At 39.0% G+C, this 117,442-nt stretch overlaps 2 protein-coding genes across 2 annotated transcripts; one reads left to right on the forward strand and one right to left on the reverse strand.

The window, feature by feature from the left end:
- Nucleotides 1-2,862: 2,862 nt before the first annotated feature.
- Nucleotides 2,863-13,795, reverse strand: pnp6 (purine nucleoside phosphorylase 6). Its single transcript, XM_026927774.3, has 6 exons — nt 13,506-13,795; nt 11,328-11,497; nt 10,697-10,800; nt 6,248-6,423; nt 5,266-5,456; nt 2,863-4,601 (listed from the first exon to the last, which is right to left on the reverse strand). The coding sequence occupies exons 1-6, from the start codon at nt 13,526-13,528 to the stop codon at nt 4,405-4,407; spliced, it is 861 nt and encodes a 286-aa protein (XP_026783575.2). The 5' UTR covers nt 13,529-13,795; the 3' UTR covers nt 2,863-4,404.
- A 3,369-nt stretch (nt 13,796-17,164) lies between these two features.
- hydin (HYDIN axonemal central pair apparatus protein) lies at nt 17,165-111,184 on the forward strand. Its single transcript, XM_053235091.1, has 84 exons — nt 17,165-17,235; nt 17,653-17,809; nt 19,444-19,569; nt 19,947-20,066; nt 21,704-21,838; nt 23,201-23,400; nt 23,505-23,629; nt 28,928-29,129; nt 29,861-30,044; nt 35,058-35,157; nt 35,840-35,958; nt 36,638-36,861; nt 37,321-37,388; nt 37,510-37,745; nt 39,575-39,675; nt 39,770-39,905; nt 40,089-40,253; nt 40,440-40,592; nt 44,843-45,081; nt 45,644-45,920; nt 46,647-46,790; nt 49,692-49,835; nt 51,851-52,164; nt 58,106-58,379; nt 59,576-59,785; nt 59,867-60,007; nt 60,339-60,513; nt 62,737-62,867; nt 64,633-64,772; nt 64,850-64,986; nt 65,102-65,229; nt 68,503-68,703; nt 71,152-71,301; nt 72,527-72,766; nt 73,525-73,654; nt 74,391-74,564; nt 74,719-74,883; nt 75,246-75,416; nt 75,567-75,763; nt 76,823-76,939; nt 77,106-77,289; nt 77,555-77,696; nt 77,869-78,013; nt 78,102-78,314; nt 78,535-78,933; nt 79,114-79,332; nt 79,920-80,134; nt 80,660-80,842; nt 80,961-81,080; nt 81,267-81,426; nt 85,794-85,966; nt 92,221-92,419; nt 92,602-92,701; nt 92,801-92,900; nt 93,031-93,199; nt 93,281-93,522; nt 93,609-93,726; nt 93,904-94,108; nt 95,607-95,842; nt 95,927-96,078; nt 97,825-98,002; nt 98,091-98,199; nt 99,350-99,586; nt 99,797-100,167; nt 100,537-100,697; nt 100,875-100,969; nt 101,160-101,373; nt 102,730-102,951; nt 103,045-103,171; nt 103,302-103,467; nt 104,377-104,524; nt 104,653-104,860; nt 105,166-105,387; nt 105,523-105,692; nt 105,784-105,982; nt 106,095-106,253; nt 106,580-106,860; nt 107,496-107,715; nt 107,811-108,023; nt 108,405-108,568; nt 108,711-108,861; nt 109,071-109,301; nt 109,516-109,740; nt 110,385-111,184. The coding sequence occupies exons 2-84, from the start codon at nt 17,672-17,674 to the stop codon at nt 110,895-110,897; spliced, it is 15,189 nt and encodes a 5,062-aa protein (XP_053091066.1). The 5' UTR covers nt 17,165-17,235; nt 17,653-17,671; the 3' UTR covers nt 110,898-111,184.
- The last annotated feature ends 6,258 nt before the right edge of the window (nt 111,185-117,442 follow it).

Consider the following 117,442-nt stretch of genomic DNA (forward strand, 5'->3'; position numbering starts at 1 on the left):
GACCGTCCTCTGTCTTGCCTGTGCACTGAAACCTTGTCTGCGGTCAGGACACAATGGACCAGATTACTCCTGTTTCTGTTACTAGCTTCTGGAAGAGCTTCTACCTCACATGGCTGTGTGTTTCCTCTGAAATTTAGATGCTGGAAGAGACTGGAAACTGAGTATGCGTGACCCTTTTCTTGCAGAGACCTAAGGAGCTTTGGTGTGATTGTCAAATTGCAAAACCTCACAATATTTCTGGAACTACTGTGGATTAGGCACCTTGACAACATACCTTTTAAATAAATTGTACCAAATTCACTATGATATAAAATGAATAGCATAACTCTCTCTACCTCATCTCATCATGCTATTACCAATAATAGCATTACCAATACGAATCCTTCAGAGGGATAGCAAGGATACTGCTCGGTCAGATGTAATAGACTTTCAATGACCTGGATGAGTGAAAACATCATTCATAGACATACTTAACAGCTTAACAGTCCTCCAAGATGGCTGTACAAATGGCAAACAAACATCCCAGAAGATGTCATTGTGTTATGGGCCAGTTCTGTTTACTGCTTCATTCAAATACAAGGGAAACTGAGTGGTCAGCTGCAGGGGTGGAAAGTAGCAAACTACATGTACTATTGTTACAGTACTCAAGTACATGGTATCTATATGGAAACCGAGTGATAATGATCTGCAAATTATGCTAGCCAAAACCCATGGAGATACAGTATCAATACCTGTGGCATTTCACAACTCAACATGAACCTGCAGAAACACCTACAGATAAGCCATTAACTAGCTGAGCTATATTAGCTAGCCAGATCTTTGTTTTATAGTATGAAAGCACTGTATTAAACTTATGATATCAATTTGATGTTCAGTAGTGAGTACCTGTTGTGTTAAATATATCTATGTGCAGTCTATAGGTAACATTCAGGGTCATGTGTAAGGGGCATCTTTGCTAGATAGCTAACTATGTAGCTAGAAATATGTTTGAATTATTAGTATGAGATAACATGAGCTAGCTAGCTAGCAACACAACATAGGAAGCTACTGAATCCCAAACATCATTTGGCATAGTTAGCTAGCCATAAGAACAAAATAGATTATAGAACATTTTCTGATTTCTAAATTTTAGACAAATAAAAAGTAAATATAAATAAAGTACTTTCTCATTTTTCACCAGATGACTTATTTACTGTAACTTAAGTAATTTTCTTGATGACTACTTTTACTTCATGTTTTACTCAAGTGAGTTATTACTACAGGGGCAGTACTTTTATTGAAGTCAGTGTGATTTGCACTCTTTCCATCCCTGCTCAGCTATAAATTTGCTCAAGTTAATCGCCACAATAAAAAGTAAACAGCAATGGAGTAGTGTTGTCTTTAAATCTACTTTTAAATCATTGTATTACAAGGTTGATAATACCAACGGAAATCTGTTGTCAATCTATGTGATAAAATATATAACATGCTATTTAAAATGTACATGCAATTAAATATTAGACTAAATGCAAACAAAAGGAATTTTTCCTGGGACTGTCTGGCGCTTTTTACTACCGACCATCTCATCTTAACATCTCATCTGTTATAATTTAGGTTTAGTGAGTGTCAGTGGAAAGGCAACCTTGTGAAAGTCAATTATATAAATCATACCCTTGCATATAATAAGTCAGCTTATACCGGTGATAAAACAAAGACACTCCGTGCCATATAGACATACTATATGTTTTCAGTGTTACTGAAGGTGCTTTATACACACTGATTTTCAAAGCACTGATCAAACACTTTATTTTTAGAAACAGAAATATGATGCTTTGGCATTTCTGTTTAACTCTGGGAAATTTAGAGACATTAATTCCCATTGCCAGTAATGTATTTAAGAGAACAACCCACAGCAACAAAACCAAGTGACATATATGAGAAACTATTTTCTTTGCTTTTTCCTTACCTGGCAGTTTTATCTTCAAATGTCCACAGATGCCTTTATGTTATGATTAATTGGGTTCTCATCTGTAAATACTGTGTATATGTATTTTTGTTTACATAAATAGGACAATTAAGGGGCCACTGTAATTTTTTTTTTTTTAACAAAAGGAATCATTCATATTGGTTCTACCTTTGGGATATGGAAGAATTAATGTTGGTGTGTGTATGTGTGTAAGTGTATTGTTTGTGTTGTTGTTCTTTTGGCTGCCCCCATTAGGGGTTGCCACAGCGGATCATTGGTCCACATATTTGATTTGGCACAGTTTTTACGCTGGGTACTCTTCCTGATGCAACCCTCCCCAATTTGATCCGGGCTTGGGACCGACACTGGGAGTGCACTGTCATGTGCGATCCCCGTGGCTAGGGCTGGTTCCCTGGAATTGGACCCGGGCTGCAGCAGTGGGAGTACCGTGGCTTAACCACTAGTCCGGGGTCCCAAGTGTATTGTTTGTGTATTGTGTTGAATTGTCAGGACCAAAATCTGCGGTATATAAAAGCTATGGGCTTCTTTTTTCAAAAGTGGAAAAGTAAAACCATTTCTTTGTGGTTAATTAGTTTAAGGTTAGGGTTAGCATTAAGTGTTGAAAATTCTTATTGCATATGCACAGATGGTTACATATATACAATACATGTACATGTACATATACACATGTATATGTGTGTATGTACATGTATATGTATGTGCGTGTGTTTGTCTGTGTGTTGCTTGTTGTGTTGGTTACACAGTAGGGCTATATGGTCCCAATGCATGCATAAAGTAATGGCACATAAAGTAATGAATAATAATAATAATAATAATAATAATAATAATAATAATAATTCGGTGGAATCAATATAAACATATCATGTGTGCATGTGTACAAGAATAAAATACAGACATTTTATCTTTCCATATATTTATTTAAATGTTATATATATACTAATGTGCTCATGTTTAATAGAATATGTATTTTAATAGAGGAAATTAGAGAAAATATAGCACCTTTCTATTTGTTTAGCATTTCTGAAACATTTTGACAGTTAACCAAAATTAGACACAATTTTCCAAATACTACAGCAGATCATTTAGTGTCAAAAAAGAAATTAGCATCATGTCTCAGCAGAAGCACTAGCATGTGCTTCACCCTCTCTGGTTGGTAACAGTCACATGAAAGTGTATTTTGGGTAATTAAAAAAAAAAAGAAAAAAAAAAAGTCTGGTCTAATCTCTGTATGCTCGAATCTGCCTTACCATGATTCAGTTCAGTTCAACTTTATTTGTATGGTGCTTTTAACAATAGATATGTAGTGGCAGTAGCAAGGAAAACTCCCAGAAACAACATTAGTAAGAAACCAGGACACAGACTCAAATAGGAATTCATCCTCTTCCATGTGACACCGCATAGCGGGATTATAAATCATTACAATAATTTGCTGGCATTAGTGTGCTGCTCTCTGTGGATGCATGTGTGCATTAGTTTGTTCTACAACTCTTTCTTTGAGTAAGAGAGGCATGTCTGGCATGAAAATAATTCAAATAAAGGCTATCGTGCTGGTCACAGTGTAGTACAATAATCTGACGATGAGAATTTTTTTTTGCTTGATAGCATATTGTAAAATATTATTTATGGACCCTTTTGTTTCCAGTACTTTTTGCACAGGCATTTGCATGATGTCTCCTTTAGGAGTTTGACAACTACCTTAATGAGTTTGTTTGGATAAAATGTATATTTTTCTATGTGTTGTGTGAATACTAAAAAAAAATCTAGCACTTCAAGTTTGTATATTTGTTCTAAGGCTTCAGAATATTGAGGTAGAGAGTTTGAATCAAATACATGGCTATTGGCTATGGGTTTAGAATAGACACAGTATCAGTCAGCTTACTGCAGTTCTAATGGCATCTTTATAAATGTCTACTTAAGGCTGACTTGATTTGCATGGGGAGGTGAGTATACTATCAAATAAAGCAGAATAAACCACTTGTAATACTCAAACACATGTACATACACACGCTGTTCACACAGCAGAACCGCCACTGTTAAATTAACACCCACAGTCTCTGGTCTCCAGAGTACCCTGGCTTGTGATACTGCTCTTTAGTGTAGACTGCAGATGGTAATTTAAGCGAGTGCAGGTTTCACAGGGAAGAGTCATTAAAAGAGTGTCAATCATGTACAGTAATAAATATGAGTTAGCTGTAGATAAATCATTTTTCAAATATAGCAGTCTACCTAATCTTAATATTGCTGGGATTAAATCGTAAAGTGTCAGATTGCTAGTGCATTCATATAAATAAAACCCTGTTATAAATTACTCTTTACTGCTAATAATATAATCCCTAAATCTGTTATTACTGCATTAATTTCATTGTAGCATTTTAGACATGCTGTTTTGGTTATGTCAGCTTTAGTGTTAGGTTGCCTGAGCACCAGGAAGCATGACATTAAATCTTTTCCACGAGATGACTGACCAGGCGCTGAAGATCTTGAGTACGCATGCGTGTGGTCTCAAGAACCTCCTCATGGTTGGTGCGCTCCTCACTGCTGTAGTCGGACACCACCTTGTTGGTAATGAGGGAGAGGCCAAAGACACGCAGGCCACAGTGACGTGCCACCACCACCTCAGGTACCGTGCTCATTCCTGCAAAAGAGTTAAAGAAGGAGAAAGGCTACATCTCACCCTGCGTTCACAGAAGTTCCTAATGTCACTCCAGGTTTGTATATTGTGAGCATATAGTGACTGTCCAGCTTTTACACATTTAAAATTACCAAACATTTTTGGCAAAATGCATGCAGTGCACTGTATTTATACATGTCACTGTATAATTTTTTTAAATTTATTTTTTCATTCATAAAACTCAGGAATTAATACATCAGAACCAAACCAAATGAAGTTGTAAGAGAAGAAAACTGAGGGGACATTGGACAATTGCTCAAATGAAATCATTCGATTTGTTGCTTTTCCACATATATTAGATGTTTCAAAATAACTTTATACTTATGTTACAGTAGAGGGAAAGACCTGGGCAGTGGGTTATCCTTCGCTAAGTAGTGAATAGAACACTGTGTTTTTCTCCTTTAACTTTACTATATTGGATTAAATTGTCCTAACTTTAGATCTGTGGCTGAACTGTTCTGTTATCTTTTCTTGTAGCCAGTAGTGTTGCCACTATTTTAAGGTGGATAAGTTACATGCAGCAGCAATGCCAGTTTACTTGTTTTTATAGTGCTTAGAAATAAAACTATAATTAAACAGGTTAGTTTATACCACATTCCCATGGTGAGTTTGTGAGTTTTCCACTCACCTACAGCATCTGCCCCCAGTAACTGAAGCATTTTACACTCAGCTATGGTCTCGTAGGTAGGTCCAGCCAACATACAGTATACTCCCTGTTTGATGAAATTAGCACAGCCCTGCTCCTCGGCTATCTGCCTGGCCAGCTGTGCCAAGTCTTTATCATATGCATCTGACATGCAGGGAAAGCGTACGCCAAACCTGCACTTACACATGACACATAACAACAGAAGTTCAGGCAATAGGAGAGGGAGCTCTGTTGTTCAGATTCTATGCTAGCAAGTTCAAAAGAATTAAAATCCAAGGACAAACATACAGCCAAGGTTTTCAATGGTTCATCTTTATGCTCAGATTGTAGTCTGCCTCTATTTTAAGTTGCACAGAAAAAAAAAAATTCTGGCAACTGAATAAAGTGTAGTTATTCACATGCAGAACCATTAGCATTATGATGCTTTCAGGACATAAGAACAGAATTGAATATTTGCAGAGCAATAGCAGAACTCACAGATTCACAATAAGACAAATTCTGAATGATTTATTTTAGTTCATTGAACATAATGTGCAGTTTTCCCCACTGCTGTTGAAACACCCACATAATGAGGTTCAGAACATGTTTTAATGGCTTGTGCCATTAAAGTAAAAGTCTTTGGATCATCACTGATGCAACACAAATGTATGTGCTATTCACATGCATTCTTGAGATAATATCCAATACGGCATAAGAAAACCAAATGTCAAGTTTCTCAATGTGCTGTATGTCTGATTCATCAGTTATTTCTCATGTTGAACCATAATTAAAATGGGGCTTCACACTGTCAGTTAATAAGCAAACAAAGAGCAGGATCATGCAAATAACAGCATTCTTCCGAAACTTACATGAAGCATCTGAAAATTAGAAATCTAAAAATGATTAAGTGCCTTAGATGCTTCATATTTGTAATTATATGAAAGCATGATAGAACCCTTATTACAGATAGAAACCAGTAACTCACCTCTCATCATTTGGGCCACACAGAGGATTCTGACCTGCAAAACCAGGAATATTGATGTGGTCCTTGATCATCATAATGTCTCCCACCTTAAAATTGGAGTTTAACCCTCCTGCAGCATTTGTAACAATCAAAGTCTCAACTCCAAGAAGGAAAAAGACGCGTACTGGGAATGTGACCTGTGTGGGAAAGAAGAGGTGTATTTTTTGCTGACTCAACAAAGCAAAAGTGTAGATCCAGATAACATGTTCTGTCTTTGACCCCTAAAGAAATGATCACATCTATGATTCCTATTTATTTATTTATTTATTAAATTGTAAAACAGGCTGAACATATACACAGCTTCAGCACACCTGACTGAATGTTTATTGTTTGATCTTACAGACATTTTGATCTAAATGCTTCAAATCCCAAGAATTCTCAAAAATTATTTTAGATCATAAAAAACATAAATAGTGATGGTGATACATGCCTATGTATGCATATTTTTTACATGTCCCTTATGAAACAGAAAAAAAACAAGTTAATTTTCCAACAGTCTTGAAAAAGGTACATATGTACAGCGATAAGCCATAACATTAAAACCACTGACAGGTGAAGTGAATAACATTGATTATCTCGTTATAATGGCACCTGTCAAGGGGTGGGATATATTAGCAATATATATTACTGCTTTCACCTTGTAATTTCATGAATGAGCCTACACCTATGTGTGATTAATGATGCTCTTTTTATATGCTATGTGTCTCGCATTGAGAAGAGAGGACCACATGAGTGGTCCTCACATCAATCAGGGTGTCACAATGGTACAAAAACCCAGGAGTAAGACTGACAGGCACTCTGGTGCAGCCCACCGGTACTCCAGCCATCACTACCATGCCACTCCATCACACTCACCAAGCTGATGGCCCAAGATGAACTGGAAGAATTCACTGAGCTCTTCGTGAGTGTCGTGTTAATGTGAGCATGGCCCAAGTCTCAGTAGACCAATCTACTTCTCTCTTTGCTTTCGGGTGAAACCCAGCTGGCTAAAATTAGCTGGAGTACCAGGATTTGAGGATGGCAATCATCCAGCGGGTCAGCTGAACCATTTGTGTTTGCCCAATAGCTTCGGGGTGCCTGTCGCTGTGTTGCTGGAGCAGTTTGTCGCAGGATTATTGGTGGGTTTATCAGAGTGGGTCCAATCTTCCCTGAAAATTCATTGAAAATGACCCCTTTGAAAGAATTTGTGTAGTCCTTGTCAAGCCATTAGAACGGACCACACAAGGGCATCACTTTGGATTATACAATGCAATACACGGAATACCCATCATCATTGCAGACCTCCTGCATCGGGATCCCGATAGAGATTCTGACTGACCAGGGAACTATGTTTATGTCACGCACACACTTTGCAATCTGTATGAATTACTAGGGATTAAGTTGATTCATACCAGCATTAACCCCAAATAGATGGACTCGTCAAGCAGTTTAATCAAACGCGTAAAAATAAGATTCGTAATTATATGATTTGTGCACGATGACACTCGGAATGGCTCAAAACCCCATCATTTGCAGTACGATAGGTCCTGCAAGCCATTTGAATTACTGTGTGTGAGATTAACAGTGCTTTTTTAATATACTACATGTCCTGTCAAGTACATATAAAATAAAAATGAGTAGTTCCCTTGTCTGGTACTGCATGTATAGTTTGTACTTGCACACAGTAATTGATATAGGCATTCATGAATACTTACTAATTGTACAATATCTGCTTTTACATGTTAAAATTCTCTACACAATTCTATCACCAAAAATGTAGCTATTCTGTTTTATTCCAAAATAACATATTCTATGTAAACTGTAGCTTGTGTTGTATAAACTAACAAATGGTACAAATTAACTAAATGTTTCATCCTTCTGCTCGAGGGGAACAGATAAAGGGTATATAAAATATAAACTTCCTCCCATTCCATTATCTTGTTCAAAGATCCAGTCATAAACAAGCATATTCTGAATTACATTTAAGGTCATTGAACTGTAGTTTCACTTCACGGAGAGTCTGAAATGAAGAGTAAACCCTTGCACTCTTTGTTTCTTTGCCAGTTTTCTAAAACCACATTGCAAGTCTTTCAGGTTTAATCATAGACTGTAGCTCCAGCTCGTATTTCAAGAGCATGAAAAGGGGCACCTGGTCTCAAAAAGAGCAACATTACTGAAGAGAGGTGTCTGTAGTGGAAGCTTGCTGTAGGTTAACCTAAATGGTCAATGGTTAAATAAAATAAAATTTTTGTGTCTGATTAGAGGTGTATGATTTATTAAAAGAAAGTGTCAATTGAAAAAGTATTGTCCATCTTTAGCTCATGCATCAATGTGTATTACTAGCTGTTAGAGTCTAAGCTAGAAGCTCGCTTGAGAGGCTTTAATTTGTGACCCTTAGGAAGCTTGTTTTAGCTGCTTTCCACATTTGATGACACCACTCCCATTATATCATATAAATTGTTTGCAGTTACAAGTTACTGTTTAACACATGCTAGAGTATTGCTGCAGCTTTCATCTTGTAATTTCATGAATGAGCCTACACCTATGTGTGATTAATGATGCTCTTTTTATATGCTATGTGTCTCGCATTGAGAAGAAAGGATCACATGAGTGGTCCTCACATCAATCAGGGTGTCACAATGGTGCAAAAACCCAGGAGTAAGACTGACAGGCACTCTGGTGCAGCCCACCGGTACTCCAGCCATCACTACCATGCCACTCCATCACACTCACCAAGCTGATGGCCCAGGATGAACTGGAAGAATTCACTGAGCTCTTCGTGAGTGTCGTGTTAATGTGAGCATGGCCCAAGTCTCAGTAGACCAATCTACTTCTCTCTTTGCTTTCGGGTGAAACCCAGCTGGCTAAAATTAGCTGGAGTACCAGGATTTGAGGATGGCAATCATCCAGCGGGTCAGCTGAACCATTTGTGTTTGCCCAATAGCTTCGGGGTGCCTGTCGCTGTGTTGCTGGAGCAGTTTGTCGCAGGATTATTGGTGGGTTTATCAGAGTGGGTCCAATCTTCCCTGAAAATTCATTGAAAATGACCCCTTTGAAAGAATTTGTGTGGTCCTTGTCAAGCCATTAGAACGGACCACACAAGGGCATCACTTTGGATTATACAATGCAATACACGGAATACCCATCATCATTGCAGACCTCCTGCATCGGGATCCCGATAGAGATTCTGACTGACCAGGGCACTATGTTTATGTCACGCACACACATGAATTATTAGGGATTAAGTTGATTCATACCAGTATTAACTCCAAACAGATGGACTCGTCAAGCAGTTTAATCAAATGTGTAAAAATAAGATTCGTAATTATATGATTTGTGCAGGATGACACTTGGAATTGAGTTAAGTGGCTCAAAACCCCGTCATTTGCAGTACGATAGGTCCTGCAAGCCATTTGAATTACTGTGCGTGAGATTAACAGTGCTTTTTTAATATACTACGTGTCTCGCAATGAGAAGAGAGGCTGGGCAGAGAGAGTCTGTGGTGACCAGATCCAGGTCTTAATTGTTAAACTGAGCAAAGACTCCTTGTCTTTTTGGCAAATACTGGTTACAAAACATATTTAAAATTGGACAGAAGTGACATATCCAAATAAAATAACTAACTGCATTTATACTCACTGTCCACTTTATAGGAACACCTGTACACCTGCTCATTTATGCAGTTATCCAATTAGCCAGTCATGTGGAAGCAGCACAATGCATAAAATAATGCAGATACAGGTCAAGAGGGAAAAATGTGATCTCTGTGACCTAGAGACTGTTGTGTTTGAAAATCCCAGAAGATCAGCAGCTTCTGAAATACTCAAACCAGCCCACCTGGCACCAACAGTCATGCCATGGTTAAAGTCATGGAGATCACTGAGATCATTTTTCCCCATTCTGATGTTTGATGTGAACATAAACTGAAGCTCTTGACCTGTATCTGCATGATTTTTTGCATTGTGCCACTGTCATTTGATTGGTTGATTGGATAACTGCATACATTAGTAGGTATACAGGTGTTCCTACTAAAGTGGATGGTGAGTGTATATTTGTAGGTGTGAGGTATGTTTGCTTTACAAATCTCTATTGTTAAGTACTCATTTTGTGCTGCTCTAATCAATATTATTCCCATATTTGTCAAGTTCTATATAGAAAGAAATCTTGAGCTCTTTCACACTGAATGGATTTAATTTGTTCTCAATTCTTTTCTCTAATCTATGCTGTATGAGAAATGTTCAAATACTGATCAAGTGATAAATAGGTTTATTTCCTATGAATAATTGTCACTTTCTATTTGGTTTGATATCAAGTCTTGGTTTTTAAAGTGAGTTTTCTGTTTTACCATTCCTTTGCTTTTCATAAGCAGAAAAATATATGGAACGACAGAGCATAGGGCACAGCCTTTTTGTAAATAAGGATGATTCTCACCACAGCAGTGTCATAGCCCTCGTAGAAGTGAAAGCGGCCTTGCATGCAAACACACTGCTTTCCTTTCAGCTCCCCGAACACCAGCTGACCTGCATGTCCTGCTACTGCAGAGTGAGTAAGAGAGAGAGAGAGGGAGAGAGAGAGATTATTTTTCTATGCAAATGTAAGCAGTTAATAAAGACAGACAATAAAGTGAAAGCGTAATTGCAGTTGCTCTTGATTTGTCACAACTCTGGTCCTTTAACGCAGCAGATAGAGCAACTATAATGATATAGCTTGCCGGTAGTCATACATTTAAGTTGGTATTTAAATGTAGGTTAGTCTTTTTCAAGTGCCAAGAATGTGCCATGACTGACTTGTTGCCAGTGTTGTGGCACTTCCGTGTACAAACACTTTCCCATGCTTAGTTGTGGGAGAGCCCTGGTTCTCTTTTCTTCTTACAAATAGCTTAGACTTGTTTCTGGTCAATTGATGGAACATTTGTCTTGAGGCATTTGTGTCAGCCAACTAAAAAGCTGTTTTAAATAAAAATCACCTGTCAAATTAATAAGCATTAAAGTCAATATAAAATAGTAACCTAATTTAGGCACATTGTGGTTGGAAATCACATGAGCCCATGAAGTATGCATACCTGTACTGTGAGGGAAATGTGGGATGTCCTTATAAAGAAAAACAGTCCTGTTGCTCAGCAGGTCTGACAGGCCACCAAGACCTGATCCACAGATAATGGCAACTTTTGGCTGGATGTTTGTGTGAGCCAGCAGCCAGTCTACTGTCTCTTTGCATTCATCATATTTGGACCTAAAGCCAGAGAAAATCATTGCTTCTGTTATTAATCTCAGTCTTGAGATTTATTCTCAGTCTTGAGCACTCGTGAGTTTAGGCCTTGGTCTAATTTGGTGTAATACTGTGCTGATCATGGTCATTCCACACATCATGAAGACTGAGGCTGTCTAGTGCACACTATTACTATATAGTGACTATTAAGGTCAAATATTTCCTGCAGGAATTTAAATGCAAGTGTAAAACATGTAAGGTTTCTTCTTTTGTTGACTGACTGGTAGATAAGAAGCACAAAACATAGCTGTCGGTAACATCTGCTTTGCACCACCTTTCCTACCTCCGTTTACACACACCGACATGAACACTACAATGAAATGAACTGTCATCTGCAGTAACCCCCATCAAGTTCTCTTGGCAATTTCATAGAGACGAACAATAGTCTGAGATATAAGGTAGAAAACCACAGCGCTTACAGATAAAGGGACCAGTGCACAATAGATTAACACAATTTATGGATGTTCTACACATCTAGAAATATTTAACCTTGTTCAATTCTGTTCTATTCTATGTAGACACAGTTAGAAACACTAGATAAGTCATTTCTTCATGCCTCATAATGTATAACATTGGTCTCATTTAAACAATAACTATATTATTGTAGTTAAGTGGTGTTCTTTCCAAGTAACAGATTGAAGCCATTCTGTTTATAAGTGATCACAGCTAACAGACACACATGCCCAAACTAGGAAAAAAAGCACACATACAACTGTTTCGTGATTTTCCAGTAATAATCCATTGCCTGCTAAGGAAGTATAAATACATTAAATTAGACCAAATTTATATTTTATGTTTGTGAATTAAAATAACAATTATAAAATCTAGCTATAATAATCTTGATTCCTATTATTGAATAGTAATATGTTATACAATTAAATTGTAATAAGTTGGCAAGTGATAAGTAGTAAGTTAAGTGTATCACTAGTATGAGTGTAATGAATTTACTTCTGATAAGAAAGTGCTCTAAAGGCAATACTTTTTGTTTCGCTCTCAAAAATGCCCAAGTCCCCATGCTATTTAGTAACCATAAAATGTCAATGATCATAAATGTTTATCTTTGGCTGAAGTTTTATAGGCCAAATTTCAATCTAAACTAGAACTGACAGGGCTGCAAGTACAACTTTAACCTCGCTCAGGTTTATTCGTGCAGATAGATTGACTTTTGTGTAGCATGTGGTTGTCTATGAGCGTCACGTGACATGGAGGTCGCTTACTGGGGGGAAGGGGCGCTGTCCGTGGTGCTGCAGTATAAAGCACACACACACACACACACACACACACACACACGCACTGCGGGATTAGCACTTTGCATGAGGCTGCATAATTCTGGGCTTGTCTCTATGGGAGTCTGGAAAGCTCCCAGTGAATGCACAATGGAGAGCCTCGTTAGTGCCCAGTGCAGCTTTCAAAAGGCCTAATGTGCTACTTTTGAAAAGCTTTGGCAAACAGTCTACACTGAATGTGGTGAATTTAACCAGTGCATAGTCTGGCCCTTTAAGAGCGGCCCCACTGACATGTTGGTATTCCCCAAACAGGAGAAGAGGACAGCATTCATCTCTCACACAGCTACTGTAACAGAAAGGCATACAGTATGTTAAGGACATAAATACAGTAACGCCTGTGAGAGCTCTGCGTGATCCCCAGCTATAACAATACACTGAAATTGACGTTTTTTTCTTATATTAGTTAGCTAGTAGGACCTGGAAATTTAAACCGTTTGCTTAAATATGCTTCATGACTAGCCTAGAGGAGGTATTGATTATAGAAACAGCGCATAAAGACATAATAAAGACAGAATATGGAATCATTTTAACGAAAACATTGTGTCTGCGCGTCGACCGTTACACAGTGGTCTGGATTAACAGGCTAGCAGTAATGTGACCCTTCTCCTGGCATCAGCAGGTGAATTATGAATTATGAATTATGACTGGTACCTATCGCAGAGGCTCCATTCTCCAGATAATCTTACCTGCACTGGCTGGATGAGGACATGTCCGGAGCGGCTGCGGTGCGGAACCAGAGCAACTTTACTGTTTAATTTCGGTTACAGGAAGATTAATTGTAACCAGGCGACGGGTCATAAATACGTGATACTCTCGAGGGATGGCGTGATGGAGGTGGAGTCGCAGAGCTCCTTTAAAAACCGCACTGATAATCCAGTTTTCTAACAGGCTGAGCCGCTCAGTGACCCAGAGGCAGAGCGCAATGAGAACTGGGAAACGGACGGAGAGAGAGAGAGAGAGAGAGAGATAGAGAGAGAGAAAGAGAGGTTATCCAGGCTCGCAAGTGAATAAACTGCTAACAGGTTACTGTAGTGCTTTATAATGCTCCTGGCTGCTGTCGCGCGCTGTTGTTTATGCTAAACAGTTGCATGATTATTGTGTTACACTGCAGCTAGATATGACAATTTTGGTCATGTCAAGCATTTTTGGATACATTTCATCCATAACATGTCTCCTTCTACACTACAGAAGCCTCATAAAAATAACAAAACGCAACAGAAACTTTATTTGGCTATTTTTGTCCACTCGGCATCACTGCATTATCTCTAACTTAACTACTTTAAATGAAGGCTGTAAGCTCCGCCCACTTGGCACAAGAATGCCAGATCTTACATCTCTGAAAAGCTTGTTTCCTGAAATATGTGACTTTATGTATCATTATGATATACATGCTAAATTCCGTACCATTAACTAGAGTGGAAACACATTAAATCATATTATATTTTTACCATCATTCATCACTCATCTTCAGAACCACTTTATCCAGGTCAGGATCACAGGGGATCTGGGATCTGTGCCGGGACCAGTGGACATGAGGTGGGAGATTTCACCCCAGATGGGACACCAGCCCATCTCAGGACACCATGGATGCACAGGATTCAGTCACACTTTGGAGCAATTTAGCATGGCCAATCCACCTACCTGCATGTTTTTGGCCTTTGGGAGAAAACCTGGAGAACCTGGAAGAAACCTACAAGAGCACAGGGAGAACATGTGAAGTGCTACACAGACAATAATCTGAGATCAGGATTGAACCCGGAACCCTGAAGCCGTGAGGCGGCAATCCTCCCCATTGTGCCACTGTACCGCCCTATTTAAAAAAAAAAAATAAAAAAACGATTTTCTCAAAATCATTCTGCTATATTTAAAACCAAAAGTTTCAGTTACTAGATACCTGCATTCATGAAATTTCAACTCATGTTCATTCATAAACCGAATAAGAACAATATTACAGAGGAATTTCTCAAAATGATAGAACATTGTATTTTCTTGATTAACCAATAAAGGAATAATATTCCAACAAACTTTTCAGTTTGCCCTCAGTTTGCTCTATGAATATTAAAAAAAGCTTAAGATTTTCATGGAAAATGTCATATCTGAATAATGAATTATAACAGTCCTGAATATGGAATACTTTTGCATTCACTACTGGCCTTGCTTCGCTGATGTATCATTCATTCCCCACTTCTTTAGCCAATTTTTTTTTGGATAAAAAGTCATTTCTGCTTTGTGCATTATATTGTTTGCTTTCTACAGTTAAAGACCGAACAGATCTCCTCACTACCCTTGAATAGCAGACCATACATACCATATAATCTGAAAGAATAGCATACATACAATTCTATCAGATTATAGTACCATATAATAGTACTATAATCTGAAAGAAAACAACAACAAAAAACAACAACAAAAAATACAGGAGACAAGTGCTTTTTACCATATACCATAAATAGCACAAAAAAACTACAGAAATTTTCCAAAAACAGCCTACTTGCTGCATATTGTTACACTTCCTTTAAATTATAGGCCACTTACTAATTGTTTTGGTTCAAACTCCCAATGGCAATTAACAATTATATAGTTTAGAGTAATTTGCATTAATGCCATGCCTGGAGCAAAACATTGTTTAACAAACTGGTTCCATGAATATGACAATGAGTTCAGTGTATGTCAGTGGCCTCCCTAGTCGCTAGATCTGAATGCAAAAGTGCACCTTTGGGACGTGCTAGAACAGCAGATTCACAGCATGAATGTGCAGCTGACAAATCTGCAGCAATTATGTGATGCAATGGTATCAACATGGATCAGAATCTCCAATGAATATTTCCAACACCTTGTGGAATCCATGCCACGAAGGACTGAGGCTGTTTTGAGAGCAACAGGGGGGTTCTACAGTATTACAGTATTAGTATTAGTGTGTTGTTCCTAACACATACTAATGTGGCTGGTGAGTTTCAATCACAGCTTATATAGAATATCATAAGTAGCCGTATATACATAAATGTAGCAGTGTGTGCATAATATACATAAAAGTACATATGAACAAATGACAGTCTTGAGTAAATTAGCAGCTACAGTCTAGTCAAGTCAAGTGGGTTTTTATTATCATTCCTCTATATAGCTTGTATACATTGGAACAAAATGTCATTTCATCAGTTGTTTCTTCAAAATTGTTGTTTCATCAGGACCATGGTGCAACACATAACAGTATGCCAGACTACATAAAGTGCAAATACACAACAGTGTGAGATGAATGCAAGACAAAGCATACACAGAACAGGACAATAAATATACAGGAGATTAAATACACAGAACATGGGCTGTAAACGGTAAACTATTTGTTAGTGTATCAGCAATAAGTGTAGCATTCCATGAAGTGTCTGATGCAGCTTTGTAAAGTGCAGTGTACAGTGGTGTTGTGTCCTGCTGGGTTAGGTGTTAGACTAGCCCAGGTGAGCATTGGGAGGCAGCAGGGTGTTGAGTTATCTGACTGCCTCAGGGAAGAAACTGCTGTGGAGGCTGCTGGTGGTGGCACAGATGCTCCTGCACCTTGTGCTAGATGGCAAGAGGATGAAGAGTCCATGCGACTTTAAATTTTATTACAGTAGTGGAAATCACTCCTCACTATTATCAAAGTTATATTTATTATTAAATTCTTTGACTGGACACATGAATTTAAGTGGGATTACACCAAATCTCAGCATCTCAAAAGGCCTATAATATCAACTGAAGTCTAATGACAATTTTAATAAAATGTGTCAATGATAAGTGCCCAATATATTATTGTACATATATACATACAGTATTTACGCATATTGTACACATTTAAATAGAAAGGCTCATTTTATTTTAAAAGGTTATCGGTTTAAACAATCTGTTTTGAATAGAATATGTTAATAAAAGTGTATGCTGAGGGGGTCCATGGCATTTTCTTTTACAGCTAAAGGACCTCTGGGGGTAAAAAACTGTGAGAACCCCTGGACTAGAACTATTATGAAATCGCATATACAAAATTATTATGTGTCTGTCCCTCTTTGGAAGTGACCCTACGATATCTGCGTGCTTTAAAAACACGAACATAACATATTTTGACAATTAAAACGGGACATTTTGAGGAACTGTTTGAGAATTTACTGCGTAACTACAGCGCAATGTACGTCTGCGCAATGTACGCGCCCCTCTCCCCCCTCCATCCCGCTAAGTGTGTTGTGCTCTGTGTTGCTAAGGCAGGGACGCGGTGCTGCACGCGCCTCGCCCTTTGTCACACGTTAAACCTATTGTCCAATCGCCGCAGGCCGCTGTAAACTTGAGCGAATCAGATGGCCCGTTGTTGGAATGCGGACGGGCTTGCTGTCATGGCAACCATCAAGCCGAGCGTGTTGTGAGAAATGTGTACAAGTTGAATACGGGTTGCTCGTAAGTAGCTAACTAACATTTTAAAACACGTATATTCTGTTTTCTGGTATCTTTTTTTTTTTTTTTTTTTTAAAAAAAAAAAACGTGATACAAAATAAAACTTTTTGTTTGAGAAATATTAACATTATTAACAAGCTCGAGGTGCTGATAGAAATGTCTTGGGTAAAGAGTAAGCGGCTAAATTGATCTTAGCTAGCAAGCTTGTTACACTTTACTCAACAATGTCTCTATTTGTTTTCTTAGTGTTTCTAGTTTTCTTATCTATCTATCTATCTATCTATCTATCTATCTATTATTTATTTATTTATTTACAATGGATAACTATCTAGAACTCCTAGAGCTGTCTTTATTAGTTGCTCGATAAATACAGGAATATATCATTAACCATGGCCTGTCTGTCTGCATCTCCAACAACAGGTCCAGAACAGGTGATTTCATGATGCTGACCTCTAAAATTCAAGCTTCCCACTCAGCTTTGCAAAGCTTGCCTCTGAACATGCCAGAAAGAGTCAAGACTAAAGTAGTAGCACCAAGAAATCCCAAGCTGGTTAAACGGGAGGACAAAGTCAGAAAGGTGAGCAACTATGTGGGATTCTCCAGTGACATGAGTATTAACAGAGCTAAATTATGCCACCCATACATCTAATCTTAACCTTAGTAACCATGAAATCAGTTGACTCTTTCAGGTTTTTTTTTTTTTTAACAAAAGCTACAGTTTTTTTTTAATTAAAAAAGGAGCAGACAGGTTTAATAAAGAGATAAAAAGAGATAAATATGTGCCCATGTACACACATTGCAGTTGATCGTACTTTATTTTCTCTTGCGTTTAAGATGAATGTATAGCTTTTATTATTTTCTCTTGCCTTTGAAATATTGAAAGTTGGAACACAATGGGCCTCATTTATCAATACGAACAGATTTTTTTTTTTTTTTTGGTAAATCGTTTGTACAAGCATTTACAAGAAATTTGGTATTCATGAAAAACCTATAAATTTGGAAAAAACATTTGTATCCTACTCCTGCTCCTGGCTGTGTATAAATAAGAAGACTAACTAATGTAAACTTTGACTTGATTGATTTCAAGTCAATATAATTTGCATGGATTACTGCACTTTTATATATGGAATATACTATTGAGTTTAAACTGCTTAATTTTTATTATGTTTACAGCATTTAGCAGATGCCCTTATCCAGAGTGACTTACAGAAGTGCTTTGGAGTCTTTATCAAAAACACATCTGCCTTCTAGATCACTAGGACAGGGACTGAGTAACATTGAGAACATTTTGAGAAAACCAGTCGCTTTATGTTATTGGCATTAATTAAGGAATAATATAAAACAATAAAGAAATTGAGCCAACACAGACCCATAAAAATAAATTTAAGACAAATAATACTAATCATTCAATTATGACAAAGAAATGTCACTGTGTAAACGGAGGACGGGCCGTCAGTCTGCGCATAGCCATAAACCATAAACAAATGGCTCAGCTGACAGAAGATTTAGTGCTCACTTATTATTATCAATATAATATAATATTAAATATTTTTATTGGCATAGCGAGTCAAAATAATTCCCAATTCTTGTATAGCCTTTACCCTCATCGTTCATTTTGTGCTCCCAGCTGTCTGTGCACTTGAGCCTTTATGGAGTTTTGTGGGAATCATTACATGCAAATGAGCTGCTTTGCACGTTATGGGTGATTAATATACGCACCCGAGAACGAAGAAAATCAGTCTTTCTGAAACTTCTGTAAATCTGGTGGAAAAATATTTTGGTTTGGCTTGGCATACACAAACCTTTACACACAACTTTACTAAAAGATTGATAAACGAGGCCCAATATTTGGAACACACATACTGTATAACTAACTGTTTCTTTAAAAAAAAAAGTAAACCATATTTCCGTTTTATTATTCATTCATGTCTGAAATGAACAATGTTTAATTGTTGCAGCAAATATTCCACTTTTAGCGTTGCAGACTAATATGTACACTCTGCAGTAATCCAACAATGTACCCTGCATGTGTATGTGTATGCTTTGAAGACCTGGATAATATTAACATTATGTAGTATTATTGACTGATGTTACTGCGCAGCTAATGTTTTCCCTGATGCGCTTACAGTAGGTACTGTTCGAAATGATACCACCATGAATGAGTGTATTCAGTGTTCATGAAGGAACTCATTGTGGCTTATGTCATTATAGCTGTCTCCATCTGTATATGCACGTGAAATGTCTCAGACTACAGAGGAGAGATTAACTAACACGTATAAGATGTACCCGCCTCGCATCCTGGAGCTTTTGGACATGACTGAGACCACACACCACAAGGTAACGCACTAGTAAAACCAGACTAGTAAACAAACCGCATTAACTAGTCTAATGTCTTCCTGTTGTGAGACTTGGTTCTAATTGTACCATTATTCTTACAAATGGACAGAAAGCTTTTTGCTGTACTGGATGTTTTGAATGAGATATTGACTGGTCGGGGTATTTATTCAGGACAAATGTATGCAGGTTGCATGCATACATCGTACCACTGAGTACAACTCTCTTTTTCTAGTCTTTTTTTTTCCCTCACTTAGTATGTAAAATGATGTCAAATAAGTCATATTAAGGAGAATGCTGTGGGGAAATGGAGGTCTTAGATAAAATGACCTTCTGATGTTCATATTTCAATGCTGAGAGGCTTTCTGTTTTGTTTCCAGTTTTCTGCTGTAGATGTGGACCAGCCTTTTTTCCAGCCTTACCCGTCTGAGATTGTGTTTCAGAACTACCTGCCCTCTGAGATGTATGAAGTGCCGCTGGTGTTACGCAATAATGACAAGGTGACTTCAGCAAGGGCTCAGCTCTCTATGTGTCTGCATATAAATGCACTGTACACTATTGTGTGTATGCCCAGTGGGTCCACTCCAATAAACCAATAAACATTGTTAGGATATCTGTTTAAAAGAGTTTAACAGGTATAACATAAAATGCATTTAAAATACCAGGACTTTATAATTCATAATTTCTTCTAAAACCTTGGGAAAAGTTATTAGCAGGTGAGATTTATTGTTCTACTGAAAGCCACTATCCCACCTGAACGTCAGCACCAGAAAAACCCAGTGTAGTCAGATCCATAAGTATTTGCACAGTGACTCAATTTTTGTAATTTTGCCTTTGTACACCACCACAGCGGATTTGCAATGAAGCAATCAAGATGTGACTGAAGCGTAGACTTTCAGCTTTAATTCAAGGGGTTTAAAAATATTGCATTAACTGTTTAGGAATTACAGCCATTTTTTACAGAGTCCCTCCATTTTCACAGGCTCAAAAGTAATTAGACAATTGACTGATAAGCAGTTTCATGGCAAGGTGTGGCCTTTTTCCTCGTTATTTCATGACAAAAGGTCTGGAGTTCCTTTGAATTCCAAGTGTTGAATTTGCATTTGGTAGCTGTTCATGGGAACTCTGGCGATGCGGTGTGGTGGTGTACAGAGGCAAAATTACAAAAATTGTATCCAAATACTTATGGACCTGACTGTATGTTGATCTGCACTCGTATATGTACATGTCGGTACACTCTGATTTACCCCAAACCGACTTCACTCAGTTACAAAAGAAAGAGATTATTTGAAGCATTAATGTAATAAACCTGGAAGAACTCTGGACTCTTTTTACCTTTCAAACTAAAAAATAAAAAGCCTCACATAGAAAGATATGAAACAGAATTACTCCACAGTGCACCTATAGTTTAGAGAAAACAAGAACATACAGTATATGCTGAATGATCAGTCAGGGACATTAAGTAGTGCAGTGCAGTGGGCTCTCTTCTCATCATGTAACTAAACCAATTACAGCTCAAGCTGCAGTGGCTGTACTTATGCCTTTATTGGAATTTTTGCACATTTAACTGCAAATAAGGCTTAATAGTATATGTGTAGTGCCAGTGGGCTGTTCATCATTTTAACAGTGTGGCATCGTCCCAGAACAGTTGTGAATACTGAAATTTTTTCTTTTTACAATAAACGTGTATTGAATATTTTCACACCTGAACCACACAGGACAGCAAACTTGTGATAATAAGACAGCCAAGCAAGTCATTACATTTTCCATTCTATTTATACATTTAACAGACAGCAAATACATCCAATACAATTTAAAAAATATACCTGGACAGTCCAAGCTTAAGGTCTAACAATGGCTCACTGGTAGTGTTAGCAGTCATGTGGTTTCAACTGATAACCTTCTGATCACTACATCAGAACCTCTGCCCTTCCAGATAATCTGGTTCAACTCATGAGTCTGGCTTGTTAGAACAAGAAACAATGTAAACTGTACAGGTCTTAAGGACTGGCCCTGAAAAAGCCACATGAATGATATAATTTTAGCAACATTCTCAAATGGCATTTGCATAGCACAAGTACACATTTGGTCATATCTAAGGCTCATGGCTTGATGTGGGTTCTCCTATTTCTTGCAGATCCCTCGCCTGGTGAAGGTGGTTGAAGATGACTCCCTTTATTTCAAAGTGGTGAGCCCAGTAGATGTATGCAACAAAGTGGCCCCGGGCATGGCATCCACTTTTACAGTTCTGTTCACCCCACAGGAGAACAAGGTACACTTTACTCGAGCTTACATTTCCAGGTGACTGTGTGAACATGTAATAACACCACATTGAAATTAAGGAAAGAGGAAGCCTGGTTTTAAAAAATCCTTGTAGGAAGGCGGCACAAATATGTGCTAATAATACGCTACTGCTTTTGTTGCTTGCTAAATAAATTCACTGCTCAATTTTGTGTATCCAGATATCACAGTGGAACTCAAGACCATAGTAAAATTAAAGAAACTGAATTTGATTGTATTTCAGTATACATGTCCAGTTAAAGCGGGTAATTGTCATGAGACCTGATACAGAAGGAACTTCTTGGTGTCTTGGTGATTCTGCCTGTTTGCAGAGAATGATCAATACCAATTGTTGCTTGATGGCTCAACATTTTTTATTATGGCTTAAAGTCCAAGTTTGTTTAAGGGGTTCATGCATTGCAATGCAATAAAAGGATGGGGCCTATGAGACATTGTTTCTTCTAACACCCACTCTCTTCCCATTAGCTGCCTTTCTGCAGTCTGATATATAGGTGACTAATCTGCTTTTCCATGGCGGCACATTAATAATGATTGTAGCATGGTCCCACTCCAGAGTGAGTCGTCCTGGAGTGAGACACTGCAATCCAATCACTGCTCACTTTCTAACAGGAAACATCCTGGGGTCATATTGATGACTTATGGTTTGTGGCGCTCAATGTTATCAGAAAGAGCCAGTGTCTATAATGTTATTTTATTTCATACAGTGCAAGAACACATGGAAACTAATAGGATTTAGTTTTGACTTACTTGGAATATGACTCAGGTGGCACGTGACTTGGGTGGAATATGACTTGGTTGGAATGTGACTGAGTTGGCATGTGACTTGGTTGGAATGAAAATGATTAATTTTTTCTGAGGCCATGCCCACGGATGACACTAAGGCAATGTCCCACAGTAGAGTCTATTGTTCTTTTATTCATTCATTCTTCTTCAGTAACCACTTTATCCTGGTCAGGGTCGTGGTTGGTCCTGAGCCTATCCCGGGAACATTGGACACCTTGGACTGGACGCCTTGAATGGGACGCCAGTCCATCCCATTATGGCATATAGATCTACAGATTACAGTAGTCTTCACAGAGCCTTGTCTTGAACAAAGTTGTGCAGTATATGCAATACATGTGCAATTTTGTAGCCTCAATAGAAAGACTAAACTTTGTGGTATAAATGATGTTAGAGAAAATTGTATATAGCTGCACTGTGTTTTTATCCTGCTCATCTTATTAACACATTGCTGTAAATCAAGCTTATGTAATTTACAGGTATTTTGCTGTCATCTTATATAACAAACTCATGTAGCTTAGCTTTCCACTTCCACATATGGTCTTTTTGATAGGACTATGTCCACCGGATAATCTGTATGACTGAGAGGGAGAAGTTTGAGGTGCCCATCCGGGCAATAGGGCCACGCGCCATCCTGGACTTTCCAGATGAGCTGCACTTTTCTCTGTGTCCTGTCAAGTGTTTATCTCAGAAAACCCTCCTGGTACGAAATATTGGAAAAGGCGAGGCCAAATTTCAGCTCAGCACACAGAAGTAAGCACACACTATAGTTAAGTGAAACAAGTGTTGCTCAATGCATTTTATTTGCATATATGAATGTGTTTATTTACTGAGGATATATTTTCTTCTTCCCATAGCCCATTTTCTGTAGAACCTTCAGTAGGGACCCTTAGTGTTGGAGAGAGCATGCAGGTGACTGTTGATTTTCTACCCAGAACTACAGGAGACCACAGCCAACAACTACTTCTCCACTACCACACAGGTTCAGTATTTACACCTGTACTGTGTGCCATTATAGTGCATATAACTCCACAGTCACACAGGTATGGCTTATGGGTAGTTTAATATATCAACAGATATGGCTAAGAATTATATTCTTGACAAACACATAATCAGTTAAACAATTGATTATATGAATTATTAAACAAAAAATTCAAATAACATGAATTGATTTTTACAAAGTAATTTAGAAATATGCACCTCCATTATTAAAGTTCTATTGTGGAACAATGTAACCTTATCAAATGAAGTAGGACTGAACTAATTTATCTGTTTTTGATTGGCACCATGGAATTACAGAGGTAGTTCTCTCCACCCTACCCCTGTGGCTAATGTGGTAAAACACATTGAATCACTTCTGTAGCCAGGTGGAGAAAAACACAGCATTGGCGCTATAAGGCTTTTTCCTGTTATTTGATTTGTTATTGTGATAATGCTTGGTACACGTTGTTTTTGATGGACTGCTTAATGAAAAGAAAAGCTATTCAAAGAGAACATTTCCTTGTTGTGTTTCTTTCTGATGTTTTCTTTCACAGTAATGTTAGCAATTCTGAGATGCTGGTTGTATGCATTAAAATATGACCTTTATAAATGGCACTTTGGGGTTTAAATGTTGATAAGATTTAGCTGATGGTGCAAGAGCTCGAGGCACAATGCACTGCTTATGATCCAAATGATGATTCTTCTTTAATAAGAATAAGGAATTTTATCTGTGTGTGTGTGTGTGTTTGTGCATGTATTTGCAAAACATGGATGGGTGTGTGTGTGTGTGTGTGTGTGAGTATTTGTGTATGAACATTCTCTGCTGAATGTGGCTGAGCTGTCTCAGTGCATTAGAGCACAGGTCTTCTGAAGGCTAAAGCTATTAACATTTTATAATACACACATTTCTAAAACCACCACATTGAGTCCATTAAGGGAGTATCATTTTTAATTTAGCACCTTACGAGATCTCCTGATTTTATCTGTCCACTGAATTTAGATGTAACACAGTTGTGATCTGCTTTATAGCACAGTTGTGATCTATCACAGTAATGTTAAAAATTCTGAGATGCCAGTTTACCTGGTTTACCTGTCCTTTTGACCCACTGCCAGAAGGACAGGTAAACAGGTTGGAGTAGTTGTGTCTACTTTAATCACTTTTGTTTGCTCTTTTATAGTCTACACAAGAGCAATAAATAAAGATTAAAAAAAGTCAATTTTTAAGGGTCTGCTTGATTGGTTTAGTAATTGCATTGCTTGTAAACAGTATTGCATAAGAGCACACCATAGTATCAAGGACAAACTAGCTAGTATAAATTACTAAACTCCATAATCATCTAATGCCATATTTGGATTCCACATCTTAACAACTGTGCAATGAGCTTAAAGAGTATGACTTTGCAGTCTTTCTGGAAGCTATGTCTTCTAAATTGTTATTTTATAGTTGTTATAGAGACTGTCTGTGCTCTGACTAGCATGGCCAGGGATGAGACAATTGATCCATCGTATATTTCTAGATACTGCTTTATTGTTCATATGCTTGCTTGGTGCAGTGAAATACGTATGAGAAACAGAGATGCACCATGTCTCTTGATGCACCATTGCTCTTCTTACCAGCACCAGTGAGTCTGGACTGTGTCTTTTCTTACAGTGAGAGCTCTTTCACATTGACTTCTTAAGGGAAACTTCAGCACCCCTCCCTCATCCTCTTACCACCTCCCCAAATGTATAATATGTTTTTCCAAATTGATGCTATAAATAAAGGAATGCATATTTCCAAGTTTGCTATGACAAATAGTTTCTTGTATCCAAAGTAACATGCATATCTCATTCTGTGAATTTTTTCGATTATGAATTAGGTCTGGGGCATAACTGACAGCTCCTTTGCCATTAACGCTGTACACAAGGTAGTGAAATCTCATTACAGTGTTTGGGGACGAGATGGCCAAGGGAGCTACAGGCGCCTCAATAGTGGATAAATGTCAAGACTTAGACAGGGATAACTAATGAAGGAAAACAGCTGCATACTCACAAATAAAAAAACCTTTTGTGAGTGTTCACATATTAAACCAAAAAGAAACAAACAAATACATGGATCACAGGGCTGCCACCATAATGCCGTCCTCTCTATTGCTTAGCAAGCAGGATGATCACTACCACATACTTATTAAAGGTCTTCATATTATTCTTGAGGTGGTGCACTGTTCAAAATCAACCAAACTGCACCAAATGTTTGTTGGTACATACTGAATGTGTTATAATAGTGAGGTAAGCAATATATAATTGTATTTCCTTTCTCTTACTCAGCTCTGCCTACTCGGATATCTTACACAGTCTTTGGGATGATTGGCGCTAAATTTTTGCTAGCTAGCTATATTTTTGTGGTTAAATTCTGCATGGGCCATTTAAACAGATTCACAGTTGAAAATAGTAACTAGGCTAGTTTCTTAGTCAGAATAGTAGATCACTATAGAATATGTAGTGTTACTGGTAGAACATTGGTGCACAAATAAATAATTAAATATACCTTTCTGTGTAGAGAATGTTTTAATATCAACTTTTACAAATACCAACTCCATTTTTTCCCTTACCCATCTCCAAAAGTGGAACTGTTTTCACATTTATTTACTACATGGTCAAAAGTTTGTGGGTACCTGACCATCACACCCATATATGGGCCTTCCCGAATAGTTGCCACAAAGTTGGAAGCACACAGTTATATAGGATGTCTGAGTGCTGTTGCATTATAAGTTCTCCTCAGTGGAACTAAGGGGCCCAAATATGTTCCAGCATGACAATACTCCTGTGCACAAAATGAGGTTAATTATAACAGCAAAGAGGGAATAAATCTGAAATGGAATGTTCAAAAAGCAACTATGGGTTTGATGGTCAGGTGTTCACAAACCTTTGGCCATATAGTGTATTTGGAGATGGTGCTGGATTGCCTTGTATTTGTTAGAAGTTACTGTGCAATCACTGCTTTGCTTCTCACTGATTTTTTTTTTTTAAAACAACCTCACACTGCTTGATAGTCACTTTTGTACAACTTGTCTCATTCCATTCAAACATATAAGAACAATAAAAGTAAATAGTAGATAACACATATTTGGATACATTTTTCAGTTATGATTAAATCCATGCAAAAGACAAGCAGTGTAGGTCAGCAAAACTGTTTCATTCATTCATCATCAAAACGTGAGCGCTTTACTGGTTAAGGCTACGGTGGATCCCAAGCCTATTCCAGGAACACTGGTGATGAGGCAGGAACACACCCTGGACGGTATGCCTGTCCATTGCAGGGCATCATGCACCATGTCCGCACAAGGATAGGAATGTCTGACAGTTTTGACCTTGCTGGTAAATTTAGCTGGTCCCCATGAGCAAAACTTTGTCTTTTCTTAAAGATAAATTAAAGAGCCAGAGGTTTCCTTCTGCTTACTGAGGTTAAGGTTAGTGTTAGGTTTAGGTGTTGTCATTGAATTAATTAGCTACATTAATAATTATGTCAGTGGAAGGTCCTCACAAAGTTAGTATGACAAATGTTTTTATGTGTGTGTGCTGTCTGCTATTTGCCTATGTCAGCTCTGTGCTGACAGGGTCACTAGTGTTAAGTCTCATTTGTCACGACGACACGTTTTTCTATGTCTTTTTTCCCAAAGCGTCATCCTCTATCTTAGCACTTGAACATCACTACAAATAAATTTGCTTGGAGCAAAACAGATGTGCCAGCTCCTTTTGTTCCTGCTCTGTTAAAATGTGGTCCATCTAGATGTTGGCAGACATGCTGCAATAAGAGCAATACAGAACATATCATACTACCGTGATCCTCACTAAGCTGCACTCACTCACAAAAGTAAAGCAGTGGCAGAGAAAGAACCCAAGAATTAGTGGCAAAAGAGATTAGAACAAAAATGTTAAGTTTCTTCCTCTTTGAGGATCTGTGATTTTTTAGCAGACAAATAATGTGGTTGCTATTTGCTGTGATTAGTTGATCACTGAAACAAATTTTGTCTCTGAAAGAAATTACAATAACAGCTGTGTAAATGTGATAATTAGGTGCTCGGTATCCTGCATTCAAAACAACTTTCTAGTGTTGTTTGGACAGTTATTATCAAAGAGCGGGAAAAACAAGCACATGAGGGTGAGGTTACATTGCAATTGATACCAAACCATCCCCAGTGGGTGTCAAGTGATCATCTTCCAGGCCTCTGGTGACCTCCCTGTTTGCGTCTAGGCCCCTGTAGAATAGAGCCATGAGAAAGAACCATGGTGATTTCTTATTGATTTCATAATGAGAAAAATAGATGTGTTCCCTGTAGAATGCATGCAACAATCATATAAATGCAATCATTTGTGGAACAGCAGAAAAAGGTGTGCTGTATTTTTTCTGCAGAGCTCATCATTTGTCTGTATGTTGGAAAAGAATTTGGACAGTGTACAAATACTGTTTAGAATCACTGTGGGGTTCTCAGTTTACAGTAAATCAGAAAAGTGCACTTGCAGTTTTTTGTGCTTCTGAGTGTCAGTCTATTAAGTGCTAGAATGCTTGACTTCTGCTGAAGGATACAGTTTACCTAACTGAGGAAAAATGAAAAGATAATAATAATAAAAAAAACGTAACCAATTACACTATGTACACTACATTAGCTCTTTGAGGGTCTTCAAGGAGACATTTTTAGTGCCCATTTCTGACGAAACCTTTGATCTGTTATGTCAGTACAAACTGAAACCATACCCTGTGTTTTTTTATTTGAATACTCTCCAGTTTGTGTGCTCGGCTGTGAGTGTGTTTTCAGTCATTGTTTTGTTAGGTCAGGATATCTGGTCGAGCATGAAGCTGCTGCTTTGAATGTAGCCAAATGAACAAAAATCAGTCAAAATACTGGAATAATTTACATACTCTGCTCCTGACTTGGGTCCTTGTTTTGAATCGCACTTTTTTATGTTGTTGGTTGCTGTGGAGTCATGTGACTGCATGACCCTGGAGACCACTTGTTTAAATAGATAATTAAGTGCCAACTCAGCAGTCCAACAGTGCCACCTTGGTGTCTATTCAGAAGTGATTATAAACTGTACTTGTCCTCAGCTTAATCTTTTGTCCTTTCAAAGCATTTGATTGTAATTTTTACATAAATAAATCTGCTGAGTAAAAATATTATTTCTCAAACTCAGTCAGTACCTTAATGCTAATCAACATATGTAAGACTCCAGTGACTCCAGTGTATATTTGCTCAGTTCAGTGTGGATAATTCAAGAGGTGAATAATAAAGCAAAGTGATCTATTTTTGTTCTTTTATAGGAGAAGACATTTACATCAGTTTGTATGGAGCCGCCACAGATATCAATGTGAGGCTGGATAAGAACTCACTATGGGTGGAGAAGACCTATATCACCATGGCCAACCAGCGCACAGTGGCTATCCTGAACAGAAGTGACTCCATAGTGCATTTCCAGTGGAAGAGCTTTGCCACTGAGATGGAGGAGGAACAGCATAGACTAAGGTCTAATTAGCTTGGCTATAGCGGTGTTAATAGATTGTCCAGAGAAATGCCAGAGTTTTCTTCCTGTCCATTTAAGTTAACTCCTTAAATTCCCAGATTATAGTTCAAATCAACAAAGCAGTTTATGTTGATTATGTTCATTACACTATGCAGTCATATAGAGAAAAGGCAAAATGTATTACATGTTTAGAAAGAATACATAATGTTTGGTATGATCATATTGTTAGATTAACATAGGCCAGTCTTTATGATTACAGCAGCAGTTCTTATGAAGTCTATGTTATCCAGATAAGATTAGCCTCTGAAGCAGGATCAGGCATAAACAGACAAGACAGGAACAGACAGGAAGTATAAGTATTTAGGGTATCCAGGTGAGCTAACAGTCCACAGCAGCAGGGTGTGGGTTATAAGTGCAGGAAATCTCCAGATTATTCAATAACTACAGTGCAAAATATGAAAGGCAAGTAGATACAAGTGTGAGCGATGGAAGTCTGGACCCACCAATAGATCCTGGGACTTAAGGATTCAACCGGGGTTTGTGGATTGGCTTATGTTAAAACATGTTCCATTGTCTTGTTAAATTTTAATCACATCTATCAGAATGCTGCCCCACTTAAAGGAGCTGAGATACTCTCCCTTACAGAAGCAGTCACGAATATCAAGGATTTTGTATTTAAATCTGACCCTCTCCCTCTTTCCTTCGTTCTCTATCTCTCTCCTTTTCTATCTAGGTTCTTTTCTGAGCTGCAGCAGGAGCAGGATGATGAGATGGAACAGTTTTTAACAGAGTGTGGCGCTGACCCCACTCTCCGAGACCGCCTCTCAGTGCTCTCACGCACCTTCCAGCATAGACGCAAGCAGCTTCATCAGGACAGCCTGGCTTTCAGTGACCAACACATCATCATGGAGCCGCAGGTGTCTAATGGACACACACACACACACACACACAACCAGTGGTTGAAGAAATTCACAAATCCTTCACCTGAGTAAATATAAAAATAGAATTGAATTAAAATATAAAATAACTATATGTAGACATCACAAACATAAACACTGCAAAAAATGTTTTCTTAAACACAAATATAAAATTTATATATTAAACAAAACAGTTCAATAATTCAACTTAGCAATTTAAAACCATTCTATACTATCAGTAGTGTTTAATTAACCCTGTACCATTTCACAGACCCAACCCACATAACAACCTTTTTCAATTTGCACAGGTTTTCTATAAATGTATGAACAATTGCATGAATACTTTGTGACTTATTTAGATATAACAAGAAGTCCTTTGATGCTATTTAAAAACGTGAGGAAAGTCAGGATTTAGAGCTAAGGGGTATGACAAAATTTAAGCTTTTGGACGATGTGCAATATAATTAAAAAATATACTACAGAGAAAATATTTTCTTGAACATAAAAATTGTATTAACCACAGAAACACTGTATACATCTGAGTATTAAATGCAAAGGGAGAGTGACTACCATTAATACAGTAATACCGTAATAAAGGCTTCGAGTGCTATACAGCAAACCCATAGAGTTAGTGAGATACCAATCAAATGTATAAGAGTACGTATGATCTATGCTGCATTTAAATACAATCATTCAAGTGAAATTAACTGCATCATTCAATCAAGTTGCAGGCAGGGATTTTGGCAGAGGTTAGCTGAAGAATCTATTTTGAAATTCAAAATTCAAACAAATACAGCAAGCTCCTCCTGTCAGTATTCCTTCCAAAGCCATGCCCCCAAAACAAATGCACATGTGCTGCCTAGGCTTGTACACCTGAATGCTAATGCCTGAGGGGGAGCTTAATGAACTGACAGGCAAATAGAGACTTCTCCTTATACTGATTGGTTGGATCAACAACATTTTACCTATTGTTTACAGAGCCTGAGATTCCACAAAATACAGTTTCTTTCTTCTTTTATTTTTTTTAATGACAGCTGCCAGAATGTGAGAGGCTCTAAATGTTAAGTACCTCATTGCATATCTCCAAAGAGTGTTGTACTCTGGTGTGTGGAGAGAACACAAGCATGCCTGCCTTTTTAGCAAAACTAATTATTGTTATGCAATCCGGTGTACATATTGCATTATATTTTTTAAATTCCTCCTCATAAAGAAAATGTTGCAGTAAAAAAACACTGCAGTTAATATTACCTACCTTTTAACAAGAGTTTTAAGACAGCAGCTTTTTTTTTTTTTTATTGTCCCGTGGTTCCGCATTGCTCCTATTCTACTGAGTGTTTCTGCTGGAGTAAATCTGTCATGTTGCCACATTTAGTTTCATTTGGTTTCATACAAACTTTACACATCACCCCATTAAAACTAGTTAACTGTTAAAATAGTTATGTTTACCATGCAACACTATCACCTCGATTTGCAATGAGCTTAAGCGCACTAGCTAGTATAAAGCTTTTTTTCAATGGCATAATGTTTATAGAAGTTCCCTTGTTTGATCAGAATAGCAAGAACCGCTATTAATCATCAACAGAGTGGTCTACAGGATATCCATTTTTGCATTCTTGATATCTACTGCCCATCAGGAATGATCATGCTTGTCCTCTTTTGAGCTATATTACATACTAGTGAAATACCACAAATCTGTGACATCGCTCAAATACATACACACACAGGCACACGCACACACACATACACAATAAGATAGTTTTTACTGAACAAAAGTGAACATGCACTTACATCATTATACATTTAGAGCGCTGATAGAACCCAACAGAACTCTGGTTTAACTCAACTCTAAATTCTCAATTTAGGCTAATAATTACTTTGTAATTCAACGTATTTTTTTAAATGAGAGAGAAATGCTGATGTGCAAGGTAGTTATTTTTATTTTTATTTTTTACTTAATTTTTTTCTTGGACTAAATGCAGCTTCATCTACATTTTATTATAAGTGCAGAGGGATGTGTTTATCTTTTGTCTCTTTTGAAAAAGAATCTTGGCAAGGGCAGCCTTGTCAGCAAATGTCTTTGTGTTATAGTTATAAATATCTGTGATGTTATTCCCCAGTAAATTCTCCAGTGAATTACTGTAGCATAAAGCTTACTGTACACCATTACCCGTAACTGGAGACAGACAATGGTTTTTAATTGTAGCTTTGTAGTCTCCGTTGTGGAGACTGTTGAGCTTACTTTTTACAATACTTTTTATTCAATTTACAGTCAAGATGCTCAGAAATTTTTGAAATATTATTTAAAAGCAATATTATTGGTTTAAATAGACTTTTTCCTTGTTTGTGTAAAATGTTCTTTATTTGTTAGAAGCATTTTGCTGGCATGGTCTGGATTCACTTGTCCCCTTAGGGGAAAGAGTCAGTGCAAATCAATACAAAGTTATTGTGACTGATCACCTTTATCCAATGATGAAACATTTCTATCCTGATGGGAGTACAGCCCCATTCACAGGGCATGAGGGCTCACTAAATGGTTTGATGAGTATGAAAATGATATAGATCACATTAGACACACCAACTGAGGAAACATCTTTTACATATTTATACATACACAAAAAATGATGTGATATTTTTAATTTATCTTCCAACCATTTCCTCTTTTCAATTATATTCCATATGCAAATCTGTGGTACAAAACACACACATATTAGGGTTGATGACTTAAGTTCCTAAGATACACCAATACACCAAGAAAATGTTTGACTATGCTTACACAGATGATTTTCTGGGTGGCCCATTCACCTGTGTGTAGTTCACGCTTCTGAGGTTGCCAGATTTTTCTTGAGTAGAGGTGTCCGGGACAGAGTTTCGATCTAGCGTCCAAACCCCAATGTTTAAACACAAGCACTTGCCAAACCTGTTTCAGCATGACAATGCCACTGTGCGCAAAGCGAGCTCCATGAAGACATGGTTTTCCAAGGTCAAAATGTAGGAACTCCATGCACAGAGCCCTGACCTTAACACCACTGAACACCTTTGTGATGAATTGGAATGCCGATTATGCCCCAGGCCTTCTCACCTTACATCAGTGCCTGGCCTCACTAAAGCTCTTGTGTCTGAATGATCACTAATCCCCACAGCCACATTCCAAAATCTAGTGGAAAGGCTTCCCAGAAGAGTGGGGGTTATTATAACAGCAAACCTGACCCACAAACCTTCAGCCATATAGTGCTGTATAGACCAGCCTGGGGTGTCTATGTACTGTAACCATATACACTCACCGTCCATTTCATTAGGAACACCTGTACACCTGCACATTCATGCAGTTATCTAATCAGCCAATCATGTGGCAGCAGCGCAATGCAAAAAATCATGCAGATACAGGTCAAGAGCTTCAGTTAATGTTCACATCAGAATGAAGAAAAAGTGTGATCTCTGTGACTTTGATTGTTGCATGGATGTTGGTATTAGATGGACTGGTTTGAGGATTTCTGAAACTGATGATCGCCTGGGCTTTTCACACACAACAGTCTCTAGAGTTTACACAGAATAGTGCAAAAAAAACCAAAAAAAACTGGGGCAAATAAAATATCCAGTGAGGAGAGGGTCTGCAGGCTGAAATGCCTTGGTGATGAGAGAGATCAGAGGAGAATGACCAGACTGGTTGGGGCTGAAAGGAATCTATAGTAACTCAAATACGCACACTTTACAGCCATGGTGAGCAGAAAAGCATCTCAGAACACACAAACCTTGAGTTTGATTCATGTCAACCAAGAACAAGAATCTGAGGCTATCATGGGCACAGACTCACCGAAAGTGGACAGTTCAAGACTAGAAAAAGACCAGGTGATTTTTTTTTTTTTTTTTTCTAATCTTCAGCTGTCCAGTTTGAGTGAGCCTATGCCCATGATAGCCTCTGAAATACTCAAACCAGCCCATCTGGCAGCAACAACCATGCCATGGTTAAAGTTACTGAGATCACACTTTAAAGCAGCATCCAGATTGTTTTTTTGTGGGTCTGTTATGGATGGAGGAGTAAATGGTTTTGTGTGCTGTGGTTTTGGACCCGTGATTGTCTTTTCATTTTCTCATCCATCCAGAGCACCTGTCCTGGATGACAGAGACAGATCTGTTTCAGTGGTTTACTCTGCTCCACAAGATACCAGCTCAACGCTTTGATGAAACATGCTCCCCATTCACTCCTCCCTTAATACTAATATTAGGACATTCACTGTGTTTGGAAGTAAAGGCAGTGGGCTTATACCAGTGAAACACTGTAGTCTTACATTTTTTGGGCAACATTTTCACGTTCCTGAGAATGACCGTGCCAGGCAGAAGGCTACTGCCTGCAGACTAGAATGCACCTAAAGTCCACATTAAACCCTGCTGCCTATCTGTGTGATCTCTAAAAAGCAAAGGAAATCTGTGCCGCGTAGCACTGCGAATTCTTTTATAATGTGTGAAGTCATGAATTTAGACTAATTATAAATTCTATAGTTATTATGCTAATGTATCCTTCTCCAGGAATGTTTTTTTTTGTTAGGTTTTATACATTATTAATTGGCACCACTTTAGGTTTTACTTTTTTTGTTTGAAAAAGACGAATGTTTTTCTCAGTTGAAAAATAACACACATTTAACTACCCAAGGGCAGCCTTGTCAGCAAACGTCTTTGTGTTATAGTTATAAATATCTGTGATGTTATTCCCCAGTAAATTCTCCAGTGAATTACTGTTGTAGCATAAAGCTTACTGTACACCATTACCGTAACTGGAGACAGACAATGGTTTTTAATTGTAGCTTTGTAGTCTCTGCTGTGGAAACTAATGAGCTTACTTTTTTACAATAATTTTTTATTCAGTTCACATTCATTACTCTTTACATGATCTATTCAAGACAGCTCTGCCTTCAAACACATCTGAAAGCAACTGAAGTGCCTGGGGGTGCAGGTTTTAGTGAAGTGGAGTGGAAAGAATATTATGGTTGAGTTAATGTCTCTCTGTACTGCTTACAGGAGGGGGACATCTGGCCAAACCGCACAGCTGAAATCAGCATCATCTTTAAACCCCAAGAAGCCAAACTTTACCAGCACACCGTATACTGTGATGTCACAGGTACTGGTTAGCCTAATATTGCTGTAGTTAAAATGAATATCTTTTTGAATGTGTAACAAATATCATTAAGTTGTCTACTCCTTTTAAAGCCAATCGTAGAGTGATTTGCATGTGTGTATTTAAGCCTATCTGTCATAGAAAACCTCATATTTGCATTAGTTTGCCAGAGGTTAGTTCCTAGTAAGGGTGATGACCTATGGAAATGTGAGTCTTTTAGGATTTTTGGTCCACAAACAAAATTCATGGTAACTTAAAAAAAAAATGTTTTGGACCCATCCTCCCATTCTTCATCTTATTAAGGGCTTTTTTTCTTGTCTAACAGAGATGGATCTGTCTGTATTTTGCAGCAAAGAATGTGTTGGTGTACACTCCACAGCTGCTTAGTTCTATATTGATTTCCTTGGGGTATTTTATGATATCCTGCCTTGTTTTACATTTGATTGACATTCATGCATTTATTATATATACTAAATGTGGGTGGTTTTAATTAGGTACTTTTTAATCTTAGTTAAGCTTTTAATAAAGGGATACTGTGTAGCTTGTCAGTCAAACCGGCAAGAGTCAGAGATGGTTGAACAAATATATATTGCAACTTATTATTATTATTATTTTTTATTTTACTAATCCAGTGTATTGCTTCAGCATATGAAGCCAGTGATGTATTACAAATGTCCTCATGCAGGCAGAGAGTCTCGTTTGCCACTGCGTATAAAGGGAGAAGGAATGGGGCCCAAACTGCTGTTTAACTTTCATCTGCTGGACATTGGCAACATTTTTGTTGGCTCCAAGCACAGCTATGAGGTATGAGTAAGCACGCTACTGTCCATGCAGAAGTCATCCCAAGCAATAGATAATATACCCCTAAAAACCCCAGCTGATTTGACTCTGTATTCAAAGTGAAACCATGTCTTTGGAACCCTTAAGATGTTATTTACAGATAGATCACTGGAAGTCATTTAATCATACTAAACTTCTAAAACATAGTGTAGAATAGTATGTATAGTATAACACAAAAAAAGCTTTTTCTTCTAGATGTTTCTGCAGTTTCATGTGCTAGTGTCCTATTTGGTTATATGATTTCTGCACATTTAAAATAAGTTTGTAATTATATTATCTTTGAAAGGAGAGAAATTATTAAAGACCTATAGGAAGCTATGTTTAAAGTGTATTTTGGAAGCTTATTTGTATTTGAAAATGGCACAAATACATTTTTAAAAAATAATTAATGTGTCGATGCAGGTTTTTCTGATTTTAATTAAACTAAACCATAACACTAAGCTGTAACAATAAAAGGTCTTATGTAACTAAATCCAAGAAACATCCTAGTGGTTAGCAATCATAGTGATCGATATCAAAATCCAGCTTCAGTTCATCTCAAATTAATTTATTTCATGCATTCTATTTGGCTTATTGTGCCTTTTCACAGCTATTAGCAACAGATTGTGATTCTGTGCTGTATTTGCTCTTAACTTTACCCAAGGTGCTTCTGAGCAATAAGGGACTTATAGATGCCCCCTATAGGCTTATGCCTCCCACTACAGCTATGGGCCTGTGCTTTTCCTTCAGCCCTCCTGAGGGCATGGTGCCGCCTGGAGCCTGCCATGTTATGGAGGTCCGCTTCTCCTCTGACAAATTGGGCACCTTCTCCGAGGAGTTTTATTTTACTGTTTTGGGGAATCCCCAGCCTCTCATCCTCACATTCAGGTAACTGTCTTATTGTTGACTGATTTTGCTGATGTGCTGCTGCTCCTGCAGCCCATCGATTTTTCAAGGACACACCATATTCTTATTTTAAAAACTCACCTTTTTTTCCATGTAGGTCCTAGCCTTTTGTTATGCAGGTGAAATAAATGCGTAATGTTTTCACCTATATAAGTATTGAGTCACAGTTTGGTGGAAGTTCTATAATTCACTTGTCATTCTTGCCACTTCTTTCAGAGTAAGATGGATTACTGTTTAAAATGCTGAAAGTAGAGATTAAAGGAGCACCACTCTTCACTGTCATCTTCCAAATAGATCGGTTTATTTTGTTCTATCTTCACAATCTCTCTTTTTCTCTGAGTTTTTACTAGCCTTGATGACTAGACCAATGACTTTCACTTTTCAATAGGCAGTGTGGCATAAATTTAAATGAAAAGCTCTGTGTCCTGTTGTTTGTGGCAGGGGGTGTGTAATGGGCCCGACGTTTCATTTTAACATTCCTGAGCTCGACTTTGGAGAGGTGTCCTTTGGTAAATAAACTTTGTATTGACAATAGCCATGATCAACTGCTTACCAATAACTCCAGTACCACTTCCCATTTTCCTGATTATTTTCTCTGTTTATTTGCTTCTACTCTCTGCATCCCAAAAGGCTTTCCTCACACACTGACCTGCTCACTTAGCAATACCTCATTGGTATCTATGAATTTTGGCCTGCGGATCCCTGGAGATGGGATGGGGAGGGACAGTGTGACCAGTACAGAGCAGGTAACAGAGCTGGACAGGAATGACTGGAAGCCAGGAGACAGGGCATCTGAGAGGCCTCGAGAATTCAGAGTGACACCCAGTTCAGGAACCATCCGGGCTCAGAGCCAAATGGACATCAAGGTAGGACTCTTTGTTTTATTGACTCTTTGTTTCCTCTTTTGACCCTTCCGTGCAAACTCTCACAGCAAATTTGACACAAATTAGAATTGATTTCACTATGCAAAGGTTAGCCTGAATCACTTCAGCTACTGTCTTGTCTGCCCTTTTTAACAATACAGTCTCCCAAGTGAAAAAAAACTCTTTAATCTATTTTTTTAATCTTTTGCCTTCAAAATTGACTGAGCAGTTCTCAAAATTTGAAATCCATCGAATACAGAACAGACCTCTAATCCCTAATCAGCTTAAGACAGTGCCAAAGTTTTTTTTTTTTTTAAAAAAAGCTTGCTGTTGTTAAAACTAAAAATGAATGAGCAGACAAAAAAAACAGAAGCTCAAATAACTCTGTTAGCCCCATCACCTTGCTTCTCTTACCAGATGTCCAGCACTGTGTGTACCTGTCAGCCAGTAGTCCTTTCCATCAGCAGTAGCTGTCATATGCTTTGAAAGGACTAATCTGCTGGCTTTGTCTGGGTGTCTGTGGGCTTCTCTGAGGTTGGGGTGTCTCCTGTCAGTATGCAAGATGTCCTGGTCTCATTCTTTAATAGCTCTGTCAACTGTGGGAACTTAAATGAGGCCTGGTAATACAGAAAGGTCTGCCCGAGTGATCAGCATATCAAGATCTGGCATATTAAGTACAAAATTGGCATATGGGTCTAAGCACAACATGTACAAGGCAACGAAGTCAGGAAAACATTGTGCAGAAATGGCATATTCTTATTCATATTCTTCTTGATTTATTAATTTTGAGCAATTAGCGATGGATGGTTTTGCATGTGGTTTTGTCCAAAAACCAGGTGTAAATTAGCAGCAGACATGTTGCTCAGAGCAGGATAGCCATGGCTGACACTCATTCACTCATTCTCATAGATATTTTGTGTCATAATACAATACTTTAATACAAGATTTTAGAGCGTTGGTAAAAGAAAGGAAACTGCTAGTAAGGGAAAGTGCTTTAATACTGCTTGTCCATTGGGCTGCTTTTGTCACACAGATCTGGCAACCATGATCATAGAACCTACATCCCAAACATGCATCAATTTTCTCACATCTAAGAAAGTTAACACATTAAACACTGAACTTTTGTCACATTTTTGTTACATTTTCCAAATGTTGTAGAATATGCAAGTGACAACAACACAAATGGAATGCAGTAATTACCCCCTTTCATGCAAACTAGCTTTTGTTGTACACAGTAGTTTTTTTCATTAGGGTCTCATCAGCATTCACACTGTTTACTTGCCCTGACACAAGAATAACTGCATTTAGTAGGCTTCCAAGCCACAGTTTATGTGATGAGATATAGCTTAAGTAAATTAAATATTATTGTCAGACTCATGGTAAGAGCATACTGGGGCCACAAGAAGTCATGTTTTTCACTGCACCTGCTCACGTATGTATGTCTGGCCCTCAGGACCTCTTAATGACAGCTGCCCTGGACTAGGAAGTGGTATCTAAATATCTCTGCTGCAGTATTATTGGTCAGCATCTGACTGCCATGACTTAGTGTATATCTGTGGTTTACTTGTACTGTGGTCAGTACTAGAATGACTGCAGGGCAGAGCAGCTGTTTGAACTGCACAAATAAAAAATAAATCCTGTATTTTGGGATAATTCTGGATTCTGGGATAATTCCAATAATTATATACATGATTCATATTATTTAAAGAAATCCAGTAGTTTTGATATTGTTTACTGATTTTTTTCCCATTGGGTACATCTGGAGGTGAGCAGTGTCATAAACAGTAATATAATATGTACTGTATATATAACTACGACTGTGTGTGCTGCAGGTGACCTTGTGCTCCAATACAGTGCAGCAGTACAGTCTGGCACTGGTGGTGGATGTGCATGGAGTTGGGGAGGAGGTGTTAGCTCTCCCAATTAAGGCTAGGTAGGACATTTATGGTGACACACTCAAGTCTGCCTATACCCTCAAGATGTGCAGTGTATAAAGGTTATTTCTTTGCTGTTGACTCTCTCTACAGCTGTGTTGTTCCTGAAGTGCACCTGGAGAGTTCTGTGCTTCAGTTCCAGCACTGCTTCCTGGGTTACCCTTATGAGCAGACCATCGGGCTGATTAATGACACAAACCTCCCTGCATGCTATGGCCTTCTAGCCCAGGTAAAATGACTAGAAGTCCATTGTCTTGTGGTTAAGGATAGGAAATCTTAAGATAAACATAACTGAGAGGAGGATTGAGGCTCTTTTTAGCACACAGTACTACACAATTAAATAGGTTGTATTGTATATTCTGCATGTCTCTCTGACCAGCATGTGAGCAACACTTTGTCTGTGTATATGCAGGAGTATGAGGAGAACCCATCTCTACTGTACTCTACTGCTCATCCACGAGGAGTAATCCAGCCATACAGTACTGAGCAGATTCCTCTGGTTCTACAGGCTAAAACAGTGGGCCAAGTGCAACTCACTGCTCTCGTTGCAATTTTAGGTCAACGAGATCCTCCGCTGGTGAGCATTGGTGTACATGTGTGCACACATGTAGGAGACAGAGATAATGGCAAAGAGACTTGACCAGTGCCTATTTTCGTGCTCACAGTGTATTTTATTATTTCAATAGAACAAATTGAATCAGCTGTAATTTTCAATTTAATTCAATGACCCCTTGCTCCTCCAGTTCCTCTCTGTCTCCCATAGGAATTGCTCCTGTCCTGCATTGGCCAGGGTCCAGCTGTCTCCCTCTCTGCCACTGAGCTACACTTTGGCACCATTCCAGTGCTCATTGACATCCCAAGGACGCTGCAGTTGTTCAACCAGTCCCCCATCCCAGCCCGATTCTTGGCACAAATGGTAGGTCTAGCCCTATTTTAATCATAGCCAAAATGTGACAAGAAGTGACAGGTATACTTTCTCTTTATAGCAGGCTATGCTTTTTTTCCACAGCCCACACGCTCATTAAATTTTTTCTTAATTAATTCTTAGCTTAATTGAGTGTATAATAAATGAGGTGATTGGCAGAGTGGTTTGTTAACTTTGTAGTTAATTGGCTACCAATGACTGCACATTGAACATTGCCCTGTCATTCCTTTTCTACTGGACTGAACAGTTGTATCAGGCAACAATCGCTTAATAGTCTTCTTTATTGTCCGTTCTTCTGGGGGCTTAGTCCAATCTCCCACCAACCAGTAGACATATGCCTAAGGATAAAATCCAAACCTACTCAGTCCCTGGAAGTCACATACAGTAGCTTATTTAACTGTTCTAATTTTTCTTCATCTGTTTCTCTTTTATTAGGGGGGAGTCCCTATACACCCCTGCTCATTCATGCTATTACCCAATCAGCCAATCATGTGGCAGCAGTGCAGTGCATAAAATCATGCAGATACAGGTCAAGAGCTTCAGATAATGTTCACATCAAACATCAAAATGGGGAAAAATTGTGCTCAGTGACATTGACAGAGGCATGGTTATTGGTGGCAGATGGGCTTGTTTGAGTATTTCAGAACCTGCTGATCTGGGATTTTCACACACAACAGTCTCTAGAGTTTAGTGTGAAACAAAAAACAACCAGTGAGAGGCAGTTCTGTGGGCAGAAATGCCTTATTGATGAGAGAGGTCAAAGGAGAATGGAGAAACTCTACAGAGTCGCTGAGAACACATTTTTCCCCATTCTGATGTTTGATATGAACATTAACTAAGCTCTTGCAGTGTAACTGATTTTGAATGCATACAGGCAACTGCACACAGATGTGCAGACATTACAGGTCCTCAGTTGTGAACTTTTTCCTATGCTTAAAGTTGCAGCATTAAATAAATTCTCTGACCCTATCTCCCCCTATAAGGCTAATTACCTGCACAGTGCTTAAACAAGAGTTTTAATAAAGCATTTTTCAGTTTCAAAGAATCACACATTTTCTTGGGTTACATTACAGGCTCTAAAAAGTGGGGGCTTCCACCCAGGAAGAGATACTGTAGTGTGCCAGAAGAGTGTGCAATTTTTTTTATAATATCTGATTAATTTGTTTTTTATATGTTTGTGTATGTGTCTGTAGTGATCCTTCATAAGGTAGCAGTGTTAGGCATTTGGAACACCTAGAAATTTATTCCATCTTAAACCTCTCTAATGTGATGAGGTTCAAAGCAATCAATGGTGTTAAACCTTGCTAATGCAAGCCTGATCTGATTATTGAAATTTCAGCCCTCTTGCTGTTCACTTGGATTCTTCTCTCAAGGGGAAGCCATCCTGTTTTTGATCCAGTCCCCTATTGACCATCTGTCTCTGTCTCTGTCTCTCTCTCTCTCTCTCTCTGTAATAAAAGCTGAGAGAGTGATCTATGACTCCCTGATGACTCCTCTGTATTCTCATATGGCTGAAATGATTTGTCTCCTTTCCTGAGTGCCATCTTCATTGCAGAGAATGGTGTACTTGCCATTTTCCACTGCTCCAAGGGCAATCTCTGCTGCTGTTTGTACCAATGATTGTATTGTACTACAGGTTCCATCCCTTTTTGTTCTGGGGACTAAACAGTTGACAACAGACTTGAGACTGTAAAACTACTTGCAAGAACATTTATTACTTTGTCCAGAGTTTGATTCAAACTGTAGCCCATGGTGTGGGCTCTGGTTCTTAGTTTGAACATCCTCCATTCGTTCTTCACGTTGGCAGAGCTGAGTGCCAGTATGCTTCTGGAGAGTAGATAGGCTGTAAATGGGTGTCTTGAGGGCAGTTTGTAGAATTCTGGCATAAGCACAGCAACTTTAAGAAGCTTGAGAGAGTTGCTGGTGGACTAGAAATGTAATTGCACGCGTACATATTTTTGAGAATAATGTTAACATTTAAATACAGCTATACATGCAGTATTTTTAACTGATCTTTCCTAGTATTCTATAATAAAGTCTTAATTCATTTCATAACCCATTTTTACATGATGATTAACCATGTTAAGTGGCATGATCCATGAGCATATATTTTTATGGATGCGAAATCCATTTCAGAATACAATGAAATCACTTTATATTAATTCATGCAAAGCAGTTTTTTTTTTTTTTTTTTTTTTACAGATACTATCTCTAAGATTTAAGATTTTACCTCAGTATAGGCTAAAATTGTTATTTTGTAATTTGGGCTTTACTTACAGTTTTGCCATGTAGTAACCCAATATCTTCAACTTTACACCACTTTGTTATAATTGTGTACAAAAATGAATGTGCCTGGAGAAGCACAACTGGAAGTATTACTTCCTAAGTCGACCATTGCTGTGATATTTTTCATTTTGAAAAACTGGCCTTGCATTACTGCTTAAGCAGTATGTCCCTTTATAACACATTTTTGGGGATGCACACTATAATTAATGTTACCCCATTTCAAAGAAATAAGCTGTATCACCCAACTACCAACTACATTCAACAGACTCAACTGTTTTATCTGTGAAAAAAAAAAGAACAACTCAGTCGTGAAATGAAAATTAGTTGATGTGATTATGCACAGAACATGATAAACTAAATACAAACATGATAACTAAATAAAAACAAGTTTCTTCTACCACTGCGCTGAAGATTTAATTTGATTGGATATTTAAGGAGCAATCCAGCCACATCTCTTGATACTAAGTTCATTCTTGCTTCCTTTTTTTGAAAGGTTTCTGTCTGCGCCTATGGTCATGAAAATCCTGAGAATATATAATGCTGCAATCTTATGATATTTTCTTGCCTCTATGATTCTGAAAATATTGGCCTCTGTCTTAACATCCTGCAGGCATATGTATTTCACTTTGGAGGAGTTTGTGACCAAAAAAAAGTTTGTACTTTAATATTTAATTAACAAGGTGTACTTCTACATCGCAGCATGCACTTGAGATGAGTAGAAGCTTTATCCCTGTATTTGGTCTAGTTAGCTTTCTGTTTCACCATGGTTGAATGGAACAAGAGATGTAGGTGGGATGTGATGAATGCAAATAGCTGCATGAGCCATGCAGAAAAAGATAAATAATATGCCATTAATCAGAAAAACCCCCACACAGCACTCCTCCCTTACTTTGAAAATCCCAATTAAAACCTTATCCAGGAGATGTCACTCAGCACTGCACATTATGGGAATTGATTTCAATCTGCCTTTCAGCTAGTTAACACTGCTTTCAAGAGGAAACAGCAAATGAAGATGGAGGGGGTGCTGTGTGTTGATGCTTAGTAAAAAAAAAAAAAAAAATCCGAAGGGATCAAAATCAAAAGTGAACATGAGGCACCTGGCTTATGAAGTTATGCTCTGTCAAAAATCCCTCACTGTAGGTGCTAGGGTCCCACAGCTGATAAAACATAAGCAGAACACTTATTGCTTGCGTTAGCCTGCCTGCACTCTTCCTCAATCTGATAGATTAGTCCTCTCTGCCTACAGTTTGATAGATTAACTCTCTGTCTACAGTTTTCCTCTTCCCTCTCTTGCTGTCCTCTTCTACTCGTTGCAGCCATTCTCCTGAGAGCATTCTTAGATTAATTGACTCTGGCAGGAGTCATACACATACACATATTCGCTCTCTGGAGCATTCCGAAGTGACTATGACTATGCCCTACTCTGTCCAAAGGTTACACCCTTGAGAATAAGAACTATGAAGGGTATAACTCTGAACAGCCATTTCAAACTTATTTCACTGTTATTTTTCAAAGCCAGAACTAGACTTCACTGTTGCACAATCACTGACACTTGTGTAAAAAAAAAAAAAAAAAAATTGCAATATAATAATGAACAGATGGACAAAGCAGAGGAAACTTCCCCATGCTGCCAGTCAGTTGTTGTAATTTTTTTAGATGCAAACAAGTACAAATGAGCTGTTACCTGAGGTGGAGATGGAAGTATTAAATCAAATAAATTTGTTGCAGAAGCCGTTTAATTCTTTTTAGTTAAAGTTGTAAAACAGTGCAAAGAATCTTAGGGGCAAAGTGTCTATCAGTTGTTCCCTTTGAAGATTATCAAATGCATTTCATCACTTAAGCTTGGAACAACTCTACAAATGGCTACAAGAGACAGTCCCTCTTTGAAGGGTTTAAATAATATAAGATAAAGATTGTATGTTATTTTATATTAACACACAGCCGTTTGCTGGCAGGCTAAGAGTAACACTCAGTGGCGGGTGGAGCCAGCAGAAGGAGAGATCCCCCCAGAGGGGCAGCTAGAACTGACACTGGTGGCCCATCTAGATGATGCTCTACCCTTCCAGGACAAATTGCAGCTGGCCATCCATGGCAGCCAAACCCACATAGTACCCTTGTGGGCCATGGGGAAGGGCACCACCATAGTCACTGACCGGCCCTTTGCTCCCAATCTGGACCTTGGAACCCACTTTAGGTACAGTGTAAAATACAAACTATATTTGTTTCAGATTTTTAATAAAAACCACTTGGGTGAATTGTAGTTTTTGTGTGTTTATTCTATTTGCTCAGCCCCATGCCTATGCCACTAGCTAGAATTCTATAATATTTTCTAATTTAATTCATATATCTTTTTAGATGTTGCAAAAACAAAAACAAAGTGACATGATCAATGAGCATATTTTATTTTCACAGTAGTGTCTTTAAATTCTGTTCTTGTATGTATGTATGTACAAATGTCCTGTATGAGTTAGCATTATATATTTTGTGCATGCCATAGTACATAGTTTTCTTCAGCATGTTTGCCTACATATATGGTGCCCTTCAAATAAAATTAAAATGGATTTATGTATATCAGACTTCACTTAAATTTTGGCCAACTAGTACCCAAGGCTGTGAGGTAGGGAGATCAATAATGCGGAATCAGCAATCAGTACATAAGATAAGTTAATTATCTTTTTACATCAATGTTTCATAAAAAGACTCCTGCTCAACTAATACACATTTGGAATTACCACCTTTCTGTTTCTACTCTGTAGCTCAGGTCCATGCCAGTATCACTTTAGGATCACCAACAGAGGTCAGCGATTTCACAAGCTTTACTGGACCACTGAAGGTTTTCCCCACTTCCGCCGCAGAGGTCCACCAACTACAAAACACCAACCACTCACTATCTCCAGAGAAGGCAAAGCCAGGAGTCCACTGGCACCTTCGACTTTGGATGCTCCTGTCTTCTCCCTGACACCCATACGGTTGGAGCTTGGTCCAGGTCACTCAGCCGACATGCTGCTGGAAGGCTCCTGTGATATGCCCAAAGTAAAGCAAACATTTTGTCTTACTGTATAACACATTCTCAAAGGCTGAATTGCTCTTAAAGCCCCAAACAGGATTTACTCTGTTGTTTCCTACTGAAACAACATAGACTTTTCAAAAGAAACTCTAACAACTAAGTACATAGTGTATATGTTGTTCTTAGTTAATCAATGCTAATTGTCCCAGCTAATTGTCCAATGCTGCTCTCAGTTGTAATATACATTTTTCATATGTAAACATATATTTATTTTTAGGTACAGGAATTGTCTGCATTTATTGGTCATTTATATATTGTGTATTTTTTGTGTACTTGTTTATGCAAAGCTCTCTGCTCTGTGTTTGAAAGATGCACCAAGATACACCAAAGCATACCACATTTATTGCATTTCCTGATACATATAATACGTACCAAATAATGTCAGAAATGCACAGAGCTGCACCAAGCAATGTATCGCCTTCCTTCTCAGGCACTTTTGCCCTTAGCCTCTATTGAATGAATAGGTAGCAACAAAGGAGGGAAGGTGAAGAGCAGAGATAAACCCAGTCCGCTTACGGCATATATCAGTATGCTGGAGCTCAGTCCTGACAGAGCATGGCTGTATTTCAGATCAGTACTGCCAGGCTTGTCTAAGAATATGAATAAGGTGAATATGAATAAGGGGCACATCTCACAGCTTAGGCTTTGAATATGAAAAGTTTAAAGGAATGTGTGTGTGTGTGTGTGTGTAGGTGGTAAGAGAAAGGCTGGTATGCCATGCCATCGTGGGGAATCAGAATGGGAAGGAGCGTATCATGACAGTGGATATCACATGTCAATTCATTGCCCCAGTCTTGAATATCTCCCCTCAGAAGCTCAACTTCCGTGTAGAAAAGGTTTGTGTGCTCAAGCTTGTGTGTTACTGACTGAGACCTGTGTGCTCCCAAAACACTCTCTTTTAACATTTTATAATGTGAATCTTCTTCATTATACTGGCATTATAGCATCAAAATAAGGGCATACTTGGCACTAGGCAGAACCCAATATTGTGTAAGAGCATCTACATTGCATGCCATTTTTGTTATCCAAGTGAATTGCACAGCAGCTTCATGGTTTAAACCTGAAATTTTGGACATCATTTGTACTTTATTCTTATTATACTGGCAGAGCATCGGACTCTTCCACATGATTGCAATGTGGCAATTACTTATTCCTCTGCACTGGATTGTTTTTTGTTTTGCTTAGTCTGTAGAGCAGATAATGGACATGAAAGTGCAGCAGTCCATTTTTTTTAGTGATCAATAAATCAATATTAAGGTCAATTCACTGGGGAAAAATATCTTTAGAGCAGAAATACAATTTAATAAATTAAAACTGTGGACTGTGGTAATTCTGTGCACACAAACAAAGTATAACATTTTTTTTTTGTAACTCACTGTAAATTGTTAGGTGATTTTGGTAAGCTATAGTGTAAAGTACAGACAGATCACACAGCATACAGTATATCTACTCTTCCTGTAGTGAAGAAGAGCTAAACAATACTCACTTTAAGCTCAGGAGGACCCATCATTATAATGAAACTGATTTTCTGTCTACCAAATATTGCTTTTATTGCACACACACACCCCGCACTTTCTCTCACTCACGCAAACACACAGCCACATGTGCACATCCTCCCACCCTTTCCACCACTGTGAGCTTCAGCTTTAGTGGTTTTCATAGATCTTTATGATATTCTGACAACCGCTTTCAAGTTCCATTGCCAGGAAGCTTTTTCAGAACTTAAAATGCTAATTTGGTTTGAGAGCATTCTTTTATCTGGTACAGTCCCATATGTCTATGTGTTGACAGCTCATGCTAGATTTACAGACAGTTTCTGCACAAGGGCCTGCAAGACTAAAGCAATTAAGGAGAAGGAGAGAGGGAAGAGAAGGCAGAGGAGCTCAGTGATTGAATCGGATGAGAAAAGAGACAGGAGTGAGGATGAAATTTTAGTTTCTACAAATTGGCACCGATCTTACAGAAATAATAGCCGTCTAGAAGATATTATTACTGTAGGCAGCCATCCATGGGTAACAAATTATTAGATTCTCAGTACTTAGGGGAGAATCACAGAGGAAAGCCTTGAAAAGAATCAGAGTATGATATTTATAGTTGTGAGTGCCAGTATGAAATAATGTTATACAACAGATATTCCCAGCCTTATACTACTCTCTGCTCATACACCTGACCACAAAAGCGCCGGCAATCCACAACAGGACCCAAATGTTAAAATAAGCAATTACAGATATTTTCTGTAATTAAAGAATTACAGAAATAAAGTGATAAAAAGTAATAAAATGAAACAGAGTTAAACAAGCTGTTCTTAAAACATATTTGCTTGTTAGATTACTTTTGCTAGCTGCAGTTGTCATTAATTGTAATCATGTGATTTTGGATCTTTAACTATTTCTTAAAGCTGGATTTCTTAAAGAGCGTCAGTTAATGTTCACATCAAACATCAGAATGTGGAAAAAATGTGATCTCTGTGTCTTTAACCATGGCATGGATGTTGGTATCAGATGGGCTGGTTTGAGTATTTCTGAAACTGCTGATCTCCTGGGATTTTTACACATAACAGTCTCTAGAATTTACGCAGAATGGTGCAAAAAACAAAAAAAAAACATCCTATGTGCTGAGGGTCTGCAAGATGACACATCTTATTGATAAGAGAGATCAAAGGAAAATGGCCAGATTGGTTTGAGCTGCGAAAAGGATATAGTAACACAAATAATCATTCTTTACAACTGTTTACTCACCGAAACTGGACAGTGGAAAACTGGACAGTGGAAAACTGGAAAAAGACCAGGTGATTTTTTTCTAATCTTCAGCTGTCCAGTTTGGGTGAGTCTGTGCCCATGCTAGCCTCAGATTCCTGTTCTTAGCTGACAGGAGTAGAACCCAATGTGGTCTTCTTTTGTTGTAGCCCATCCATGTCAAGGTGAGATGCTTTTCTGCTCACCACGGTTGTAAATAGTCATTATTTGAGTTACTATATCCTTTCTGGCAGCTTGAACCAATCTGGCCATTTTCCTCTGACCTCTCATATCAACAAGGTGTTTTCACCCACAGAACCGTCTCTAACTCAATGTGTTTTGTTTTTTGCACAATTCTATGTAAACTCTAGAGACTGTTGTGTGTGAAAGTCTCAGGAGATCAGCAGTTTATGAAATTCTCAAACGAGCCCCTCTGTCACCAACATCCATGCCATGATCAAAGTCACAGAGATTATATTTCTTCTTCAATCTGATGTTTGATGTGAACATTAACTGAAGCTTTTGACTTGTATCTACATGATTTTTTTGCATTGTGCTGCTGCCACATGATAGGCTGATTAGATAACTGCATATCAATATAATATGCTATTGTTAAATATGATGTTTATGCTTTCTTTTGAGAGTTTATGTTTGATTTGAGACATTTTTAGAACAATATACAATTTATCTCATGTATCATATATTGAAACCATATTACTTAAAGTACTGGACAAGATTAATGGAAAAAACAGGCCTACCTAATTGATATATTCCCAGTGAACACTGATGGAGAGGAAGTGCCCATGGTTCCTACGTATATGTCTTATTTGTTTCATATTTAATTTGTATATGACTACAACAGTTTGTTCTCCAATCTTGAAAATGTTGAAAATATTAATGGCTCTTCTCAATATTTTGCCATCACACAGTCCACTGGGTAGTTGTGGTTCACACTGTTTTGTATGTTTTTCGAGTTTGATGGGTTTGTTCTATATCCTCCAGGTTCAAGGCACGCCCCTTGTGCCTCTGTATGAGAGGCTTTATCTGAAGAATGTCTCCACATTGGCGCTCTCTCTGGAGCTCACCCTGGCTGAGCCTTTTGGGCTTTGTGACTGTACCAGTGATGACTCATTCACCTCCTCAAAGGTACACTTCTTCAAAAAGAGTTCTTTGGCAGGGATGCCAACTTTCAGGAAGGGTTTGGCAGAAGATTAGTGAGTGGATGGGGTGGGATATTATTAGAGAAGGATATTATTGTATCTACTTGAATTGAGCACCCAGAAAGTAAATGAGGCACATGACCATTATGGTTCGCTAGTCACTATCATTCTGTGAACATGATTATGTTCACCACCAAACACTCAGTGTCATTATTTAAAATTTTACTAATATGCAATGATAACATGCAATTAGCATGCAAGTAATTTTAGTAGAGGTTGCACTTTCCTCTGACGAATGTTGTCTTGCGTTATATGACAGTGATAAGGCTGGTGCTCTACAGTCCTTGGCTATTATGTGTATGGTGCGTCATCTTGTAAACTCTAATCTGGATTTTCCCTTACAGAAATATTGTATACATTGTTACATTTGTACTATATACTAAGTGTATTAGTAAGTACTAAGTATATACAGTATATGTACATTATACATATATCCATATATTCATTCCAGTGTACAGTACATATTTAATACATGTTTAATATATGTAATAGTACTAAATTGGCACAAAAGTATCCTTGTAGGTAAACTGCATGTTTTAGTTTACTCTGAATAATGTTTTGAAGATGCTATAGTATTAGTACACTATCTACATACACTATATGGACATGGACACCTGACCATCACACCCATATGTGCTTGTCAAGCATCCCATGCCAGATTTAGTACAATCTTTGCTGTTACATTAACCTTCACTTTTCTGGTAAGGCTTTCCACTAGATTTTGTAGTGTGGCTGTGGGGATTTGTGCCTATTCTGCAGCAAGAGTGTGTGAGGTCAGGCACTGATGTTAGGAGAGGAGGCCTGGCAGGCAGTCAGCATTCCAATTCATCAAAAAGTGATCAGTGGCATTGAGGCCAGGGCTCTGTGCAGGCCACTCAACTTCTTCCACACCAACCTTGGCAAACCATGTCTTTATAAACCTTGCTTTGTGCACAGGAGCATTGTCATGCTGGAACAGGTTTGGGCCCATTAGTTTAGATGTTCATTAAGGGGAAATCTTAATTTTACAGCATACAAAGACAATCTAGACAATTCTGTGCTTTCAACTTTGTGGCAACTGTGTGGGAAAGGCCCGCATGTGGGTGTGAAGGTCAAGGTGTCCACATACTTTCGGCCATATTGTGTATGTATTAGTTACTATACTTGATGGTGCAGTTCGAGAAATGTTATATGTGCACCTTTTCAAACTGTTGCTTGTGCTAGTCTACAGACATGCACTAACCTGATCGATGGGAAGGGTACAGCAGCATCATTGGAATTCAAACACACAAGCTCCAAGCTCCACAAGCTCTTAGACTGAGGAACCTGCAAACTTTTAAAAATTGTTGATATATTAACATTTGCACTCATTATTTCTATATTTTGTTCATTGATTGTCATGAATTTGAATAAAGGGGGGTTTTGAAATCTGTTGAACGGACGAAGGTTTCGTGACCATATTCTTACCAGTACATGAAACAGTAAACGAATAAGTTATTTTACAACTAGTGTACCTCTCTTGTTTGTAAGTGTTCCTTCCTTGCACTTCTTGTTATGATTTTTTTGGTGAGATATTTTTGGGTGCTGTGAAAGTGTGAGACAGGACCCAGAAGTGTGAGTCTCATGCCAAATGTGTGCAAGTTTTTAATTGGGCAGTAAGATTTCTGCCATTTTAAGTGAACTATTCTAAGGGCATGTTGGCAAGCCCTGATTTTTGGTAAACCAAATCATCACTGTTTTTATTTAGCATTGTGCATAAACATAACCTGTTGATTATATTCAAAGGCAAATTCAACAAATATGTGCAAGTACATGTAATAAGTATATGATTAATAAATATTCCATAGTTTAGAATTTAGTATTTCACAGCTTTTCTGAACTTGGTGAAGACTGATTTACTTGAAATTACCTGAAGCGTGAATCTCACTGTCACTCTTATTTCTCCTGTGTTGGTGTATGTAGAGTCTCGTGATGGGTATTGGTGCTGAAGCAGAGCTGTGGGTGCGCTTTGACCCTTTGTACCAGCAGGATTTAGTGAGCCGTGTGGCTGAGGAAGTACTGGAAGTGAGCTACAGTGGGCATCCTCAGCGGGACACTGTGGCTCTGCGAGGAGAGGTGCACTTTCCCAACCTGCACTTCTCCAGCCATGTGTTGGACTTTGGCTGCATCCTCAACTGCACAGAGGTCCAGCAGCAGCTTACCATGACAAATTCCAGCCCACTCCCCGTCATCTACCACTGGGCTTTTCTGCTGGACCAACAGCATTACCACATCTGGTAGAGACATCTTTCATGGTTATAAAAGAATGGTGCAGTAAAATTGCTAATGTTACTCAAGGTCAGGAAAAACCCTCCAATTAGCACCAAGCCAAAATCCTTTTAATATTATTGAATTTTCCTGGATGAGCTAGCCCAAGAAGTCTATTATTGCTTATAAAGATTGAAATCTAATAGAGCTTACATTATGCAAGACAGCGTTATGCAAATCAGATTGTGTTCACTGGTCTATGAAAGTTTTCAATCAGTGTTAGCCACATTAGCATTTGTTTGACCTTATGCTTATATGTGTCCTTAAGATTATACCTAACCATTTGTGCCAGATCTGGCATCGTCCGTCCTTCCAAGAAACACAGTCATCAGAAAAGAAGCTAGCTGCTGCTTCATCCATAAAATGCACAGTTTTATTAGATGATTCATTATTTTATAGCTTTATGAGCTTTTTGCTTTATGAGTTTTTATCTACTTTCTCGTGAATATCAGTATACCAATAGATTTGTCCCTTATATATGGATCTTTAAGGGATGAATACAGCACTATTTTGCAGTGTGTACAGCGCTATGAGGTAGATCAGTATATACGTACATTATACTCAGTGCAAAAACTTGCAGGGACACACAATGAAAACCAAGCAGCTAGGTCACTGGATATTTAGAAATTTAGGCATACTTATTTCTTTCTGTCTCTTAACCAAGGCCACGTCTTTTGGCTTTAGTCAAATGTTAAAAGTGGACACAGCCACTTCTCTGGTCCTTGTTTCTCTGATACCGTCCAATAGTGCAATATACTTGTATTAATACTTGTATTATTACTGTATTTTTATTTTCTTCAAAATATTTCTTACAGCCTAGTCACTGACAGTTCTCAGTGTAGCACATCTCACCCTTTCACCATAGCACATGAAGTCTGACTACTGGCTGTGCAGCATGCACACATTTCTTATTACACCCAGACTACCTTCTTGATGACTCTTGGCGTAGCCAGAACAGAATCTCTGTGCAGTGCTGAGCAATTCTTTGACTGGGTTTGCATCCCTATGAGGAAATGTTCATCACTTTTGATAAGAGCCAGAATCGGATTCAGTCAAGCCTCACAGGTCTTTAGTAAAGATTGAATAAACTGCCATGGATAAATAAGCTTTTGATGACTTATCTGAGAATGAAGCCATCAGCAGCTTTCCCTATGCTGATGTTCAGCTGTACTTTCATTCATTGATTACCACGATTTTCCTCTGGCAGAACACTCTGTAATCACCATTCAAACAGTTTATCAGTGTTGGACAGAAAACATGACTTTAGATTTTACTTGCAGAGCAACTGATGAAAATGTGTAAATGACCTACAGAGCTCTGCAGTGTCATTACTCCTACACACACTCATACACAGTGGCTGCCCACAACAGCATGCAAAGCACAAAGTGCTGTGTTAAATCTGAGCTGTCAATAGGGGGCCAGCTCCAGGCTGCATGGACTACAGTTTTTATAGTTTTTAAATTGTACTTCAGCAGCTGCCATGTCCCATCTCAAGCAAATCAATAGCATGCTCCATGGGACTAGATTGCTGGCTAGTGAAAATTAATCACTCTCCCACCTCTCCTCAGCCACCCATCAGCAAAGCCATCTAATAATGGCCTGACCTTTCCTATCAATACTGGCAAGCGTTCAGCATGCATTGTCCTACCTGCTAATTAAAAGCCTACTGGTAATTAAAGCAGCTGTAAAGGTACCATCATTGCAGCATTCCACTGAGGTGTGTCTCAGCCTGCCATGTGAGGGACCCCTTGCTGATAAATGTGGATTTTGTCTCAGTTAGCTAACTTACGTACATTATCTATGGCTGATGCAAACTTTAACTCCTTTACTTCCACTGTCCTGGAAGTAAGGGAGGGAGAGGAATGTGATGGTGGTACTCACAGAGGAGAAATGAGATAAGGCACAGCAGGAGACAGTAAACAACCAGTGGGACCCACTTTTCAGAAAAACTTTTTTTTTTGTCTCATATGAGACTTTAATTAAATGGGGGTCCTTATCCTAGACTAGATAAGGTGTGCATCGGGTCTGGGATCTCACAGGACCCAACAAAAAAGTCATGGGCATTTTTTAGTTTTTTGCAGGCAGGAGCAGGCAGTCAGATATGAAACTTCTTTGTGAGAAAGAAAGGCCACATTTATTAATATGTGAGTGTATTGGGTGCAGTGTGATACATTTACTGTGATACAATATGTGCGGGGGTGGGCAGGATTGGTCAAACTTTCTGAGATAGTGGGCGTGACTGGTCAAGAGTGTCTGAGGTAGTGGGCAGGATTGATCAGAATTGGAAAAAAAAAGGCTTGCGCACACCTCTATTCCAGGCTTCCCAGGCTGCATTAGACATCATAATAAATATGTTTCTAAAATTAATTCTTTGCCAGGAGCTTTCATTCATTCATTCATTTCAGTAACCACTTTTTGTCCTGGTCAGGGTTGCAGCACACAAATACAGAACAAAAACTTTGCATGGACAGTAACACAAGCTCAGGAACAAAGAGAATACCCTGGAGCTATGAGGAAGATATGTTAGGCCACCATGCAACATGCGAAGTGCTCTGCTTAATTGAAATATTTGCTGTGGACACAGAAGTTCCTGGGGATTAAAATACATTGACACCAATAAAAGCACATAAACAAGTGCAGTGGGAAAAGAGAGTGGTGATCATTAAAAATTAGATTTGTTGAAATGCAAGAAGAAAGTGTCTCATGGATGCTTGCTTCTAAAAAGAGTCCTAAGGAAAACATTTATTATTTCTTTTAAACAATTTCCACTTGGCATGAGGGGAAGAGAGTCTACGAACTTGATTCCATATACAACACTGCCCCCTGTTGCTTCCTCACAAAAGAGTGTAGCACTGTTCCTTTCCCAGTCACAGTTACAGTACACTATAGCCCCTGTTTTTGTGAACATAGTGCATGTTCTAAAATATTAGCACACATGGTAGCCTTGTACAGAGCAGCACAATACAAAAAGGGTAGTGTTTAAATTAATACATTCTTAAAACAATTACTTGTGTTTGCCCTATCCAGTCCACTGTGCACAGTGCAGCACAGGAGCATTTTCATGGCATACAGCTGGAATTTACTTATAGATTTCACATCAGTATATCAGTGGTAGAAAACCTCCTGGTTAACACCACAAGTACAAAGAATTTGAGGTCTATATAGACCACCCTCAGTTCCAGCTGTTTTTGTTGTGTTCTACTCTAACACTAGGGCTCCATACACCTCCTGCGGCTTTGTGGCATCACACTGCCCCCCCAGTCAGTGAGGGAAGCATCCATGGTCTCTGTCTCCTATGGGGCACCGGTCCCAGTTGTACCCCTCTTGTGAATTCTCTGTGATGTGGGCAGAATTAGCAGTAGAGGTTGAAATGCATAGAGTAGACAGCATGGCCAGACATGGGCCAGTGCAATCTGACCTTGGACTGTTCAGCTCTGCCACTGAGCCACTGATCAAGAGGTTGACCTATTTCCTGCCAAATTCAATTTAATTAAATTTTATTTGTATAGTGCATTTAACAATAGCCACAACAGCAGAAAGTGAGTCACAAGTGCAGAAACTTCAAGCAGAAATAGACCATCAGGATGAATCAGCCAGATCCAGAGGGTGAGAACAGCCACAGCCATGAACGTGTCAGGATCAGGCACCAGCATCACCTCAGGAGGATTTGTAAGAAAAAGCTCTGCCCATTCTGTATTCTTCCTTATTCTAGGTACTGATAAAGAGCCTGTACCTTTTGACTGAAGCAGGACTATCATTATAGACCATAAGTTTGCTTAGGTATTGTGGGGTGAGGTCACCGAATGACGATTTCTTTATAGGTCATTAGTACTGGGAGCTAACGTACTGTAGATAAAATAGGACAGATATAGTAAAACCTCTTGGTTCCAGTAAGGCTTACAGCATTCTGGATTAACTGAGGCTTGTTTATACACCTACTGGAATATCCAAACAGCAAAGCGTTACAGTAATCCAACCTAGAGGTAACAAAAGCCAGAGCTAGTTTTTCTGCATCATGTAATGACATTATTTCTTACCTTAGCAATGTCTCTGAGAGAAAAGGTTATCCCAGTAATATTAGGTACATGAGCTTCAAATGAGAGACTGAAAAATAATCACACCAAGGTCTTTCACTGCTGCACATGATGTAACTAAAAGGCCATCAAGACTTACAAAATAGCTGCCAGTGGCACTATTAGACGTAATTCTGTCTTGACTGTGTTAAGGAGGAGGAATGTACTGAGCATTCAGTGTCTAATATACTGTACACTTTCCTCAGCTTTATTAAGCTGGTGTCTGTCATCTGGCTTTGCTGAAACATACATGCAATTTGCAGTACTACCAGTTTAATTTGATGGCATTTATGTTCTGACATTCCAGTGGTCTGTTTTAGAGTGCAAGTATGATCTTGTGCCAAATTTTTCATGGATCTGGGGCACCACTTCTGGGTGCAGATACTACTTTCCTGGGTGTGTGCGCTGCTTCGTTGTGCCATCCCAGCGTGAGTCGTGCTATCTTACCTCGTGCCACCGTGGTGATAGATGCCATCACTGTGTGTTTTGCAGGTCTTGTGTAGTCAGATTGGTTACTTTTTGCATGAGCTGATGTAAAAATTATATCAGCTACGCTGACAATCGCTAATATCCCAGGATCTTATAGGTCGATAGACACATAACAAGTCAATGTAGTTCATACTGTATAAGTGGACGAGGCCACTTAGCACTTTCCTTGGAGTCTTCAGCTGTCCTGTGATGTAGCTTGAACAGCCGTTTGAAAAGATGCGGTGACTGGCTTCAAATGTCATGGAGGATGCACATACTAGCCTTCAGCCTGCCCAGTTCGTAGCTGTTGCATGATATGGGAGAGCTAGCTAGTAGGTGGGAACTGGCAAGTGACCAAATTGGGGAAAAAATGGGGTTAAAAAAAAAAAAAAAAAAGGCTAAAATTACTGAAATCTTAGTACTCTCTATTAAACAAAATAGTAATACTTTGCACTGGATTTTATAAAACCTATTTAAATAATTGTAAAATCAGCAATTAAGCACTACAAAAAACTGACCACATCTTCAACAAGCAGGACACTCCCTGTCATGCTGGGTCATCTCACCTTTCACACTAATGAATGGCTCAGAAGTTGATAAAAGGTTTCAACATCTTTGTAAACTACATAATATTTCAAATTAAATTACACTACAAGAGTAACGACATTGCCTACATCAAATTAAAATGGCTCATACTGTATATGTGAGTTGACTATCAATGTTCACCTGGAAGAGTCAACTCATTCATGAACGACTCATCACCAATGCAAGCACTTAGCTAAAGACTCTGTTAAAAAACTACACCTCTCGCTGATTCTTTTTAAACATGTGCTAATGTTTTACAGCACATTTAGTAATGAAGAAATAGAGTACACACATACGTATCTACAAGTACTGTCATTTGGGGAAACATTTGTTAATTGTATAATATGGGATAAATTAAAGATTTGTTCTTAACTATTAAGTAAAAAAAAAATATTAAGTGGAGGGTCACTGCCACAGTGTATCGGAAAACGTACTGATCGTTACAAAGCTCTGACATTTGAGACTCCTTCCATAAATGTTACATAAACATCCCCTCACAGAAAACGTCACCATATCAACAAATACACAGTTATTCTTTGATAAATAACGTGCTGACAGATATTAAACATCACACCTCATTTCATTTCACATTCATTTCTAACAATAAAAACAGAAACAGGGAGCAAATGGAAAAAACTGACCTCTGTCCAAACAAATTTGCAGTACATCAGTGTTAATAAGCAAATTATACTTGCCTGGCAATTTCACTCTGATTGATAATGGGACTTTGATGTGTTTTGATTAGTCATTAAACTTATTCTTGTTTTATATGTGATGTTTTCAGGCAGAGCAGGATCTCTAAACCTCAGAAAGAAGAAGAGGGGGTCAGTAAGAAGATAAACCCAAATTCTGTTACTAAAGATGGAAGAGGATCAAAAGAGCAACTGTCAACTTCTGGGCTGAACATTCTTGGACCAGAGGGGCCACTTACTTGCAGCACTACTCCACAGGGACAGGACAGTAGAGCATCTACAGCACAGAAGGCCACAGGGTTAGAGCTGGCATGCAGCACAGACAGCCTGACAGATAGAGAGATGCCAAGTATAAGTGTGGAACAGGTATGTTGTATTCATTTGTTATTTCTTCTATTTCTGTTATTTTGTTGCATTCCATACATAACATAGTGTTATAATGCCTGTGCATTGGTAGTCCGTTTGGGTTCCAGCTCTTGCCCAATTGCTTTTTTTTTTTGGCCAAAAATTATTGTGCCTGCACTGACATGAATGGAGTGGCACAACGTGGGGTGTGAATTTGAAATTTGCTGGCAGAGTAGTATTTTTAACCAAGCTTTGGTCTAAAATTGCTCTTACATTACCACCTCTTGGGACCTCCTGTTAGCACAAACCTATGGTCAAACAGTACTTTTCTGTCTTCATCTTAAGGTTTAAGAATTCTGTTCCATTTCTTACAACCTGGTCTGGTGGTAATAGGCTATTTCTATCACCCCTTTTCAATTTAGGCTGTTACACCCAACTACCAGGGTGTGCTGTTATAGGAAAAATAATCAGTAGTATGGTATGATGCAGCCTGATGCACATCCTGAAGCATCTTAATCCTCATGCACCACAGAATTTTGTCAACATTTTAATAGACTCTCTTGTGGCAGAAAACTACAAGAACAGCTTTATCTCTGACAGTTACACAGCGTTGACACCCAGGTCTCATTCGATAAATGTTAAATTAACGTCTCCTAACAGAAACCATTATACATTTTTTCTTTTTTAAATAACAACACATTTTTAAAACTGGTTTTGTGCCAGACAAGTCCCTGTGAATGAGCTGTTACTAAGAAATGATAATGTATTAGAACTAGCACATTAATATAAACCTGTTACTTGCAAGATGCAATGGACTGTATTATTTTTACAGACTGTATTATTTTTAAAGGGAATTAAAGGAATAAATTGGATTTGATGTACAACACCTCTTGTTAATGTGTTCATTTTAACCCTTAATTAAGCTATAATTATGTAGCACTTTTCCAGGATACTTCCTGTGTCAGTAAGCATAAAATACAAATATACTGTATGTCTGCCACACCAACACATTCCAGTGGCCCTAATTAAATATATATAAAATATAAATCATTCTGGAGACCAAAGTCAGCAGCTGATTATTTGGTTCTGTTTATTCTAGTATACAGTATTTTGTCAGTCTAGCTGTATTAATGTACCCTAAAACAGGTGGTCAAGAAATGTTGTTCACTGACTGCTTCTGTCTTTCTCTCTTCTTCTTGTTTCTTGCTGTCTCTCAGATATTTGACATTATGCCAATTTATGGAGTTCTGCAGCCTGGTGAGATTCAGCAGGTGACATTCTCATTCTTTGGCCATGCTGACATTAGTGCTCAAGTGCTGGCAGTGTGTGTGGTGGAGGAAGGCCCAACATACGAGATTGCCCTCAAAGGAGAAGCTTCACTGATTACCTACACCCTGGACACAACTGAGATCAACTTTGGTCCTCAGGTAGATATCTTTTATAATATGTGAGTGTTTTGTAACGTTATGTTGTAATGTAAAATCTTTTTTTTTTTTTTTTTTTTTAAGTTATTTGACCATGTGGCAGAAGCAGAGATCATTCTGAGAAACACAGGAAAGGTGGGCTTTGACTTCAGTTTTCTCCTGGAAGATCAGCATGTGTCCCCTAAAGACATCTTACCTGGACAACCCCTTGTTATTCCCAGCATGGTGAGATGCTGCATTCTATCATGATATTGTTTATATCAGAAAATGTTCTACCAAACATAGTAACTGTACTTGACTAGCATCAGTCTAGCATCACTTTTAAAGTGGTGTTAACATTGCAGACACTTTGAGAAATCACACTCCATTAATTGTTAGATTCTTGTAGACAAATTGTTTGATTCAGACCCTGTCCATGTAAATTGTGGCAAAAATTGACAGTGTAAGAGTGCTATAAATCAAAGATGTGTATGTGTCCTAACATCCTGTATTGTATATTATGATTTGAACTAATATATAATACCTGCTTGTGTGTTTTGGCATATCTTGTCTGAAGGGCCACGTAAGGGCGAATGAGGAGATGAGAGCTGCTGTGTACTACCTTCCTGGAATCCCAGAAGTTTTTAAGAAGATATTCCAACTACAGGTGGCCTTCTTTGAGCCAGAAAGCATTACAATGAGGGGAGAGGGCATCTTTCCTAGAGTGTGCCTGGACCTGCCCAGAGACCTAAGTAAGAGCTCACTGAATATAATGCACATAAATATTCCTTTAAAGGTGCCATATCCTTGTATTTTATCTTTTTTCCTGAAGTCCACTTATGACATTCGTGTGGCTTTATGTACATAATCATAACTCATTTTTACATAATCAGTTTCCAAACTCTCTTTATTCCGCATAATTTAACAGTCTGAGTTTGTTACTGTGGTTAAGACTGCTATATGTAAAGGATCTCTTTTGACATTTTTTATTGAGTTTTTACAAAATAAAAAAATTTGAATGTTGATTATGATATTACTGACTTAATGACTAGCCATAAAATTAGGAAATGGTTAGCAAGGCAGTTAGCACATTGACAACGGTGCATACTTTGTTAGGTAAGACTGCCTCATAATCAGTGTACAGACTGAACAGTCATGAGTAAATAAAATATTCAAACGAAATAATACTACTTATAGGGTGCAGGTCTGCTGTCCAATATAGTTGGAATTGCCCCATCTTTAGTACACATTGAAAAGGGGTAAACATTTTAAAATTTTGACTGAAATGCTCAGGAATATGGGAAAAATAAACTCTTTTTGAATGTTTGGACTCTTTTAGAAGCTTATGTAGAAATATATGTATTTTCAGCACAACATTAAATATGTGGCTAACATGCTATAAAGTAAATGGGCAGGCATATTTAAACATATCCATTTCTGTGATGTCAGCAAAACAAAGAATTAAAAAAAAATTAAAATAGTGGGGTGTATTTGCAGCTTTGTTTCCATGTAGTGACCTTATGGACTGGAGAGTGAGTGGTGCATTTTGAAACTTTAATGATGTTTATAAAATATAGTAACACACCCCCCGTGATATGGGTCCTTTAAAGTTGTGAATATATAATGATATTGAGTATGAATATGTTACTGAGTATGTTATAAGTTTGTTTATTTATTTAATTACTATTTCCATGGAGCAAGTTGCTAGGTTTAAATACCTAAAGTTGTATCTTATACTTAAGAGTAGTAATTTTCAAGAATCTTGTAGAATAAAGCTACAATGTTAATTTTAAAAATATATATATTTATCCTCAGCTCTCAGTTACAGCCATCCCAGAAACAAGCCTCATTTGCCTTTTTGTTTTGTTGATTGTGAGCCAGCCTAAAATCACCCACAGTAGTGCTATTAATCACATATATCTGACCCAGCAGAAGTCCAAAGACTTGCAGAAGTTTCCCATTGATCAAAGCCATCTTGGACCAGCCAGGAAATTAATGAAATGGTGTGATTAATCTGTGGAACATGCCTGTAAGTCAAGCTTACAGGAACCGATGACCCAGGGAAATGTCAGCAAATGTTGGTTTGGTAAACGAAATAAATCAGAAACCTGATGAGGTATTGATTCAAGTTTAGGTAAAAACATTATTGGTTGAACTTGTCACTTTACTTAAAATTTCAATTACTTTATATTTTTCCATTTTAAAATGCTGGGGAATGAGACGTGGTCTGCACATGAAATGTTCTATGGAACATGGATATGGAGGCCTTTGAGGGCAAAGTTGCATGAGTTTTAAGTTTAAAATTGTTGCTTTCTCTTTTAAACTTATCTAGCCCTTGTAACAGAGGATTGTTTTAAGTTGAAGGGAAAATAAGGTTGAATTTTTTTCTTTTGACACAACAGGTAGTGTTGCCACCTCACGGCTTGGGTTACTGTATGTGTGGCATTCTCTCTGTTTTTGTGTGGATTTCTTTTGGGTTATCTGGGTTATCTACTGGCTACTATAAATTGCCCCAGTTGTTAATGAGTATGTGTATGGGTGCTGGATTGGCACCACATTCCAGGGTGTATTCAGCTCATGCCCAGTGTCCCAGTATAGGGAATCCATTGAAGTCTGGTAAAGCTAGGCCTGTCCAGTCATTCTAAATTGGCCCTTATAATTGAAAGAATACAGTGGAAGTATCCCACAGTTGTGGGGATGAAATTACAGCTATTCCTTGGAGACAATAGCAATGTGGATAGGCTTTACAGTATTACAACTGCTAGGATGAGGTGGGAATGATGACATGGTCAGCCTGGATGAATTGGCGATAGTATTGGGGGTTGTGATTAGAATTTCTCCCCCCCAACAACTCTGTATTTCAAGGTGGTCCAGGAACAGAATTCCTAATATGACGTGTTTTTCAATAGATGACAAAAGCTTATATAAATCAATTAGTTAAGCTTTTATAGCTCTAATTTTGTGTCTTTTTGTAGATGAAGAACAATATCGTTCAGTGCTGAAGGAGGCAAAGGAGGCAGTTGAGAGTGAACCTCAAAGAGAGGATATGCTAAGCAGACCTGGTACAGGGTTTGGTGAACTGTGTGAAGAGGACTACGTTCCCACAGTAAGTGCACCTCTGAACACCGGAGATCAAGCTCACAGTCCACTTCTTTTCACAGATTATTGATTATACCTGAATGATCCTGAAGCTTTATGTGTCTTACTGATTTACTGAACTACTGCTAACAAGAGCATTTGTTGTTTTCTATGGTCAAAAATGTAAATTATTATAGACTTGTGTATTGCATGTAATTTTGCTTCTTTTGAAATTGTCTGCTATATATATACAAACCATCCACTTTATTAGGAACACTTGTACACGTATATTTTTTTTGCAGTTATTCAATCAGTCAATCACATGTTATCAGCACAATGCTTAAAATCATACAGAGACAGGTCAAAAACTTCAGTTAATGTTCACATTGAAGATCAGAATCAGGAAAAGACTGATTCCACTCCTGTCAGCTAAGAACAGGAATCTCTGAAAGTGGGCAGTTGAAGATTGCAAAAAGACCAGGCGAGGTTTTTCCGGTCTTAAACTGTCTGTTTTCATTGAGCCTTAACTGAATTTTAACCTCTATCTGTATGATTTTATGCATTGCACTGCTGCCACATGTTTGGCTGACTGGATAATAGCACGAATATGCAGGTGTTCCTAAGAAAGTGGACAAGGAGTGTATATACAGCTCTTTTTGCTGTATTTGTCAACTCAGTTTGTATAGTCCTGGAGAAAAGAAAATACACCCTCCTTCAAATCTGTTTTTATTTATAAGGGCCTAAATAACAATTGTGCAGTCCTCACCAACTTCTAAAAACAAAAAATAACCTCAGGTGACAACAAGAACACACAGTAGATTTCAATATGTCGTCATTTTTTTCCCATAAAGTAAACCAACATCAGAAACCAGGTGGGAAAAAATAAGTATGCTCTGTAATTCAATAACATGTAGAACCACCTTTAGCAGCAGTAACTTGAAATAAATGTTTTCTGTAGGGGTTTATCAGTTTCCTGCATTGTTTGAGAAATTTTGGCCTGCTCTTGTTTACGCCATTGCTTCAGTTCATTGATGTTTTGCAATTTTGCAAACCAAAGTCATGCTGTCATATTCTTTTTTGGAGAGAAGGGGCTTTTTCCTAGTTATCCTTCCATGAAAGTCATACTTGTTCAGTCTCATACTGATTGTCATGAACATATATATTTAATGTGCTTATAGAGACCTGTAGGTCACATGATGTAGCTCTTGGGTTTTTCTTTATATCTCTGAGCAGTAAATGGTTTGATCTTGGACTGAATTTGCTAGGATGCCCATTCCTGGGAAGATTGGCAACTGTCTTGAAAGCTCTCCATTTGTGAACAAGCCTTCTCACTATAGAATGGTGACTTTCAAATTGTTCGGTGATGGCCTTATAACCCTTCCTAGATTGATGAGCAGCAACAAATGCTTCTCAGGTCATGGGCATGAGGTCATGGCTGATGTCCCTTCTTCTTGGCATGATGTAGACACACACCTGAGTCCTCCAGAACACCAAACTGCCAAAAGTTCTGCTTTTATAGAGGTAGTCACACTTCTTGATGACTCTCTTAATGATTGTGGAAGTAGGACATCTGTACTACCACCTGGCTTCTGAATGTTGTTTTACTTTTTTTGAGAAAAAATGACTACATACTGAAATCTGTTGTGTATTTTTGTTGTCAGCTGAGGTTGATTATAGAAGTTGGTGAGGACCACACAATTGTTATTTAGGACCTGATAAATAAAAACATAGAATTGAAGAAGGGTGTACTTTCTTTTTCCCATGACTGTATATTTTTTTGTGCATATGTGCAGTATGATGCTCTGCTGCAAATGGAAGTTGAGAGGCTCCTAGTCAAGGAAAACTCTATAGCCACTGAGAAATCCCAAAGAGAGTCCGTGCAAAGTGAAACACCAGGATCCATTTCTAGCATGTGGCGCAAAAAGCTCAGCAGGTAACATCACATGATAAAATTATTAAACATCCTTGCTTTTATTAAAGAGATTCATTTGTAATATACCATCCTGACAGGTTTATTTTGCCTGAGTACATTCTGGACTTTGGTTATGTGATTCACGGCACTGTCTCTACTCACATTGTCAAAGTGACAAACACTGGGCCTATCCCAGTGTCCTTCAGAGCTGAACGACGTTCTCTCACAGGCACAGGTTGGTTTATGCAACTTGCAATAGCTTTTGTACTCTCTCAGTAACTGAGCCTTTTTTCTGATAGAGTGGAATTTATACAACAAGGCATACAGAAAGAAGTTCATATCTTTTCCAGGATTTAGCACAGAGTTGGACAGGGTGAAGAATCTACCCTACTGTGAGACAGAGACATTTGAGGTGAAGTTTGATCCACGAGGAGCAAATCTAGAGCTTGGGGAGATGAGCGCTGTCTTGCCTGTACAGGTAGGTTTGCCAGGCTTTGCTATGTAGTGGGGAACAAATGTAATCCATGGATTTCAAGGGATTTTTCTTGTCATGACTTCACTGCCATACACAAAATCAAGTGTATTATGAATATTATTGGTGTTATTTATTAAATTCCAGTGAGGTGCTTTTTAGATACTCTTACGAAGGAATACTCAGTTTCTAGCTTTTCCTGCTGCAAAATAGCTAACTTTGATGAAACTGGAAGAATATAATCCTGGAATGCTCAGCATCTAGCTCAGGGTTTTTAAAAAAATCTTCAGGTTCATGTGTTCTTCATGTATATCAGAAAAATGTAACAATATATCAGTATGAAGGACCTATTATGCTGTGAGACTCCAGAAGTGCCTTAAGCCTTCTTCAGTTACTATCATAGTCCTGCATAGTTTGTGGTGGGATATTTAACCATACTTCCAGAAGAAAACCTTTTGAGAGATGATGGACGGAATCTCGCCCTATGCCCCGGAATTCCCCTCAAGGTTCAATGATGTCTAAATCTAGTGATTAGGGAGACCACGAAAGGAGCTGCCTTCTTCTTAGTATTCATCACACTACTCTTGAATATACAGAAAATATGTAGTGGAGTATTATCATCCTAGAATGCGGGAACATCATCAGTATACCTGTGTCAGGTGGCAGAGATGGCAGCAGTTGCATGTTAGAATGTATTATTGATAAGCTGGAAAATAAATCCAAAACATTAGGCAGGATCGTAGTCACAAAACATGCAAGGGTCAGATGATGCCAGATCAAAAACTAGATCAAAAATCAGAATAACAACACATGGGATATAATATTTTTGGATACTTTGCAGAGAACTGTGGGTTTGAGTGAGTATATATGCAGTGTTCGTGATCGAGTCCAGTTGTGACACATGACAGAGTTCGTGTGTATTGGGTGTTGTAGTCCATGGTGGCCATTTCTGTAGGCCGCAAAGCAGGTTGGGAGTTGTGGTTCACGGCAGCCATCCTAGTGGGCTGCGATGCATTTTGGGGATTGTAGCGTGACACTGATTCCAGCTTTGAAGTGACAACCTGGTCCTGTGAAATTATTTCATATTTGTTGGCTGTTATACAAACATGCAAAGCAATCACTACACCTAATGATTTTCATGAAATGGCTGCTTATACCTACCATTATGGATCCCCCATTGCATTTAACAGTTGGCCACATGAGCAGATAGTATTGGATTTATGGCATTCTTTGGCTTCTTCCAAATATCAGTCTATCTGCTTGTAGGACATATGGTGAGAATTGACTCATCAGTCTATATTACATACTATATATTACTCATCAGGAGTCTAGGGCTTTGTGCTCATTACACCAAGTTATGCGTCTTCCCATAGGTGTCTTTGATATAGATTTCTCTACCATTAGTCTGTCTATCCTTGTCAGTGTGCTTCAACTTGTAATCACTGTTTCTAGTTGCTGGTGCTATTTGTCCTTATTTGACAACCACCACCATGAGGCATGACAGTGTTCCCCTTGAAATATTAGATAATTTGCCATTGTTTTGTGACTGATGGAAAGGAGAACTCCTTCATCTTTATGGTTTGTTGAAATGATCAGCCAGTCTCCTCTTGGTTTCTCTGATGTATAGCTGATTGCATTTCTTGTAGGAGAGACAATAAACTCCTGCAGTGATGCATGATAAGTGGTGAGTTATAAAAACGGATTCTTTACAGCCTGTGATTATAGTGTGTTAATAAAATTTGCAAATGGAACATCTTGAATGGTTGCATGCAGAAGTACATATATACTATAGGTATTGAAGTACTATACCTATAGTAGTTATTATTAGGATGATGATTTGATTTACTCCTGACAAGCAAAAACCACCACCAAAAAGAGGCCCCCAGCAGACATCTGGGCCCTTGGCAATTGCTTACATGGCCTAATGAACAACCCTGCTAAGCCCGTTATTCAGTCTTTACCTAAATTTATTAAACACTTATAAATAAACAATCTTATAAACAATCTTCAAACAGTTCCTGCAAGTATCTGCTTTTTTTTATAGAAATCATAAGTGTACACCAGTCTCCCCTAAGGAAAATGAACACTAAAACTTTTTCTCAGTGAACAAAAGGAAAAGAATCCACCCACTGATATATTTAATAACTCATATATGATAACAAATATATTTGATATATGATAACAAATATATTTGATATACTGATTTATAGCCAGTATATGATGTGTGTTCAAGTATTGAATAAACGAGCAGTTCAAACCAATGTAGTATCTTGTTTTTGCAGGTCCTGTTGTGGTATATACTGGGCTGTAAAAGGTGACTTGCAGGCATTATGCTGCTGTAATCATGTTTTAGTTGCTACTGTACTGCTGTTTGTCTCCTGGCAGCAACATAATCTACAGTCATGGGGAAAAGAAAGACACTCTCCTTCAATTCTATGTTTTTATTTATTGCGCCTAAATAACAATTGATGGTGATAACAAAATAACAAAACAGATTTCAATATGTAGTCATTTTCTTCCCAAAAAGTAAAACAACATTCAGAAACCAGGGAGAAAATATAAGTACACCCTTCCTAGTTCCACAATCATTAAGAGAGTAATTACCAGCAAGACGTTACTAAAGAAATGCACAAGACCTCAACCCCATTGAGATGCTGTGGCGGGATCTTAAGAAAGCTGTACATAAACGACTGCCCTCAAACAGCAATGAACTGAAGAGATGTAAAGAAGAGTGGGTCAAAATTTCTCCGGAATGATGTGAGAGACTCCTACATAAAACATTTACTTCAAGTTATTGTTACGAAAGGTGGTTCTACATGTTACTGAATTATAGGCTGTACTTATTTTTTCCTGCCTGGTTTGTAAATGTTGGTTTACCTTTTGGGAAAAATGACTACATATTGAAATCCGTTGTGTTTTTTGTTCTCATCTGTGGTTATTTGTTTGTTTATAGAAGTTGGCGAGGACCACACAGTTGTTATTTAGGCACTGATAACTAAAAACATAGAACTGAAGAAGGATGTTCTTTCTTTTTCCCATGACTGTATGTTGGGGGGCATATTTTCAAAATGTCACCTAAAGACTTACAGAGCCATGGACCAGCCCTGACAATCGGTTGGGAATTGTCATCTAGCTAACAATATTAATAAAATATAACACATTATATATCATTGTGCTTATATTTTATTATAGCTTTATAATGCTTTCCTGCATTATAAGACGTGTTAGCATTCTTAATTTTAATGACTCCTTTAATACCCTGTTTTTTGTATTGTATAGGTGTTGGGGGGTCCTACAGTTCAGGTCCGTCTATCTGCGGTGGTCATGATGCCCTCCTTGACCGCCTCCACTAACATGTTACAGTTTGATAGTGTTCACTGTGGCATGTGCAAAGTAGCTACAGTGCAGCTGCACAACCCTGAGCCAGTGCCCTGCAAGTGGAGCATCAGAAAGGAGGAGCAGCCCAAGAAGAACGTAAAGGTACTTAGGCTGTGGCTCATGTAGTGTGCACATGTTGTTTGTAAAGATACCTAGGCTGTGGTTCATGTAGTGTGTACATGTTTGTGTACAATCTGCAATTTATATATATACTGTATATACATATGTGAGTGTGTGTGTGTGTGTGAAACCAAGATAAATCATGTCAGATGTATGTCCAAATCCATGTCATGGATGTATTCTTTGGGTCATTGTTGTGCTGAAAGGTGAAATTCCTTTTCACCTTCATCTTACAGCAGACACCTGGTTTTGCACTAAAATCACTACACTAAAAAGTATTTGTAGCTATTCATGATTCCCTCCAACTTGATAAAAGCCCCAGTTCTGGCTGAAGAAAAGCAGCCCTAAAGCATGATGCTGCCACCACCATGCTTCACTGTGGGTATGGTGTTCTTTTGGTGATATGCTTTTTTTGCATCAAATATACCTCTTGGAATTATTTTACCTTTTGGAACTGGTCTCATCAGACCATAACACATTTTGCCACATGGTTTGCGGTGATTTAGTTTAGCTTGGGTGAAAGGGAGAAAGAGCTTCCGTCTAGCCACCCTACCCCATAGCCTAGAAATGTGAAGAATATGAGAGATTGTTGTCACATGCAGAGAGTAATCAGTACTTGTCAGATATTCCTGCATCTCCTTTAATGTTGCCATAGGTGTCTTGGCAGCCTCCCTGGTAAGTTTTTTTCTTGTCCTTTTATAAATTTTGGAGGGATGTCCTATTCTTGGTGAATGTCACTGTGGCGCTGCATTTTCTCCACTTGTTGATGATGGCCTTTACGGTGTTCCATGGTACATGTTTTGGAAATTCTTTTATACCCCTCTCCTGATCGATACCTTTCAACAAGTGAGATACCAAGTGTGCTTTATAAGCTCTTTGTCACTTATTATATTATTGTTTATTGTAACTTTTTTATTTTTCCTATTTTTCCCTAAAATATTTCTGATTGTTTTTCACTTAATTTTTATACATTGTAATTTCTCATTGAGGGTGGAAAAAGTTCTGACATGATTGATCTTGGTTTCATTTTTTTTACATCACAAAAATCTGTCATTTTAACAGGGGTGTGTAGATTATTTTCCCCACTGTGAGTATACTGCACTGGGCTCGTTAGAGCTAGCCCACATCCTCGCTGGTGGGCCATCCTTTCGTTTGTGTTTTCTTACGGCCCCTTGTGGTGCCATTGCGCTTCGTTTAAAAAAAAACAAACAAAATAATCCTCTTTAAAACAGTTGTTAACGGCAAATAACATGATGTGGATGCCAAAACCAAAACCTTATAGTGATCTTTGACAGAGAGGCGGTGCGTAGGCCTGCTAGCCCCTGAGCCCCTGAGCCCTGACCCCCAATTTTTGTGCAGACATCACCATAACACTAGTGTATTGTTCATTTATTTGTTCTCATTCAGCTGTTATTTTTGTGGTTCAAAAAGTGGAGGGGTGCAACAAAAGGTGGTGCATTGAAAATTTGTTGGTGTAGTGACATTTTTGAGCACACTTTGGTCCAAAATTACACATTGCTGCTTTGTAACCTGTTGCCAGAGATGCAAGGGCAAAATGTTATTTTCCTGATTTCAAGCTTTAAAATTCTATCACGTCTTACAATCCAGTTTTGAGGATATACACTATTAATGTCACCCACTTCAATATAAATCTACTTGTAAAGACTAGCTAAATAAAAGAGACTGAATTATTTTACCTAGTGCAAATAAGAACAACCAACTGTGGCTAGATGTGAATCAGGCAGTTATAATTGCGCATGGGATATCTTATAATTACTATAGTTAATAAAATGGCTTACAACTGTAAATAAATATGAGATTTGGCAAGGCTATTTATAGATAATAAACTGATATAAAAACTATGTTCTAAAATGTTTACACAGTGAAGTGCACAAGAAAGCAGAGAAGTTATTTATTGTAAGTTACCAGCGAGTTAGTGTACCATTGAAATATTGACATGTTGACAATATTGACAATAAAATATCTGATCATATCATTATGAAAAATATATTCAATATTACCTAATCACACCTTTTTAAATAATTGATTTTAAATAATTGATTTTAAATGTTGATTCTCAGCCAATCCTCTTTTGCAATTATGTCACTCTGCAGGATGTTACTGCATGCACCAGTGGCCACAAAAACACAACACCCTATATTGTGTTTGTATTGTGATTATCAGAAATATCTCTGAATTCTATACTGGGAATGATAAACATGTCACAAAAGCAAACTCTTATTTCCAGATGTGTATTTTCCCTTGAAATAACTTTGTTTCCCCTTTTTAAAGTCCAGGTGAAATGTACCAGATGTAAATCTGAGAAAGCTGTGTTTCAATGCTGTTCCAATAAAGTACTGAGGACAGTAATCGTTTAAAAAATAAAACTAACCACATCAGTATGTTTTGTTTTCTTTGTTGTGTGTTAAGCCTGAGAAGCACATTCCATTTCACCTGAGACAGGAGGCTCGTTTAGAGAAACTGACTTCTCCACTTATCTTTGAGACGTTGCCATCCAGTGGTATGCTGTATCCTGGTGATAGAGTCAACATCCAGGTCAAATTCAGTCCAGCTGAAGGGGTAAGAATTACTAGCTGTTGGTGTTTGATCCAGTGACCAGAATTTTTCTTCTCCATTTGATTTAGATCTAAAGTAGAGAAGTAGGACTTGTGCTCCCAAACATTTTAATAAAACCTACATGATGCAAATTGCTGACATGATTCTGGAGAGTGCTTACATCCATGGCCCCTTTAATGGCTTCAATATATAGAGCTTAATGCAGATCTTAAAGGCTGGTAGTGCTCATCCTTCCCCCTTGCCAGGACTAAGCAATAAAAAAGTGATTGGTTCTCAAACACTCATGTGCATACACATTTATGTCTAGCAACATCAGGAGTAACAGGCACGGAAATCTCTCTCACACACACACACACACACACACACACACACTCTACTAAACTATGGTTTAGATAAGTAATTAGACTAGAGTTTAGCTTAGGTTTTAGAGAATACTGTGACAGCAGCGAGGTCTAAATTATGTGGCAGGGGGTATAAACTAGAACAAGAGTGGAAGGTTATATCTTTCTAAATGATAAAACAGTCTTCCTTTGAATAAAAACTTTGCTCTATGAACAAACAATCTCATTTTATGCAAGTGGTAGTTTTAGAGTTGGTTTTTGCATTTGTGGCTCACAATAATTTCTATGTTGATTTGTGTTATTGTTTAGGGTAATTATGTAGTTAATAGTCTACAACCAATTCTTAGCATCCTGGCAGTGGACTAAAATAGCTTTGTACTCACTGGAATTCATGATGACATCAATCTTCAGCAGAGCCCCTGGACCACTATGAGCCACAACACGGCCCTAAAACATCACTGATCCACCACCATATTTTACAGCTACTATTAGGTTCTTTTCATTGTATGCAGACTACATGCATAGGGCCAAAATGGCATATCCATTACCTGACAGGGTAATAGCCTCTGTCTTTTGTGTTGAAAGCTCTTTCTCCACAGTGACAAATGGGGATTTTCCATGTGTTCAACCTCATGTAACAATTGTTAACAATTTACATTTATTGTAGACATTCTTTAGTAAAGTCGATAATTTTGCTACATATATTTTTGAGAGAAAAAAGATGTAAAAAGAAGTTCTTATGAGTTTCTTTTAGAGGAAAGGTAAGAAGAACTTGAGTAGGTGGAAAATTTGAATAATTGTGTGTAATGTTTACTTATGCAATCACTTTAATTCATTCTTTTTGATGGGTGCCAATAATGCTGGAGGCAACTGTATGTTTTTTGCAGAGGATGTACAGAGAGAGGCTGGTGATATCAGTGGCCCAGAGCACCCAACGGATCCTACTGTTAGTCCAGGGTCAGGGATTAGAGCCACAGCTGGAGTTTTCTACCTCAGAAATCGAGCTGGGGCCTGTGCTGCCCTACAGCAATGGAGAGGAGGTTGAGGTGCTGGTCCACAACCCCTGCCCTTTCCCCATTGAGTTCTACTCCCGGGACTTTGACAGGCAGTACCTGGAGGAAGAGAAGGTGAGTCTTCTCTATACCCTTTTTGAACAGCAAGTCTGACTGGGAATTAAGAAACAATTGACTTTTAATGCACCTCATCAAAAATTCTCAAGAATGATAAACTAGGTCAGGCCAACTGGTCTCTCCTAGTATGTTTAAGTTCAAGGAGTGATTAAATGAGTGATTGAAGATCCATCATCTTCAGTTGATCAGAGTTTATGCATTGACTTCTATTACAGTATATGTAAATCTTTACTGTGTATTATTTCTCATTAGCTGAGATTGTGATGAATAAACAGTTATAGGCCCCTAAGTGATACATTCATTCTGACGTCAGCTGCGCCTCCTGGTTGCAAAAACATAGCAGGAAACTGTAGTGATTCTTAAGAGCAAACCAGAATTTGTTTTCTAAATTATCAGAAAAGTGTTCATGAAAAAAAATTTTTTTCTAACTTATATTACTTCAGCAAACCTATGTAACCTGCCTAAAATCTAAATCTAATGCTGGAGGTGTGTACTTACTGAGGAGTTGCCTATAATGGATGCATTTGGTTAGCTAACATTGTACAGCTGACAAATGAATTTATGGCATTTGGTTGGGTAGCACCTCAGCTTTCAGTGCCACAACGTCCTCGATATTGTCATCGTAAAACATTACCTCATAAACCACGCACTCTGTATCCCGATCCTTACAAATACTTGACTGTGTCAATTTATTGAACTAGTCAGCTCTCGGCTCTTTTCTGTGTTACATAAACTTAATCCATCCATCTCCCCAGATCCTGCGGTTGATGAAAGGATATGATGCGCATAATATATTGCTGCTGCCCCCTAGAGCTCCGGGCGAGCTTCTGCCTGCTGAGCTCCTGGACTACTACCAAGACCACAGGTCCCGGAATCCTGAACCAGGTATTATTTCCTCTTTCGCTTCCATTAAAGGATAGTTTTACTAAAAAAATTAAGCTTACAATGTTTGAGACCAATTAGCCTGGTCTTGTTTGTATAATTGTGTTTCACCCAAATCACATATTATTAGTAGTGTCTGATTTTTTTTGAGACAGCTGCACAATACTGATCATGTTTTGGTGCATTTATCTTTGATCCTGAGTGGTACTATGCAATAGATTAATCAGGGTTTGTTTGACCATTGGAAGCCCCAAAATATGCCCTGATTACATTTGCAGTGATTGAAAATACATACTGAAATCTAAAATCTAGTTTTTATTCAAAGAGACATGTAGCTGTGCAGTCAGTCCCCACACTAACATTGATTTGTCAAATAAATTGGTTGATCTGTGGTTTTCAAATCACATATTCTATGTAACAGCTGGTGTAATCAGAAGAAACATTACAATTTAAGGTGTAGATTCTTGACTGTTTCTGTAAAACTGTGCCACACTGGATTTTCACCTTGGTGTACTGATAAAATGTATACAACTAACTTGTGATATATTGCTGTTTTTTGACAAACTTTTTGGAAAAGTACTGACTCATGCTGACAGAGGCTGTTAGATTTATGAATAAACTCAGTCAGAGATTGTATACTATATATCATGCTGTATTAAAAAGGAATTGTTCTTTACTGGAAGAAGCTTTCAAGGTTATTCCAAACCTGGGCAACATCCACATGTCCCTTGTGCTTTAGCATCCAACACTGGTTCGCGTAAAGATGCAGAGTCTTCTGATGCCAGGGAGAAGGAGAAGGGTGCAGGGCGAGTGGATAACTTATCAAATGCTCCAGCTGAAGAGAGCCCCCTGGAGGGGGCTGAGCCAGATGCCATATCTGTACTATCCAAATATGGGACATCGATGGGTGCAGGTATGCTTGCACTGAGTTAATGAATAATGTGCCTTTCAATACTGAATGTTCATGACTTAATGCTCAATACTGGAGTATTTAAAAAAAAAAGTTTGAATAGATCAGGTACATTAAACAAATGACAGTGAATGATGATGCTGTGTTTTCCTTACAGGTGTGGTCAAAGACAACATCAGGACCAGCAGGATGGGTGATCTGGAGGTGAACCCTGTTTCTAGAGCTATTGCTCACTACATGGGCATTGATTTGTCACAAGCAGGCCAAGCTGTTCAAAATTGCAGAGGCATTGCCATTGTAGTGCATGGCGCTCCACTCTCAGGTAGGCTGCTAATATCTGAACCTCTTGGTTAAATAATAACACTTCACAGACACTTTCAAACCACACTCTGTGTAATAATAAAAATGCGATTTAATAATCATGTCAGTACTTCATTTTTAGAGAAAGCAACAAAGAACACAGATAGCATTATTAATAGTCCACAATTAAATTTGATATATACTGTATTTTATTCTAAGTAAGTAGTGTGATATAAGTATTTTGTACTTCACTTTATTAATATACAACCCTTGCAGTGTACTATAAGTTCATGCCTGCATGTCTATAGCGTGGATATAGATTTATGTTTCCATGGTCCTTGGTTTTGCCTTTGCTACTGGTAAGATGATTGTATGTATACGTAGGTAAGACAGCTTTGGCAGTGAGCTTGGCGAGGTACTACGGTGCTGCGTGTCTGAACATAGACTCAGTGGTGCAAGAGGCTGTGTCATCTGGAACCAGCACAGCAAGCAAGCAAGCCAGAGAGCTTTTTGGAGCTGCCATGGCATCTGTGCCAGGCACAGCAGAACATATTGGTGAATATACATGTTCCTGAATTCTTCTCTACCTTTTTCATTTGTAAATGTAGTACATTAGAGCTAAAGTAAGTAAATTTAGCAACTTTAGTTTTGTGAATAGATTCATTTTCTGTATATTTGTGTGTGTATATGTGTGTGTGTTTTTAGCCCCAGCTATGTTAGATGTGATGACTGAGGCTAGTCAGGCTGCAGGCATTCTCAGTGTTGAGGCATTAGCCAAGCACACTGCTGAGGGTGTTCAGGACACTGACTCCAAAGCCCCCACATCCACTATCTCAACAAACAACAAGACCAGCACCATGGGAGCAAAGAAAAATGATGGCTCCAATCCCACTGCTTCAATGGTAATCTCCTTCAAGCAGTTATTCACAGTACATAATACACACAACTATATAAACCCTCACTGATTTGAACTGCTGAACTAAACTAAATGTTTACTGAATAGCTACACTGATTTAAAGAACATGTGCTGGGAATACCATTGGACAGGGAATCATAAAAATCTCAAATTACTTTTTAGGTTATGTGTTTCTCTCCTTTTGTGCTCATTCTACCCCCTATACTCCTCTCCTCCTTTCAATCCCCATTTTTCCCCCTTTTCATCTTGTCAGACAAAGAATATTACCCATAGCCATAATTAGTTTGAATGTTTTTTAGATGCTTTGCTAAGAAACCTAACAAATTACATTCAATTTGGATGCTATTGTGTTCAAAAATATAAATTAGCACATTGTAATTTAGCCTACATTTTTCTTGCCCATACTCTTTATACTTTATAAATACCTTTATTAGATTATTTCTTGCAGTCAGTCAAAAAAGGAGAGTGTAGAACTTATGTTTAAACTTCTTGCATGTAATTGCATTGTATCTGTCAGGGATTTTGTAGAGGCAGCGGTGGATGCAAGTGCAGATTTATTGAAATACAGTGCAAAACAAACAACAAAACAGTGAAAACAAGGATCTTCAAAATAAACAATGGATACTAGGCACATAGACTTAGGGCTAGGCTGAGGCACACACACACAACAAGAAATGAACATGACAACAACAACAAAAGCTTGACATTGAGGTGCAGAAACACTAGAACTTATATAGAGGTGCTAATGAGGGTGAGACGAGACACAGGTGAGCATGTGACATGCTGGGGCTGCTGGGAAGTGTAGTTCAGCACCCTGTGGGTGCTACCATGACAGTGTCATATTTCAAACACTATGTTATATAGTAACATGGCTAAATCATATTGTATTGAATAAGTAAAAATATTGAAATATAAATTTTTTTGATACATTGGATTGTACAGGAAGACTGATGCATACCTCTAGTAACCTAGTTTTTATACAGTGTCTGTGTGAATTAGATTGGATGTGAGGTGAGTACAATTAGAGTTTATTGGTTATGTGCAGGCTGGTCCGACTGACAGGCTCCCTAGTGAGAGTGTGAGTCAGGTGGGTGAGCTGGGAAGCATGAACAGTTTACTGCCTGATGATCTCCTGGTAGAGATACTGTCAGAGAGACTACAGGTAACAACCACCACAATGTTTATGGCCGCTATAAAACCACCCACAAAATGATTTGACTACATACGTTGTGTTCTACATTCCTTTTCAATGATATGTTTCTTTATTATTGCACGAAAAGCTTCCTTGCTTTGATGTATGCCACTCATGCATTTCCAATGTGCTCTAGCTTAGCGACTGCAACCGAGGTGTCGTGATTGATGGCTTGGAGACACTGTACTGCCGCTTTCCAAGCGCTGCGCTCCATGTCATCATCAAAGCCTTCAGCAACCGCCAGCACATCTATGTTATCAACCTCACTGACAGTTACTTTGAATTCAAATCCAGAGAGAGGGCTCAACTGGAAATGACGGGTAATGGTGGAGGAAAAAAGGGAACAAGAGAGAAGAAGATAATGACAGGATGGAAATGAAAACGAGAGAAAGAATTTAAGAAAAAAAGAAAATATTGAGGAAAGGAGAGGAGTGTATTATACTATTGAATAGGAAACAATCTATAGGTTACATATTTCCTTAGGAGCATTTATGTTAATGAGCACATTCATGTGCTGAATTAGACAGATTAATAAGGCAGTAAATTGATGAGTGCAGTTGACAAAACCTGTTTATATGTGATCAGAGGCCTTACAAAGGGAACAGACAGAAAGAGAAAAGCTGCGTGTGCAGGAGATGGATGAGGATGGGTATGATGCCCTATGTGAGGAAGAGAAAGCATATGCAGACCTTCAGCATTTGGAGATGCTAAAGGAACATATATACAGGTAATCTTCATCTCCATGGAACTAAAAATGTATATAAGTTGTACATTTTAAGCACTGGGTGAGTGAAATGGTTTTAAGTTTATAACTGAATCTGGGAAACTGGGTTGTTAATTTTCATAATTGAATTAATAATAATGGTGTAAAATTTAATTTGATTGTGGAATTGCTATAGCAAGCAAGAGAGGGAGCAGGAGAAGAGGCAGCAAGAGGAGAAGCTCAGAGAGGAGGAGGACATGAAGAAAAAAAACAAGAGAGGAAAAAAGGAAGTACTTACAGAAGATTTAACAGAAAGGAGAAGTCAGCTGGGAGTTGCTCAGGTCAGCGCTGCAGATAGTAAGAAACATGCATGCTATTGCAAGAAATAAGATCATCAATTAGGTGATTTGATATGCTTCCTCTATATAGTCTGATTTAGCACTGCACTCTGACACTGGACTGGAACAGCACCCTAAAGGGGGTAGAAAGATGTCTTCCTGCACAGAAGCCAAAGACTCACTTTTAGAGGGTGCCAGAGAACTTGATGAAGAAGGCAAAAAGAAAGAAAAAGATGGCAAAGACAGCAAGCCAACTGGCCAAGATAATTCTTTACTGCCACTGGATGAACTGGAGAAAGAGCTGGTCAGTTTGAGCCAATGCTAAATCCATCCTAACTGTCAAAGTAATAAAGTATATATATTGTATAACGCCATGTGAGATGCTCTAGCTGTAACTGGGCAATATCAAGTCTAATCTCTTTTCTTACCTTAATATGAAAAGGAGAGCTTAAACCTACTTAGTTTGCAACATTTTGGATACTCTTGGCCTAATTCCAGCATCTTTTTCGGTGTGATGTTACTAGATAACTGAGGCCGAGAGGCAGCTGTTTTCTCGCTTCCGTCTGTACGAGCAGAGCCAGCCACAGATCCAACACATACTGCAGAACTGGGATAGGACTCAGGGCCTCCTGCTGAATTCTCTTCCTTCAGAGGAGCCTGAGGAAGCCCCAGAACACCATAAGCTACCCAGCAAGAGGGCCAAGAAGGTGCGGGAGAAGGAGAGGATGAAAATGGACGCTGTTGATTCTAAGCTGCTGTCTCCAACCCCCAGCCAGACTCACCTGTTGCCCAATGGCACAGAGGGCTCAGAGAATGAGCTGGCGATAGAGTTCATCCCCCACATCTGCATCTCTATCAGCAAAAAAGAGGAGGCAAGCATAGGCATGCTTCTCGACAGCATGAAACTGCCATCACTGGATGAGGTACTGCAAGACTTGGGGCATACTGAAAGAATGTGTCTAAGCCTTCAATAGAGGAACAGACTAGTTTAAAGGTTTTAAGGCCTGATAAACTCCAGTTGGTCTGTATTCTCATTCCGTGCTGCTTTGTAAAAAACATAGGTAATAGCTGATGTTTTACTCACCCTCTGATGTTGTCCCTAGGTTTTGGATGGGTTAGGGCTTGGACCTAAAGGTCCACCCATTCCTCCTCCCATGCTGTTCTCAGTAGTCCCATACCCCAAAAAGAGAGTAGTGTCCAGTTCCCATATTACTCCTGGCTGCTTCACCTTCTTGATGCCCTCGTCTCTGGAAGACTCAGCCGAGGAGAAGCGGGAGGTTGACTTGGAGACAGAAGCCTTAAGCCCCACTGTGTCTGCAAAGGTACGTGGATTCTTTTCCCTGAGCAATTAAAAAAAAAAAAACAAAAAAAAAAAAACATTTATATTAAAGAAACCTCATGGGGCTTCCAAGTGGCAGAACAGAAAAGTGTTTGCTTTATTGTCGGGAAATATCCTTGTCTCACCTATCCTGATTCCACATTCATTGATGCAAGGGACCAAAATTGGCTGTCTCTCTGTCTCTCACTTGTCATGCTGTGTGTTATTTGTGTTATGTTGCCACATGATGCAGCATTAGCAGCAGTTCAAAAAGATTGAATTGGCTGGTAGGCTGGCTTCATGTGTCTTGCTGGAATCACATGTTAGCCTTCACCGTCTTCGATTGGTAGCTGTCATATGAAAGCGGAGAGATAGCTGATGGGTGGCACTTAGCAGGTGACCCAATTGGGGAGAAAAAAATGGGGGGAAAAACATAATCATCTTTAATGTTTTTAATATGGTTGCCTTTTAGGTTAGACAGTTCTGCTCAGAAGTTTTATTTGAATTATGCATTTAAGTCTCTCTTTAAAAACCCATGATGCTTAATGAATTAGTGAAATAGACACTTGGTTGTTTGCTTTGTCTGCTCAGGAGGATGTTACAACCCTGAGCAAAGGCAAAGGGAAGAAGGCCGCAGTGAAAGAGGATTCAGCCAAGGAGACCCCAAAAGACAAGCGGCGATTTCCTGCAAAAAAAGGAAGCAAGAGCATAGACTCTCATTCACCTCCAATGAACACGGTCACCCCCTTATCTGAAACTGACCACAGCAAGTCTCTGGAAGATTGTCTCACAGAGCACAGCCAGAGGTACACACACACATTTGCTCTTTATGTTTTGCTTTATGAGTCAAAATAACCCATTTTAATATTTTTACTAAACACGAAACCTGATTAATCTTATGTGCTGGGTTCAGTTTTATTAATGAACATTAATATTTTGTTAATATTATGTTAAGGCTATTTTTTGATATGGAATTTAAAAAACTGAAATATACATGTAATAAAATAGGTTTTAGGCAATTGTAACCCCTATCACATCTATCACATCACCTCCATCTATTACTTACAGTTACACTTGTGTATATGCATTCACCAACACTAGCACCTCAAGCTAATGAAAAGGGGTTTTGTGTGTCAATTTTTGTAGATATATATATTAACAAATGAGATGAAGATGTATTGGGTATTTTACATTCATAGTGCTATAATTTTAAAAATGGACTGGGTCATTTGGATTGGGATTCGACCATGAATTGAATTGTACTTCTCATGTACCATTTCGCTTTTGTTACTGTTGTTTGTTAATGGGTTCATCTTCTGGTTCTCATGAAGGCTAACTCATTTCCGCTGGGTCGTGCCAGCAAATGGAAGAGTGACCCTGAAACTGTGGTTCCACTCATCTGTGCCTGGTGATTTTAAACAGACTCTGGGGTTTGAAGTGATGGGGACCAAGCGCTGCTATCAGCTCTACTGCAGAGGCATCTGTGCCTTCCCATCCATCAGCAAAGACCATAAGTGAGTATTACTTGCAGATCTGGAGAACAGGCAGTAGGCCCGTGACCAGAGCTCATGTTAGCAACTGTTTGCCCATATTCTGCTGTTTATTCTGATGTATTTTTTGTGTGTGTTATAGGACAGTGTTTGCCTACTGTAAAAAGGCCATGAAGAAAGAGAATGGCTTACAGAAGACATACATCATCCGCTCAGGCCTGTATGACTTCGGGCCCTTGCTTTGTGGAAGAACTAGAGACAGGTGTTTATTATTAAAAATTATTTAAATAATGTGTAGAATGCATACTCTTGAGAAAATACTATACTATTTGGATTACTTCTCATGATTTTTTGAATGTTGCATAATCACATTATGTTATGAAGTGGAATTTGCAAATGATATAATTATTTACTAAGTTATAACACTGTAGCTCTTTACTTTACATAGGTACAAGGAAAAGAAGTGCCCAGAAAACACAGAAAGACTAGTAATACATAACAACTCCCCCATGGAGGCAGAGGTTCATTTCTGCCTCCACCGGGACACCAAATCCACCACATTTATCCTGGACCCTCTGAACATGGTTCTTAAACCCAATGAGAGAAAGGTATGTCTTTAAACACAAAATTTCAATACAGAAAAAATTTTATGGAAATGAAGGCTATTAACATTGGTGCACTGGAGAGGAACCTGGGTTGTGGTGGTGATGACCACAACCCAACAACTTGGCTAGGCTGGACTCAGTTGCAGAGAAACTCCAGGAGACAGAGTTAAGAGGGGGCGGAGGGGGGGGGGGAGTGGGGGGGGGGGGGGGGGGTGTGGGGAACAGAAAATTTCAAAAAGTAAATCAAAAATCATAAAAGATCAGGCAGGCAGCAAAAGATAAAGCACTAGTAACAAAAGGCAAAGACAGTGGCTTGGTACTCACATGAGGAACGTAGCAACTGAGCAAAGAACAACAAAAGGGAGTGCCTAGCAAATCAGAGACAGGTAAAGAATTTAACAAGGTAAAAAAGAATCTAACAAGGCAAATCAAAAGAAAAACACAAAGGCAGAATGTCTCCATCTAGTGTCTGAAGTTTATATTCTCCCTTTCCAAATCATGTCCAATCAGTGGAATTTGCCACAGTTGGACCCCAATCAAAGTGTGGAAACATCTTAAAGACAATCTAAAGAAATGGGATGCACCTGAGATAAATTTGAAGTGTCATAGCAAAGGGTCTGAATACTTATCTGAATGTGATATTTCAGGTTTTTTAATAAATTTGCAAAGATATCACATATCTGGTTTTTGCTTAGTCATTATGGGGTATGGATTGTAGATGTGGAAAAAATGAATTTAAGGCTGCAACATACCAAAATGTGAAAAAAGAAAAATGAAGGGGTCTGAATACTTTCTGAATGCACTGTAGTACCCACCAAACCTCTGTGCTGAAGCGACCCTGTCCTTGGTCTCCTGCTCAAGGAACAGCGGGGGCTGGTACCCAAACTCGCACTCAAACTGGGACATCCCGGTAGAAGAGCAACGTGTGTAGTGTTGTGCGCATACTCTGCCCACAGGAGGTAGTTGCTCAAGGAGCTTGGATTAGTGGATGCCAGGAAGTGCAGAATTGTCTCCAGGTCCTGGTTCAACCTCTCTGTTTGGCCATTGGACTCCAAAGAAGAGGCTGGTTGATGCCGATCAGCCGACAGAATGCCCGTCAGAACTGGGAAGTAAACTGCAGCCCACAATCAGACACCAGGGATCTTTGCTCTGGGCACAGGTGGTACAAGCAGCCACAAAACCCCCTGTGTCTGCTTCTATGCTGGGCTACCAAAAAAAGTTCAGGGTTCATGTTGCACCTGGATGACCAGCGAAGCCTGAACCATTCTCCCATTGCAGTACCTGGGTGTGTATTGTAACAGGGATAAAAAGTCAGTTGGGAGGACCTCCTGGCTCTGGTTCTCCCCACTGTGCCCATCGGACAACAGTCGCAATTACCCAGCGAACTAGGGCTACAATGATGGAACTAGGAACAATGGGTTCCGGGTCTAAGGTTAGCTCTGATGACTGAAACAGTATGAAAAGGGCATCCGGTTTGAGGTTCTTGGAACTAAGACAGTAGGAGAGTGTAAACTGAAATCTGTTGAAAAACAGAGCCCATCTGGCCTGCTGGGGGTTTAGTCTCTTGGCCTGCTGGATATAGTGAAGATTCTTGTGGTCAGTCCAAACAGTGAATGGTTGTTGGGCCCCCTCCAACCAGTGCCTCCATTCCTCCAAGGCCAACTTGATGGCCAGCAGTCAGTGTGAAAAGAAGGTGCGTGGTTGGAGTTTGTTGTCAGATGACAGCTGAGACAGCAGCCCTCCCACACTCACCTCTGAAGTATCCACCTCCTCAGTGAACTTGAGGGCTGGGTCAGGCAGGACTTGGACTGGAGCTGAAGTGAAGCATCTCTTGAGCTCAGAGAACGCCTCCTCCGCTTCAGAGGTCCACATGAACCAGGAGGAGGATTTCTTTGTCAGGGGTGTGAGAGGTGCCACTACAGAGCTGAAACTGCAGATGAACTGCTGGAAAAAGTTAGCCAAGCCTAGAAAAGGCTGAACTTCTTTCACAGAAGAGGGTGTAGGCAAGTCTCTGACTGCCTTAGTCTTCTTGGTTTTCATCTGGGGACTGCCCTTAGAGACAATGAACCCCAAGAAGGCTTAATGTACAAATGATTCCTCAGGAGGTGTTACAAGGCTTGCTGGACATGACTGACGTATCATGGCGTGACTCTGAAAATATGAGGATGTCATCTAAGTACACAAAGACAAAGTGGTTGAGCATGTCTCTCAGGATATCATTGTTGAGGGCCTGGAAGACCGTTGGGGCATTCATTGGGCATGAACCGCATGACCAAGTACTCGTAGTGACCTTTTGGGGTGTTGACTGCAGTCTTCCACTCATCTCAGTCCTTGATGCAGACCAGGTGGTAGGCATTCTTGAGGTCCAATTTTGTGTACACAGTGGCTCCTTGCAGTAGCTCAAAAGCAGTGGACATGAGTGGAAGAGGGTAGTGGTTTTTGATAGTCACCTTGTTGAGGCCCCGGTAATCTATGCAAGGGCAAAGACCTCCTTCTTTCCCCATGAAAAAGAATCCTGCACCTGCCAGGGAGGTGGGTGAATGATTCCAGCAGCCAAAGAGTCTCTGATGTATTCCTCTGTGGCTTTGGTCTCAGTTGTAGAAGCAGTGAGGAGGGAGATTGGTCACTTTCTTCTTGTTGATCACCTCCTACAGGTCACGATACTCAGGAAGGACTTGGGACAACTCGGGAAGTTCTAGAGACTTGGGAGACAAAGGCGAAGGTGCGGTTAAAAGTCATGTGGCATCGCAAGTGGGAGCCCACTCAAGCACTAACCCAGTGGACCAGTCTATATGAGGGTTATGGCAGCTTAGCCACAGTAAGCCTAGGACAATGGGAAAATCGAGAGAATGAATAAGGTGGAACTGCAACTTCTCTTGAAGGTTACTGATGGACAGGTACAGGAGCGGTGAGGTGGTGAACACTACCATTGCCCGGGAGTCTTCCATCCAGGGCAGTAATTATTAAGGGCAGCTCAAGGTTGCCCAGGGGGATTTGGAGATTCTTGACACAGGACAAGTCCATGAAGTTGACAGCAGTGCCGGAGTCCAGCAGAGACTGAAGGGTTTGCTGTTGCTCACCCCAAGAAAGGGAGGTGAGAAGGAGTAGCCAAACTGGAGAAGACTTGGGGTGAAGATGGGTCCCATCACAGTCAACCCTCCTCTGGAAGGGACTAGGCTTTTCCTGATAACTCTGGGCAAGTGGACCCGAAGTGACCTGATTTCCCACAGTAGAGGCAACACTTCTCTCACATGCACCAGCTTTGCTCAGTCTGGGAGAGTCATGTCCCTCCCAACCGCATAGGTTCCTCTGATGAATAGGAGACTTGGGAGCCTTCTGGAGGCGGATCTCAAGAGGACAAGCTGAAGAATGGCATTCCCTTTGTCTCTCACAAAGTCAGTTGTCCAGCTGAGTTGAGAGGTCATGCAATGCATCACAAGTGGCATACTCAGCCACACTACGACTGCCTTGAAAGAGCTGGAGAAGTGGCCTCCTGGAAGTCACCTTCTCATTACCTCTGTGAAAGCTTGGTAGTTGGTCCCTGCACCTCCCAAATGGCCAGGATAGTGCTTTCCTGGTGAGGTATGCAATGATGTATGCAATCTTTGACCGGTGAGAAGGGAAGGTTGATGGCTGGAGCTCAAAGATGAGGGAATATTGGGTCAGAAACCCAATTCAGGGAGGCATGGCTCAGCTGTGGGGGTTAACTGCTGACGCATGTACCATTGTGGCCCCTTGACTGGACACTGCAGCATGAAGCGAGTAATGGTCAGAGGTCTCTGGGGTGTTCTGCTTTACTGGGTCCATCTTTTTGGCTCAGTCCTACTGTAAGCGTTGGTGACCCCGGACAAGAATTGAACCCAGGTTGTGGTGGGCAGTTGTCCTAAAAAACAATCCAACCATTAAACAGATGGGTCAGACTAAAAACAACTAATCAAACAAAATTCACAAAAGAACAAAAGAGGCCAAAAAATAACAAAAGATTCCAAAAAGGCAAAAATCACAAAAGATCCCAAAAAGGCAAATATAATGAAAGATCAAAAGCAAAGTAAAAAAGGCAGGCAGCAAAGGATAAAGAACTAGTAATAAAAGGCAAAGACAGTGGCTTGGTACTGAGGAAGGGACTGAGCAAAGAACAAAGAAAAGGGAAGGTTTAAATAGCCTAGCAAATCAGATAAAGGTGAAAACAATAAAGACGGTTAACAAGGCAGAATTTCTCCATCTAGTCTCAAGTCTATATTATCCAATATCCTAACAGAAGGTCAGATTCATGCACTGAGCATTGTACAGAGTTAGAAATCAGTCTGACTCAGGAAGGCTCATGCATGACTAGGTGTGTTTTGTTGTTTCTATAAATTCTTTTTTTGCAGGAGCTCAGAGTTTGGGCATACCCCACCACTCCAGGTCTTATAGAAGATAGTGTGGTGTGCTGTATTAAGGAGAACCCAGAACCTGCCATCTTCTACATCTCTTGCAAAGGAGTCCGGCCAGAGCTGGAAGTGGAGCGCAAGCAACTTAATTTTGATAAGATTTTCTTGGACAGGTCAGGAGCATGATACACCACTTATTAGTAGTATTGTTTTTTAATGACAAATGATTGTAAAAGAAAGAATTTTAACTTTTGTTTATGCCAGCTGTGTTTATAACATACTACCATGACAGTGCCCTCCAAAATTATTGGCACTCTTCATAAAAATTAGCAAAAATTATTGTTTAATTTTTCCAGTCAAACAGCAGCAGAAACTATTTAACAAAAAATCAGAACTACTTTTTTTTAAGAATAGTATTTTGTCTCAAAAATGTATGTGCCAAAATTATTAAAGCCCCTAAGAAATATTTTAAATAAATTCAAACAAATCATCATTTTTGGGGGAAAAAAACTCTGGTTTTATACCCCTGGTCCTGTTTTCCTGGGGTATAAATATGAAGTTGCACACATGTAAAATCCCTCTGTCATCTATTACCATTGTAAAAACCAAAAAATGTTAAACACAAAGGAGACAGAAGTTTGTTAATCTACAGAAATCTGGTAATAGATAAAAAAAATTAAGCAATTAAAAAGATTATATTTTAAGCATGCTTTGTGTGGCGTTTGTCGCCGATATTAACAACACAAGTCGTCAGGCTTTTTGTTGAACAATACACGTCCCTTTTATTAAACACATGTGAGGAGCATCTCCAAAAACAAAACCGGAAGTTTTTCCCGCATTGCACATGCGCGGTAGCCAATTAAGTCAACTTAAACAATTCCATTCAACATGACACTTTGGGCCATAGTAACATCTCACATCAATGAAACATTTGGAAGTTTGCCAGGAATAGTACAATGTACCCCCCTCACAATGAAGAGAATGGGGAAGGAGAGAAAAAATGAGCATAAAAATCACCATTATTATTATTATTATTATTAGACTCAGAAGGCATTGATTCAGTTGTCGAATCAGAAGTTGTTAATTTTCTGTAGCAGCATAGATCGTAATTGATTGTAACATAAATGACAGGTTTATACTCTGCCTGCCCAAAAAAAAGGTCGCTGTTTGGGTTTAAATAAGCAATAATAGCATAATAAGAGCCTATGATTGGATTATTACTGCAGTGATTAATATGTTTCAGCTGGCAACAGTTCTTTTAACCTTAACTGATGCAGTATGTAGCTTCTCATTTCTTAAACAACCATGGCAGATTACGTATCCCATGGTCGTGGAAAACATGTTATCGAAGGGGAAAATTGTTGGCCTGCATCAAGCAAAGAAAACAGCTAAGGAGATTGCTGAAATCACTGGAACTGGGTAAAGAAATGTGCAGTGCATTATTAAAGCCTGGAAGGATAGTGGTGAACCGTCAACTTTACAGCAGAATTGTAGTCCGAAAAAAATCTTGAATGATCGTGATAGGAGATCTTTAAAACACTTGGTGATGTCACATCGTAAAAAAATCGACAGGAGAACTCACGGCTATGTTTAATAGTGAAAGTAAGAGCATTTCCACACGCACAATGTGATGAGAACTTACAGGATTTGGACTAAACAGCTGTGTGGCCACAAGAAAGCCATTTGCTAGGAAGCATAAACACTGGACTGTGGAGCAATGGAAAAAGGTCATGTGGTCTGATAAAATCAGAATTACCCTATTCCAAAGCAATGGGCGTGTCAGGGTAAGAAGGGAAATGCATGAAGTGATTTACCCATCATGCATAGTGCTTACTGTACAAGCCTCTGGAGGCAGTGTTATGATCTGGGGTTGTATCAACTGGTCAGGTCGAGGCTCAGCCTCATTGTGCGGCAATAATATGTCAGCTGAGCACCTGAATGTACTGAATGACCAGGTTATCCCGTCAAAGGACTTTTTCTTCCCTGACGGCACAGGCATATTCCAAGATGAAAATGCTAAGATTCATCAGGCATAACTTGTGAAAGAGTCATTCAAGGAGCATGAGGAATCATTTTCACACATGAATTGGCCACCACAGAGTCCTGACCTCAACCCCATTGAAAGTCTTTGGTATGTGCTGGAGAAGACTTTACAGAGTGGTTAGACTCTCCAGTCCTCAATGCAAGATCTTAGCCAAAAATGAATGCAACTCTGGATGGAAATAAATGTTGTGAAGTTGCATAAGGTTGTTGAAACAATGCCAGGACGAATGTGTGCCGTAATCAAAGCTAAATGCAGGGCAACAAAATATTATGTTATCATTCCTGTAACGGTTTATTCACATATACATATATATATATATATATATATATACATATATATATATATATATATATATATATATATATATATATATATATATATATATATATAAAGTGAATAACATTGATCTCGTTACAGTGGCATCTGTCAAGGAGTGGGATATATTATTAGGCACCAAGTGAACAGTAATTTCTGTTAATGTGGATGTGTGGATGTGTTCGAAGCAGGAAAAATAGGCAAGTGTGTGGATCTGAGCAACTTTGACAAGGGCCAAATTGTGATGGCTAGATGAGTAGGTCAGAGCATCTCCAAAATGTCAGTCATGTGGGGTTTTCCTGATATGCAGTGGTTAGTACCTACCAAAAGAGGTCCAAGGAAGGACAACTGGTGAACCAGCAACAGGGTCATGGGTGCCCAAGGCTTATTGATGTGTGTGGGGAGAGCAGGCTAGTCCATTTGGTCCAATCCCACAGAAGAACTACTGTAGCACAAATTTAAGCAAAAAAGGTTAATGCTGGCTATGATAATGTACAGTCAGGTCCATAAATATTGGGACAGTGACACAGTTTTGGTAATTTTGCCTCTGTACACCACCACAGTGGATTTGAAATGAAGCAGTCAAGATGTGACTGAAGTGTAGACTTTCAGCTTTAATTCAAGGGGTTTAACAAAAATATTGCATTAACCATTTAGGAATTACAGCCATTTTTTACAGAGTTCCTCCATTTTCACAGGCTCAAAAGTAATGGGACAAACTAATATAATCATAAATATTAGGATTATTTTTATTACTTGGAGGTAAATCCTTTGCAGTCAATGACTACCTGAAGTCTGGACCCCATGGACATCACCAAATGCTGAGTTTCCTCCCTTGAGATGATTTGCCAGGTCTTTACTGCAGCCATCTTCAGTTGCTGCTTGTTTGTGGGTCTTTCTGCCTTCAGACTTGTCTTCAGTAAGTGAAAAGCAGCTCAGTTGGGTTGAGGTCAGGTGACTGACTCAGCCAATTAAGAACATTTAATTTCCAAGCTCTTGGGCTGTTTTCACAGTATGATTTGGGTTGTTATCCATCTGTACTGTGAAGCGCTGTACTATCAGTTTTGCAGCATTTGACTGAATCTGAGCAGAAAGTATAGCTCTGTACACTTCAGAATTCATCCTGCTACTTCTATCAACAGTCACATTATCAATAAACCCCAGTGACCCAGTTCCATTGGCAGCCAAACATGCCCATGCCATAACACTGCCTCCACATGTTTGATGGATGATGTGGTATGCTTTGGATCATGAGCCCTTCCTTTCCTTCTCCATACTTTTCTCTTCCCATCATTCTGGTACAAGTTAATCTTGCATCAGAACTGGTCAGACTTTTTTTAGAGGTTTTTTAGCAAAGTCTAATCTGGCCTTTTTGTTCTTGAGTGTTATCAGCGGTTTGCATCTTGAGGTAAACCGTCTGTATTTACATTCATGAAGGTGGCTCTTGATTGTAGACTTTGACAATGATAGGCCTACCTCCTCCAGAGTGTTCCTGACTTGGCTAGATGTTGTGAAGGGGTTGTTCTTCAATAAGAAAAGAATTCTGCAATCATCCACTTTAGTTGTTTTCTGTGGTCTCCCAGGCCTTTTGGTGTTGCTGAGCTCGCCAGTGCATTCCTTCTTTTTAAGAATGCACCAAATTGTTGATTTGGCGCTCCTAAAGTTTCTGCTATCTCTCTGATAGGTCTGTTTTGGTTTTTCAGCCTACTGATGGCCTCCTTCACTTGCATCAATACCTCTTTGAATGGCATATTGAGAGTTCCCATGAACAGCTACCAAATGCAAATTCAACACTTGGAATCAGCTCCAGACCTTTTATCTCCTTAATTTATCATGATATAAGGAGGAAACAGGCCACAGCTGGCCATGAAACTGCTTATCAGTCAATTGTCCCATTACTTTTGAGCCTGTGAAAATGGAGGAACTCTGTAAAAAATGGCTGTAATTCCTAAACGGTTAATGCAATATTTTTGTTAAACCCCTTGAATTAAAGCTGAAAGTCTACGCTTCAGTCACATCTTGACTGCTTCATTTCAAATCCACTGTGGTGGTGTACAGAGGCAAAATTACCAAAACTGTGTCACTGTCCCAATATTTATGGACCTGACTGTATGCCTACAATGGGTGCCTACAATGGGCACATGAGCATCAGAACTGGACCATGGAGCAATGGAAGACGGTGGCCTGGTCTGATAAACCATGTTTTCTTTTACATCATGTGGAGGGCCGGGTGCATGTGCATCACTTACCTGGGGAAGAGAAAGCATCAGGATGCATATTGGGAAGAAGGCAAGCTGGCAGAGGCAGTGTGATGCTCTGGGCAGTGTTCTGCTGGGAAACCTTGGGTCCTGGCATTCATGTGGATGTTACTTTGACATGTATTACTTACCTAAACATTGCTACAGACCAAGTACACCCCTTCATGGCAACGGTATTTCCTAATGGCAGTGGCCAATTTCAGCAGGATAATGCACCCTGCCACACTCAGGAATGGTTTGAGGAACATGACAAAGAGTTCAAGGTGTTGACTTGGCCTCCAAATTCCACAGATCTCAATCCAATCAAGCATCTGTGGGATGTGCCAGACAAACAAGTCTGATCCATGGAGGCCGCACCTCGCAATTTACAGGATCTGCTGCTAATGTCTTGGTGCCAGGTACCACACCTTCAGAGGTCTTGTGGAGTCCATTTGTCAACGGGTCAGAGCTGTTTTGGCAGCACAAGTTAAGCTGGTTTGAGTATTTCAGAAACTGGTGATCTCCTGGGCATTTCACACACAACAGTCTCTAGAGTTTACAGACAGTGGTGTGAAAAACAAAAAATACTGAGTGAGCAACAGTTCTGTATGTGGAAATGCCTTGTTCATAAAAGAGCTCAGAGAAAAATGGCCAGATTAGTTCAAGCTGCCAGGAAGGATAATCACTCTTTACATCCGTGGTGAGCAGAAAAGCATCTCAGTATGCACAAATCATTGAACCTTGAGGTGCATGGGCTACAACATCAGAAGACCACATTGGGTTCCACTCCTGTCAGCCAAGACCAGGAAACTAACTATCATGGGTACAGGCTCGCCCAAACTGCACAGTTGAAGATTAAAAAAAAAATCACTTGGTCTTTTTCCAGTATTCTTATTTGAGTTACTATAGACTTCCTGTCAGCTCAGACCAGCCTGGTCATTCTCCTCTGATCGCTCTCATCAATAAACATGTTTCGGCCTGCAGACCCTCTGCACACAGGATGTTTTTTGGTTTTTTTTGCACCATTCTGTGTAAACTCTAGAGACTGAGGTGTGTGAAATTCCCAGGAGATCAGCAGTTTCAGAAATACTCAAACCAGCCCTTCTGGTACCAACATCCATGCCACGGTTCAAGTCACAGAGATCACACTTTTTCCCCATTCTGGTGTTTGATTTGAACATTAACTGAAGCTCTTGACTTGCATCTGTGTGATTTTTTGTACTGCGCTGCTGCCACATGATTGGCTGATTAGATAACTTCTGTTTCTTTATTTCTATTTCATTCTTTATTGTTCCTAATAAAGTGGAAGGTGAGTGTATACTGTATGAATCGTTAAAAGTTGTTATTTGTCATGATTAATAAATCAAAAATTGTAATCATTGGCCATTTGCTGTGTTATAAGAGGAATAGAGGGATACTATCTCTGACATACAGTTTCTTTAGTTATTTATTATTATTGTTATTATTATTATTAGTAGTAGTAGTAGTATTAGTATTATTATTATTATTTTAGCACTTGCAGCTGCAGTTGCCGTGAAAGGAATCCTGAAAATTGGGGGTGCTGCAGCACTCTCAGCAGCCTTACGTCCTGCGTCCATGCTTATTGCATGTGTTATTCTTTTTATATATTCACTTTTGCTCATTTTTGGAATGAATAATTCTGGAGGACACAAAATATAACAAAAATATAATATTCTGATTTTATATTTTAATATAATGCATTCTGCATTTCACATATTTTGGCAGATTTGTTGCTGTAGTAGTACTATTCGATTACCTTTGTTTATCCTTTGTTAATATGTTAACCTTTCCCATGGGTGTGGCCCTCCAGGAGGGAGACACGCAGTCTGTGCTTGCGTAATCCCACTGCACTGCCAGTCGCCTGGAGGCTGAGTGGCCTTGAGGGGTTGGGTGAGGAGTTCAGCATCTCCCAGGACCATGGCATCATCATGGCGCACTCTGAGTTCTCCTTGCTCATGCATTTCCAAGCCATAAAACCTATTAGCCTGAAGAAAACTTTAAGATTGGAGGTAAGGTGCTGCCCAATAACTGAAATGTTAGCATAGATCTCACAAAGTATTGTATGTTTTAAAGTGGTAGATCACCTTGGGGCATGGTTCTAAACGAATAATCAGAACAGTAAGATTTGCTGTTAAATTGATTTTTGTACCTAAATTGTGTGTGTGTGTGTGTGTGTGTGTGTGCTGGTCAGGTGTTAGATGTGGAGAATATTCTTGGTGTTGTCCATACAGAGAACATTAATATTGTGGCAGAGGCTTATGATGTGGCCCTGGAAATAACGTTTCCCAAAGGTAGTTGTAATTCTTCATCCATATCCTCCATGCTTTGGTTTTTTATCCATCCATAAATAATAATTTGTTTGCATTTTATCTTGATAACAAATATGTTAGGTACAGACAATAGTCTGGACTTTGGCATAATCAAAGTATCAGAAGAAGTGAAGCTATCTGTTAACTTGAAAAACAAGGGCAAACATGATATTGCCTACAAGTATGTTCACACCCACATACTCTACATAATCATCCAATATATACTATCATTTTATATATTATCATTTTTCAAGGAATAAAAATATCATAAGAAGCTCAGTGGCTAATGTGCAATGATATTGCTGTTTAAGGTTCATCCTGGAGCCTACTGAGCCTGGAATTCCTAACCTCAACTCAGTCTTCATTATTACACCTCAAAAAGGCTCTCTTCATCCCACTGACCGGCCTACATGTGTCCAAGTCATCTTCTGCTGCAACAAGGAGGTGTCTATCAGACAACAGCCAATTTTACACTGTCAGGTCAGAAGAAAATCCCTCCATATAGATTTTGTTCAATCTCTGTTTCATGTGAAAAATTACTTTAGTGATTGTTTGTTTTAGGTCATTGAGCCAAATATTGAAGAAGATAAAGAAACCATTAAGGTCATACCCATCAAAGTGTCTGTGCAGTGTCTCTATTCCAAGTACAATATCCACCCTGCAAATGACATCAACTTTGGCTCAGTAGTCCATGGTTCCCGCAACACACAGACAATTACTGTGGAGAATAGGGGTGAATTTGATATCTGTTTCACCATCTCCAGAATGTTTAAAGATCTCCCAGTGTCTGAACAGAAGAGAGGGTACAGACACTGATCCATACATATTAAGATTTTACCGTTTTCCTTCGTAAACAAGCCTCTCTAAATGGAAGTGTTATTTCTTATAGTATAGGCAAGAGATCTTCCAGAGAGAGTTACTCTGCAAGACGATTATCTTCTGCCATTAAACTACGCTATTCTGACTCTATCCAGAAGGACACTATTAGGGATACCATACCGTCTCAGGTAATGGACGGCCTTTGTATGTCACGTTCTTCTTACTACATTACCCTTACCCTTATTACATTACCCTAAAATTGCTAGTTTTGTTATGTAAAAAATGAAACCAAGATAAATTATGTCAGATCTTTTTCCATGTTTAATGTAATACAGCAGCAGTCTCTTTTCTACTCAATTCTGCAGACACGTTTGTCTATGGGGTTGTTCTCCTTGTCTCCATGCTTTGGCATCCTTCCACCTGGTGCCCAGCAGGTAGTAACTGTGGACTGTGTGGCAGAGCAGGTAGGCTGCTGGGAGGAGTGCGTGGTGGTGGACATCACTGATCGAGACCCTTCTGACAGACCAGGAGGGATTCTCTACAAGGTGCTAGCAGAGGTCTGCATGCCAGGTTTGTGAGTTCCTAAAAACCATTCACTAGCAGTCAAGCTAGTTAACTCAGTGTTATTATTAAGGAGTTTTAAATTTTAACTCACATTATTTATGTTCTTTCAGTCAAATGTTTTCAACACCCAGGCCTTGATTTACATGTGTAAAACATCATGCACCCACAAAAAAAGCATCTTTTAAATCAGCAAAAAAAGCATCTTTAAAATGTCTTGTCCATTTTCCATGTTTGCATTAATCTATATGCAATTTGGGACATTTCATAACAACAAAATAAAACTACAGTCGGCCCTTGGGGGTGCAGGAACCTCGCAAATGTGGAAAAACCAGGAATATCTCTAGGCCCCATATTTAACACCCAAAAAAAGTAAAACAATACACTGTATCAACAATGTAGGCTAACACACAGAGACTGTGTCACAGAGAGAGAGAGTGTGAGAGAGAGGCAATACAGTACATGCACTTGCAAAAAGTTGAGAGAAACGTGAGAGACACTGCACACTGAGAGACAAAACAGGTGAGTGAGGCTGGCTAGTACCAAGTAGGTCTCATATTAAATATTTACACACTTCTGATGCCAACACCAACGAGTGCCAATGAGTCTATTACATACAGTCTCCTCCAAAAGAATTGGAATGGCAAGGCCAGTTAGTTATTTCTTTATATTTTGGGAAATAGAACCAACTAAGTTCATTAGAAAATGTGTTTTTGTAAATGCAAAAATAACTGCATGAGCAGACAGGATTGGTCAAACATTCTGCTCATGCAGTTATTTTTGCATGTACCAGCACATGACATTTTGAATAGGAGAGGGCAGTATTGGCCAGAATTTGGAGCAGGTGGGAGCTTTGAGTAAAATTTCAGTCCAAAATTTCCCATAGGTGTTCAACTTGGTTGAGATCTGGTGACTGTGAAGTCTATAGCATATGATTTACATTATTGTAATACTCATCAAACCATTCAGTGAGCCCTTGTGCCCAGTGGATGGGGGAGTTTTCATCCTGGAAGAGACAATAAGGGTAGAAATGTTTGATGATAGGATCAGTCCCTCTAAGCAGTTCCGCGACACATCCCTCTAAGCCGATAAGTGGACCCAAAACATGTTAGCGATGTAGCCACAACATAACAGAGTGACCAGTTTTTCCTTTAAATTGTTACCTGTCTCTATATTTGTCTTAAAGCTGATAGTAACACTGGAGAAATACTCTAGTGTTTTTCAACCTAATCTCTTATGTATACTATTTTAAGCTAGAGGGTTGTAATCGTTTCAGGGAGACTTGTCAAAATTTTTGTTTGTGGTAAGATGTGGTAGATTAGGTTAACACTGGAGTACACTTTAAATGAGATCATCAAATAGATTTGAGACACTTATTTAATATTTTCCACCGTACCTTTTTGTTTTGTCAGTGGCAATAACAGTGATTAATATGTAATAAAACACAGGTAAATCCAAGTATTCAAAAATGTTTGACTGGCAGTGTATGTCACTTCCTTCTATGTAGGAATAGCCCATGAAGATATTGCTTCCATCTTTGAAGAACACAGATTGTGCAAGAACAGTAACATGTTACAATGTGAGCAGTATCAGGAGGCTATGGGCATCTATATCCAGGACGAGAACAAGTTTGTCTTCAACAATGTGCTGGTCAGCCAGTCAGCCAAAGCCCGCTTCCGTCTTACCAACCCTGGCAAAATACCCTGTAAACTTAGTTTGCAGGTGAAAACTGTCCTAAACAAGGTATGTTTATGTGTGTAACTGCTGCTACTGCTACATGTCATGTTTAAAGACTTTGACTGTGTTTATTGAATATGGCTGTTTCAGATGTCCATGCGTAGCTCTGAGGTGTTTGAGCTAAGCCCTACGCGGATGAGTATCCCCAGTCACTCACATGCCTTTGCGACAATTACCTTCACTCCCCAGAACATGCAAACCTACCTTGGAGTATTTGAAGCCTCTCTAGAAGGGGCTACAGGGTAAGCATATATATACAGCGTACAGAAAATGAATACACCCCCTTTTACTGTTTTCACGTGTACTTGACCTATAAGCTGGAAATAAAATAGAATAAATCTATTTTTCTTGCTAATCTACACACAAAACTTAACAATGTCAAAGTAAAAAGCTAACAATAAAAATGTCTAACATTATTTAAAAATGAACAACTAAACTGTCTTGGTTTTATAAGTATACACCCCTTTACTATGACATCCTTTAACTAATTGCCTTCAAAGTCACATTCTGACATAATTTTCCAACACTTGTGTGGAATCACAGCAATTAGCTTGATAGCTTGAATTAAAACAGTTGTTTACTATGGCCCTTCATTTTGCAAGTGCAGATCCACACAAATGCAGGAGCATGGGCTCCAAAGACCACCCAAAACAACTCCATGACAAAATTGTGGAAAGGTATGCATCAGATGAGGGATATAAAAAGGCTTTGAAGATACCCTGGAGCACTATTACATCCATCATTAAGAAGTGCATGACACCAAACATAGTCTGCCAAAATCTGCCAAAATTCATATTCCAAGGGCAATGACCCCAAGCATAAGGCCAAAGCTACCATGGAGTGGCGTGCTAGGAAGAAATTGGATGTTTTGGAGTGGCCGAGTCAAAGCCATGACCTAAATCTAATTGAAAATCTCTCCCAACTTGAATGTGTCTACAAAGGGGAAGATCTCCAAGTGTGCCAGCCTTTTGGAGGGCTACCCAAAAAAGACTGACTCTGGGGGGTGTATACTTGAGGAAGTGAGGAAATTACATAAATGAGGAAATTTCAGTACTGTCAACTTAAATGCTTTCTTTTTTTCAAATTAAAACAAATTCACTGCATTATCATGTTGTTTGCATGAGGGAAAACAAGTCCCATTTAAATCTATGAAGTTTACAGACTGTGACAAAGCAAAATGTGAAAAATTTTGAAGAGGGGTGTGTTCATTTTCTATCCACTGTATATAACTTGCACACAGATTTGTGTTTAATCTATATGTCCTGTTCAGATCAAAATAATCCATTTAAAAAAAGTAGAACATGAATTTTCCTACATTAAACCTTACAAGCTATATCCAGATGTGATGACTTAAGTCGGCTATTTAAGTCCAAATGTTACATCAATATTTATGCAGGGAAAGTTAAGCATATTCAGAGTGCAACATGCAAATGAGCACTCTATTTTAATTGTGTGAGCATTCAGACTGATCTCCTGATAAATTCCAGATACGTTTGTGTGGGTGTTTTGATAAACTATGGCAATGGTGTGATCCAAATTAATTATAAAATTAATGCAGGCCAGTTTTTAACTATGACACATCACAAGATAATAATTTTGCTTAGTCGATGGTCTATAGAATGTGCTTAGGAATATAATTCCATCATTCTAATTTTGCCCATATAACCGAGATGATGTTCAGGGTCTTTTTGACCTAAGAGTAAAATGGTAGAATACAAAGGTTTACAACTTTTTTGTAAACTTATAATAAGAAGATGATTTGATGATTTCTTTTACTCTTGGCTTTATTTTCATGGTCATGCAAGAATATTTTTGGTTAGCGCTGACATGTTCCTATTTTGGTTGGGTACAAACCTATTTGGACCTATTTTGGTCCAAAATGTGCTTACATTACAACCTCCCAAGATCCCCTCTTAGTACAGACACAAGTAAAAAGCAGTAGTTTGTCTTTATTGTCTTATCTTTATTAGTGTGTTCCCTTTGGGCAGGAGCAAGGTGCTGGCGTTTGATTTGGTGGGAGAGGGCAATTTACCCTGTGTAACTATCCTAAAACCAGTCCAGAGGACCAAACATGGACAGCCAGTCCTGCAGTTCAAGCGGCTCCTTGTAGACAAGAGACAAATCCTCCCTTTGGTCATCAAGAACATTAGCAACGTACCTGCACAGGTAAGAAGAATGAATAATTTAAATACTTTAGTTTGTGGGGTGTTGCTTCGCCTCACCAGAGATATATCTACTTTTGTGACTCTCATAGGTTAGCATTGATCTGCTTGACAAGATGGGAGTCTTTGCTTTAAGGGCAGCTCCTGGCACTGTATGCAGCCACATCTCCTCTTCACACATAGCAAGTGAGCCTGGAACAGGTCAGTATTGAAGCCTGATTGCTAATGAGGTGCTAGTGAGGATTTAATTGTGCACAATTGTAACTACAGACTTAAGCACTATTCAGACATATAACCTTGATTTTTCTCGTATCTCGTGACTGCATTAAGTTGTGTGTACAAATTAAGTGGATAAAGTGCTATTTTACAAGCTGCTGTAAAATAATAATACTACAGTATTATAATACATATAATAATACAAACGTAAGCCATATTGTTCAAGAAAACAAATTTTGTTGAGATTAATGTGATAATTACAACTATTACTATCCATTCAGTGATATATTGGCAACATATTAGATGTTTATTTCAATGCTAGCCAACTTAAGTCGCCAACTCGGAATACAGTCCTTGGTGTCTTCGGAAAGTGTCACCCTTCCCTAGACCCCAACCCTGTGTGTACTCCCCCAGCTCAACCCTACTTTAGATAGGATGCAGAAAAACATGCCACTTGTGCAGCATCCTGGTCAGTTTCGCAGTGAATCCTGACCTTATTATGGGAACACTGGGCCTCCAAATTAGTGCACATACTAAATAAATGTCTTCATACTCAGCTGCACAACCATGAAACCTTTTTTCCTGCCTCTGTACGTTTGTTCCATTCTGTGTAGGTTGTTCATTCACTCTTTTGCTATTACAACCAATACATTTAAACATGATACAGTGGATATAATAAGTCTACACACCCTTATTCAAATAAAATATTCTCTTATATGTTACAGGATAAAAGCATTTCTGAATTGTGTTTTTATCTCGTGTCAACAACTGGTAACATGATATTTGGGTAATCCATCTATAGACTGTCCTGAAGCAGCCTATCAGTTGATTCCCAAAAACTATACATGATAGTGTGTATAGATTTAAAAAAAAAGTGTGTATAGATTATCTATTAAACATCAAAAACCATAAACTGATGCAGTGACAGGCTTCAAGTTTGTCAGAGGACATATGTTAGCTTTCACCTCCTTTCTGTTTGGTACCCATTGTGCAGAACAAGAACTACATAGCAAGTGGGGGTTGGCAATAAATAAAAATATATTTTTTAAAGGCAATAAAACATAGCATTTATTCAAGCACTTTGTCATTTTGATTATTAAGAATCCTTCAAAGTAAAATATCAAATTCTTCACAGAAGAAAGACAGATGGCTTATTTGGCCTCCCTGACTCTAATGGCTGGACGGCAAGCAGAGTTTGAGGTGGAGTTTCATCCTGAGGCACCTCAGAGTTTTGAGGCCACCATGCAGCTGTTGGTAAAAGACAACCAGTATGAAAAGACACTGATACAGCTCCTAGGAGAGGGCTACCGTGACATCATCTCTTTGGACAATATCAGTAGCAAGGTTCCTCTGGACCAGGACAGCACGGAAGGTGAGTACAGACCTTGTGTGTCTTAACAATCTTCTACAAAGATTACACTAGAATAATTAATGAATGTTGAAAGACTTTGTTCTACAAGTTCTAACCAGAATTTGCTTGCACTGATTGGATTGTCCTTTAGCAGTGTTAGCATTTTGAGCCAAACACAAGCAAAATACGTGCCTTATCTCCAACATCATTCTCCTCTTCTCTACTGCACAGCCCCTACATCCAGATGTGATATTGTGCACTTCGGAGACTGTCATGTGGGTCGTCTTTACCACAAGACTTTCACTATGACCAACCACAGCAACTCAGTGGCTTTGCGCTTTCAGTGGCCTCAGGGTGAGCCACATTTGCATTTCTCACCTCAGGTGGGCCACCTCCATGCCAGGTGCACCAAGGAGGTGACAGTAAGCTTCAGCTCAGAGCAGCCCATAGTGCTGAATGCACAGGTGATGAAGTGTAAACTCTGCCAGATAACCTTCCAGCAGCCTGTGGACCAAGTGCCAGACTGGGATGACCGTCACCGGACTGTTAAGTGGGTGGATGTGGAAAAGACACTCTCACCTCAGAGACCATCCAAGAAAAAGGTGAGAGGGTGGTGGAAAAGCAGACCATGTTTACTCCTAAATATGCAAAATAACTAAGGAAAATGTATTTCTGTAATGTCAAAAATGCCCTGCACCAGTGTGTGACATTCTTCACTGGTATGAGAAGTACAGTTACTGTGTACCAAGTTAAGCATCCTTCATTCTAAACTCCAGCAATTTTAAGAATGTTTATCAGCAACTCTAATAATGATAGCACTCACATGAAAAGGCTTATATCAAAGAATTAACAAATACATCATTTCATCTGTCTCTCAAAGCCTGAAAACATAACTTTTAGAGGCCAGCATTTGATACAGTACACATGGGAAATATGTAAAAGTAGTATCTGCTGTTGTCTACTGTGTCTAGGTGGTAGAGACTGATCCAGAGCCTGTCCATTCAGTGGTGGAAAACTCGTTTAGGGAGCTAGAACTGGGGATTAGTGCCATGTGCGATTATGCCCAGTTTGAGTGTGATGCTGAACCCATCCATTTTAAAGACACTATGCTCTTTCAGACTAGAGTCTTCCAGTATGTATGATTGAATCTTTGCCTCCATATTTCTGTGATACTTCACCCAAAATACTTATTTTACACTAAAAGCTAAAACTGTGTATCATTTATTTTTTATATCATTTTGGGGTATTTCTTTAATACTTGAATTTAAATGATTGATTATAATATATGAATCTTATTTGGTGCCTCCAGAATGCAGATGGAAAACAAAGGCACTGTGGAGCTTGACTACTCCTGGCAGGTTATGATGGAGACCTTTGGGAAGACTCTGTGCTATAATCATGAAGGTAACTCTTTAGCCTGCATTTAACAGTAGCACAGAAATCAATATATGTTTGATTTTTATGTTATGTATTTGCTTAGTGATGGAAATTTGCTAACTTTGAGAAAATTGTAATTTGCTTAATGACTCATATAATAGTGATAGTAACTGAGTAATCTTGTTAAGTTTAAGTTTGTGCAATTTTATGTGTACAGACATGACCCCTACTTCTGCCAAGGGCAGTCAGACAGGGTTGAGGCCAGCCAGCAATTTGAGGAGCTTGTCCACTCTGCTGTTAGGAGATCCAGAGCTTCCTCCATTCACTGTGGAGCCCAGTATGGGGCTTATCCTGCCTGGGACTAACCAGATATTTCATATCCGCTTCTCCCCTCTAGAAGTAGCCCACTATGAGGCCAGGCTAGTCTGCAGGTCTGCAAATTAAACGCAACTACTTCTTCATAATTTCCTAATGAAATACATCCTTACAATGAAATATTGTCTCTATTTTTATGTGGATTTACATCAATTTCAGTTGTTATGTACTGTAATGGGTTATTAACCAGACTTGCATTTTTTTTAATCCTTATGGCTCAGAAGAAGTGCTTCACACAAGTATGCTTACAATGGGTCTCATTTATCAATCCTTTAGTAAAGTTGTATTTTGTGGTAAATGTGTTGGTAACCAAACCCAACTAAAATCTTCAGAAAAGTTTCAGAAACTGATTTTCTTTGTATTGTGTATGTTGATCATCCATAACATGCAAAGTGCATTTCCGACACAGCTCATTTGCATTTAGTGATGACAAAACCTCCATAAAATTGCTCAAAAATAAAAATTGAATGCACAGACAGCTAGGATTGTGAAACAAACGATCAGGGTAAAGCCTGAAAAACAGAAGTGGAAATTATTTTGACCCACTACTAAGTATGCCAATAAAATAGTTAATAATACATAACATTAATAATAAAAAGTGTTCTAGAGCTTACATCAATTGAAGCATTTCTTTACAGTTTTCGGCTATGCGCAGACAGACCAGCCCATCCTCTGTTTATACAGTGGCATTTCTTTTGTTGTAATTTAGGGATTAGCTTTATTTGTCTTCATTTATGGGTTTGTGTTGGCTCGAGTTCTTTATTTTTCATAGTATTTACTTAATGCCAATAATATAAAGCGACTGGTTTTCTCAAAATGTTCTCAATGTTACTCAGTCCCTGTCCTAGTGATCTAGAAGGCAGATGTGTTTTTCATAAAGACTCCAAAGCACTTCTGTAAGTCACTCTGGATAAGGGCGTCTGCTAAATGCTGTAAAAATGATAAAAAATTAAGAATTTAAATTCAACAGTATATTCCATATATAAAAGTGCACTCATCTGTGCAAACTATACCATTTCAAGTCGATCAAGTTGAGGTTACATTACATTAGTTTGTCTTCTTATGTGTAAATTTACACACACTCAGGAGCAGGAGTAGTATTTATGAATTCTAATTACGAGTTTTTACGAATTTACTGGATTTTCATTGAATACAAGATTTCTTGTGTAAATGCTCGTACAAGAGATTTACGATTAAATCCATTTGTATCCAGCTCAATAAATAAGGCCCATTGTTAGTAAGGCATGAGTAGAGATTGCCTGGCACAGTGAATATGTGATTACACCATCTAGTCACAATTGTTTCTCATTCACTATAAAGTGTGTATTTCCATTTCTGATTAACACTCCAGTACTGGTAGTACCTCTGAGATCAAATTACATTTATTTCAATCTACACTGACTTGTTGGCAGCATTCCCAATCTGAAGGACAAGCAGGGTCCTGTAATAGCAGTAAACGGACGCAGTATGATGCCTTACTGCCATTTCCACCTGGAAGACTCGGGATACCTCACTGATAACAGACGGAATGTTGAGCTCCCTGGCCCCCAAGGGTCCACACCAAGGGACACCCTGGATCCCAACACCAAAGTTATAGAATTCACATCCACAGGGGTCGGCACATCCATCTGCAGGTGATAAATCAGTTGTTATGTGTCTTGTGATCATAATTGATATTTTGTTATAGTAATTGTGTTGATAATTTTAATACTTTATTGATTCCGCAGGACCTTCAGTGTTGTAAATCCCACCAACAAGCCATACTCATTGTTGTGGAGATGTGAAGACTCTGAGGTTAAACCCTTCACCTGCCTCACACCAAAGGACACTATTCAGCCTGGCAAGAAAGTGGAGGTATAATAGTTTAAATAACTGCATATTATATTCAGCAGATGCTTGTATGTACAGTATGTCTGGATATGTTTAAATTAGCCTGCATTTAAGACTTTTTTATATTAACCTTGAAAAAAATCCACTGCCTCAGGTCTCATTTAAATACCATGCCCAAGACCTGGATTTGGTGGAATCCTTCTGGACCTTCTTAATCCCAGAGCACAAGTTCTCTGTGCCCTTCCTGCTGGTGGGAACAGCGAAAGATCCAATGGTGTACATTGATCATGCTCATCTTAATCTTGGCAGTGTACTTATTGGTGAGATTCCAATTGATTCCAGTTCTGGTTTGGCAGAGGTTTCATACATCATAATGTTTCACAGAATTGAAAAAGTGAACAATGAGCATAACAGGCAGTTCTATGGTAGAAATGTCAGATAAGAGTACCAATGCATGAGCAGTATGATAGGTATTATATCTTATATTAAAGTTAAAGATTTTGTAATGGATTTCATACAACATTTTAAATTATTTTAATCCTGAAATGAGACATAATGAATAAATAATCAAAGTTTTACCACAGTTACATATAGTTGGGACAAATATATTTTTTTCCATTATTGAGCAAGCTTTGACCATGGTACATTTGTGGAGGGAAAAACCTAAGACACATTTGCACGAAAAGGTTTGTGAGCCCTTTTCCAAAGTTTGGATTTCTGCATTAATTACCCATAAAAAATATGGTCTGATTGTCATCCAAGTAATGCCTGAAATATTTACACAAAAAATTCTAGTTTCATGTATTTTTGAAAACATTGGTTAATCATTCACAATCTGGGCTGGTAATGTGTGAACTTGAATTTAATAATTTCTGCTCTAGAATGAATAACCTCCACCAAACAGAAAAAGTCATGTAGGGAGAAATGGTCTAAAAGTTCTACTTACTGTGTTAAGTCAGATCAGCATCTACAGTGGATAGTATTGTAGCTAAAGAAGGTTCTACCTGGTAAATAAATTAAATGCCATAGTAAAACTGTGGCAGCATCATTTTTATATGTGTAATAAACATATTTACTATAAAGCACTGTAGTAAAAGCATGATAACACATACTGGTTATGGCTACCACATAGATACCTCAGTAAAACTGTGGTAGTATCATAGTAAAACCATAAGTAACTCTAGGAAATTTTTATATTGAATATTATGCATGAATGTGTACACATGTAGGACATGAGGCCCATAAAACTGTGTATGTGGTGAATGGAGAAGACCAACCTTTCCATTTTGCCATCAAGGAGGTCTCTCGGCACTCAAAGTCTTTCAGAGAGAGTCTGATACTGAAGCCCATGCAAGGGACAATACCTCCCAGAGACAAGTAAGGACCTCTCAGCACCATACTTGTGCAAAAGGAACCACAGTCCTATCACCAGTAATGGGGGAAAAAAACAATGCTAAATGAGGAGAAAATAGTCACTAGGTAGATGCATGTTGTTTGTCTGTCAGGTTCCCAGTGGCCATATCCTTCACACCCACACAGGAGGGTGTGGTGACATTTAACCTACGCATGGTGATCAGAGGAAAAGTTCAGCCACTCAATATGAACGTGAAGGCGGATGGCTATAACATGAATGTCTCTGTCCAATATGAGAGTCCAGAAGGGGCCATGACTGAACTCTCTGCTGCTGATAGTCATCTTGTGGACTTCAAACAGGTGAGCTATGATATAAGCTATGAAACAGCATATTTATCAGAAAGTGCATTGTAAGTCACCTTGAAACAGGGTCTTAGATGTTTAAGTTTGAGTGTCTAAGTTTTTTACATTTCAATAGATAGTTAATTTTATTTTTAGCGAAATGTCCTAATTATTATGTAAGTTTAGCAGGGAGAAAAAATTGTGCCATTTCTATTCTTTTATCAGTTTATCTTATATTGCAGTACATTCATTAGACTTGGATTGTCTGAGGAAGCAGTTAATACAAAATGTGTATCTTGGTTTCATTCTTTTCTTTTGGACAGGTGGAGCTGAGTGGTAAGTCCACATGTGCCTTTGTGGTGTCCAACCCGGGGAGGTTCAATGTGGATGTGCAGTATGAGATAACAGGGCCTGAAGAGCTGCACTGCCACCTGCAGGTGGAGCCCACAACAGCTGTGGTGCCAGTGGGAAAACAGAATCGTTGCACTCTCAGCTTCTTCCCCCTGCAAAAGTGTGACCTCAAAGATATGGGCTTCTCAATCAAGGCATCCTTTCTGTTTCTTTTTCCTCTCTGTGTTTTAGTCTTTGATGTCTTTGTTGTATTTATTTTTTATATATTCATATTTATTGACTTTGCAAGGTTTTATGATTCACGACTTTTGATTCATGCTACTCTGTAGGTAAAGGATGGCCCAGTTTTCCATTGCACACTGCTGGGTTCTACCACCAGCCTGGGCCTGGAGTTTTCCTTCCTCAAGTACAACTTTGGAAAGACCTTCATTTACTCTGCTGGCATGGTGCCTGCCACATGCACACTGCTCATCAGCAACAAAGGGGAAAGAGGAATCAGGTAAATGGTGGAGCTCATCACGCATAAACTATAACTCGGTCATTTTTTGTGGTTGTTAATATTTTTAATTATATGTTTTCATTTATTATAGTGTAGTCTGTTTATTCTCCAACACCCCTTTTCTGGAAGTGAGCTTCATGCCCGATGTGCTGCCCCCTAGTGGTAGCATGGAGGTGCCTATCACGTTCTACCCCCGGGAAGCAATGCGCTACCACGAAAAGGTGGTCTTTGAGATAAATAAGTGTTCTAAGCAAGTAGTGGAGATCATGGGACAAGGAATTGAGATGAAGGTGAGAAAGAGAAAATTTATGATGCATTGTCAATGGCCTGCATGTCATCACACATTTTTGATCTGTTTAGATGATTTTAGATAGTTTTCTTATCAGGCTCTGGTTTTCCTAGATTGACGTAGAGGATCCAAAATTAAAGACTGTGAAGCTTGGAACTCTGCAGATGGGCCAGAGGAGCAAGAAGCTCATCCCCTTGATCAACAACAGTCCATCTTCCTTGACCTTCTCTCTCCTCTTCACACCCTTTGCACAGACTCTACTGAACTCTAAGGTAGGACACATACACACACGTGTAAAATAATAATAATAATAATAATAATAATAATACCTGTCCGACCTACCATATATTCCTTAATTTCATACCTGTCGTATTCATTTTATTGTTCACAGTAAGTCATAATAGTTAGTGAATAATATGTTTTAATATAAATGAACAACTGAAGATTAATTGATATGGTGCATTCCAAAAGCCCAATGTGCTTCAGAAAGACAGTAACTAATTTAACAATGGACACTGATACACACACAAACCAATTATGCAAACGATCTATCCCACTCCACAATGTGTGGTCCCACTCCAGTATGTATGTTCTTCAGGTCCTGTCAGTGAATCCAAGTAGGGAGGTGACACTGAAGGGTGGAGGGGGAAGGTGTGTGGTGGAGGTGATCTTCAGCCCTCAGCAGCGCATGGCCCCTTTCAGCGAGGAGGTGCAGTTGAAGTGTTTGGGGACCATGCGCCCCCTACTGGTACTGAAAGGCTGCTGCCAGGGTGTGGAGGTCACACTGGACCAGCACTACTTGTCCTTTGGAGCTGTGGCCCGGCACTGCCAAGCCACGCGCCATATTATGCTGCAAAATACAGGAGACATTGGGGCTAGGTGCATATATACATACACATATTCATATCCACCATCTTGTGCATGGTATGCTCTAGAGCAGGGATGTCAGACTCCAATCCTGAAAGGCGAAATTAATGCATGGTTCAGCATTCTACTTCATTTAACATGCCTGATTCAGCTCATCAGATAATAGACCCATTTGCACAGTTCCAGATTCTGCTCAACAGACATTTGTTGTGCGTAGGAAAAACATGACAGCAATGGCACAATTTATGAATTACAGTGCTGAATTTGTTGTGTTTCAGAAGAAGAAGAAAAATAGTACTGGAATCTGTCACTACCACTGTAGAAAAGGAAATAAGAACTACTCTTCATTCACTGTTTTTTTTTACTGTTCACAGTTCAGTATGCCCATGAATAAATTACTGAATAGTAGTTTGTTTTATGATGATATGATTATACTCACTAAAGTTCTCTCTTTACAGATGTAATCATTTACCTGATTTGATAATTAAGTACATGCTAGCCTTCTAATTCTCTTGTTCACATATTTTATGTATTGTTGTGGTTTATATGTTTTTTTTATTACTTTTGCAGTAATTACTATGCTCTGGCAAATCAAGAGGTTCGGATTCTTATTTTGCATAACTGTTTTGCATGTATTTTTGTATCAGGTTCAAATGGGATGCAAAGGCTTTTGCTCCAGACTTCAGTATCTGCCCTGCTGAAGGTTATATCTGTCCAGGAATGGAGGTTCCTTTGGTGGTGACCTTTGCTCCTGAGGAGGTCAAGCAGGATCTGTGCTATGATAACCTTTTCTGCTCTATAGAGGGGGGCAAGCCTGTAACCCTCACCCTTGCTGGCTCCTGCATTGCTCTCCCAGTTGCCAATCAGGTAAAATATTGTCTCTGTGTGATTATCATAGGTATTATTTGTCTTTTATTGGTCTGTGACCTATATGCTAATACTCTTTCTTTCCCCCTCTACAGGTGCTGAATTTTGTGTGTCAGGTCCGTAGTCAGTGCACTCAATCTGTGACTCTGTCTAATAATACTAACCAGCGCTGGCACCTGAAGCCTGTGATTGAGGGTGAATATTGGAGCGCTTTACTATCCCTTGTCATTGAGCCCTACGAGCAAAATAAAGCCTACGAGATCACCTATATGCCCATGGCCATGACCACGGATGGGAAAAAGCACCTGGTACATATATCTCCACCAGAGATCAGTTTGTTTAGCTTGAGTAAACTGATGCAACATGGACAAGTGTGGAATCCCTGTTTGACAGTTTAATTAACTTTTTTAACTACTCCTCTTAAGTAACATAGAGTTTAATATTGATAAGGAATTACCAGCTATGTGTTTTAATGTCAGCTGTCTTTGAATTGTCTCTGCATGCTATTTCAGAGATTTTGTGAATTTGTGTAATTAGGAAATTAACTTCAGACACTTTTACTTGTATAGACTGAAGAGTACACAATAAACTATCCAAAATATAGCACGTCCTCCTTCAACAAAGACCTTCATGTTCGTGGAGCTGACTGCAAAATGCTGAGTGTGAATGTGCTTTTATGTTTGGTCTAGGGCTCCGTGTTTTTCTCTTTCCCTGATGGCTCGGGCATGCTGTACACCCTACAGGGCACGGCAGAGCCACCTAAAGCTGTGAGTACAATCAGCCGTGAAGTACCTTGCAAGACATCCTACACAGAGATTGTACCTGTTAATAACTGGTTGCCCAAACCTCAGAGGTACTACACACAAACTCACATACACAGACTTATTGTATTTAGCATACAAATAATAATAATAATAATAATAATAATAATAATCCAGGTCTAACTGGATGGTCTTATATAGTTGTGTAATGTATGCTGTGCTCCTGCTGTGCAGATTCCGTGCTATAGTGGAGATGATTAAACCAGAACGCCCTGACAGCACGGTCTCACTGAAGGGGCTTGATTATGTGGATGTGCCAGCTTTGACTAAACGAGACTACAAAATCTCCTTCTTCAGTTACAAGGAGTGCCAATATAATGCCAAAGTAGTGCCAAACCCTACTACATTCTGTACTAATTCCACCAACTTCTTAGGAATACCCAAATCAATACAATACAATACAGATTCTATCCATGCTAATAATTGGTATTATACAGTATTAATAAGTCAAACTAACTGGCTTCTGTTATGTTTTAAACATTGTTAGGAATGTTAGCAATTTTATACCTACAGACAAACCTCTTAATTCCACAGCTGACCTTTAAAAATGAGGCCACAGGGGAATACCAGTTCTGCTACCTCAACTTCAAGGCCACACCTCCAGGAGTGATCAGCACAATTGAGATGGTGACAGTGGTTAGGCAGATGACTTCAGGCAGTGTGAACTTGGAAAATCCTTTACCCATGAACCTGTTGTTCACGACTGAGTGCCGCAGTACAGACATCACTGTGCAACCTCAGTTCTCAGTGCCTGCACTATCTACGGTATCACTTGTTTTAGTTTTTTTGTTCACCAAAGTTGTAAAAGTGGCTTGTGATTGTCTCCTCACTTAGAATAATTGACCAGTGAGTACAGGCATATAGAATTCCTTTGTTGCACACTTTGTTGTGAAGTTTTTGAAGTTTTCATTTTCAAAGGACTTCTGTTAGTGCTCTGTCTCTGTCTCTGTCTCTCTCTATCTCTCTCTCTCCCCCCCAGGAAATCTTCAGGTTTGAGTACCAGCCACTGCGTTCAGGTGAGACTACAGCACGGCTCATGCTGTATAACAATGAACTGGGTTATTTCCACTATGAGCTTTTGCTCCGTGCACTTCCTGCTCCTCCTGAGAAACCACTTTACTTCAGAGCACCACTGGGCAGTGGGCAATATCTCACTGCCAAGTTCACCAGCTACTCCCGTGTTAAGACTGAGTACACCTGCAAGGTACAGCTTTGATGAAATTTCCATATTTAGATCATATATTCCATATTCAATTCAAATGAATGAAATGTTATTGTTGTTTAGACTACATTGCAGTACTTTCACTCTGTCCTTTGCAAGTCACTCACTCTTTATACTATACCAGGAAATTAAATTTATCTTGACCCAATTTGACCCATATTTCACCAAAAGAATAAAAAAAAAAACAATGCTGAAATAGTTTTCCAACAAAACATTAGTGCTTGGCTTGAATTCTGAAAAAATAGTTTAGATTGCAGAAATTATATTTTGGTCATTTTAGAATAGAAAAATGAAATAAAAATAATGTGAATAAATTCCTTTTTTTCAGAAATATCAGATATGTAAATATGGAACAAAAAAAGATTACTTTAGTTCCTGTCACTCACATATACATACCAGAAGCATCCCTAGTCATGTTTGTGGGTTTTATTTGTCTATTTCCATAGTTATTGTTTATATTAATGATAACTGAAATGAACAAATATTGTATATATTAGATAATTTTACAATCTTTTGGCTATATAATAGAAAGAGAGCAGGATCAAGAACAATATAAACTGAATTTAGCTTTTGCAAATATTTTGGATTGCTCCAACTCCTGTTAATCCTACTAAACTTCTTTTCAGACAGACCGTCCGGACTTCATTGCGGAAAAGAATGTAATGCCAGTGGCAGTGAGCTCCCAAGCAGGCACCGATGTCAGTGTGGAGGTCTACTTTGAGCCCTGCCAATTAGGTGAGGTGCGAGGCCTGTTGACCATATCATCCACCACTGGAGGGGATTATGTGTTCCCTCTATATGGAACATGCACACCTCCCAAAGCCCAGGGCCCTGTGGCCATTCGTGCTGGATCCAACGTCTCCATCCCCTTCAAGAATGTCTTCATGGAGACCACGGCCTTTTCTTGCCAAGTGGACAACCCAGCCTTCACCATCAAGGGCATGGACACCATTCGCTCAAAGAAGACTCACCAAATCCTTGTGTGCTTCGACAGCCCACAGGCAGGCTCCAAGACCCCCTGCACAGGAAAACTTATCATCTCCAGTCCACGCACAGAGGGCCATGGCCAGGGCCTCTCCTGGGTATATTATCTGAAGGGCATCTCCCCAGAGCAGCCTCAGAGGGAGAAGATGTCATAAAGTACTGCCAAGGTCCAAAGAACAAACCTTATGCTTGTTTATCTTAAAAATCACCTACAACTGTAGTTTCCAAATAAATAAATATTTTAGCAATGTTCACTTTTTTCCTTGTACAGTTGTTTCAAACCCAGACAAAACTAAATAATAATTTTTACCTAAAGTAATATAAGCATAATTAGATTTCAGTTACAAGAGCATTTCAAAAGTAACTGTAGAAGTCTCATGTATAAGATTTGTGTGTGTCTTTCTGCATAAATTATTTGCTTTTACTGTATATGCAATATGAATTTGAGAACTAACCCTAAGACTTGTCTCCAGTTTATTCAATATGAGATATTTGAATGGTTTTAACAGGCAAGACACTTCATAGAGTGTGGGAGTACTTTAATGAGAGCGTGGGCGAGGAGAGCTAAAGCAAGGGCAGCATGACATTAAGCAGCCGTCCTCATAGGGGCACAGTTTAAATTGGCTCTCAATTTTTCAATTTGTTCAATGCACCCTCTTTTCCAAACATTCTCTTGAGCCCCAGCAGGTCAATTAGCAATATGATAACATTGAGCTGCATATGGCAGCCAGATCATTCTGTCATACCTAATATATATATGTATATGTTTTTAAGTAATAATCATCAGTCCTTATTGGTTAGATGGACTCACAGGTCTGAGACTCTTCACTGATCTAATGCAGATAGAGAAGCATTTGATGGCTCTACATGTGCCTGTTTGCGCTCATTAGCCATTTTCAGAGCAATCAAGATGAAATGGCTCTTTTGGTGAAAGTGCTGTCCGACAGCAGCTCCAGTGGGGCTGAATGCCAACCTGTCCATCTTTTAGTGAGCACAGGAAATGCCCTACAGAGCGTGACAGAGCCACAGCAAGGGGCTGATGAGCCTATAGCACTAATATCCAGAGCAACCACTCCAGTTAAGGGCTTTCTTTTCTCCATAGGTGCGCCACTAAGCCGCAACAGCAGGGAGGACATGTCCCCAACTCCAGCCAAGATAAGAGATTACTGCTTGTCAAAATTTGCCAAGCCCAGCTTTTGGAGGAAAAGCAGGAAATGTTTTGCTGCCAATCAGAGTGCATGAAAGAGCCATATTTTCCTCTTGAATGCCTCACTATAGGACCACAAACTGTGTTTGTGTGTGGGAGAGCTGTTCCAAGTGCCAATTAAATAACACTGCCTTTTAGCATGAATACCTGAATCACCTGTGTCAAAGGGAAAGACTGGGGGCATTTTAACCCTCAGTGGAATATTGCTTATGTTTTGTTGTTGTCGTCGTTGTTGTTTTCGTGCGTGTGAGTGTGTTTGCTATGTCACATGCTCATACAAAACACATTGGGGTGTTGTTATAGGAAAATAATCAACAGTATGGTGGTGTAATGCCTGAGGTGTTGGGGTGTTATTTTCCTGAATTAAAGAGCTGGTTCCCCTTATAAAAATGGTATGTACACATTATCATATACACCGATCAGCCATAACATTATGACCACCTGCCTAATATTGTGTTGGTCCCCTTTTTGCTGCCAAACAGCTCTGACCCGTCGAGGCATGGACTCCAATAGATCCCTGAAGGTGTGCTGTGGTATCTGGCACAAAGATGTTAACAGCAGATCCTTTATGTCCTGTAAGTTGCGAGGTGGGGCCTCCATGGATCGGACTTGATGGCCAGCACACCCCACAGATGTTCGATTGGATTGAGATCTGGGGAATTTGGAGGCGAAGTCAACACCTTGAACTCTTTGTCATGTTCCTTGAACCATTCCTGAACAAGTTTTACAGTGTGGCAGGGCACATTATCCTGCTGAAAGAGGTCATTAGGGAATACCGTTGCCATGAAGGGGTGTACCTGGTCTGCAACAATGTTTAGGTAGGTGGTATGTGTCAAAATAGCATCCACATGAATGCCAGGACCCAAAGTTTCCCAGCAGAACATTGCCCAGAGCATCACACTGCCTCCGCCAGCTTGCGTTCTTCCCATAGTGCATGCTGGTGCCATCTCTTCCCCAGGTAAATGATGCAAACGCACCCGGCCTTCCACATGATGCAAAAGAAAATGTGATTTATCGGACCAGGCCACCTTCTTCCATTGCTCTGTGGTCCAGTTCTGATGTTCACCTGTCCATTGTAGGCACTTTTGGCAGTGGACAGGGGTCAGCATGGGCAAGCTGCAATGCACTGTGTGTTCTGACACCTTTCTATCATAGCCAGCTTTAACTTTTCAGCAATTTGTGCTACAATAGCTCGTCTGTGGGATCAGGCCAGACAGACTAGCCTTCACTCCCCACACGTATCAGTGAGCCTTGGGTGCCCATGACCCTGTCGCTAACTCACCAGTTGTCCTTCCTTGGACCACTTTTGGTAGGTACTAATCACTGCATACCGGGAACATCCCAAAAGACCTGCTATTTTGGAGATGCTCTGACCCAGTCATCTAGCCATCACAATTTGGCCCTTGTCAAAGTCTCTCTAATCCTTACGCTTGCCCATTTTTCCTGTTTCCAACACTTCAACTTCGAGAACCGATTGGTCACTTGCTGCCTAATACATCTCAACCCTTGACAGGTGCTACTGTAATGAGATAATCAATATTATTCACTTCACCTGTCAGTGGTCATAATGTTATGGCTGATCGGTGTATGCAACATGTTTTATTCCACTTACACCACAGCAATTTTCAAATTTATTTATTAATTAACAATGTTATTTAACAAAACAGATTAGTTCCTAATAGTTCTCCTTCTCCTGTAGTTAATAAAACAAATAAAATGCAGCTTGTCATGTTACTGATAAATTTCAAAGAGCAAGCCCTCTCCCCATAAGACTTTCCCACTGCAGAAAGCTTAAAAGACAGCTTTACCACTGGTTGTTAGAAAGTGCTAACACTTAAGTCTCCTTTCATACATAAATGTTCTTCTTACAGAAAACTTTAGTATATTTTCAATTTTATGTGTTTCTTTGTTAAATAACGTGTCCGAAAGACTACATAAATTGGGGAAATTTACACTTTTTAGCAAAATGTAACTTTATTTACAAAACATCCTCTACATGATCGCAATTTCTTTCTCCCGCTCATGATGAACTTGTGTTAACACATCTGGTGTTATGCATGTAATTGCATGCCCATTGCAACCTTGCAACAGCTTTCCGATCCAGCCATGTGAATGATTTCAATACGTTCTTCTTTTGTCAAGGGCATTCTTAAAGGCTATCTGAAAAAATATATAATATAAACTAAGTATGAAAAATTTTGCAAGACATTTTGCTAAAAAGTGTTAATTTTCCCTATGTGTGGAGACTTTTGGGACACCCTATATTATCCTAGTACTATATGCACCCCTATTTTCATTTGCCAACAGGGCTGGCATCATTATCCAAAATAATTCAAGCAAACTGCAAAGTTTATTCACAGATATACTTGTAATGTTAACATACTACGTACTAGGTACACATTAGGTCAGAGCAGCAAGTGGAACCTCACTGATTCAAGCCTATTTAGGTCTGATTGCTGTTGAAGAACTTTGTTGTTGATGTATTAACAACCCTGGCTTCTTGTGACTGGTACTGGAATCCTATTCAAGGTGTATGTGAAAGGCACCCAGCAAATGTCAACCATCTAAAAGTCACTTGAATGAGGTTGAGGGGCCATGTGACCCATGGATGGATGTAAAGTTTGCCAATGCCTTCTACAGAGACATATCCTTAGTCTCTATTTCAAAAGCTCTACTTTGTTTCACCTCAGTACTGGATTCTGTGAGGTTCTTGCCTCAGAGTGACATCTTGTACATAATTTCAGTCCAGCTCATACAGTTATTTTTTGTGTGTGTGTTTGTTGAAGGGATCACAACATTTTCTCTGCTATTCTTCAAATTGGTTTAAAAAAAAATAAAAAATTAAGTCATTGAATGAAAATGATGAACACAAATGTAATGTTTGGCACCAAAAACCTGTTCTTCTTTTGATGATCTCTACATCATTTGCTGAAAAACTGTTAAGTTTAGTTGTTCCAAACTTACGAGTATAACTTAATTTGTGCCAGTCTGCTTCAGAATTTAAGAGTACACCAACAGAGCAAGGCAAAATGGATGCCATGATGGCTTGAGACATTTGGACCTGTACTGTTTAGAATGAGGTAAAGCATTGCTAGTCTAGCATTAATGGAACAAGTGTGGATATAGTGTTTGAGACTGTCAGGCATTTGCAGACCATTTCTTTCTCTCATGATTACTCTCCTACAGTACATCAAACAGTATTACACATAATAAACTACCAAATCAGTGTACATTTTGTCTTTATTCAAGCAAATATATTTATCCTAAATCCAAATCGTTAAAGTTATACTACCAATATTTTGTGGATTCATGAGTTATTGAATTGTTTGTACATTGAAATGTGTTTGTATCCTGCAATACAACCCAAAACATGAGGAAAAATCACCAAAAAAAAATCATTCTTTGAAAAGAAACAAAGAAAAGAAGTTTCTCCATGACAGTCTTGGTCTCCTGCTAGTATAAATAGGCTTAATTCTAAGAACATGATTAAGCTAAAAACATGTTAGAGGCATTTGTTTTGAATTAATATAGTTATGAAAACAGAGAAGTGTTTTTTTTTCCTCCAGAGTAGGTTTGGTGCTCATTTAAGTGCTTTGTGAAGAAACAGGTCTTTAGTCTGCTTTCGAAGACAACCAGTGACTGAACAGTTCAGACAGTCAGGGAAAGTTCATTATACCTTCCACTACTTGGGTGCCAGTACAGAGAACAATGTAGATGCATGTTTTCTTTGTGGGTCAAGTCGAGCTGTGCTTGTGGCATGATGCTACAGAGTAAGGTTTAATAAATATCTTCATGTTGGTGGAGATTGGTCCATTTTTGGCATTGCAGGTAAGCAACAGTGTTTTAAATCTGATGCAGGCAGCTTGAAGGAGCCAATACAATATATAAAAGGGAAGATTCTGCATCAGTTCCAGGGCCATGCATGTATGCATGAAATGATCTGCAAGGAGTGAGATGTAGAAATCCAATTTCAAGATGGCAAGGCACTGAAGATGCACCTGAGTGGCCTCTGTGGAGAGAAATGCCAACAGGTTGTCTGTTTACAGTCTTAAATTTACACCCCAACTCACTCCAAAAGTCCCTTAAAGTGTGTTAAAATCCAAGTTCCAAGGCCCTTGTCTAGCTCTGGGTCCCTTAAATGATTCACTCCCTCCCTAACCCATCATAGTGGCACTTTTGCCAATTAGTTTTCTACCCTGGTGCTGTTACTCGCATCGTTGGAGGTAGTGACAACTTTCCACATCTCCCTTGGGTCTCCACTTTTTCACTGTAATAAATCTCAGCATGGTTTCATTTTAATAGCTATTAAACAAAGTAGGCTAGATAGCTCAAAAGCTGTTTTGAACCTTTTTTTGAATATTCATATGATCCACTCATGCAGTAAGTGGTATTCATTGGCCCATATTTCACAAATCTTTTTATTTGAAACACAAACATTTATTATGTAGTGACCAGATTCTCAAAACAATTATTATTGTTACAATGTACATGCTTTATAGTTCCTCACTGGGCCCTTTGCACACTTCTGAGTTCTTGTTGTTGGAAGTAGTTTTCACAAGGTAACTTCCTCTACATTCAAAGAGTAAGCGCTTTTGCACTGTTCTTTTGTGTTACAATTCTAAACAAAAAACAGCCATAGCTTTCATAGCTATTCATAGCTTTCCTGATGAAGGTGCAAACAAAGAGCAGAGCAAACAACAGGTTAGAGCAATCAGGAGGGATGAAGTCGGAAGCATTTCACTGCTTTTGACTACATCAAAGGTAGCTCAAAGCTTATCAGCGCACGTAGAGTTTAGAGGGCAAATAAACTGCAACTGCAGTGAGTAGAACTTCTCTATCTGAACAAAGCTAATCTGACAGGCCCTCGAACCAACCTCAAGTTTGTGTGGCTCTTAGTTCCGCATCAACTGGCAGCGTGTAGCGCTAACTCCCACTTTGCTGTCTGCTACATTTCACACTGAACAGACAAAAATACTCATCATTCAGCCCTGAATTAACTAGAAATACACCTAGCTAATGTTAGCTGCTCTGATAAAAGTTTTAATAACTTTTTCAGCTATTCACAATATTTTAACTTTTTTTATTTAATAAAGGGAAATGGAAATGTACAGACATGTTGTAAATATGAAATAGCACATACAGAATATCAATAAACTACATATGTAGATACTCATCATCAGTGCTAATGTCAGATAATGTTACCTTACTCTGATAGCTGTGGGTGAATTCTTCCACAAAGAAATAATATCCTTTATTCAGCCTTGTTGCTGAGTGTATGCCAGTCTCTGCAGTAGTCTCTGCAGTGATGAAAAGATGAAAAACCTTTCCATTGCAAATGAAGCTGATAATAATACTATGTTATATAATTATGTTGCTGTGGTAAACAACTGGCTGCAAGGGTTAGAGAAAATCATTTTACTCTGTGTCTATGTACATCCAGCTTTTATGAAAAGGGCCCGTTGTTGTAAGTAACACCTTTCAGCAACCCTGGCG

The sequence above is a fragment of the Pangasianodon hypophthalmus genome, chromosome 6 (assembly GCF_027358585.1).
Source record: "Pangasianodon hypophthalmus isolate fPanHyp1 chromosome 6, fPanHyp1.pri, whole genome shotgun sequence".
Taxonomy (NCBI): domain Eukaryota; kingdom Metazoa; phylum Chordata; class Actinopteri; order Siluriformes; family Pangasiidae; genus Pangasianodon; species Pangasianodon hypophthalmus.

Coding starts and splice junctions, on each gene's coding strand:
- pnp6 (XM_026927774.3), bottom strand. CDS start 13,528: ATGTCCTCATCCAGCCAGTGCAG. Junction 11,498..13,505: donor TCCTCATCCAGCCAGTGCAG/GTAAGATTATCT, acceptor CTCTGGCTTTAG/GTCCAAATATGATGAATGCA. Junction 4,602..5,265: donor ACTGGGGGCAGATGCTGTAG/GTGAGTGGAAAA, acceptor ACTCTTTTGCAG/GAATGAGCACGGTACCTGAG.
- hydin (XM_053235091.1), top strand. CDS start 17,672: ATGATGCTGACCTCTAAAATTCAAGCTTCCCACTCAGCTTTGCAAAGC. Junction 62,868..64,632: donor AAGAGGACTACGTTCCCACA/GTAAGTGCACCT, acceptor GCATATGTGCAG/TATGATGCTCTGCTGCAAAT. Junction 94,109..95,606: donor AGCAGAGGTCTGCATGCCAG/GTTTGTGAGTTC, acceptor CCTTCTATGTAG/GAATAGCCCATGAAGATATT.